At 45.4% G+C, this 121,896-nt stretch overlaps 1 protein-coding gene and 1 long non-coding RNA gene across 6 annotated transcripts; both read right to left on the reverse strand.

Moving 5' to 3' along the window:
- Positions 1 to 6,724: 6,724 nt before the first annotated feature.
- On the reverse strand, positions 6,725 to 10,722 carry LOC119866691. Its single transcript, XR_005380926.1, has 4 exons — positions 10,557 to 10,722; positions 10,339 to 10,435; positions 8,018 to 8,293; positions 6,725 to 7,920 (listed from the first exon to the last, which is right to left on the reverse strand). It is a non-coding gene; the product is annotated as an uncharacterized LOC119866691 (long non-coding RNA).
- A 26,277-nt stretch (positions 10,723 to 36,999) lies between these two features.
- On the reverse strand, positions 37,000 to 99,541 carry CDH17 (cadherin 17). 5 transcript variants are annotated; one of them, XM_038579765.1, is made up of 20 exons: positions 99,385 to 99,535; positions 99,058 to 99,121; positions 95,246 to 95,354; positions 88,849 to 88,919; positions 84,224 to 84,322; positions 77,115 to 77,249; positions 76,081 to 76,219; positions 73,999 to 74,157; positions 73,691 to 73,890; positions 71,145 to 71,276; positions 70,678 to 70,828; positions 67,071 to 67,286; positions 63,574 to 63,650; positions 61,013 to 61,204; positions 51,966 to 52,210; positions 49,029 to 49,159; positions 44,701 to 44,940; positions 40,200 to 40,316; positions 39,951 to 40,064; positions 37,000 to 37,582 (listed from the first exon to the last, which is right to left on the reverse strand). In XM_038579765.1, exons 4-20 carry the CDS (start codon positions 88,894 to 88,896, stop codon positions 37,482 to 37,484), a joined length of 2,496 nt encoding a protein of 831 aa, XP_038435693.1. In that variant the 5' UTR covers positions 88,897 to 88,919; positions 95,246 to 95,354; positions 99,058 to 99,121; positions 99,385 to 99,535; the 3' UTR covers positions 37,000 to 37,481. The 5 variants fall into 5 exon arrangements, with proteins under 5 accessions (XP_038435693.1, XP_038435694.1, XP_038435692.1 ...); XM_038579766.1 differs by having other exon boundaries at positions 99,058 to 99,118; positions 99,385 to 99,486; XM_038579764.1 differs by lacking the exon at positions 99,058 to 99,121 and having other exon boundaries at positions 99,385 to 99,541.
- Between the last annotated feature and the right edge of the window lie 22,355 nt (positions 99,542 to 121,896).

Consider the following 121,896-nt stretch of genomic DNA (forward strand, 5'->3'; position numbering starts at 1 on the left):
CCCAGGCCGAGCTTTCCAGAGCAGCTCCAGGAAGAGGGGGGCCGGGGGCCGGGGCACCAGCCAGCGTCTGCTTGACGAGGAGGGGGCGGCTGTGTCCCTGCTGGGCCCTTTCCAAGACGGGCCCAGGAGGGCGACAGAGCCGCCGCCGCCACCGTCCCCCTGGTGGCCTCGGGCTGTGCCTGGCCTTCAGGGCACATTTCCCATCTTCAGGAGCAGGTGCTGCCCCTTGGCACCCAGAGGGCCACGCTTATGCAGGCACGTCCCACAGGTTCCCGGTGCAGCCCCCCACCCCGGGGACGAGAGGGGTGACGCTCCAGCTTGGGGGCCTCGGGGAAAAGCGGGCTGTCTGAGGGGCCGTCCCACACCCCCTGGGAGCCGGAGCTCAGGGCTGTCGATGGCAGAGCTCTTCCTCACCTGCGGGGACCCCAGACCCCAAAACGGAGGCGAGAGCAGTGGGTCCTGGGATCCCAGAAGGACGGGCTCCCGAGGCAATGAGGACCGATGGTGACGGTGACCTCAGAGTACCTGCAAAGACGCCCCTGGGGGCTGGCACAAAGCAGGGGGACACAGGCCCGAAGCCAGCCCATTGCCTGGAGAGGTGGGAGCCGACCCCAGCGGGCGGCCATGGGGTCCTTACCCCCTCCTCCGAGGCTCCTCCTCGGGCTTCCCACCTCGGGGAGGCACGTTATGATTTGGGGCTCCCTCCTCGACCTCGGGAGCTGTCATCGCCGTTTCTGCCTGGGCCCCAGCTCCCCGAGCTAACCAGGAGCCAGTGAGGCCCGTGTCACTCGTCGTAGAACGAGCCCGGGGACAGCGCTTATGTCCAACCCCACCTGCGGGTATGAAATCCAAGACTGGGGGGGTTAAGGAGGACGCCCACCGCCGAGTGGGAGGCCTAGAGCAGAGGCCCAGAGCAGAGGCCCAGAGCAGAGGCCGGCTCTAGCCCGAGGGGCCGCCAACTCTGCTGCTGGGCCACCCGCGGCCCCTGCTTGTTCATTGAAATGAAGCCGTAAGTCTGTTTGCTGCTGGGACTATTGCGTGTCGCTGTCCTCGTGCTGCAGAGGCGGAGCTGAGTAGCTGGGACAGAGACCCGAAGGCCCAGAAAGCCTAAAATGTTTACTTTCTGACCCTTCAAAGTTTGCTGCTCTCGATCCCTGTGCTAAACAACCTACCTTCCGATCAAATCAAAGCCTCCCAGAGGCCACAGGCCGCCTCGTTCCTCCCGGGTGGCCCCTCCGCCTCCAACCTGGGAGATTCCATTATGGATGGTTATACTTCAGCAGACCTTAAAATGCTTGCTCAATGAGACCGATTTAATCTCTATTTAAGCAATCTTAAACCTCCTTCTAAAAATGTAAAAGTTCAGGCAAAAGTCCCATTTGCGGCAGCCTTCATCAGGTGAGACAAATCCCGGAGGTCCAGACAGATGGCTCTAACGGCACAACAAGGACACCCCTAAATTAAAGTGCACGCTACACCTGCAGCAATCTCTTCGTAAGATGTGTTATTCCGTGAGTAGCTCTGCAAAAGGCTGCCCGGTTTGGGGAAAAAAAAAAAAAAAAGACAATATATCTCTCAGCATTTTAGAAACTGCAAAGTACACATAAGCAAAACCTCAAGGAGACAAGAATAAATAAAACCTAGACTAAGGCGCGGGTGTCTTGCAGGCAGCCCGGGAAAAAAGATGCCAAGGCTGAGGGATGAAGCGAGCGCTCCTTGCCGGCCCTGGGCAGGGGACGTGGCCAGGCCGACCTGGAAAGGGTCGCCTGCGTTGGGGTGGTGCCTCTGAACCAGCTGGGACCACAGCCCTACTCAGAGTTTCCCATGGGGTTTGCTGGGTTTGGGGTCACCTGGGCAGCCGGGGTGGGAGGAAGAGCATCAAGCTGGCGTGGGCGACCTGGGGTCCCCGCAAGCCTACCCCCTGGCCACTTTCTGACCCAGAACCTGACTCCGAGCACATCGGTCATGGGTGCATGTTGGGTTCAGCGAGATGAGCGGGGCTCTGCAGCCAGAGAGCTCCCCATTTAAGTCCCCACCCTGCCTCTGCTTCCGGCACCTTCTATGAGTGGCTTCCTACTAGGCTAAAAATTCTTTGAAAAAGAGTCCTGCATCCTCGTGTTCCTGGCACCTAGAGAACGACTCATGCTCAACCCCGAATGGATGAGTCGCTTTGAGCCTCAGAGCTCCCGTGGACACGAAATGAGGTGGTGAATGTCAAGGCTAAGCCCTTCGCCAGCGTCAACAGGAGCACGGAGATGACGGTGGGAGTGACGACAGTGATGTGAGTCAGCCTTCCTCCTGCCTCCGTGGCCTCGACTCCAAAATGGAATAATACTACTTGTTTGATGGGATCACAAGTTTAGGAAGGATCGAGGGAGGAAGGATGCAGGAGCAGAGTCTCCCTCTCACAGCAGCTACACGACAATCACCCGTGGCCAGTTGTTTTCTCAGCACGGGAACTGGAAAATAGTAGGTGCTTAATAAACGCAAGCGAGGTTGATCATTTCTGCAATCGAGAGCCGCATAACCTCGAAAAATAGCTTCCAATTTCCACTGTACTGCACATTCCAGTAATGCTGTGAGGAAGCTTTATAAGCAGAAAGCAAGCGGCTTGCAAATTACCGATTTAATGCCAATGCACACATTTATTAGCATTCTCCCGTCCCTGCCAGTTTCTGGGGTTTTTCCCCACCTACGGAGTCAGCATCCTAGATCCGTGTGCCTTCCAGATATTGGTTCATATCTCTCCTGAAGTTGAAAATAATTTTTGGTTTTTATCCAACATTCTTCTTTCTCTGATATTATTTGAATTATTTCACCTTTGTCACCACCATCTCCAAAGGGGGTTAACTTCCTAACTCAGCGCACTGACCTGCCAGGCCATAAGTGAAGGGGTTTCCCTCACTCGCACCTACTGAGCAGCTCGAGGCAGTTAAGACACGGCCGCCCATCGCCCTCACCTGCCCCCCTCCAACTGGTCGTCAGGTCCCATCACGTTTTTAGCTGAACCAGTTTTAGGAGCAAACGGATTCCAAGAATCCGTCTGGAACAAGATACTGCTCACTCAGAGCCTTCGTAAATTTTGCCAAAAAGTGTAACAGTTAAGGTCCTGCCACTGACAATAAAAGGTAGACATTTTAAGGACTGAGACTGGGGTGCCTGGGTGGCTCAGTCGATTAAGGGTCTGCCTTCGGTTCAGGTCATGATCTCCCCGTCCTGGGATGATCCAGCCCCGCCTCGGGCTCCCTGCTCAGGGGAGAGCCCGCTTCTCCCTCTCCCTCTGCATCGCCCCCCCCCCCCATTCTCTCTCTCTCTGTCTCATAAATAAATAAAATCTTAAACAAAAAATAAAGGAATAAGACTGTACCAGACCTGCAGAAAATGACGGGCATGCTCTGGCGTGGATCAGCTCAGGGTCCAGGAGACCGAGGCCGAGCTTCCCGCCTCATTGCTGGTAGATCAATCGATTGATTGGTAGATGTCAATCAGTCCAACCAGACCAAAGCTCTGAGTTTCTGTATTTTCTAGGTGACACGAAACAGCGTGCGATTCCAGTTGCAATCTCTACAGCTCCACTGTTCCCCAACACCACCCCCCACCATCCATCCTCCACCCCACCACCACTCCTGAAGGTACTTCCAAATGCAATGGGTGAGAATAGCCGTTCTGCTGGGAGAACCTGGAGACCACTGTGGTTGACAAGCAGGCCCCGGCTGTATTAGTGCGCACTAGCGACAAGCCGCTAGGAGCTCATCACTCACCATCCATCCTGCCCTCAGTCGCAACCCACCAAGGTGTCATTACTCTGTAGGAATCTTCCAGAAATGTTGAGATAATGGAATAGAGTTGACAGGCGCCTGGAGTGCTCAGCCTGCAGCCAGGCCATGGCACCTGGAGGCTGGATATTCATTTCCTCTAGGGAACTTGTTTGTCTGTTTTAACCCAGCGTGTAGTTTAAATTAGTGGTTTTGAAAATCCATCCGCCTTGCATTTTGTTTTGCAACCTAACCGCACTAGCGACCTCGGTGTCGCATCCTTTTACTTGGTTTTTCAGGATCATCACAAGATATTATCATAAGCGGGAGGGAGTCAAGAAACTGAACCTACTCTATAACGTGAGTTTGCACGCCCCCGCGCCCCAAAAATCTTTAAATTGTATGACTTAGCTCTTGTTATGTAATGGACCACCCCCAAATTTGGTGGATTCGAAGAGCAAATATTTATTATTCCTCAAATATTTATCACCGGTTGAGTGGTTCTGGTCGTGGGGGCTGGCTCCACCGGACTTGATGGTCCAAGACAGCTTGACTCACGTCTGGGATCTCAGCTGGGAGGCCGAGGGTTGCGGGACAGCATGGGGTCTACCAGAAGGAAACAAAGCCAGACTTGGTTAAAAGCGCTGAAGCAGATTCCATTCAGTAACTCCGGCGGCGGGGAAAAGAGCAGAGCTTTCAGCTTAGGTTTGCACAGGGGTGACGGGGCATGTAAGAGGGAAAATGAGGGAGTCGGGAGGGGGAGCAAGTAGGGTCCTAACCCAGAGCCAGGGGTGTGAAAGATCACCACAGGTGGGTAGGAGGGGTGGTTGGCGTAAATGTGATACACCCGGGTGTCTGCTGACCTAACGGAGACAGAAGGTCCCCTCCTTCCTGGGGACTTCATGAGAGAGGAATGACTTTCAGGTCCTTGAGAAAGCTGCGCTCCAGGTGGATGAGGTGCCTGCCCATCCGCAAGGGAGGGTGACTCACAGTCCCAGCTGTCTTAAATGAATGCTCTGAGAGAGGGCAGTCAGGGACCCATCCCCAGGTGTTGGCTGGAGCAAAGGGTCCCTTCTCTTGGCGGCCTTGAGCTTTTCCAGACAGGAACTCCAGGGGACAGGGCGCCGCTGGAAGCCGTGCTGCTGCTTGGTCTCCGCCCCTGGTACTGGGGGTGGGACTGGGTGGGTTGTGTGGAGAGTTTCTGCAGCGGTCAGGTGACTCGGCACCTAGCACCCCATCCTCCAACGGGCTCAGCTGGCTTGCTCACGTGGCGTCAGAGGTCCCCAGGTGAGCACAAAGGCACAGTTTAAGCTTCTGCTTGCTTCGTGTCTGCTGACGTCACTGGGCCAAAGTAAGCCACGTGGCCAAACCCAGATTCAAGGGGTGAAGAAATAGGTTCCTTCTCTAATGGGACGAGAAGCAAAGTCACAAGGCAGAGGGGCATCCATGCCGGGTGTGTCGGGGGGAGTCTTTGCAAACTATCTACCGAAGATTTTAGTGTATCACCAGCCTGATTCTCCCCCGAAGTTCCTACTCTTTTTTTTTTTTAATTTCTTTTTTTTATTTATTTATGATAGTCACAGAGAGAGAGAGAGAGAGGCAGAGACATAGGCAGAGGGAGAAAGCAGGCTCCATGCACCGGGAGCCCGACGTGGGATTCGATCCCGGGTCTCCAGGATCGCGCCCTGGGCCAAAGGCAGACGCCAAACCGCTGCACCACCCAGGGATCCCAGTTCCTACTCTTTAAGCAGGAGCAATAAAACACGTAATCATACGGTTACCCCAGCTTAAAGCTGAGTGCATTCTGGCCGCTGAAATAGTCCGGGGAGGGAGATTGAGTCTCTCTGCAATCATAATGCTTATAGATAGCCCAACTCTTCCTAATTCTAAGACGGTATCTGAGGAGAGGGATGCGGCACAGAAGAGGCGCAGGGTGGCTGCTGTGGTTGGTCCGCTTGGGTCTTGAACAGGGTGGGGTCTCATTCCAGCCCACGCCCTGCTTGCCAAGCCATGACCTGGCTGGAGCCGCATCAGAGGAGGCACCTCTTTCCAATCGATCATCCCAGGGCTACCCTTAGTCTTCCCTCTGCCTGCGAAGACACCTTCTTCTACTGTGCATGAGGTTGCCACATACGCTAACGAGGCCCAGGGTGTTCTCTATCTCCTCTAGTCCCTTGGGTGGCATCCTGCCCCCTTGGCTCTTATGGAAGCCCTCGCCGGAGAGCCCATGTGGTCATGACAAGGCCTCCCACAGCTTGCTGGGATGCAATGGCATGTGCCAGGCCGACCAGTCCCCCTCACCTCCTACATCACTGGAAACCTCACGGAGGCCTGGCTGTGATCCCCAATTAAACCTGCCCGGGCAGCTGCTCAAGGAAGTAATTCTGGGTAGTATTCTTGGACAAGCCATCTTGACCCGCTACAGGGCCAGTCCCTCATATATCTCTGGGTCCCGTCTACACCCTAGCAGAGCCACAGATGTGAGTACACGCCCCTAAGTCGATGCAGCTGCTCCTCCGACTATTCAGGGCAGGGCCCTACAGGTAGGTTCTTCCCAGGATCCCTTAAAAGCAAGATTCCTTGCCTTGGCCCCTTCTCTCCCTTTATCCTACACCTGAGGCTGGAGCTCTCAGCAAGGCACAATCAGGGACACACGTTTCTCTCATCTTCCATCTTCTTCCTACAACCCCTGGGCCTGGAAACAGGCAAGGCTTCCCTCTATCCTATCATCATTGCCCTGTGTTCCATCTGAGTCTCAGTGGCAGGCAGGGCAATTCCCTCTACCCTGTAAACAGGCAGCTCTGCTAAGTGCCTTTTATGTGCTAAAAGAAGAGACAAATTTCCAGATGTGGAAGATTCTTTCTTCTTTCTTTTCTTTCTTTCTTTTTTTTTTTTTAAGATTTCATTTATTTATTCGTGAGACACACAGAGAGAGGCAGAGAACACAAGCGGAGGGAGAAGCAGGCTCCATGCAGGGAGCCCGATGTGGGACTCGACCCCTAAACTGGGATCACGCCCGGGAGCTGAAAAGCAGATGCTCAACCACTGAGCCACCCAGGAGGCCCTGGAAGATTATTTCTTAAGCCCGCAGTATGGCTCGTAGGACTGCTTGCTGTCTTATCGCATACTTGTACTTTGCGTGGTGGGAGCTGACTATAATCTTCCTCCAGTTTAATCTCTACTACCTTCCTCCTGGGAGACAGACGGGGGCTGGAGGAGCACTTCCCTAAGCGAGGTCCAGCGCCATCTGGGTCGCCTACAAACTTGTAAAAATGCAAATTTGCAAGTGCCACCCCAGACCTACTGAGTAAGAATCTTTGGGGATGGGGCCCAGGCATCTGTGTTTTAACAATTCTTTGGGGAGATTTTGATGCACACTAAAGTTGGAGAAACACTAGGGCTTGTACTATACTCAAAAATGCAAATGAGAAAAAATGCATTAATCATGCAAATCAGGAGAGGCTGGCCACTCTTGTGGCGGCGGCGAGCCACCACTGCTCATAGTTATTCCGCAACTTCCCGGCCTCTTCCACTTAATGGAAGGAGCTTCTCCCCGGAAATCCAGGTCCCCCGAACCCTGGGCCCTCCAGTTGCCACTCTGCGCGTCTTGGGCAAGTGGCATGACCTTTCCAAATCCTGTTTTCACACCTAGAAAACCAGCATTTGGAGGAGATGTGAGAGCTCTCCAAACGTGACTGTTCCTTTTCAGGGCTGATGACAAACATATGAGGCTGAAGTTGTCGACTGACTTCCCTTCTGGTCGGTACCTCTTGACAATTCAGGAGAGCCTGAGAGGTTGGTGTCACAAGAGTGGAGTCAGGACGGCCGCCCCCGCCGTTGGCCATGGAACAGTTGGCCAGAGCGCTGAGCCTGACCAAGGGCTATAACATTCAGGAGTCAAGTCCAACCACCAAATGTCAGCGTTTTCAATCCAGTGACTCTGATACAAGACCCCCCCCAAAAAAGCTTTATTCTGTATCCGCCTGCTTACCCTTCTTGGTCTTTCACAGTTGGAGTTGGGGAAATAACCGTCTTGAATTCCATGCCAGTAAGGGGTGCTCATCTCCGCTCCCGAGCTCGAAAGTCTTTAAAACTTTACACATTGCCGACCTATGGTTTACCCAAGCCACGCCACGCTCTGTGCTGCCAAAAGATCCTCAGAGACCTGAGAATGAAATAGGTGCTAGATGACAGAAGAGTGCCCCTCCCCCCTCCGCCCCAAGACCTCCCGTCCCAGTCTCTGGAACCTATGACTTTGTTACCTTCCATGCAAAAGAGACTCTGCAGGTCTGACTGAATCAAGGATTTTGAGATGGGAGATTATCCGGGTGGACCCAATGTAGTCACCAGGGTTCTTCTCGGTGAAGGAGGGAGAAAGAGTCAGAGAGGAGAGGAGAGGATGGAAGCAGAGTCAGTACAACGTCGGGCCCAGAGGAGGAACACGGGAAGCCTCTGGAAGCTGTAAGCGGCACGGAAATCAATTGTCCCCTAGAACTTCCAGAAGAACATCTTGATTTTAAGCCTTCTGGCCTCCAGAACTACAAGATAATACATTTGTGTTGGTTGAAGCCATCGTTTGGAGCAACGATAGGAAACTAATATAGTTGCCTCAACTCATTCTTGGTTGAGGGCCGACTGTGTCCCCCAGTGTCTCCCGTGCTCGCTTCACACACATTATTCCTTTTCATTCTTAACAAGATGTCATAGCTGCCCAAGTCAACCACTAATCGTGTAGTCGGACCCAGAATCTGAGCCCAAGACCATTTATATATCACTCGTTTGCTAAAATAAATGCTTTTTGGGGGTGGCAAGCTTATGTTTTTTTTTAAAAAATTACTTTAAAGATAATTTTGTGAATAACTGAAAGTGAGCTCATCATAACATCTGCCATAGCACACGGAGAACGGAACACCTCTTAGACTTTCCATGTCCTTCACCCACGGTAATAGAGAACAAAATGAAATGCAAATTTGTCCAGGAAGGGCTACTTCTCTCTGGCTGATGTAATTAAGTGGATAATTTCCTTATTATCAGTGGAACCGGGGATTTGTTCATTTTCATTGAGATTATACATGGAGCCTCATTTCAGTTTGGTGCCTTAAAGAATCTCAAAAAAAAAAAAAAAAAAAGAATCTCGTGCTCTTCTCATGGAAAATTCTGGATCATTTGCGATGCAGATCACTACAGTGCTGCTTGTTAGCGACTATCCCTTCAAGAGCTGTACCGATAATTGATTTCACATGGCACAGGCAATAAACAAAGGATCTTTCTCTCCCTTCTGGGTAATGGTTTCCTTCAGGATAAAAGCTGATACAGGAAAAGGAGGTCAGACATAATCCAGGGGATTTCAGTTTTCAGAGAGCAGATTATGCTCCCATGGTTATTCATTTGCCCTCCTACCCTTCTGTTTCTGTCCTACAGAATCCCGGGTGGGAGAGGGACAGGGGTTGGGGGTCGTCAGGCCTTACCCAGTGCTTACCCAGAGCGTGTGTAAAGAAAAGCCCCAGGCCGAGCGGTGCAGCTGTCTCAGACCAGGGTGCTGCTTTTAAGCAAACCTAGTGGGCTTTTACCTGGATCCTGGTAGGTCTTTCAAAGGGGCGGGGGCGGGGGGATGTGTCCCACCCCACCCACCAGAAGTTAGTTCTGCATCCAGCTGCTGCAATTCCATTTGGGATGACTAGAGAGCAGCAGAGAATCAGGATGTCCCACAGATGCTAGGAGGTGAAGGACCACCCAGCGAGCAGGGAGTCACAGGCCAAGGTGGCAAGGTCAAGAAAGGTGACAGTGACAAACACGCCGAATATGACACAATAAAAACACAAGAATGAGTCAAGGACTGTTGCTGAAATATTTCTTGGAGGAAATTTTAGAGTCCAGAGGAAAAGCCTCTGAGTTAAGCAAAGGAGGTTAGACGCAGAGAGAGAAGATGAGAATCATCAGCTGGAAGGGAGGCCAGGCCTGAAATAACAAGAGAAAAGTTAGAGAAGGAGACAAACTGTAAGAGACCCCTAACTCTGGGAAACAAACAAAGGGTTGCGGAGGGGGAGGTGGGCGGGGACGGGGTGACTGGGTGATGGGCACGGAGGACGCACTTGATGGGATGAGCACTGGGTGTTATACTATATGTTGGCAAATTGAATTTAAACAAAAAAAAAGTAAAACAAAACAAAACAAAATAAAGACAGAGCAATCTAATTCTGATCCCTGGTGCTCGGCAGCGAGTGCTAGGGGAGGGACTTGGGGAAACCTAGCTGTAAGAGCATGTCCACTTCCTCACCTGGCCTCTGTCTCTGAGTTTATCCACCAGTTTTGCCCCTGACAGTCAGCTCTGTGCCCACTGCCAACTGGTCTACTGCACCACAGGAAGGCTAAAGACGAGTGCGGCCCCTCAGCAGGTGTGAAGTGGAGGTTCCACATTGGACGGAGGCTGTTCTGCGCCCAGAGGTACCAACATGGGGGCTGTCTTTGGGATTAGAGGACAGACACCCAGGGAAGCTGTAGCTCTGTCCATTTGAGAGGCACCCTCCGGGAAGGTGGCCCAGGGCCTACAGGACACACTCGCAAGGCTGGGGCGAAGACTCACAAAGTGCATCCCCTGCATAGCTGCGTTGCTGCAGTGTAGGGTAACGGGTTCTGAAGCTGTCTGTCCCAGGGCTGTGAGCACCGGCCTTCTCCATCTCCTTAAAAGGAAGGTGATCGTTCTTGTGCCAAAAGCTCTAGCAAACCCCATCTCCTGCTTTCTTTCCCACCCCCCCTCAACAGCCTAAGAATATTGTGGCAAGCAAGGGAACGTTATCTTACACGCTGCGTAATAACACAGGGAGAGAACCCAGGAAGCCGTCACCGCTAAATATTCCTGCCAGGAAGTCTCCTTAGAAATGGCAAGAAGTTATTTCAGTGACAAGATCAAGGCTGTTCAGGGAGAGAGCCCTCTGAAGAGCAGCAGGCTGTGCGTGCGGCTCCACTCCAGCTCACCTCCCTCCCCCATCCAATGACATCACGCCGAGGCTGGAACTGGGAACAGGGCCCCAGGGTCCCCGTCAGTACCAGCCACGCCAGAGGGGAGGGGTGCAGGCAGGGAGATCTACACCAAATGTTTATCTAACATTTTTGTTTAGCTTTTCTGGGACATTTCGGATCTATACACAGAACCTCAGAGCTCCTAACCAATGAAGTTAATGCTGGGAGAAAAAAAGCATTGGTCTCAGGGGCAAAGTAACCAAACCAACAACATTTATTTATTTATTTATTTATTTATTTATTTATTTATTTATTCATTCATTCATTCATTTATTTTAGTTTTTCCAACCAAGAGTTTGAATGTCTGTTTTGGTATGAAATTATCAGAACATACGGCACCTACCAAATTCCCCTCATTTTACATAAATCTGAAAGTAGCTGTAGCCACAAGTGGAATCCCAAGCTGTTATATCCACGAGTTCTAGTAGTGTATTTGCAGACATGGGAAAACTCCTAGCTGAATATTACTAAATGCAAAGAGAAAAATCACAAAGCAGTTTGCATCGTATGGACCCCGTGTAGGAAAACACAAAAAGATTTAGAAGGATCTGAACTCGTCTATTCATTAGGCGGGTGGGACTGCTCTTCTTGTTTTCTTCCTTCCACTTGTGGACTTCTAATTTTAATAAAATGACTGCGTATCCTTTTGTAAAGTTAAAAAAAATAATAATCATTTTTTAAATAGTCACACTATCAGGGAAAGGGCCGCTGTTACAGAATTTTCCAGTCGTGACATAGTCCAACATTGCTTCACAGACCAAGTCTCAACCATTAGCAGACACTTAGATATAAAGAATTATTTCTGGAATAGCAGGAATGCTTCTTGTTCTAAGCCAGAAGCTCAAGGATCCCTGAGAAGCCTTTGAGAGAGAGCGTATGTTTCGAAAGAAGTCAGACAGGAAGCATGCGCTCTGAGAAATATCTTCTGGAACCCACAGAAGGACACCTGAAGGACACCAGCCCAGCTTGTGTCCTGTCACTCTCTGGAGCCAACAGGGACTGGGTTCCCAGGACATGCCCTCGGAGAGCGTCTTCATTTTCAGTCTGTTCCTGATTCACGGTGGCAGTTCACTCTGTTGTTCTTACGAGAATTTTCCAAGACCAGGGCACTGGAAGCGCAGACAAAAGTGGTAATGCAATAGGTGGGGAGGCAGCAAAAGGGCCTAAGGTGGACCGAGCACCTCTCCGTGCTAGGTTAGGCCCTGGATGGGGCTCCTTTCCATATACACATTATTGAGGTCCATCCTTTTATGATCCTTTTATGGATTGTGTGGAGCCAACTGGCTTTTGCTTCCCCTTTCTATACTCCAAGAACGCTAGAGATGGAATTTGAAAATTGTTGTGTTAAAAAAAGCATACCTCAGAAACCGCTGAATGGACAATCCTAGAAGTATCTCAGAGAGGGTATGAGTACCTGCCTTGCAGGGATGTTGAGAATATTAACTACGTAAAATAAAGCATTTAGCATAGTGCCTGGCATAGAAGCCGTATTATCGTAGATGTTAGCTGCTGTTAAACTTTGTTTAAAAGACAACTTAGGTGTTACAAACGCATTCTACTGAACACCTCATGAAGCGGTCAGTCTCATTTCCTAAGGGTTCAGAGAACTGCAAAATGGGGTGGGAAGCAGGACACTTTTATAGGATAAAGAATAAGAAACAAGAAAGAGAAAAATAGAAAATGAAGGAACAAGGAACTAAGGATAGAGCCCCGAGCTGGCTTGGCATTCAGGGATTGGCTGACCGGATGTATACGCTGAGTTTCTGGTCAAACAGAGTATGGACAAGGGCACAGAAATTATCTGAGTTTTGGTTTGTTGATGCAGTACCCCGGGGCAGGCATGTCTCCATCCTGAGCCTAGAAATTTATTTCAATGCTCTAATAGTGTCTATGACTCAATTTTTTTCTTTTTGTTTTTTGAACACAAAATACATTTTCTTAGATTCTAAATCGTGCTTATTTTGAAGAGTTAAAATCTTAGTTTCATGGACTCTTGTCCTACGGAGACGGAAAGAAAATTCTCAGTCATCAAAGAGATGATGACTGAGCATCTCATTTGTGCTTAATTTGATTGCCCAGGCATAGATCCCTTTCTGTTTCAAACCATCACCCTACCTGATTTCATCCAGGGCTCAGAAGTTTGGAGAGTCCCTGCAATGCTACCTGGCTCTGCGAATCTTAAAGTGGGTCTTTGTGGGCTCAGAACGCACGAGATTCAATCCTACTGCTTTATTCCTTTCAATTGCCATTAGTGTCTTTCTTCCTTTTGAGATCCCGTAGTTGTAACCTGCTTCGATTTTGGATAGGTTAGCTCAGGGCAGTTTGCTCCAGAAAAAGACCGCTGTCGACGGTCTACTTTCTCCTACCTGCTGAATGATAGAGGAATGAAACTTCTAACGACAACCAGGGAAGTCTATAAACAAGAAGGCTGGGCAATTACCGGCAGTGGCATCCCATTCCAAAGATGACTCCAAATGACAGCTTGGGCAAGTGATGGATATGGTTTTGTTGTTGTTGTTTGCGGAGGTCTCTTGGGAGAAACAACCCTCCCCATTCTCAATTCTTGTGGTTCAGCGACCCATGACTCGGGCCTGTCCAGAGTTCTCCACTCCCCTGGTCACAGTAATCGTTACCCAAGCAGAATAAATCAGAGCACACTGGGCTTTTTCTGGAACTAGTTACAAAAGAAGCGCTCCTTTCTTTTTTCATTAGGATCACTAACTGTGAGAATTATGTAAGCCTAGAACTGCAGGTGGCTCTCCTGGCCTTTACAAGGAGAGATGGGGGAGACCTATCCCAGAATGAAGCTAACACAGAACTGAGAAATGGTAAGACAGTCCCCTCAGAGAAACTTATGAGCCCCCAGGTCTGGCCCTACAGAAACAACCTCTGGCCCAATCTTCACAGTTATATGAGTCCGTCAAAGTAAGTCTGAGTTTCTGTTGCTTGACAACTGAAAGACACCTAATTACTACCAAGTTTATTGAGTAATATTTATTGAAAGCCATCTCTGTGCCAGGCATTGTGTCGGGCTCTATCTTGAGAAACCTCCATTCCGCTCAGAGGCAAATGAAACAGAAAGTTTTCAACAGTAATGAGTCAGCTTCCAAGAGTTCATGGAACACAGAAATACAGCTTGACCTAATCCCCGGATATTCAGTGAATCTTGAAATATCAAGGACGTACTTTTCCATGACACACTATCATATTATTCGGCTTAACCGAAAAAAGAAAATCGTATCTGAAGCATTGCTACTGCCACTGCAGAGCCTCTACATCAGTGCAGCTAGTGTGGTACCTTTTAGAATTCTCAGCTGAACCTGCTCCGTCGCCTTGATGTGGAGTTGTCTGGGAAACCATCTGTATTAGCTTCCTAGGGCTGCCATAACAAAGCAGCACAAACTGGGTGACTTGAGACAATGGAAATTTCATCTCTCACAGTTCTGAAGGCTAGAAGTCTGAAATGAAGGTGTCTGCAAGGCCACGTTCCCTCTGAAGGCTCTAGGGAAGTATCCTTCCTTGCCTCTTCCTAGCTTCTGGTGGCTCCCAGGAATCCTTGGTGTTCCTTGGCCTGCAGCTGCATCTTCACGTGGCCTTCTTTCCCCTCTGTATGCTTCTGGGTCTCACATGGCCTTCTTATAGGCATACCCAGCATTGGATTTAGAGTCCATCTTAAATTGGTATATCCTCATCTTAACTAATTATATCCTCAAAGACACTATTTCCAAATAAGGTCACATTCTGAGCTTCTAGAGAGTCAAGGACTTTAAGGCGGAACTATACAACCCAGGCTACCATCCTACAAAAGCTCTCTGTCGAACCATTCTTTCCGATATAATGGCACAAGGAAAATCCCTTCTGGTGAGATTATTTGTTTACATGTCACAGAAATTAAAGGTAAAGCTTCTAATAGAAATGCCTTGGGTGGTGCAGCGGTTTGGCGCCTGCCTTTGGCCCAGGGCGCGATCCTAGAGACCCAGGATTGAATCCCACATCGGGCTCCCGGTGCATGGAGCCTGCTTCTCCCTCTGCCTATGTCTCTGCGCCTCTCTCTCTCTCTCTCTGTGTAACTATCATAAATAAATAAAAATAAAAAAAAAAAGAAATGCTGTGCTCTTAGAGTGAACAAAGAACTCCCACAAACTGGGCCAGCAGAACCTAAGAAATATAAACTCTATTAGATATGTACTTATATTTGGTCAAAACTAGTTTCTGCTCAATGAATAAATAGTTCAGTTTGCAGATTGTGGAGAGAAAGGATAACCGGAGAGCGATTTTCATTCAACATAATTACTCATCATGGAATACGCACTGGAACCCCAATGAGATACCACTGTACGCCAAACAGAATGGCTAAAACCAAAAAAGAATGACAACACCAAGTGCTGACAAGGATGTGGAGCAACTAGAACCCTCAGTTGCTGCTGGGGGAAGTGTGTAATGCATAGCTACCTTGGGAAACTGCTGAGCAGTATGTACAGAGTCATACACATGCCAACCCTATGACCCAGCATGTCTACCCTAGACGTATACCGCAGAGGAATGAATGTGTACATCACAAAAAGACTTCTCCAAGACTTTTCATAGCAGCTTTATTCATTGTAGCTAGAACTAGAAATGACTCCAAAGTTTATCAACAGGAGAATGGTACATATATTGTGATATTTTAGTATAATGGAATATTAAATACTAGTAAGGAAAAAAAAGCTAAAGACACAAAAAAGATATGAATGAAGCTCAAAAACATTTATGAGTAAATTAAAAAAGCCAGACATGAGAGAGTATACATACTGTATTTTTCCATTTATATAAAATTCAAGAACAGGCAAAATTAATCCATAGTGATACGAAATAGAAATATTACCTGGGAAGTGGCATAAAAGAGCTTTCTGGAGCGGTGAAAATGGCCTATATCTTAACTTTGGTAGTAGATATGTGGGTATATACCACATAAAAATTTCTATCGAACAAAAAAATTTCTATCGACCTACTTAAGGCTTGTGTATATTTATATGGGTAAGTAATACTTCACAAATAATAACACCAATGGTGAAGGATATGATTCTTGCCCTCTTGGGGCTTCCTGGTGGGCAGGGGAGATGAACAATAGCAAATTAGAGATTCAAGCGTGTTATTAAAATTATTATAAGTGCTATGATAGAAAAGATGGTGTACTTTGAAAAAGAGTAACAGAATACAATTTGGATTGGCGAATTATTTTCCAAATAACTCCACATGCCGCTATGTCTTCCTCAGGGCTCTCTTGCGATCTCAGATAGTATCAGTGATTTGCCAGTATACCAGGTAGTTGTTGAAATCCAACTGACCCCTGACTCTTTATTGGGCCCCAGGAACCCTGGATCGAAACACATGATCACTCCCAACAGTCAGTCAGCATTTCATTCTAGAAAGTTTAAGAAACTCGCAAATAAAGATATACCAATCGTCACTGGGACCTCTCCTTTCCTTGAGCCAAGATGAGACAAGAGGGAAAGGTCACTTGCCTGAGGGTTGCTATGTGGACTTCTGGAGAGAACTGGATGAAATGATGTGCATTCTTCTCTTATTAAACATGCTCATCTTTGCTCAACAAAAGGATTAATTTTCATGGAATTATTCATGGAACAAGCTTTTAAGATATAACTACTTAACAAGAATTTATAGTGGAGGTGATGAAGTGGTCACTGACTTACCTAATAGGAAGTTATTGATTATTAATTACATTAAGTGCTTAAAGAAATGAAAAGCATTACAGAATTGAAATTTTTAAAAAATAGTTCCTCTGAGGACCTGGCTGGCTCAGTCCTACTCTTTTTTTTTTTTTTTTAATTTTTATTTATTTATGATAGTCACACACAGAGAGAGAGAGAGAGAGAGAGGCAGAGACACAGGCAGAGGGAGAAGCAGGCTCCATGCACCGGGAGCCCGACGTGGGATTCAATCCCGGGTCTCCAGGATCATGCCCTGGGCCAAAGGCAGGCGCCAAACCGCTGCGCCACCCAGGGATCCCTCAGTCCTACTCTTGATTTCAGCTCCAATCATAATCTCAGGGTGGTGGTATCAGCCTGGGTAGGGCTCCCACTCAGCAGGGAGTCTGCTTCTCTCCCTTTCTTTCTCTCAGATAAATAAATAAAAAAAAATACCTCCTCATAAAAGGTATATGAAACTAAAATGCTAAAACTTGAGAAGGTCATATCCTTGTAAAGGGTTTGGTTAAAAGAAAAGGAAACTTAAAATATCAGATAAAAAGTCCCAGCAGATGGGAGAAGTTTTGGAAAATCCTGTAGGCAGGACAGATGAAGTCTGTCTAGGAGAAAGGACCCAATCCAAAAATGCTAGTCTGATTACTAATGTCTGCGGTGGAAGCAGTGTTGAACCTCAAACAAAGGCCTATTATCTGCTAATTCAGCATCTCTGTAATCTCAGCTGTTCCAAGGCACCCCTCCGCCTCTTGGATTTGGTGAGTAAATCCTGTGAATTAACCAATTCAATATAACATATCTTCACTACTTGCTTTAGAAATGGGTGGTGGCTTGTTTTAATTTTGTGGAATCTGTAATTTGGTGGAATTTTTGCAAAGATTGAAAAGATTGGGTAATTGGAATGCACATGTATGTACATATATGTCTGATTATATTTATTGAGTTAAAAATGTTCATTAGCTACATCTAAGTGGACACCCTAAAGGGAAGCTACTGAATCTGTCACAGGGACTTTTGGGGCCAAGAAAGATGCATTCTGGGTGCTGTCTTGCCTATAAGATACTGTTTTTTTTCTCCTACAGGTATGAGGGCTTGTCCTTAACCATAGAGGTAGGTAAGAAAGAGGATCCTTGCCTCTGCAACCAATACTCCTGGCTAGTATTATGCAAGGTCAGAACACTGATGAGGATGTGTATCACCATAATGATCAACATCAAAGGCCGCAGAGACCTGCCCACAAGGGACCCCCTGGAAGCAGTGTATCTTGCTGGAATGTCAGTTAGTTGGTTGGTAGGTTTTGTTACATTTCAAAAGGAAGCCATAAATTTTTGAATACCTCTTCTCTCTCACCTGATACTTCTGTACTCCCTAGCATACCATCTACATAATTAGAATGAAATGTCCAATTAATAAGATTGGTTGCGCCTACATTCTTTTCTATTGCGTGTACAATCACTGTATTGTTGTCTTGGGAATAGATACATACGGCAGAACTAAACAACTGCACAACTAACGTCTTTCAGACTTCCCTTGAGCTCACCAGCTCTCACATCTCGAGAATATACTTTTATTTTAATGAACTTCCCTGCTTGCAGTGTTCCTCCACAGTGTCTGGTCTGTCCTCAAATTCTCTCTTGCAACGAGACCAGGAGCCCCCAGTGACATCCCTAGGATCTAGGGTGCGGTGGAGGTCTCAGGGCCCAGGGTCTCCCCAATTCACCTGGGAAAAAAAAGATGCTGTATAACTCAAGACTGTTCAAGAAAGATTTCCCTAAGATGCATTTTGAGCTGCATCTTGAAGGAAGGGTGAAAAAAATGGTAGACAAAGAGAAAGCAAGACAGGTGGAGAGAATGAAGAAACAATGAGACCAAGAAAAGAGTGAAGGAATCTACTGGGGGTGGGTAAGAGGAGCTGCATCAGGAACTTATTATGGGATGCTGTTTTCCTTTACCCCCAACTGGGAAACATGAGGAATGTGTCTTAAGAGCAGGCATTTGGGCCAGATGGCCTTGTAAAAAATAACCCATTCTATGCTTTGGAATGTTCTAAAGTGGAAACCCATACCCAAGAATGGATTATGAAAAACAGTATTTTGCTATTTTTAGAGGCTAACGCCCTCTTTCTCTGAGTAATAAGCCTAATGCTCAGACTTATGAGTCAAGAACCACAGGCAAATGAAAACTGTATCAGATTAATATTTCCAAAATATTGTTCCTATTGCATTCGAAGTTCTGCTCGGGATGACCTTGCCAAAAAGGACATTGTGAATCATAAGCACACGATTCCATTTGCTGGATTTAGCAAAGAAAGAGGAGCAAGGGCCTTGGGGGTGGTGATGAAGGTAGAGAGAGCTCACCAGCTGCTGGGCCAAGCTCTTGCAGCTAGAGAACGACCTCTGAGGGCTGGTGCCAGACCCTCTGCTTCCCAAACACAGCAAGGACAGTGAGAGGCCCCTGGGCTGCTTCAAGGACACCTGTGCCTAATGAAGGTCCTGAGGAGAATTCGGGGTGGTTATGGTGAAGGGTTTTTGCCCCCTCTTGTCCCACAGTGCTGCCTGATACCAGAAATTGCCACATTTTTAGAATGTCCACATGATCACACATCTGGATCTTGAGGCAGCTAGATTCAGAATAAAGAGAGTTTGATGGGAAAAGACAATAAGAGAGCAGTAATACTAACGGGTGCCATTACTTAAGCACTCAATACCCGTGCTCTTGTGATACAATAAGAAATATGTATTTCTGGAAAAGAGCTCCTAAAAACTCTCAAAATTTCCTAAGTGGTAAGTGCTATAAAGGCTAGAGGGGAACTTTTTGTTATACATAACAAGCCCCTCTCAACTACATCTGAGTTTATGTTAATCAAGTGATTCTTGGAAAGCCCAAGAGAAGGGGGCCGGTTGCCAAGGAAACCAACCTTGTGATTAGAGGGTTGGAACTTTGAGCCCCACATGATCCCCCCACTTCCTAGAAGGGGAGAGGAGCTGGAGATTGAGCTTAATCACCAATGGCCGGCGATTTCATCAAGCCTGCCTGTGTAATGAAGCCTTTGTTAAAATCCCTAAAGTACAGGGTGCAGAGAGCTTCCAGTTTGCCGACCATGGAGGTGCTGGGAGGGTGGTGAGCCCTGAGTGCATAGAAGCTCCACAACCCTTCCCTCATACCCTACCCTGTGCATCCCTTCCATCTGCCTGAGTTATATGCTTCTATAATAAGCCAATAATCTAGTTTTTCTGAGTTCACTGAGCCACTCTAACAAATTATCAAATCCAAGAAGGCCATCATAGGACTCTCAGATTCATAGCCCAAAGGCACAGATGATAACCTGTGCTGGTGACTGACATTCCAAGTGGAGGCTAAGGGCAGTCTTGTGGGACTGAGCCCTTCACCTGTGAGATCTGACGCTGTCTCCAGGTAGATAGTGCCAAAAGACTGGAACTGAGTTAAATTTGTAGGACACCCAGGGGGTGTCCACTAAGAATTAGAGACTTGCTTGGTATGGGGTAGGGAGGGAACCACACTTAATGAAAAAAATGAGCAAAGCTCTTTGCTCTCCACTAGTACCCTTAGGCCACGGAAGAAGATATTCCCAGCGTCTACCTCTCTGAGTAACTGGCAAAGGACCCATGCTGAGAAACCCTGTGTCATTAACCAGTGGAGAAATTCAAACTGTTGGTCCTCTAATATCCCTGGCTGAGGGTTCTCTTTGGTTGTTTATAAAGATGATTATAAATTGGGTTTCCTCAAGTAAGTACCCACCTACCCAGAACCATTCTGTTGTCTTCACTAGCAGCCATGTGCATTGGGGGATTCTGTGTAGAGCCCCTCCCTGACGTTGCCGTGGGATGGCGCTAACTCTGTCACCAGCCTATGTGACAAGGGTAGCAAGAGCCGATTTCATGGCAGATCTAGTTTATGAGCCACCAGCTATGCATCCATATTATGTCAGCACTAGGCAGAACCAGAGTTGTCAAAGACCTGATTGTCGAAGACCAGATCATCAGGGAGCTTACAGTCCAGCAGAGACAGCCATTATGGCAGAGACTTCTGGTTGAAGTCCAGTATTCATTCTTCCCTCCTTGTAGAGAGAGAGAAGTTGTAAGTTGGTACATGACTACCAAGGTAAACACTATTTCTCAGTCTCCCCCGCAGCTAGAGATGGCCCTGTAACAAGGTTCTGGCCAACAGGATATAAGAAATGATCTGTGCAACTTCCTTGTTGGGCCTTTAAAAAGAATCAATGTCCTTACCCTTTCCCCTTCTCTTCCCTCCCACTGCTTGGAATGCAGACATGATGGCAGGAGTGGGAGGTGCCATCCAGAACCATGAGGTGAAAGCCACATAGTAAGGATGGCAGGGCAGGGGTGCCTGGCTGGCTCAGTTGGTGGAGGCTACATCTCTGGATCTCACTTTTGTGGATTTGAGCTCCACATTGGGTGTAGAGATCACTTAAAAATGAAATCTTTGGGGGAAAAAAAGTATGGGAGAGCAACAGCGTAGGAGGACTTAAGACCCTGATGATTACTGAGCTGCCATACCAGCCTTGGACCATCTCCCTGAACTTTTACCCATAAGAGAAATCAACTTTTCATTTACATCGCTGTTATTTATGTCTCTTTGTGGAAGAGGCCAATTTTATTTCCCAGTGACTATAGGTATGAACACAAATACACGTAAGCCAGTGTCTAATAAGACAGTAGCCCTGTCTGTGTAATAGGAGGACCTCAGCAAGATGCTCTCCATTTACTCCTGGGAGCCCTCAGAAGGGCTTCATAGGGGACCCACAATCAATTTGTTGATATGCATCCGTGGTCTGCTCTTCCCTTTCTGCTCCCTGTCATGCACTCTGCCTTCTGGGGGGCAAGCCTTGCCACAGTCACAGCCCATCACAAGAAGGCTACCACCCAGGTCAAGAGTAGTGTCTCATCCACTTCCAAACCCTTCAGGCCTCTGCGTGAAGAGAAGTCCAGAAGTTCTTTGCAGAGGCCAGAAGGGACTCTTATAATTCTGGCCACTCTGTGTCTCCTGGGAAGCTCCACCCAGAACCCCCTCCACACACTCATATTAGCTTTGGATCCTCCCTCTTCCCCATAGTGCACCCTCAGTCCACAGGGCCAGCCCTAGAGGAACAGATACCATAGTATCCTTTCCAAACTTCTCCTCCTCTTCTCCCTGCCCTCAGCAAGGCTCTCCCTCCTCCATTGCTCACTGACCAAAAGCTCACAACCATATGAATAAAGGCAAATAGACCCCAAGATGCATTGAGGGTGTGTGTAGGGGAAACACTGACAATGGGCAGCTGAAGTGAAACCATATATAAAGCCAAGATGTGTGTGTGTGTGTGTGTGTGTGTGTGTGTGTGTGTTGGGGTTGGGGATTTTGTATCAACAGGAGTAATCATGGAAGGTTTCATGAAGGAAGCATCATTTATCATTTCTGATTCAGGCCAGTAAAGGGGCCTCAGAGAAACTTCCAATTTCCATCCTCTCTAAATTGGTTTTGTTTTTTGTTTTTTGTTTTTTTTAGATTTTATTTATTTATTTGAAAGAGGAAGAGAGTGAGAAAGAGCATGAGTAGGACAGAGAGGGAGAAACAGGCTCCTCGCTAAGCAGGGAGGCCAATGTGGGGCTTGATCCCAGGACCCTTGGACCATGACCCGAGCCAAAGGCAGATACTTAACTGACTGAGCCCCCCAGAAGCCCGATCCTCTCCAAATTCGTAACAGGTATCCAGGTAACAGAGCCAGTAGGTAAGCTGATGAACAAACTGAAGAGTCTGTGTTTCCTTAATCCAGTTGTTTTGGTTCATTTGTCACGAGTTCATAAAATGAAAGTGTCTAGAGGCACCATAAAGAAAATGTCAATGAGTAAAACATAAAACTGGGACACATGTGTCCCACCCAAGGGGACACTGGATGCTCAAATCCTGTTATTACCATGTAGGAACGGGGACCCAGACCAGATTAAATCAGAGCTATCAAAGAAAATGACCAAGAAATCTTAGTTTTTCATGTGAAGTATCCCAATTTTTAAAAATTGTTTGAAATATCCCAGTTTTTAAATGCTGATCATTAAAAAAAAAAAAGAAAAGTAAATAAATGCTGATCATTAACTCAAATCTTCTTAAGTCACCAAGTGGGCTAAATTAAATTCATCTTCGGGCTGTAATCAGCCTGCATTCTGAGCTGAGACCATGTTTATATCTGCATTTAATGTTTGCTAAATATTGTCTTGAGCAGGGCACTGTGTCAGCTCCAGGTTGCGTGTGTATCTATGTGTGTGGGGAGAGGTATAAAAACAAGGTCTCTGGTCTCAAGGAATTTATACTCTCTAGATGGTCATTTATCATCTATTCAGGACAGACGTGAAGATGTGACACAGGCCTATGGAATTGTGGGGAGGAGGAAGTCACATGGTATTTTGGGAAATCAGAGAGAGCTGCCCGGAAGAAGCTCCACTTCCAGGAAGGGAAGCCAGAAGAAGGAAGGCATTCCAAAAGGGTGAGGGGGTCACCAATACCAAATGTGGCCCAGAGATTAAGGAGGACAAATCAAGGAAGTGTATTGACTTTGACAATCAGAAGACCGCAGGTCACCAAGAGTAGGCGTTTTCAGAGGGTAATAGGACCGAGGCGGTGGCACTACCAGCGACACCACTTGTTGGAGAGACTCGACGGCTGCAGGAAGGAAAGAGGAAGGCAGCTCAGGGGCAGCAAGACCAGAAGAGACAGGAAGTCAGTGAGATTGCGGGAGGGGACACTGGAGAGGGAGTCATGGGTGGGGATGAACGGAAGGCAAAGAGCGGACTCGACACGAAGGAGAGGATGGAGCCAAGGGCATGGGAAGGGGGTTAACCTTGGTCCGAGGAAGAAGGCGTCTGTGAAAGGAAGGAGGCTTTGCTCTGGGGACATCACAGGCGGCGAGACAGTCCCCAAACGTCCCGTTTCTGAAAACCATCAGAACAGAAATCCGTGCAGAAGAGTTTGTAGAGAAGAACCGGTGGGGGGGGGGGGGGGCTTGAAATGATCTCCACGGGGTTCAGTGAAAGACCACATCTTTTTGATCGCAGGAAACATCCTTGAGAAAATGGAAACTCAGTGACCAGTCTTAAGCAGAGTCGGAGGCAACACAAGTAGAGACGCGAAAACTTGGGCTGGGCCGCAGGACAGGTGCGGAGCGTCGGGCAGGCCCTGCGGACGGAGGCCCTGCTCGGGCCTGTGAACAGAGGGCGGCGGCGGCGGCGGCGGCGGCTCTCGGGCTCGGCCGGGCACACAGGAGGCCCCGGGCCTTAGGACGCTTTCGAAGGATGCGCCGCCGCCCCTCGCCCTCCCCTGAGGCCCCTGCCTGGCCCTGGGCGCTGGGCACCTTCCCAGGCCCCGGAGCCCCCGCAGGTCCCGGCGCTGTTTGCGACCTGCTGCCCGGGCGAGGGTGGCCTGGCGAGCGGGGTGGCGGGCACAGGCCTCCCCTGCCCCTGGCGGGCCCGGCCCTCGGCCCCCCTGCCCCTGGGCGTGGTGGCACCGCGGGAAGGGCCCGGGCCCCTCTTCAGCTTCTTTCTCATCAAGTGCAGGAGCAACAAGAGTCCACGAGGGCCGCCGTCTCCAGGGGACTGGCCCGTGCGGTGGCCCGGGTCGGGGTCTCCGGGTCACGGGCTGCAGGCCGGGCTGGCGGGGCTCGGGTTGCCGTCTCTCGCCCGCTGCTCGCTCTCTTTCTCTCTTCAACAGATAAACTCTATTTTTTTCAATACTGTGTGGTGCGCGGGAAGCTGCCAGGGAGGGTTCCGCGGTCGTCGCTCCTGAGGAGGCGCCGTGATCAGCCCTCATGCCCCGTGAGGGACCCGGGGCGCGGCCGCTGCACTTCCCTGCCTGCGCCCACGGCGTCGCGGTGAGGCCAGCGGCCAGCGAGCTGGCGGGCTCCGCGCGGGGACAGCCAGGTGGCCGGGCGCTCGGGCCGTCTGTGGACGGCAGCCCCGACGGAGGCCAGGCCGGGTGCCCAGGGCGCCGCCAGGCCCGGGTGAGCGGTGAGTGAGACGGAGGGGGCGGCCCGAGAGGAGGCCACCAAGTTCCGGTCACTCGGTGTCAGCGGGGACGTCCACGCTGCGGCCGGCCAAGGTCCCCAGGACGCTCGGGGCGCGGGCCACACGGGCCCCGAGTGCCAAGAGCCGGGGACACCCTCCCCACCCGGCGCCGCTCCTCCACAGATGCTGACGACCGCCCTCCAGATGCCCGCGACCCAGCGGCCTGGCCTCCAAGGACCTGGCGACACCTTGTCGAGGCCCACTCCCCGTCACGCCTCCCCTCTAGGCAGGCCGTGGTCGCGCTGCGTGGGGCGGCCCCTCAGAGCCCCCTCACGGGTCCCCGCTCCGCGGCCACACGTCGGGCGCCGGCCTGTTCTCCTCACGGGTCACCGGGGCCTGCGTGTGGCCCAGGGGACGGTTCCGGGCACCCCCGGTGTCCACGCCCTCGCTGGCAGGCGGTTTGCAGACTAGACGCTGCGGCTCTGGCGGGCCCGCGGTCACGGTCACGGCGTGGCCCAGGCGCCCCCGCCCCGGCTCCGGGCTCCACTTCCCGGCGGTGGGCCGCGGCCGCGGGAGCAGCTGGGGGAAGAAGCGCGCCCGGCTCGCTCTCCTCGTCCCCTTGGCTTTTGGAACATACGAGGGAGTTTACAAGTTGGCGACGTTCGTCCTAAATCTGCGGCCGGAGCGCGATTCCAGTCAGTGATCGCGGGCCTGGAACATGTCGGAGCTTCTTCCAGGGCACGACGCTTGCCCGCCCCGCGCTCCCGCACACGCTGGCCGGTCCCCGGGCCGGAGCCCCGACCGAGTCTCTCTGGAAAACTCCACACATCGCCAAGGGGTTCACAGGCCTTTTGTTCTCTTCAGACGTTTTCCACCTGCTCTTAGGATCGGGCCTGGTCATGGTAACGTCGCAGAGACGGCCGTGATCCCGGGTGGGGAGACGGTCCCGCCAACATCTGCTGAGTGATCATCTGGGGGGAGAGCCTGGGCCTGGAGTCGGGCAACGTCCAACATTCCTTCTGAAGACCTGACGGGGTTCTGTGGAGAAGAGGATTCATGGAGGCGAAGCCACATGGGCGACGGCGGTGGTGGACGTCACCGCTACCTCCCGCCGGCTCCTCAGGAATCAAGAAATGAAAAAAAACAAAAGCAAACAACAACAACAACAACAAAAAGGAATCAAGAAACGATAGGTAGTCCTTCGTGAATGATTCATGAACCTGAAGAAGACGGTTCTTGGCTAAGGCCAGAGCGTCTCGATTCTGGAGTAAACGTCACGTCGGCCACCAAGCTGACGCCTCCTATGAGCGTCTCGTTAGCACAGCAGGCTTTCCCGGGTAGGCCCAGGGTGGGCGCCCCCTCGCCCTCAACAAACGCCTTCCTCCTGCTTCTCTCCCCCTCCCCCTGAGCATTTGCCGTGCTTCTTTCACACGCTGCACAGGATTTTATCTCCAAAGCTATGAGCATTACTGACGTTAAGTTGTTTTAAAGAGCTGGACGCATGTCAAGAAGAAAACTATTCGGGGGAAGGGTTCCAGAAAATACATACCCAAGTGATTTCATTCCTAGCTCTGTCACATGGTGTTGTCCTTGGCCGAAACGTGGCGATTAATATTCCCCTCAAATTCCGAAATAGCTAGAAGCTTCTCAAAGGGTTGAGGTTTGTGGCGAAGAGTTTTGCTTAGATTTTTAAGTTGTTGTTCCATTATGGCAGAAAGTTATTTTTAGCTCATTCTTCTGTATTCTTGTTCAAGAACGTCTAACGCTGAGCAAGGAGAGGCTCCCCCAAAGGAAGTCACAGGTCGGTTAAGGCTAAAATGAGATTTCTAGGCCCTTTAATAGTCTTTGACAAGGAGGACATGGACCTTGGTTTGTACGGTTAACCGGTGACAACCTTGGGCTCGGGTGAATTGAGGCAAATGGCTCTGCTGAAAAGAGCAGAGAACTAAACTTCCAGAAGGTCTTGGAACTCCTCAGTTTAATTCCACTTTTACCAAGAAGTTATTTGATTGAAGATTCTTTGCTGTCAGCACAAATACGACAATAATAAGACACGGTCTGTTGCTCTAAAGGATCTGAGAGTGTGTGCTGGGTGGGGTGGGGTGGGGGGAGGCAAACACATGAGGCGATAATAAAAACAAGACTTGATACTCCAGAGACATCCTTCTGGGCAAGTAAGATAAATAGGCGTCTGCTGAGCATCAGGCACAGCATGCATAAAATGGTAGCAAGTCTGGTTATTTTTATTTATTTTTATTTTTTAAGTCTTTTTTTAAAATTATACTTTCTCTTTATTTTTCCCTTTATATATATATATATATATATATACACATAATATCATAATCTTATTTCCACCTTACTTTTTCTATTGTTCCTTCTAGCTTCCATGAATTCTATCTATACAGTCTTTTTTTTTTTTAAGTTTTTTATTTTAATTCTAGTTAGTTTACGTACAGTGTTGTATTAATCCCAGGCGAACAGTGTAGTGACTCAGCACTTCCGTCCATCACCTGGCGCTCATCACAAGTGCCCTCCTCAGGCCCCATCGCCTGTCCCATCCATCCCCCACCCACCTCCGCCCTGGTGACCATCAGTTGGTTCTCTGTAGTTAAGAGTCTATTTCTCAGTTTCCTTTTCTTTATCTTTTTTTCCTCCTTTGCTCATTTGTTTTGCTTCTTAAATTCCACAGATGAGTGAAGTCATATGGTATTTATCTTTCTCTGACTGACTTATTTTGCTTAGCATCATACCCTCTACTTCATCCCCATCTTTGCAAATGGCAAGATTCCATTCTTTTTCATGGCTGGTAAATATATATATTTTTTCTTTATCCATTCATCAGTCAGTGGACACCTGGACTGTTTCCTTAGTTTGGTTACTGTAGGTGTAATGCTGCTATAAACGTTGGGGTGCACGCATCCCTTTGAATTGATATTTTTGTATTCTTTGGGTAAAATGCCTAGTAGTGCACTTGCTGGGTCACAGGGTAGTTCTATTTTAACTTTCTGAGGAAACTCCACACTGTTTTCCAGAGTGGCTGCCCCGCTTGCATTCCCACCAGCAGTGTACGAGGGCTCCCCCCTTTCTCTGCATCCTCGTCAACACCTGTTCTTTCTGTGTTACTGATTTTAGCCATCCTGACGGATATGAGGGGACGTCTCATTGTAGTTTGATTTGTATTTCTCCGATGATGAGTGATGATGAGCATCTTTTCATGTGTCTGGTGGCCACCTTGATGTCTTCTTTGGAAAAATGTCTATTCGTGTCTTCTGCCCATTTTTAAAAATGGATTTTTGGGTGTTGAGTTTTATAAGTTCTTTATATATTTTGGATACTAGCCCTTTACCTGATATGTCATTTGCAAATATCTTCTCCCACTCTATAGGTTGCCTTTTAGTTTTGTTGACTGTTCCCTTCACTGTGCAAAAGCTTTTTATTTTGATGAGGTCCCAAGAGTTCATTTTTGCTTTTGTTTCCCTTGCCTCGGGAGTTAATATCTAGAAAGCAGTTGCTACAGCCAATGTCAAAGAGGCTACTGCATGTGTTCTTCTCCAGGATTTTTACGGTTTCAGGTATCAAATGTAGGTCTTTAATCCATAAGATGGTAACGAGTCTTGGCTTTAAAATGTATGGTATAAAAAATAAAATAAATAAATAAAATGCATGGTATGGAAATCAATGAAATTCAAAGTTCTGCAAGTACGTAATTTAGTGAGTGAATCAAGTTATGTACTCTATTATATCTACGTGTGGGGAAAAAAACAACCAGGAATAGCCGACTGAAGACACTGCAGTTGGTGGGATCTAGCTCTACTTCTAAAATTCTCAAAAGAATTCTAAGATATGGGCATTTGAGGTCTTTTCTGGATACTGGGAATCATTTGGTCCATGACATACAGTAAAAATGAGGACTGCATTGATGGTTTCCCTAAAACATCCCCAATCCTAGGCTGAGAAGCCATATGAGAGTTCAGTCCCAATATTGTGTTCAGTCTCCCAAGGGATCCCATAAAACCCCAAGGAATGAAGCCTGGACAACTGGCCATTGGGGCCTTAGCCTGTGTTCCAATAAGTAGAAGAAAGCCCAAGGGGTAAGGAAAGCTAGGATGATTCCAGATACTGAAAATGAAGGTGCTGCAAACCTGCAGGGAAGAGAAAACTATTTTTTGTTCTCCCACAGACTGGATTTTCTTCCCTCTGCCCACGGGTATTTCCTCCGGCGCCATCCCTTGATGTCCGAGTTCTGTCCATCTTGTTGGTGCATACACAGTCCCTCCATTCCCTGGGCAGCTGAGCAGCCAACTCTCTTCTGTGTCCTAGACATAGATCTTGGCTCCACAATCAGATCCTAGGCTAAGCCATTCGTCCATTCAGCAATGGAGCTTCTCCTCAGTGCCGGGCATCATGCTGATGACACGCTGGGACACAGCAGCCAACAAGGTCTCTGCCCTAAAGGAGCAGGCCAACAAAGGACACAATTATTACACTATGAAAAGTGCCAGAAAGGAAACAAACAGGCGTTAGGATAGAAAGTAACCGGGAGGACAGCTCAGAGGAGGCCATTTTTATGCTGCGAGCTTAGAGCAAGAGCAAAGGGCAGCCGCACAAAAGGGACCAGGGGCCGGGGGGAGAACATTCCAGACAGAGGCACAGGTAAAGGAACCAAAGTGGAAGGAGTGTGGCCTCCTCGAGGAAAGTGCAGATGGTCAGTGTGACCAAAGCATGGTGAGCAAGAGGGAGGAGGCAGGAGGTGAGGCAGGAGGTGAGGCTGGAGGCCGGCGAAGGCCAGATCCCACAGGCCTACAGATGGACCCGACGTTATATTCCATTCATTCAACGTTCAGTGCTCAGTCTAGGACTGCCTCCGGCGATCCCCTTACATCCAGCACAGACCTGGAGGTTCAGCAAATACTCGACAGTTGACCACTGGGCCCAGGCAGGCGCTGGTGTACTCTCCAGGGACATTGAGGTCCTACTCTCTTAGCAAATTTCAATTATGCAATACAGTCTTCTCAAACTCATTGGCTTCTCCGAGGTGGTCCAGCAGCGTGGTTACGGCCTGGGAGCCTGGGATCCTGGGAGCCAGGCTGCCGCAGAGTCTTACCCTGGCTCGTTATCCACAAGCTATGTGCTGGGGGGAATCAGGTCACCTCCTGAGCCTCGGCCTCCTTTCCTGTAAAATGGGCCTATGGAGAGTGCTTTCTCCTGGGGTTTCTGTGAGGGTTGAATGGCACGATGCATGAAAAGCCCTTGGCACGGAGCCTGGCACACGATGGACACCTAATAAGTGATTAGTTCTTGTTATTTTATTAATAGCCTTAGCATTATCAACCATGGTCCTTAAAATACCCCCAAGTTTCCCCAATTCCATCCTTCCATTTTCTGTTTGGAGAAACCCAGGGACACAGCTGGGTGCCACTGCCCCTGTGATGGCTTCTCAGACGCCTCGGGCAGAAGCACATTGACTCACCCCTCTCCCTGCTGCTGCAGTGATTTGTGTGCCCCGCTTTGGTGACACGACACTATCACCACAGAGCGTGGCAATCGTCTGTCTCCGCCTTGTGATTGTGGAGTCATGAGCATGGAGGCCATGGCTTTGTGTAATAACTGTCGATTTAAGGTTCACATATTTTTTCACATTTTCACATCTCTGGACTCGAGGATGCATCTTACTAGTCGTGTCGTGGCCCAGTTAACTGACGGTGCTTTTCTTTCTTAGCGTCACATAAGACAGTAGCGTGTCTTCCAAGGGATGGCACCTCACATTGGGTAGCTAGGCCGGCTTTGGGCCTGGAGGAAGACGGCGGGCATCTCGTGTTTGGTATGTGGCCCGGCCCGAGTCGCGGGGCCTTTCTCTGGCAGAGTTTCTGATCCGTGCAAGAGGCACAACAGTGGCCTCCCCCACCCGGCAGCTGCAAGGACTCGGTGCCGTAACACTTGGCTAAGGCATCTAGAAGAGCGCCTGGCCCATTCTAACGCTGGAGGAAGGTTGGCTACTGCCCTTGGTGTTCCTCGTGCTCGGCTCCATAATCGGCCAGACTGGGGGGCCCCGTAAATATGTGACCAATACGTGAACTAGCCAAAGAGCAAACCAACCTTGATGGGCTCCGCTCTGCCGTTGAGAGGCTCCGGGGCCCCAACCTGGACCCCCCACCCCCCCGAGATCACACCCCCAGCAGCGGCCGGGACAGCAGGGCTTCCCGGGCCAGCCTGGGCTCCGACAGACAAACAGCATCACTCTGGGGCTCGACATGGGCCCCAGACTCTCAGGCCTCCCAGAGCAGGACCCTGACATTCCGCCCACCTTCCCTCCTTCCTTCCCTTACTCAACAGCTCTCCGACATGCACCCCTTGGGGCTTCCCTGCACACCCCCCCCCCCGGGGGCACGGCCTGGGCTGGGATTCCAGGAGCATGCACAGGCCGCATCTGCTGAGAGCCCATCCCCGCTTAGAGGTCCCAGGAAGGCTGGGACCCCACCGTCCAAGGCAAAACTGAGGGGGGAGCCTCTGCCAACCCTCGCTCCTCGGGGCCTGCAGTGGGCCTGGGACCCTAGAGAGTATCTCCCTGGCTCTTTGTGTCCTCCGCCAGCCAGGCCACGCCTCCCCTGGGTGGTGTCTGAGCAGGGCCACCAGAAATCCTGTCCTTGGGATCTGTCCTCGGCCACAAGCCCGACAGGCCCAGTCTTAGACGCTGTTCCCGGGAATGGATCTTGTCTCCTCCCTCTGCTTGATTCAGGAGCCCCTAACGCGCCAGGTGAACAACCGCCCATTTTCACCCCACCTCCCAGGTGCACCCCCACTTCCCAGCGGAGCTCGTCCCACCCTCCATCCCACGTCAGCCCCGCGGTTGTGATGGGAAACCTGAACGTGCTGTCTCTCACTGAGGTGAGCATTGCCCCCACGGCCTGCGCCTCCTTCCCTTGTGCGTCCGTCTGTCTCCCCGACGAGGACCGCGGCGACCAGGAGGCTTCGGCTCCTGCCCAGAGAGGCCCAGGGCGCGTCCACGGGTAGCTCACGGGGCCCCAGGGACGGGGTGGCCCTTCCCCGTCACAGGGGTCTACAGAGGCCTCCGAGCCTCCTTCAGAGCCCAGTGGCTTACAGAGGACTAGCGGGCACTCGGGACACCGTGGTCAAATGTCAAATGGAGCCTGCACCACGCGTGGGCAAAAACAGAAAACCAGGAAAATGGAAAGCAAAGAAAAAGAAATGTTCTTTGTTTTCTCACATGGTCGATGATACTCTCTAAGTCGCCGACTTCCCAAGCACAGACGCCAGAGGGTCACTTCATGCAGACGCGCCTTTTAGGAGTAACTCCTGAGAGATGAATCCGTGGTGAAAGCGCGGCATTGGCGCTCCTTGCCCAGCTCCGGCCTGCTCGGGCCCGTGTGACGGCGGAGCGGCCCGGGTCTGGACCCACCGGGCTGTTCTTAGTTGAAGGGCCTGTGGGCCAAGGACCGGCCCTCCCGCCAGCACCGGAACCCCCTCCTCCCTGAGCTCTGGGTCAGGGTCCGTGTTTGCGCTTGGGGAGGGTCTCAGCAGAGCCGGTTAGGATTCAAGGTGCCCAGAATGTTGAAAGCAGTGGGGAGCCAAGGTTCTGAAGGAGGACCCTGGTACTGACTGTGCCCCTGGGGATTGTCTGGAATAAGGGCTCTCAGCTGGGGTCACACATTAAGATTCACTCAGAGATATATATTTTTTTTAATGCAAAAGTTAGAGTCCTCTCTGCCCAGAGATGCTAATTAATTTGGGAATGGGGCCCTAGAATGATATTTTTTAATTTAAATTCAATTAATCAATATATATAGTGTATTACTAGCTTCAGAGGTAGAGTTCAGTGATCCATCCGTTGCATAGAGCACCCAGTGCTCATCTCACGTGGCCTCCTTCATGCCCATCACCCACTTATTCCTACCCCCTCTCCTCTAGCAACCCTCAGTCTGTTTTCTATAGTTAAGAGTCTCTCAGTTTTCATCTTATTATATTTTTTCCTCCCTTCCCCCATGATCCTCTGCTTTGTTTCTTAAATTCCACATATGAGTCAGATCATATGATAATTGTCTTTGACTGATTTCACTTAGTATAATACCCTCCAGTTCCATCCATGTCGTTGCAAATGGCAATATTTTAAATTTTGATGACTGAGTAATATTCCATCGTATACACACATCTTCTTCACCCATTCATCTGTCGATGGACATTTGGATTCTTTCCATAGTTTGGCTACTGTGGACTTTGCTACTATAAACATTGGGGTGCAGGTGCCCCTTCGGGTTACTATGTTTGTAACTGTTGGGTGAATACCTAGTAGTGCAATTGCTGGGTCGTAGGGCAGTTCTATTTTTAACTTTTCAAGGAACCTCCATACTGTTTTCCAGCGTGGCTGCCCCAGCTTGCATTCCCACCAACAGTGTACGAGGGCTCCCATTTCCCCACATCCTCACCAACATCTGTCGTTTCCTAACTTACTAATTTTAGCCACAGAGTGAGTATTTTTGTAAAACTGCCCCAGGTGATTTTAACCTGCACCCACTGAGAACCCCTCTAGTAGGCAGCTGGTCATCCAACACCTGGCCACACTCCTCGGGACTCAGCCAGAATAAGACAGGCTTTTCCAAGGAGAAATTTAAGAGTGATGCCAGGGAGTGTGGTGTTTGGGGAGCAAACATATCCATGATCAATTGTATGGATATCTTCACATGTGTGCAAAATGTATATTTAAGTGTATACAATGTGTGTGACACATATGAATACAAGCAAAATAAAAAAATAGCATTAGTTTTGAGATAGTCTCCTCCTGAGATAACTTCTAGGTTCGAATTCTATTTTCTTTTTTTTCCCGGTTACTATTTTAAAATATTGATATTATGGACAAACATGGTAGGATTCCATTTATATGAGGCCCCTAGAATAATCAAATTCAGAGACAGAAAGTTAGAATAGTGGCTACCAACAGCTCACAGGGAGGAAGGGAGTGGGGAGTTATTGTTCCATGGATAGAATTTCATTTGGGAGGATGAAAATGTCCTGGAGATGGATGTTGGTGATGGTGGCACAACCATGTGGATTTACTTAGTGCAAGTGAATTGTATACCTAAACACAATTCAGCAGATTTTTTAAAAGTTGAATTGTAAGATATTGTATCTTTTTGGATAACTTTTAAGATTCCGAGTTTAATAAGATCCCATGATGTATATAGCATTGCACAGAATCCTGGAAGTGCATCGGTTCCTTCTTGCATTAGATACATCAGAGGTCATCTCAGCTTCCTGCCTGTGGGTTGTTTAGACCGTGAAGCAACACCCAGAGATCTCTGCTCTTAATTTACTGCTTCCCAGAAATCTCTGAGACATTCTACAGAGCTGCTTACAAAAGTTGCTACCCATTCCTCCCATCTCCACCGCTGAGACCCTCAGTCTCACAGCTATTTCTTAACCATGCAGAGATTCTCAGGGGTTTTTTAATTCACAGACCAGCCAGCTCTGAGGACATCTGCATGGAGCATCGGGATTTGTATATAGGGGAACAACGGTGGTGTCTTTGAGGATACAGTAAGTGAACACAAAGAATGAATTCATTCCAATTTTGTCAAATAGGTGGCACTTGAGTGACAATAGCATAAGCGACCAAAATAAATCAACTATTTTACTTATGCATTTTTCAAAAAACTATGGAGGAGCCACTATGAGCCAAGACTTGTCATAGTGGTGTTGAAAGGATTCTGAGAAGTCCCAGACTAGTTGCAGAGCTCATATGGGCTCTAATTGCAGAACATGAGAGGGACCATATGCAAAGTTCAAATACCACTCTTCTTCTTGCAAGGGCCAGAAATCCATTGAGGTTTAGGTATTTAAAAAAAAAAAAAAAAAAAGGAATGTACTGGCTCACAGGATAGAAAAGTTCAGGGCAAGATTGCCTTCAAACACAGTTGAATCCTGGTATTCAACATCTTTCAAATTTTCTCCTCTTATCTCTTGACTCTCTGCGGTCCTCATTCAGGGGCAGGCTCACCTTTTGTGGCGCTCAGAATGCTCTACGCTTACTTCCTACTGGGTTAGCAAATTCCATTTAAAGAGAGCTATTTTTTGAGAGTTTCAACTAGAATTCTAGAAGTCTTAGTGAGATAAAGTGCCTATCTCTAAAGCTGGGAAGGAAACTCAGGGGATTGGCTCTACCCAAACTATACAGGTAGGTGAGGGGTGGAGGAAATGTTTCCCAGTGGAAATAGAACTACTCTAACCAGAAAAGGAAATGGATTCTGGCCAATTTTTTTCACCACAGCATGGCAGGTTAGATGAGGTAATGGCCTGGTCTCCTGTAGGAAATCAGAGATGGTTTCCCAGACGGACCAGTATTTAAAGTGGTCTTTAAGATCTTAAGAATGGGTAGGTTCCAGATGTGGAAGGAAGAGAAAGTTGAGAGCAGGGGTTCACCCCAGGGGGAAACAACAAACAAAAAACAGCAAGAAAAGTAGGATATTAATTAATCAATGATTTTAGATGAGAGGTTTTGTGTGATCAGTCTATTTATTACTGGGTGGTATAAGTTGGTCCAGAGAGAACAATACTGAATTGAAGCAGGATAGACCCTTGAACCCACCTCAGCAGCTTTGCCTTGGAACTGCTTTCATCTTTCAATAATGATAATAGAACTAACTCAAAACTAAGCAGGGTAAGCAGGGTAAGCAGTGATACAGTTTTATGTGACCTAAATGTCACATCATAGTCACTCTTGCTCAAAAACACACAAGTAGGGGTGTGGAGGATGGCTCAGTCAACTCCTGGCTTCAGTTCAGGTCATGAACTCAAGGTCATGAGATAAAGCCCTGTGTTGGGCTCCATGCTCAGTGGGGATTCAACTTGGGATTCTCTCTCTCCCTCTTCTCCTGCCTCCTCTCCCATGCATGTGCTCTCTCTCTCTCTCTCTCTCTCTCAAATAAATAAATCTTGGGGAATCTGGGTGGCTCAGTCGGTTGGGCATCTGCCTTTGGCTCAGGTCATGATCTCAGGGTCCTGGGATTGATCAAGCCCTGCACTGGGCTCCCTGTTCAGCAGAAAGTCTGTTTCTCCCTCTTCCTCTGCTCCTCCCCTCTGCTCGTGCTCTCTCTCTCTCTCTCTCTCTCAAATAAATAAAATCTTTTTAAAAATCTTAAAAAAAGAACCACACAAGTAAAATATCTATAGAAGATACTGAAAAAGACTATGCTTTAGGTTGAGGTATAATTTGTGAAATAAATTTGCTTTTGGTGCTCTTGGATTTTGTTTTATTTTGTCTTTTAATGTACAGTGAGACAGGGAGAACCTTACCCATTATGAGACTCTCAATGAGCCTCATGTAAAAAAATAGGAAAAAGAGTCTGAAGCACAAGATATTAGACAAGAAAACAATACTGAGGTCTTAGAGTTTGTACATTTTCTTTTGTTTTACTTTTTCGCCTGTAAAAAATATAATGGAAGTCCACAAAAAGGATTATTTATGAAAAACAGAATACCAAAAAAAAAGAAAAAAAAAAGAAAAACAGAATACCATGGCCTGCTTCAGCTGCCATGGTAAGAGTACTTTTTCAGGTACAAGTTCTTTTCTAGAAAATTCTTGAAAATTCTGGGAAGTTTTGTGATGCCAAATGTTTTTAAAGCTCAAAGCATGAGACAGACAATAGCTCCAGATTTAAAAATGCTTCCAAATGTCTAAGGTTCTCTTATTTAAAATATCTGTCTTGAGCCCAACCCATGGTCCTGAAAGCAGTGAAATTTTATTTCATTGCAGACTCCGCCTTACAGACCAGTTCTACATGGGATGTAATTCTGACCAATGGTAAGTAACTATTGTTACCCATATCTTTGGTCAACAAATGCAAAGAACCAGGAAGCAGAGTCGAAGACCCCAAGAAACCTTAAACCACAGGCAACACTTATTCTTGATTTTTGTCACTACTTCTTTCATGCATTATTTTCTTTCACTGTTAAATATACAGAAAGTGAAATAAGTCAATCGGAGAAAGACAATGGTCATATAGTTTTACTCATATGTGGAACATAATAGTACAGAGGACCATAAGGGAAGGGAGGGAAAAATTGAATGGGAAGAAATCAGAGAGGGAGACAAACCATGAGAGACTCTTAACTCTGGGAGACAAAATGAAGGTTTGCTGAAGGGGAGGTAGGTGGGGGGATGGGGTAATTGAGTGATGGACATTAAGGAGGGCACTGGGTGATGAGCACTGGGTAGTATTAGCAACTGATTAATTACTGAACACTACATCTGAAACTGATGATATGTTGGCTAATTGAATTTAAATTAAAAAAATACACAAGGAAAACATGTGCAGAACATACTCATGGTAGGTAGAACCTGCTCAGTGGGTGGTTTCTGCACCAAGATTGATGAAAGTGGGCCTGTGTGGCCTGCAGTAGGCTTGTGCCATTCCCAAGTGGAAGACTCTCAAATGAAGAGCAATATGAGCCACCATGAGCTGAAGAAGGCTAATAGCACAAAAGAGTTTCTGTTCACACTAAGGGACAGGCTTCTATTTTATTTTTTTCCTGAAACTTCATTGTGTTCTTTTCTCCAACACATGTTTTAAAATTAGTGCAATACCAAATGAGACATGAGGAAGGAGACACAGGATGGAATCAGAGTTATTATAAATGGCATCCAGGAAGCTCTGTGGTAGATGACTGATATATCTTGATAAAGAGAAAATGAACAGAATATTTCATAAGCCCATCTTTCCCTAGAGGGGAAAAACACACACATTTTTTGTTTTGGATAAATAGCTAAAGCTTTTGCAGAGGGGAAAGAGTCATGGGAAAATGAAAATGTCTCTATGTCTATAACACAAAAAAATATCAAAGTAATAAAATATTAAAGGGCAAGAGGGTATATCTGTAAAAAATCATGGTACATGTTGGATAAAAAAGTAAAATTATGGGATTAAATGGTTGCGTTACTGAAATAGCACTTGGTACATAAACTCAAGCATTCCTTTTCAAATTCAGTTTCTCAGAGGCTGGGCTTCACATGCCTGAGCAATTTCGACATTATCTTTGCCTTCATTCTTCTTTATTCGAATAAACACAACTGCTAAAATTATACCTAAAAGAGAAAACTCAGGGTCAGGGAGATGGAATCTTATAATGTATTATCACATTCGTTTATAAAGCAGTATTCTGGTAGGAAAAAATGACTCATGTGACTTCATTTCTTTTTGTGGTTCAACAAAGTTTTGTTGTCCTGGTGAATAAGGGATTCTAGGCATTGGCTTTCTTGGATTCGTAAGCTTATCATTTATCTTGTTGTTGGTAAGTGTGTGTCAAGTCCCAAACCATATCTAAGCTGGTGGCTGGGTCTTTACCAAGGAATATAGGACATAATGCATGCTGAAGACTAAATGTGTAAGCATCTGATAGAGTTCCTGACATTTGGACGTATTCAATAAATGTCTATTCCAGTCCTTCCTCTTCTCTAGAGGAAATAGCCAGATCAGAACAACTAGAAAGCTGTCCTCTGACCTGTTCACCTACCTAAAGTTTAGATGTGTCCACACCAGATACCACATTTCCTTTGGTGCCTTCCTCATGGCTCTAGCTCTAGTAGACTCCCTAACCTTTCTGGTTTCTCTTATCTCTGAACTCCTGCAAAATTACCTTGTGCGTTTTAGCTCTAATTGTGTACTATAAACCAAAGACCGATGTGGAAAAAGGGAGTTGTTTTAAGGAAATCGATCTGGCTGTAATTTATGGGAGGATTCGTGGCAAAAAAGATCGGATGCTCAAAGACTGATTAAGCAGCCCGGGTGGCCCAGCAGTTTAGCGCCGCCTTCAGCCCAGGGCGTCATCCTGGAGACGGGAATCGAATCCCACATCGGGCTCCCGGCATGGAACCTGCTTCTCCCTCTGCCTGTGTCTCTGCCTCTCTCTCTCTCTCTCTCTCTCTCTCTCTCATGAATAAATAAAAATGTTTAAAAAAAGAAAAAGAATCTTGCCCCAATGGGTGCCTGGATGGCTCAAATGGTTAAGCATCTGTTTTTGGCTCAGGTCATAATATCCAGGTCCTGGGATCGAGTCCAACATCAAGCTACACATTGAGCTCCACATCAGGCTCCTGGCTCAGCAAGGAGTCTGCTTCTTCCTCTTTGTCTGCCCCTCCCCCCCGATCTTGCTCTTTCTCTGTCTCTCTCTATCTCTTTCTCTCATCTTGCATGAATCTCAACCTTATTTTGAAAAAAGTAAGGGTATAAAACTATAAGATTCTGTTACTTCTATCTAGATATCACCAAATTTACCCAATTTTTATCGTGTGGCAAAATTGTGGGATTAAATGGCCATGGAAGAAAACTGCTATTTGGTGCATAAATTCAAAAATCCTTTCAAGATGGGAGGGCGAATAGAGTGAGAAAAGGCAAAGAGGCAGAAGGGAGGTTGGTAAGTGAGTGAAAACTCAATAGGACAACTCAGTTAGTATAAAAGGTGTGTACCAGCAAGTGGTCAGGGAGAAAAGAGATCTCCGTGCACATGTGAAGATGGGTAATGGCTATGTGACAAAGGTCCTTTTCTGTTGTGATAATGAGGAATTTGGAAGGAGTGGTATAAGGAAATGAGATCCCTTTTAGACCTGTGAATCAGAGTCCAGTGTGACAGACTGAGTCATGGCCGAAAAGACCAAATGCCAAGAGAACAATTAAGAATTCTTAGAAGAATCCCAGCCCTCCTTGTCAAAGAGAAAGGACGTGAGGTGGTGTAAACCCCTTAGTCAGGTGGATCTGACTTGATGAAGGATCTATCTTTAATATTTAACTTATGGTGAGGACAGCAGTTGAAAGAAGACAATTACCACAGCAAGCACTGAGCTTTCCACAAAAAAGAAGATGGCTACACGTGGGGACTCTGCTGTGTAGCCTGGTCAGGGGTGAAGGCACTATAAGGCCTGTGATAAGATCAAATTGTTCTGGGGTAATAAAGAATCAGAGTCTAGAGTCATGAAAATATGCAAAGGAAAGTTCAGCAACGTTCCAGGTGTATGAGCATCTCCACCGGAAGACTGATTGTCCCTGTTCCAACGATGGTAGACTACCCTGTAAGCTCCGTGAGTGCGGGATCTGTGTGTCTTGCCCATCACTGTGTTCCCATATCGAGCATAGTGCCCGGCACGTAGCAGGGCACAGCTACTGCACTTCTTTCTCCTTCATCACAAAACCTTGGTAACTAGGCCCAAAGTATAACAATGTATGCTTTAAAGCCTCTTGTGTTATATTTCCCAACTAACCAACAAGGCAACGGTAAGTAAAGGCTGGTACGAAGGCAGCAGCTCTCAACTAGGAGAGATAGTTTGCTAATGATCTATCTTCCTGGCTATTGCGGAGTTGCCAGCGAGCAGCCACCAGCCCAGCCCTGAAGAGAGATCCTGAGGTAAGGGTTTCAAAGGTCCAGAGCGGGAACCCTCGAATCTGAGAAATTATACTCACCAATAACCAAAAAGGTGGTCAGAAGTATACCAACTGCCATGCCCACAGTGGGCATCCCCGACTGGTGACCGGCTGGCCGGAAACAACTTCCTTCCACACACTTGCAGAAAGTAACTGAAAAGCAGAACCGTATTCGGTAAAATATATTTTCAAGAAAACCGTTGCAGAATTCCTTATCAAAGACAAGAATTCTCTCAAACTACCTATGGTGACAGACATATTCCAAGTTGCCTGTGGGAAAATACCTACCTGGTAACGAGACTGTTCCCTTCAATTCTGGTTCACCGCCATCACTGATGTGGATTGGGACGCTGTAAACTCTCTCCTCAAAGTTCGTGTGCTTGGTGGAGAGTTTGGCATGAGATCCTGTCAGGATAGGGGAAAAAAATGAATGACATGAAAACACAACCTCAGAACCATATATCAGTAAGAATAAGGCTCGTCTTAGTATATACTAAGGTTGACCAAGAAATGATTATGAGTTAAACTTTCCAAAGCATCACCACTCTTCATGTACCTTCCATAGTGTCAAAGAGGATGCCAAAGCATCCTGAGATTTCCTGATGGTGATTTCTCTGTAGAATGAACACTACTGAATATAGCTGGTAATCATTATTCCCTATAGCTATGTTTTATAAAGTTAAACTGAATTAATACCGAATCAGAAAGAGAAAAACTATTTGAAGAAATAATTGCTAATTGTTTTTCCAAATTTGATGAAAACTCTAAATCCTCAGATCCCAGAAGATTAGTAAAGCCCAGGAAAAAGAAAAGCAAACAAAACTACATTAAGGCACATAATAATCAAAATGCTTAAAACTATTGGAAAAAAATATCTTAAAAGCATCCAAAAGGGGAAAAATATGTTACATTTAAGGGAACAAAGAACAACGCAATCCGGAACACGGTAGAAAAAATATCTTTAAAGTACTGAGAGACCAAAGTCCCCACAAATTTAAAAGTATTCCAGTCAAATGCTCTCTGGTCACTACGAAATTAAGTTAGAAATCAATAATCAGAAAGCGGTGGGAAATCCCCATATACTTGGGCACTATATAATACACTTCAAAATAACCCATGGGTCACAGGAGAAATGTAAAGGGAAATTAGAAAGTATTTGGAACTGAATGAAAATGAAAACACACATCAAACCAACATGACACCGAGAGAGAAATTTATTGCACCAAATGTCTGTGCTAACAAACCAAAAATTTCCAAATTAATTGCCTCAACTTCCACCTTAATAAAAATGGAACAAGAAGAACAAATTAAATACAACATAAGAAGAATGAGGGAAATAATAAAGAACTGAGCTTTGAAACACAAAACCAAAAAATTGAGAAAAGTCTATGAAATAAAAGCTGGTTCTTTGAGAATATCAAAATTAATAACCTCTAGCCAGGCTGATCAGGGAAAAAGAGATAATTTTTCAATATCAGAATGAGGTGATGATATCACTACATATTCTGTAGATATTAAGAGAATAATAAAATAATAAGGTAAATAACTGTGCCAATAAATTAGACAAATCAAATGAAATAGACAAATTATTTAAAAGATACAAACTAACAAGTTCAATCAACAAGAAATCTATAACTTAAATAGCCCTGTATCTACTAAATAAATTAAATTTTTAATTAAAACTTCCTATAAAGACAGCTCTGGGTCCAGATGGCTTCACTGGTGAATTCTACCAAACTTTAAGAGAGAAATAAAAAACAATTTTACACAAAGCTTTTCAGATAATTGAAGAAATAGAATACTTCCTAACTCAGATTATGAGGCCAGCATTACTCTGATACCAAAACCAGACAAAGCCATTAAAAGGAAAAGAAAAATATAAACCAATAGGCTCAAGAATGTAGATGGAGAAATCCTTAAAATTTTAGCAAAGCAAATTCAACAATATATAAGAATATTAATATTTCACCACCAACTAAGCATTGCAAAAAAGGCATGTGAGAATTTTGGTATCCGTCCCTAGTTAGCAAAAAGAAACAAACGCCTCTCTGCAAGTTAGCAATAGAAGATAAATGCCTCGATCTGATAAAGGACATGTACAAAAACCTAGAGCAAACTTCATACTTAATGGTCGAAGACTGAATGCTTTCCCCCCATATTAGGGACACTACTTTCATTCAACACTCTACTGATAGTTTCAGCCAGTAATAAAACAAGATAAAGAAATAAAAGGCATCCAGTTTGGAAAAGATATTAAAGTGATACTATTCACAGACAACAGGATTGCCCATGGAGAAAATCTATGGAGTCATTAAAAAAGGAAGAGAGAGCACAGCAAAGTGAGGTCAGCAGTGTCATAGGATATAAGATCGATACACAAAAACCATCAATTATATTCCCTTATCCTGGAATTACTTAAAGATTAAATTTTTAAATACCACTTAAAATAGCATCAAATATATAAGATGCTTAGGGGAAAATCTGCAAAAACTACACCCTGAAAATTAAAACACTGCTCAGAGAAATTAAGGAAGACCTAAATAAATGGATATATATCATCTTCATGGTTTACAAGATTCCATTTTTTGGTTAAGATGTCAATTCTTTCCCAAATGCAGGTAGAGATTCATATGATCCCAAATCACAATCCCCATAGACTTTTTTGGTACAAATGGATAAGCTACAGTCTAAAATTTAGATAGAATGCAAAAGACCTAGAATAGATGAAAAAAAAATCTTGAAAAAGAACACAGTTGGGAAAATTACATTACCTGATTTTAAGTTTTATTCTAGTGCAACAGTCATCAAAACAGTGTAAAAGTCTATAAAGGTAGGCAGATGAATGAGATGGAAAAGTCTAGAAATGGATCCATATACATGTGGTCACTTGATCTTTGACAAAGCTGCCAAGACAATTCAATGTGAAAAGGATATTTCCACTGTATAGTGTCAGAACAATTAAATGGTCTTATTAAATATGATGAAACTTGACCTCAACCACATACTACATGCAAAACTTAACTTGAGGGGCACCTGGGTGGCTCAGTCGGTTAAGCATCAGCTCTTGATTTCCACTCAGGTCACCATCTCAGGGTCGTGAGATCCAATCCCACAGCAGGCTCCACACTCAGAGGGGAGTCTGCTTGAGATTCCCTCTCTCCCTCTCTCTCGGCCCCTCCCACTGCATGCTCTCTCTCTCTCTTTCTAAAAACAATAAATAAGTAAACTTTTTTTAAAAAATTAACTTGAGAATGGATCATGGAGCTAAATGTAAAAGCTAAAACATAAAACCTTTGTTGGGGGGGAATTAGAAAATTTTAGCAACCTTGGGTTTGGCAAAAATTTCTTAAATATCACAACAAAAAAAGTCACAAATTACAAAAATTCTAAAAATTGATAAACCAGACGCCATCAAAAACCTTTCAATTCGTTCTTCAAAAGACAATGTTACAAAATGAAAATGGAAGCCATGGTCTATGACAAAATTTCTGTAAACATACCTGACAAAGAATTTGTACCTAGACTATAGAAAGAATGCTAGGAGTCAACAGTGAAAGCCAGTAGCCAGATTTTTCAGATGGACACAGAAGTTGATCAGACACTTCACCATTGAAGTCACACGGATGGCAAATAAGCACATGGAAAGATGCTCAACACCGGTAGTCTTTAGGGGAAACATAAATCAAAACCATAATGAAATGCCACTGCACTCCCACTAGAATGGCTAAAATTAAAAAAAAAAAAAAGACTAAGTGTAACAAGAGATGGGGAGCATGTTGAGCAACTAGGCCTCTCATGCGCCAGTGGGAATGTAAAATGTCACGACCTGGAAGACAGTTTGCCATTTTCTTAAAAAGTTAACCACGTGGCTACCATTGGATCCAGCCATTCCACTGCTAGGTATTCAATCAAGAAAAACGAAAGCAAAAGTCTTGCTCACAAATGCTCATAGCAGTCTTACTTGTAACAGCAAAAACTGGAAGCGACCTACACGACAATCAGTATGTGAAAAGCTAACAGACCGTCAGAGCGGCTGATCACGGAATACTCCTCGGTAATAACCAGGAATGAGGTATTGAGATGCACAAAAACGTGGATAAACCCCAAAATAAATATGCTAGGTGAAAGTAGCCAGACAAAGAAGGGTACACACTGTATTACTGTATTTAGATAGGACTCTTGAAAATGCAAACTGATCTATAGGGACAGGAGGCAGATCGGTGGTTACCTGGGGATGGGGGACGGAGGATGGGCAGGGTGGGGTGACAAACGGGATTTGCAACTGGAGTGTGAGAAATCTTGGAGGCCACTGAAACTGTTCTTGTCCCTCTTGTGCTGATGGCTTCAATGATGCCTACATTTATCAATCTTTATAAAATTGTACACTTTAAATATCTGCTGTCTATTGTATGACAGTTGTATTTTAATGGGGCTTGTTTTTTTTTAAAAAAAAAACATTATGAAATCCATTTCTCAGCTACCATTGGAAATTTTGCAAATGCTGTCTACATTGTTCGATTATCCAATTGTCTGACGTGTACTAAGGGGGATGCCGTGTGGTCATCTTTCCTCCCTCCAAAGCCCAGGGCTTTCTCCCCTCTGAAGAGCTCTTCTCTACAAGTTTTCAAAGCACGAACTTCCTGCCTGCAGCCCGGGAGCCCTGCGTTGATGCTGCGAGCACACCACGGCCCATAAAATCTCACTGTAACCTCTCATCGGCCAGGGTTTGTTCTATGTCCTTGGACAACTCACAGTTTTTTGTTTTTGTTTTTGTTTTTTGACAACTCACCGTTGATTCGCTTAACTTCCCAGTCATTTTCTAAGACTTTGCTGCCAAGAGAAAATGTAAACCGTGGACCCCGAAAAAACTGCTGATCATCATCAGTGGCCTCGAAAATGACACTTCCAGGTGCTTGGAGGGGGTGGCACAGAAACAAGTGTGGGTGGTCCGTGGCTAGCCGAGGGGGGTTATCGTTCACATCGGACAGGGCCAGGTGGAAAGTGGCTACGGAGCTCAGGGAGGAGCCACCTAAGGAAGTGAGGGATTGAAACATGGTATCAGCGTTCTCATTTTCCTCTTAACGTGAAATAGATACTTCCTTGTCTTAAAAAAAAAAAAATATATATATATATATATATATATACACAAACACACACAAAATAAATATTTATATATATACACAGACACATAAGGTAGTAGAAAGATAATAAGCTTTTAGAATCAGACTTGTTTTCACTTCCTGGTTAAAAAGTCTTAGTGATAACAATAATAATTAAGATTTACACACTAATTTTTTTAAATTTAAATTCAAGTTAGTTAACATATGGTGTAGTATTGGTTTCAGGAGTAGAATCTAGTGATCTATCACTTACGTCTAACACCCAGTGCTCATCCCAACAAGGGCCCTTCTTCATACCCATCACCCATCTAGCCCATCCCCACCACGTCTCCTCCAGCAACCCTCAGTTTGCTTCCTATAGTTAAGAGTCTCTGATGGTTTACCTCCCTCTCTGTTTTTATCTTATTCTGTTTTTCTCTCCCTTCCTCTATGTTCACGTGTTTTGCTTCTAAAATTCCACATATGAGTGAAGTCTCATGCGTCTCTGACTGACTTATTTCATTTAGCATAATACCCTCTAGTTCCATCCACCTCGTTGCAAATGGCAAGATTTCACTCCTTCTGATGGCTGAGGAATATTCCATTGTATATATATGTACACACCTCATCTTCTTTATTCATTCTTCTGTGGTGGACATCCGGGCCCTTTCCATAATTTGGCTACTGCTGATAGCGCTGCTATAAACATCAGGGCGCATGTGTCCCTCTGAATCAGCATTTTCATGTCCTTTGGGTAAAGACCCAGTAGTACAATTGCTGGGTTGTAGAAAAGTTCTATTCTTAACTTTTCGAGGACCTTCCATACTGTTTTCCAGAGTGGCTGCACCAGTTTGCAACCCCACTGACCCTGCAGAAAGATTCCCCTTTCTCAGCATCTTTGCCAACACCTGTCTCCTGTGTTGTTAAGTGTAGCCATTCTGACAGGTGTGAGGTGACATCTCATTGTGGTTTTGAGCTGTATTTCCCTGATGATGAGTGACGTGGAGCATCTTCTCATGTGTCTGTTGGCCAGTGTATGTCTTCTTTGGAAGAATGTCTGTTCATGTCTTCTGCCCATTTCTTAATTGGGTTATTTATTTTTTGGGTGCATGCATTCCTTTGAATCAGCGCTTGTGTATCCTTTGGATAAACACCTAGTACGGCGGGGATCCCTGGGTGGCTCAGCGGCTTAGCACCTGCCTGCTGCTCAGGGTGTGATCCTGGAGTCCTGGGATTGAGTCCCACATCGGGCTCCCTGCATGGAGCCTACTTCTCCCTCTGCCTCTCTCTCTCTCTCTCTCTGTGTGTGTGTGTGTCTCATGAATAAATAAATAAAATCTTAAAAAAAAATACCTAGTAGGGCAATTGCAATTGATTTTGATGAGTTCCTCAAAGATTCTGGATCTTAGCCCTTTATCTGATATGTCATTTGCAACTATCTTCTCCCATTCCGTACGTTGCCTTTTAGTTTTGTTTATTGTTTCCTTTGTCGTGCAGAAGCTTTTATCTTGATGAAGTCCCATGAGTTCATTTTTGCTTTTGTTTTCCTTGCCTCCAATGATGTGTCTGGTAAGAAGTTGCTGGTGAGAAGATTCATTCTTCTGCACGTGGCTGTCCAATTTTCCCAACACTATTTATTAAAGAGACTGTGTTTTTTCCAGTGGATAGTCTTTCCTGCTTTGTCGAAGATGAGTTGATCACAGAGTTGAGGGCCCATTTCTGGGTTCTCTGTTCTGTTCCATTGACCTATGTGCCAGGACCATACTGTCTGGATGATCACAGCTTTATAATACAGCTTGAAATCTGGGATTGTGATGCCTGCAGGTTTGTTTTTCCTTCTCAACATTCCTTTGGCCATTTACAGTCTATCCTGGTTCCATACAGATTTGGGGATTGTTTGTTCCAATTTTGTGAAAAATGCTGGTGTTATTTTGATCGGGATTGCACTGAATGTGCAAATTGCTTTGGGTGTCCATTACCTCAAAACAACTCTGATCTGTGTCTACTGGTGACAAGACTGATGTTCAGAGAAGCCGGGTGGCTTGTTCAAGGTCACACAGCAGTAGAGAGGCTTCCACCCCAGGAAGTCTGACTCTAGAGCCCACAACTTCTCCTCAACACTGACCTAGGCATGTTGGTTAAGTGTCCTACACCTCATTTCTTCCACTGTGAAACACGTGACTCTGTGAGGCTCCCACATGTGGTGTTCGTTGAAAATAACAAAGGGCTTCACAAGCATCATTTACTCCGGTGGAGCAGTGAAAGCTGTGGAGTCTGTACCCTTCATATTCGGAAGCCGTGTGATTCTGAGCAAGTTGCTTAACTTCTCAGTGCCTTGATTTCCTCGTCCATAAAATCTGGTCAATAACAGCACCTACCCACAGTGTTGTATGAGGACTAAGTTATTATACTAGGTGCTAAAATCGGGGCTGCCAACGCAATGCAAACACTGACTCCTCTCACCCTCCCCGACATCAGTCACAGGTACCAGTTCCACAGTGTCCCATCCCATCTTGCTTCAAATCCAGTGAACCTGGTCTTCTCGCTTTGCTTTTCAACTGTCTGCTAGGGCCCTGACCCCACACAACCAGAGGAGGAACAGGCATGTGCTCTCGAAGTCGTTCCATCCATCTGCATCATTTCAGAGCTGACAAAAGGCACAGGACTTCGAATCCTGGTTTTGATTCATGGAACTTCATGGAACTTCAAAAACGTGAGAGGTCCCTGGGACACATCCCAAGCGGCACGAAGGCTCAGCCAGGATCTGCCTACTGATTATCCCAAGCTTTTAAGTCAAGAGTTCAATGTATACAGTGTGATAGTGGAATGTGCTCCTCTGGAGACAAGCAAGGGAGACAAGGCGTATCCACTTGGGCACAATTGTTCCAAATTGGGGACACACTTCGGCATTTCTACCCTCATTGGCTTAACTCGACTGGGGCACTTTTGTTTTTCTTAATCCTTTCGCATGCAGGGACTATTTTGATGATTCCCATGCATTGGAATGGTCCCCAGTCCTCCCAATCTTGGGCCTCCCATTTGGAAGTTCATTTTTTTGGTTGAGAACGTATTCATGTAGTCCTAATTTGTTCCGTTCTCATTTTTTGGTAAACCAGGCAGATACATTTACTGTTTAATTAGAGGCTTCAACTGGCATAAGAGCAACAGAATTTCTACGCTAAGTTGGAAATTTTCATTTAAACGCAAAGAAACGTAATGTTGGAAATGCCAGCTTTATCACTGGTAAGCATACTATTCCTATCAGTGTATGTTTATTTTAATTTTTTAAGTTCCCTGGAACTCCACCTTCAAAGTCGGTGTGGGGATATATATCATCACAACCAGATTAAATGGGATGCAAAGATTATACAGGATGATTCAAACATCTTGGCTTGTCTATAAAAGAAATCTTTCCTTTCAAAAGCTCACCCAGTTTCAGCAAAACTGAGACACCCGGGCTGGGGGAGATGGGCGGGGGGGACACCCAAACCTTGTGAATCAGAATCTCCAGAGATGAACTCCTCGTATCTTACTGAACAAGCTCCCAAGTGATTCTGGCGTAAGTTGAGAACATGGTATAAAATGTTTTCTGGATCAGACCCGAGCCATTGCAATTTAAGGCTGAAGGAGCAAGTAAGGGTCTGGGTCAACAGGGCCGTGGTTTGGCCCTGCTCTCAGGAGAAACCCACAACCACTTTGGAGGAAGGGGAGGTAGTTCAGTGGGGACAAGGAACCTTCCCAGAAGCCGTAGCACCTACGGGGAAACAAGAGTGAGCAGCAGCAGCACCCCCCAGCCCAGCCGGCCTGCAGGTGTGCCCCCACCTGAGAGGCGCCAGTGGGTCCCACCCTGCACAAAACCAGGGAGGTATGAGCACCTCCCTCCACTGTCGTACTCTTATCATCCTCCTGCTATTAGGTATTATGACAATTGGACCCCGTAAAGTTTCCCACCCACCTCACCTTCCCTCCCGTCTCCATCGATGCATCCCCTAATAATATGTTCCTTTTTTTTCCTCACCTACTTCAGTTGCCACCACTTGCACCCGATACACACTTTCGGCTTCCCTGTCCATCGGAGCCATGGTAAAGATCTCGCCAGTGACGGGGTCAATTTTAAGCCAACCTCTCTTGTTGTTTTTCAGGGAATAACTTCAGAAAGTGAAAAGAGCAAAAGAAAACTCACATTACTCTGTGTGAAAGCGTGAAGACAGTTTAAGATCGTTGTGCTGTTGACATCAGCCTTATCCCTTGCGTATCACTCGCCATATATTTAAGGGATCATTATTTAGTATTAGTAATGCTTTACTTGCATACCATCTATCTTCAAAAGGATTTGCTCACCCTTACAGAGTTGGAGTTAGATTCGTTTCATTAGGGAAGGTATAGTCGCAAACTCCAGAGGAAAAAGGTTAGACTTTTCTGGAAATCAAAGGATTCCCATTAACACCACCTGGAAGCATCTTTTAAAACTGATAAGCGGACCACTCCCTCTAAGAAAACTTGAACCCCCAGGGGTGGGGATGTTAGGTGAGGGGGTGGATACTCCGACCCGCTGGTGGCACCGTGAATTGCTCATTCTACAAACACCTATTGAGTGCTTAGCAAATATTAAGCAGTAGAACAAGAGAGGAGATTACAGGAAAGGGAAAAAAAAAGATGGGGCTCTCCGTGACAGAGATGGACACAGAAAGAGATCATCCCAATAAACTGTGGTAAATACCATGAGAGGGGCCCTGGGGTGTCCAAGAGAAGTCTTTGTGAAGCAGGAGATGTCTAACTAAGGCAAGAAAAAGGATGCTTCAAGCAGAAGCAGTTGCATGAGCTGATGCAGAAAGGCCCGGGAAGAGCCTGGGGGTGTGGGGCAGTCGGGCACGCCAGCCCTGTGGGATCAACGTGGGAAGCAGTGGATGGCAAAAGATGAAGCCAGGGAGGTGGAAAGAGTCAGAGCACCAGAAGCAATGGGCAGTGGACAGGACAATGCTGCTAAGCAGGAAGGTGATCCAGCCACATGTGTGTTTTCAACGGAACTCATTGGTAGGTGTGTGAGCAATGAATCCGAGACAAGCCTAGAACCACAACAGGTGCGGCCCTTTGGGAAGCAGCACAACGTGGCCATAAGGATGTCCACATCTTCAGACCAACGAATACCACCTCTGGAAATCTTCCCCGGATAAAAACAATTTAATTGAAGTTAGAAAAGCATGACATTCATACATATATTCAAAGTATCTTATTTAATAAGAATATATATATACTGGAAACAACCTACATGTCTAGAAGCAAGAGAATGACTAAAAAAGTCAGAATATGTTCATCAAATTAAATTTTTTCATGATAGTAGTATGCTCTCATATGCCAAGCCCTGCAGGCTGGCTGTACGGGTGATGAAGAAGAGATCCTGTCCTTGGGGTCTCATTCTGAGTAGGATGGGAACTCTTTGGAGGGTTTTCAGAGGAGTCCCATGATCTGATCTACTTTTTTAAAAGACCACTGAGTGCCAACAGATCATGAGCTTGCAGAGCTGAAAGAAAAAGAATGAACTCAGACCAAAAACTTTCCATTCATCCTTACTTCTTACCCGACATACTACTAGCACCAGAACTATTGATTTATTATTTCTTATTCTTGAAGCGCTCTTTTTACTTGTCTTCTTATAGGACGCTCTCCTTCTCTGTCTTCCTCCTCATCTTCCTGATTCCAATTTAGTAGTATTTATGTTACACATTTTCCTTGATCCATGGAGTTTTCTTTTTTTTTTCCCATGGAGTTTTCTTACATGATTTTGTTTTCCTCACCCATAAACTCAAATTTTTATTCACTCACCTTTGACTGATGTTCTTCATAGCATTCTCATGGAGAAGGCAGAAGCATTTGTTAAACAGCGAATGGTTGTAATGATCAACATTCTGTGCCCTATCATAACTTGTGACTGATGTATACAGTAGCATCTACGCTCAACCACACAGGGTAGCCCCCGCTGTTCTTTCTCTCTTAACGTTTGTCTTTATGGAACACAGAGAGTGAAACAGTAGGTGGCAACTTGACAAAGGAAAAGGTCTCAGAGGTGATTCCAAGCGCCTGAAGGATGGCTCACTGGGGCGCAAGTCTCCCTTCCAATGTTTGGAGAAATTGAAGGAATTGTCATACGAAACCACATGCAATGGTTTAAGGCATGCTGAAATATTTGCTATGCCTCAGACAACAGTGCTAATGTGATAAAAGCAAGAGATCCGGACTCAAGGCCCATCTATGTGCTTACTGACTATATATAACCTTAAGAAGTTATAGATATTGATACAGATACGGCTATATACACATACTTACATATCTTGGGTAAATAATCATTGTGCATGTTTAAGGCAAATCTGTGGAGATCTTACTGCACTGGGGAATAAAAGTGATTGAGAATTGCAAAGACGGAAAGATTTGCACATTTTGTTTAATCCCTTCAGCCTGAGCACCAGCCTCTCCACAGGTGGGCTCTAGAAGGAGTTTTGTCGCCCCAGACCTGCTGTCTGGAGAGCCAGGGAATGTAGGCACTCTACATCCAGAAGATTCCCTTAACCCTATCAGGTGGGTGAGTCTGTCCAGTTGGCCTTTTGCTTCATTCTCTCTGTCTAGAAAGAACTTCAGTCCACCTCTGGACCCCAACTCCTGAACTCACCGGCTCTCACAACTCACCAGTTGGGACTGGTGGTGAGTGGGCTGGAATGGAAGCTGACCTGCTTCCCACTTAACTGAGCCTGGGTTCTCACTGATGTCCCCAGGGTACTGACAACAGTTGGAACCAAGGTCAAGTTCACCGTGTACCCCGGATACAGCTTCAACCCCGGGCTGCTTTCTTAAGGGAGAGCCCTGGAGTCAGACCAGCTTCTTTATCCCTCCCAGCCCCTCTCCCTCCCCACTGGCCATGGTCCCAGCACAGCGGGGCCTGCCCAGCACTGCTCTCCTTTACCTTATATCCAGATTTTCCGGATCCTTGGCAGTCACGTTGCCTACTTTAGTGCCTATAGCCACATCTTCTCGGACTTTTGCTTGGTATATGTTCTGAGTAAATTGGGGTGCTTCATTAACATTGGTCACAATAAGCTTGAATGTAGCAGAAGAGCTGCTGTTATAATTTACACCATGCACCAGAGGCTCAGGATTTTCCGCTTGGAACACAAGATTATGTACGGCTACTGTTTCAAAATCAAGAGGCTGTGTGGGGAGGGGGAAAAGAGGAAAAATTAATTTGGGGAATGATTAGTTCCCTCAAAAGATTCATTCCCAATAGTCTCTTTAAAACGTTCTTACAGGGGCACCTGGGTGGTTCAGTCAGTTAAGCGTTTGACTCTTGATTTCAGCCCAGATCATGATCTCAGGGTTGTGAGGTGGAGCCCCGTGTTGGGTGTGGAGCCTGCCTAAGATTCTTTCTCTCCTTCTCCCTCTACCCCTTGCCTCTACTCTCTCTCCCTCTCTAGAAATAGATAAATAAATAAATACTTTCTTATAGAGGAGCAGTTCCCAATTTGGTGTCAGCAAAAATCTACTTCTCAGGGTAACAGAGCCAAAGTCTTTGCTGCAGGTCTCAACAGAGCTTTTTTTTTTTTTTTTTTTAATTTTTTTTTATTTATTTATGATAGTCACAGAGAGAGAGAGAGAGAGGCACAGGCAGAGGGAGAAGCAGGCTCCATGCACCGGGAGCCCGATGTGGGATTCGATCCCGGGTCTACCAGGATCGCGCCCTGGACCAAAGGCAGGCGCCAAACCGCTGCGCCACCCAGGGATCCCCTCAACAGAGCTTTTAATATGCTATATGTATTATATATCCTCTCCTAGAAGAGGAAATCAATGCAGCATCCCTTAAATTTATGTAACCCTGGGACACTTCATTCATTCAGTAGAAACTTACTGATTCTCTCAAGAAAATTCTCAGAAGACAGCTGGGGAAAGGATGGTAAAGAGATGTCTACACTGTATGGAGAATGATTTCCCAGGGACCTCAGGATCCAAATCCCAAAATAAAGGACTTATCCTCACAGAGAGGTTAGCAGAGAAAATTGAAAGATAGAGGAACTGCTCTTGTTCCAGACCATTCTAGACAGAGGCAGGAATCAAGAACCAAGAAACCGATTTGAGTGTAGTATGAGGAAGAATCTAACAGGGTTCTCCAAGACAGAAGGGGTGGTTTCAAAAAAAAATAGTAAATTCCCAACTCTGGTAGCTTTCAAGAATAGGCTTAACCAACATGTGACAGAAAGGACTTAACACAGCATTTCAGCAACTGCTCTTATGTGACTTTTAAGCTCTCTCTCAAAGCACTGAGTCCATGATTCTACAAGGGGAGAGAAACTCTAATCCGAAAGGCCTGCTGAAGAGGACTAGCCCCTACAGTTGGGCTTCTCATCTGGGATTAAGAGGCTTCTGGGAATCTGTAAAGCCCTAGAAACCAAAATCTAAATATTTATATTATGTACACATGTGAGTTCTTTCCTAAGGAGAGCATACAGTCACAGTCCTGATGGTACCCAGGACCTCAAAAAGAGAGGAACCAAAGCAAAACCCAAAAGGTACGCTGCGGGTAATGGAAACTATCCTACTTGATTCACTCTCCCAGGCCTGGAAGACCCAGGACCTCGTGGGAAACTATCAGTCTTTTAACTTTAGTTTATATCAGTTTCTCATCAGTTAAATAAAAATGGTAACATCCATTCACAGAGAGAAAAACTCATGGAGGGCTTGACACACGATTGCATTAGCTTCCCTGCCATCTCCTAACATCTGAAAAAGTTCTTCCCCTCAGTCAGGAGTGGGCTCAATGCTCTCCTCTCTACATCCAGTCCCTACCTGCTATCCTCAAATGGACAAGCTCGACGTCCTCTATAATCTCTCAGTATCTGATGCAGGATTCTCATTGTTTGGTTACCTATTTTATTTATTTTTTATTTTTTTAATAAATTTATTTTTTATTGGTGTTCAATTTGCCAACATATAGAATAACACCCAGCGCTCATCCCATCAAGTGCCTCCGCCCAGTGCCCGTCACCCAGTCTGAGCATAAGCTCTCTGAGAGGAGAAATTGTGTTGTACTCATCTTTGCTTCCCCTCTCTTCCTTGGCACACAGTATCGATCGTGGGTCAGTCAAGACATAGAGAGATGAGAAGGACTTGGTCCTTCCTGGGCCTGTGAAGGCCCCAGTACAAAAGAGTTTCTGGAGAAAATTCCCACTCTCCAGAAACCCCTCTCCTCCTTGCACACACAAACACACACAACATCACAACCCAATTTCTAGTTCAATAGAAAGTATGATAGAAAGGTTGTTCATATGGAAGAGAAAGAATTATGTATGAAGACTCAAGGCCATTCAAGATTGAAAATAAGAAGCAACAGGATATAATATAAAGGATAAAGAAAAATTTTAAGGCAGATGAGATGTAAAAAAGAGGTTGTTCACAGACATAAGCACCCACTGTCTGCAGGCCATGGCCCCATGATGACATTTGATCACCACCAAGCAGTCTGATGGGTCTCCCTACCTGGGGATGGGATGCAAGCTGGAGCTTCTGACACTCAGAGACCCACTCCTAATCTCAGGGGGTGAAGGCAGGGACAGCAAACTGAGAAAGCCTGGTGGTTGGAACAGAAAAGCAACAGCCCCCAGAGCAAGCCTGCAAAGTGGACCAAGGACGCACTCTTTGTTCCTTGCTGGTCCAGCCAAGTGCAGGTTCAGGCAGGCAGCACCACTCTCCGTGTGCTCACCCATCCTCATACCAAAGAGGCCCTCAGTGACCTCCCTGGCTTTCCCATCTCATCACTGGAGCCCCCAGAGGTTGGGGGGGAAGGGTGGGGGTAAAGAAACAGGCTACTAGGTCTGCAGATGGGAGGCAGCCGGTGTTATCAAGATAGAATGCACGAGGCTGAGAGTAGAGATAGATGACTGTGCATCCAGCTAAGGAGCTGGAACTTCATCCTTGAGGAGCAGAGGGAGGCATTAGGCACAAGACTGACAAGGGCAGATTTGTGTTTTAGGAAAATAACTCTGGGAGCAGCCATGTGAGGGTGCCCGCACCGGACAGGGAGACGAGTTAGGAGAGGGTGTCAGTGGCCCTTAAACACGTACTGACTGAATGGAAGAGCAAACGAGAAAGGAGCAGCCTGCCATTGATCAGAGTGCTTAACTTTCACACCAGAAAAAGCACTGACCCAGATCTTCCAGGGGGAAAAAAATCAGAAATGAAAGATGCTAAATTAGCAAATGATAATCAGCAAACCTTAATCGAGGACAAGCCTTATCAAACCCTGTGTATCGTCCTCCCTAACACGGGGCTGTGCCTGCAGAGCCAAGTCAAGAGACCTATCCTAGGCTCTTGGGATGGTCGTGGGTCCTGTCTGATGAAGCAGATTCATCAAATGAGCTGAAAAAACATGCTCAGGCCGCAGTTCCTTTTCACGCAACTGCTTGAAAGGTCAAACTCGGTGAGTTAGATTCAACCTGGAAGCAGAGATAAAGGTGCCGAGGGAGAGGAGTTGAGACGTGGGACATGTAACATTTTCACCGGTGATGGGAGAAAGAAGTCTGTGCGTTACTTTTCCAAATGACGCTTGAGCTAGTTAAAAATAGGTCCGGCACTGAGAATTCAAAAAGACCAGCATGATAGAGAAGGGACCACTTTTGCATTAAAAAAAAATAATAAAGCTGAAATGAAACCCTGGATTTCTAAAAGGGGATCCCAGGAGAATTATTGATAAGCCAGGCAGGACCCAAAGGAAGAGACTTCCTGCTCCGAACACTCTCTTGGCCCAAAGACTCTCATGTTTTACCACGAGAGACAGGCCAGAGCTTTGGGTGGCAGTGAATACTGAGGAGGAGAGCATTTCCAACACTTGCTTAATCCTCAGCATCACGCTGGCGTGTGAAATAATAGAAAATATATATGTTGCTCTCCACCCCTGGTTCCTGGTTCCTGACACTGAGCCCCTAAATCCTTTGGAATTTCCTGGGTGAGAGGAGAGCCTTTTGTTCTAATGAAGCAATTCTTGATGGGCTCCTGGGTGGTTTCAGGAGGGAGGCTGCTCCCCAGAAAGATCAAGCCATAATTAGAAGTTCAGCACTTCCGGCCCCACCCCCAACCTCCCAATCCTCCCAGGAAGAGGAGAGAGAGCTACAGATTGGGTTAATGATCAACCCTGTCTGGATGATCAAGCCTCCATAAAAATCCCACAAGTTCAGAGAGCTTCCAGGTCAGTGAACAGATCTGAAGTCTGGGAGAGTGAGTCACCCCAACTCAATGGGGCAGGAGCTCCTGCACCGGGCAACACTTCCAGAGCTGGCCCTGTGGCTCTTTTCGTCCGGCTGTCCACCTATATCCTTCATCATATCCGTGATACAATAAACTAGTAAATGAACGTTTCTCTGAGTTCCGTGAGCTGCGTTAGCAAGTGGTGGCACCCAAGGAGGGAGTCCCATGGAGCCAGTGTATGGCCCGCCGCTCCAGAGTACAGGTGACAACCTGCGGTCTGCAATTGGCTTCTGAAGTCAGGGCAGGCCAGAACTGAGCTAAATCCTAGGACTTCAGGCTGGCATCAAAGAGTCGCTCGGTGCGGAAAACGCACACCGGTAGGGTCTGAAGCGCTGTGTGGTGGGAGTAGGAGAGGGGAGGAGAGAAACAGGAGGCCTTCTCCATGTGGCCCAGCACATGTTGAAATGAGAGATTTCCAGGCTCTCTCCTGGAGAGGCTGAGTCAGCAGTGCCTGGTCTGCACCCCTGGACCCTTGTATCCAGCAGGTGTGGCCCCCACAGCAAGAGGGGAAAGCACATCTGCCCACACACAGAATCCTGGCTTCTGTCCAGGCTCCAATTAATCAGAATTAAAATAGTGCTGGGCACGTTCGAAGTTTGCTATGTGCTGGGTCCTGTGCTAAGGGCTGTATGTGTGTCTTCGCATTTAATCCTCCAACATCGTTATCAAGATCGTGCCACCAATTCATCAATTTTTCCAGATGAGAGAACTGGGCCTTTGGGAGGTGACCCCACTTGGTGGCAACACCAGAACCTTAGAGGAGCCAGGGGCCCCTGGGGTCAAGTCCCCAGCTCTGCCATCCTAGTCCCCTAGTTCTGCTCGGCAGGGGTCAGGGTGGGCACCTAAGGAGAAGGGGTGCAGCCACGCTCTGTAAGGTGGAGCTGACTGCACTGGGCGGGAGGGCCTCCGAGGCCAACTGTGCCTGCGGTTAGCACGTTTGTAATTCAGACGAACAGCTGCTGATGGAGACGTGACTAAGAAACTTAGTTTTTGGATATGACACCCAAAGCACAGGCTGTAAAAGCAAGAGTACATCAGTGGGACTACATCACACTGGTAGGCTTGGCAGAGCAGGGAAAACCAGCAGCAGCATGAAAAGGCAAGAATGGGGGAAACTATTTTACAAACCATGTATCTGATGAGAGGTGATATGCATCCGATAAGAAGAAACTCCCGTGATTCACTAGCATAAAAAAAAAAAAAAATCACCCTTGGAGCCACAGTGACTCAGTCAGTTAGGCATCTGCCTTCGCTCAGGTCATGATCCTGGGGTCCTGATATAGGCCCTGGGTATCAGGCTCCCTGCTCAGCAGGGAGCCTCCTTCTCCCTTTCCCTTCTTCCTGACCCTGGTCTCTCTCACTCTCTCAAATAAATAAAATCTTAAAAATAATAATAACCTGATTTAGAACCAGGCAAAGTATTCAAATAGACATTTCTCCAAAGAAGACCCACGACTAGCCAACAGGTATAGGAAAAGATGCTCAACATCACTAATCATCAAGGAAATGCAAATCAAAACCACACCTGTCAGGACGGCCGTTATAAAATTTAAGAAAAGAAATAAGTGTTGGCGAGGAAGTGGAGAAACTGGAACGCTCACGCACTGCTGGGGGGAACATAAAATGGTACAACGCCTATGGACAACAGCCTGGAGGTTCCTCAAAAACTTAAAACTAGAGCAACTGTATAAACCAGCAATCCACCCCTGGATATTTACCCCAGAGAACTGAACACAGGATATTTGCACTCCCATGATGATGCAGCATCATTCACAACAGCCAAGAGGGGATACAACCACGGCGTCAATCGACAAATGAGCAAGGAAAACGTGGTATAGACACACACGATGGAAAATTACGTAGCCTTTTAAAAGAGAAGAAAATCCTGTCATATGCTGCAGCATGGAAGAAACTTGAGGACATCAAGCTATGTGAAATAAGCCAGTCGCAGACGGACCGATAATGCGTGATTTCACTTCTTTGAGCTACCCGGAACAGTCGAATTGACAGGAATGGAAAGTAGAATGGTGGTCGCTGGGAGCTGCAGGATGGGGGAAACGGGGAGCTGCTGTTCAAGGAATGTAGAGTTTCACACATGCAAGCAGAAGGAGATCTAGGGAGGCTAAACGACAGTGTGCATACAGCTAAGGTACACTAGGAAACATAAGAGGATAGATTTCATGTTATGCGTGCTTTTTAAGAACTAGTTTTAAGCATTAAAAAATGATTAACACAATGGTTCAAAAGCAATGGTAGTCCCCTAGCAGCTTACAGGGGAGGGAGTTAGAAGCCCAAGTCATACACAAGTAACCACAGGATAGAGCCTAATTGATTGAAAACACTAGCAACAGTACAAATACATACACGCGTCATAGTAAATACAGACATCTAAGGGCAGTTGGTTAACGTTTGGCGTACCCTCAACAAGAATCTACACCTTAGGGTTAGTTATTTAAGAGATCTTACTCAGAGATCCACATTCCAGAAGCATCTAGAATTCCAGGTCTGTTCTGTCTCTATCTACCATTGCTTCTCTTCGGACCGTCAGACAAAGCCTCTCACTAGAATACTGTTATCACAGTGCCCGAGGGACAGAGAGCTAGGACTTCTTGGCCTAACGCACAAGTTGGATGATTGTTCTGTGCCTGGCGGACTGTTAATAACTGTACATAGTACAGAATTTAATTATTTATTCAGCCAACCAATATTTATCCGACTCTACCCTATGCCAGGCAGTATTCCACGCACTAGGAATACACCGACAAAACAAGAAGGATATAACAAAGACTGTGGTCAGGGGCCTGCTCGGTTGTAACGTACCTCCTCATGTCAAGGCTGTGTGCAAGGATACTCACAGCTCACTGCCACCCACTCACTAATCATTTGGGGTCATCTGCATCTCCCTAAAGGTGCCCATTAGCCACAAATGGGCAAACTAACGTACGTTGGCTCACAACAAGCCACCACGAGGAAATGCTGACACGTGGGAATCAGTCGTGCTGACATGGGCAGGTCTCTGTCTTCTCTTACAGGGCTAGAGAACTCTGGTCCTGGGAGAAACTGGGACCTGTCTGCCCCCACCCTCCGCTGGGAAAGAATCCAATGTGCTGCCTGGACCACCCATCGCCAACTCTGAAAACTGCCCTTTCCTTTATCCGATCCTTCTCCATGTGGACGTCCATGGACACGGCGTGGGGAGTCATCCCGACTCCTTTTCCTATGTCATATTGACACAGGATGCTAATGGTTCCAGTTGGTGCTCACGTGAACCTTGCTGCTGGATCCCCCAGAGGCCCTTTGTCCAAGGTAAAGTTCATGGTAATAATAATCGGATCAGAATCCCTACACTTTCCCCCCAGGGCCTGCTTTGGCGCTAGCACTTTTCTCCCCCTGCTTCTACCCATTTTCTGTGAAATTATTCTACTTTTGTCTTCCTCTTCAGCGTTCCTCGATTCTGGTCCAAAACTTTCCTCCTGAGCCTTTTTTGCAGCCTCTGGCACACCACAATGCAAACCGTCACCCATGCCTACAACCATGTAGGCATGCCTACAGACCCACTATTGCTGTAACTCTGACCCCTTTAATTCCAAACATATCGGATGACATTCCTATCGAGTCATCTGGTGAACCATTTACATGCTCTAAAGCATCGATGAGGCAGCCATGGGAAAAAAGGTCAAGATTTAGGTGAATACAGTGGGGGGGGGGATAAGAAGGTTGGGGGGTAAGAGTAGATTGAGGGAGGGATGGGGAGATCCTGCACAAAGAAGCAGGTACCTTGGTAATCAAGACTTTGGCTCTAAAGACTTCCGCGTCCTTACAGAAGGAAAACTGAAGCGAGAGCCAGTGAGCTTAGCAATATCACAAAGGATAAAGGTAGGGGGTTGGCAAGAAGGATGGGATGAAGGATAAACTTGTCTATTAAACCTTGAAAGGAAAAAATAAATAAATAAATAAACCTTGAAAGGAGGGATCCCTGGGTGGCGCAGCGGTTTAGCGCCTGCCTTTGGCCCGGGGCGCGATCCTGGAGACCCGGGATCGAATCCCACGTCAGGCTCCCGGTGCATGGAGCCTGCTTCTCCCTCTGCCTGTGTCTCTGCCTCTCTCTCTCTCTCTCTCTCTGTGTGACTATCATAAATAAATAAAAAACAAAAAAACTTTAAAAAAAAATAAAAAAAAAAATAAACCTTGAAAGGAGAGCTACCAATTCCCAGAAGAGTTTATGGCCGACACATTAGAATAGAGGGTCCACAGCCATAAGGGTTCACAGGGCCCACCCAGTGTCATACCCCACTTCTGCAAAGGGAGAGGTAAAGTCCTCAGCAAAACCTCCCCCCTCCCAAGATTTAATAAATAAAAATATAGAACACCTAGCTAAATTTGAACTTTAGGTAAACAACAGGGATTGTTTTTAGCCTAAGTATGTCCCAAATATTGTATGGGACATACTTATTCTAAAAAACAGTTTATATTTTATATATTGTAAATGGCAACCCTACCTCCCTCCACAAAGGTCACTTGCTCAGTTAGCAACAGACACAGAACTAGATCCTAGGCCTGCTGTCTTTTAGGAGGATGAGAACGAACAAGGGCTCTAGAAGTCCCTCACCACACCGAGAGGCCACTGCTAACCTAGGGCCTCCACTTACATAGATCCTTGCACCGTCATAAGAAACTGGGTTTTTAAAACAGAAAAATCCCATTCGAGGGGCTATTTACCTTTTTAATTATGACATATCCAGCGTTGGTTTGGGGATCCGTGTCAATCCCCAGCCGTCCCTCACTGTCTCCCTGTGTGATACGATACAGGATTTTAGAACTCCCGGTGAGTGGCTCATCAGCATCTGTGGCCTGGATGGTTAAGATGGTGGACCCAACCGCTGTGTCTTCAGCAAGAGTTAGGTTTCCATACTAAGAAAAAAAAAAAAAAACGGGAAGGAAATGAGAACATCCATTGTCATCAAGCATAATTGCCAAAGGACGAATCTGTCAGTGTGGGTTCACGATGAACACGGGTCATAGTTTGCGCCAATACTGACCACGCATCTTTTCCCACCGATAAATATGTGGCAGTTGATTTTGACATCAGTCGTCCTCATAGACTGATATCCATGGCACCAAGAAACGCGTCTTGGGGAGCTACAGATCGGATTCTAGAACAGACTCCCCTTCCCACATCCAATATGTTTATTAACTCCAATTGCTATCACAGTGATGACATAAATAAGCAGCTCCTGTGTATGAAGTACCTCATGATGGCAGGCACTTTACATATATTATTTTCCTTAATCTATAATCCACCAAGGAAGAGAGGGTAAGAGCCTGAACTTTGGAGTCAAACAGCCTGGGGATGAATCCTCGGCTTGCCACTTAGCAGCTGGGTGACTGGAGGTCAGTCACCTCATTTCCTCAACTCTCGGTTTCCTCATCTGTCTAATGGAAACAATAGCCATACAACCCATGTCCTGTTTGCTGTGGGGTTTAAGAGAGATAAAGCATGTAAACCCCCTGAATGCCCGACCCAGGATAAGGCCTCAGGAAAGATAAGCAACAAAGCACCCTATCAAGCAGCTCTACTGTCACCTCCATTTGGCAGAAAAGCAGAGGATTGAGGTAAACCCCACCCATGGGCACATGGCCAGTGAGTCACAGAATTGGGCCTCAAGCCCACGCTTGTCCAACTCCAAAGCCCGTGTCTGTAATCATTGGCCCAGACCACGTCCCACCCCTCCACTGAAGCCCCCCCAGATCATCTCTGCGGGCATCATGACCTTAAAAACGGTAGCAGGCAGGGCCTGGGCAAGGCCTGGGGCAAGGAGAGAAGCCCACACGCTCTCTCTGGGGCGCCGTTCACATTTCCAACTCCCAAAGTAGGATGTTCTTACCCTCAGTGTAAAACCACCCTCCAGATGGGACACAAGCAACCACAACCCAAGGAAGGCTTTGTGGAGACTGAGAGGGAGTGGGCTCCTCCTCCCGCGCTGTTGGGGGAGTGGGCTCTTCCTCTCATTGCGTTCGGCCCACCTCTTGCCATCCAAACCCCCTCATAAACCACTCCCCTTTCTTCGCCACGGCCTCATTCCAATTTTGATTCGCGATCACCACCACAGGGCTCTGGGTTGTCCCACAACTGGCTTTAAACGTCACGTAACAGTCTAGTCAAAAGACTAGACTCTGTGCCCCAGAATCCATACAGATGGATTCCCCTCTCTAAGGGAAGCAGTGGTCAAGCCACTCCCAGGTGCCAAGCCCACATCGAAACGGGTGGATGCTTTTCTTGATGTTCTCAACTGATCTTCTTTCTCCTGCTCTTTCTGCCCAGTTTTCCTAATTCTTGCAAATGTCTTAAGCACATTCTTGTCTGGCTTAGCCGAGAGGTCAGCTCCTCCTTTCCTTCCTCTTATCCAGTTATTGCAAAAGGAGTTTAAATCACCCCCATAATAAATCTGACTAAAAATGCTTGCTTGAGGGACGCTGGGTGGCTCAGTGGTTGAGTGTCCGCTTTGGCTCAGGTCGTGACCCCGGGTCCCAGGGTCGAGTCCCACATTGGGCTCCCCATAGGGAGCCTGCTTCTCCCTCTGCCTGTGTCTCTGCTTCTGTCCCTCTCTCTGTGTATGTCATAAATAAATAAATAAATAAATAAATAAATAAATAAATAAAATCTTTTAAAAAGGTAATGCTTTTTTTTTTTTTTTTTTTTTAGGTAATGCATTTAAATGCAGATGGGTAGATGGGTAAGGACACCTGGGTGGCTCAGCAGTTGGGCATCTGCCTTCGGCCCGGGGCGTGATCCTGGAGACCTGGGATCGAGTCCCACGTCGGGCTCCCTGCAGGGAGCCCGCTTGTCCCCCTGCCTGTGTCTCTGCCTCTCTCTCTGTGTCTCTCATGAATAAATAAAATCTTTAAAAGAAAAGGTTTGTTTGAAACCCAGCAGTAATCCATTCATTGTCACAAAACACGTGATGGCAAAATGCAAGTAGCCACTCAACTCCTTCCAATTTGACAAAGATTGTGGTTGCAGCATTTAAGCAAGCCCTTGGAAGAAACGAGCCATTGGCAGAAGTTTGTAACGGATGTTCCCAGATACGATAGCAGTGAATCGATTGTTCCCTGAGGATTTCCACTGAAGGTGGTATCTGGCTTTGTCACCAGTGTTCTGACTAAAGCTACCTTTAAAGTCTGGGATGTTTCCTAACCGCTCGTTACACCTTTATCCCAGAAGCAAGGGTCAGGGTCAAGTAATACGAACGAAGGGAAAACAACAGATGGAAACTACTCACGTCTGATTTTTCAAAGATGGGGATCTGATCATTGATATCAATAACGTGGATCTCCACCTGACACAGGGTGTTGAAGTCTGAAAATCAAAGTCACATCACAAACATTTCGTTAAACGGCGTGCATGAAGAGCAGAAGCCTGCAAGAAACACCTTGGCAAGTGAAGCGACAGTCACGGCCACGATTCTGCTGACGACGTGCAGTTTTTGTGGGGATGGGGCTCTCTGCTCCCCACCTGCACCCACAGGCGGCCCCCAAAAGGAGGCTGCAGAGAGCCCTGAAAGGAGACCCTGGGCGCCCCCTGTCCCCCAACTACCCCCTCCCAGATAAGGCTTGTTCCTGCTCAAGACTGGATCTTTTTATTTTTGCCCCTGTGAAGCAAACTCTCTTTCCCAACTAGCAAAACTTATGTAGCCTTCCAAGCCTAGCACAAAACGACTTCCAGAAAGCCTCCCTGGAGTAGCGCAGCCGGCTGTCTTTCCTCCTCTGAGCGCTTCCACACTTACCGTCCTGCGTGTCCTCTGTCCTCTGTGGTGGGAAGGTCGGGTGCGCATCCCCTTTCCCCCAAATCAGGGAGGAAGTGGGACGGTTAGCCCCCTTCAGGAGGCCTGGCTACCCAGACCATAGGAGGCAAGACCGGGTCAGAAGTGGCGCACGGAACCCAGGGGAAGTGACACAGGCTTTGAGGGGTGGGTTTAACAATTCCAAGACGTGCTCTAGGTTGCAGGTGCACACTGGGTCCAAGAGGGGCACAGCCTACAGTGGGGAGGGGGCGCCGGGGAGCCCCAGCAGGAGAACCGAGGCGCCGGGCCCTCTGCGCCGAGGCTTAGAACGGCTGGGCCTCGGGGCTCCGGAGTCCCACTCTTGAGGTCTGCCTCTGCCACTCATCGGGTGTGTCAGAGCTCGGTGTGTCACTCAAGGCCTCGTCGCCTCAGCTAGTTCATATACAAAACCTGGCCAAGCAGAGCCACAGTTCCCGTCAGGATCCCACCCGCCACCCCGTGTGCCAGGCTCCGAGTGAAGGGCCTCACCTCATCCTCATTGACTCCATCTAGTTCGCCAACGAGGAAGCCGCTGGGGACAGCAGTCCAGCAACCCGGCCAAGGTCACAGGCAGGGCGGGTGCGGCCGGGCCTCTACCCCAGGGGCCCCGAGGCCTCACGGCCTGTCCCACCCTTCCCCTGCCCATCCCAGGGGGGCAGCCAGGAGCAGGGGGACCAGCGGGACGACAGAGGTGGGGGCAGGTCCCCTGGCGGCAGCCTCGCCTACAGACCAACGTGCAGGCCTTGCTCTTCGGGGTCTCCTGGGGATCGGTCAGTCCACTGCACCCCACACGGTCCATTGACTCCCCAGCCCCTGCCCACAACCTTCTGGGTCATTCTCCTTGAGGAGCTGAGCCCTCCGGGGTCCGGACGGCGCCCCCAGGCAGTCTAACCCCACAGAAGGCGTCCAGCGCACCGGACGTGAGGTGGGCTTCTGATCTACCAACAACTGAATTAAAACAGTGGGCGCTTATTAAAGCCTCCGTCGATCCCCAGAGCATTTGCAGACAACAAGAATGGCCAACTATGGGGGAGAAGGGTCCCAGGGCCTGAACACACTGGCTCCCTGCTCTGCACACCTCACCTGGGCCAGTCGTGGTCTCCCGGGGAGCGAGCCCTCTCTGCTTTTATGTAAAACTATGTTAAGCCTAATCTCTAGGCTGCCGTAGAGCACGGCTGAAGGTTGAATTCCACTCGCACACATATACACACATATATCTGTGTATAAATCTGCTCTACGATCTGCTCCGTGTTTTCTGTAGATGTGTCATGAGCATAGACAGTTTCTAACCTGATTTCCACCTGATGCTCTTACAGCCTTCGATTGCTTCAGGTCTCCGTGCATTTGCAGATGGAATCCCTTCTCCTTTCTAAGCCCTGCACTATCTTGTGACGGGTCTTATTCATCTTTCCAAATTCAGCTCAATGACAGCGCTTCCAGAAAGCCTGCTCTCTCTCCCTCCGCCCAGTCACTCATTTCCTTCATGGGCCACCTTGCTCACGGTTCTTGTAATTTCTTTATTCACGCATCCATCTCCTTCATCATGAATGCTCCTTGAGGACGGACACTAGCTCTCATTCACCCGAGTAGCCTCAGTACCTTGAATGGCATCTCATGCAAGGTAAGTGCTCAGTAACTGTTGGCTCAAAGAATGGATGGCTAATGGTGGGAAATTGCTAACTCATCACAGGGATGATTTGTTACACTCACTTCCGTTGTACCTCGTAACAAAACGCTAGACATATATTAGCCCCTCAGTATTTGCCAAATGACTAACCTCTTAAAGGTCTGTTTTTGGGGGCCCGTTAAACTCCAATCCTCTTCAGTATATCAACATCTTTACAAAGGGAAATGTGAGAGGCGGTGTGAAACAATGCTCTTTTCTTCTCTGTACCTATAAAATCTAGGACCCCTAGTGTAATGATCACTGAAGTCTTTGGTCATCTGAGATTGGATGCTAGTTAACTCAAAGAAAGATTCTTAACCTAGGAGTGTGTGTGCCCCTAAAATCAGTCTGATTCTGAATATGTTCTGAATGTGTTTTAGGGTGTCTGTGCACAACTGCCCCAAAACGTGTGCACTTGTTAGAGAATGCACAGTGTTCATCAGATTTTCAAAGGGCTTGTGACCCAACAAGGATTAAGAATCACTGCTTTGAGATTGTATAGGTGTAAGGAACAATGTCTCCTGATGTCAAATGGCCAACTGGAAGCTGATAGAAGACAGAACTTTCCCAAAGATGCATTTCTCCTCCACTTTCATACAATAGAGTCCTTAGAGTCCAGAAGGGGGAACTGAAAAATACAATTAATATTCTGGTTCATGATCACAGTGGCCATGAGAGGCCTTGTTGAGGCCTTGCTGACCTTCAACAACAAGGAACTCAATTGATGATGGCCCCACTGCGGTGCTCTGGGGTCCATCAGCCTGTTTGCACTGAGGCCTTGCTTCTCATGCTCAGCCAGTGACCGAGCAGGGCAGGCATGCCAAGACAGGCATGTTCTAGGAGAGCATAGACTCCTCCGATGGACTACTTTGGACCGCCGTGACCTTGGCCGACTTGCCAACTCTTTTCTTGACTCTTAGTGGTCTATCGTACTCCCACCAGCTTTCCTTCACTCTGGTCTGATGGCTCCCCCAGGCTTCCCTGGACACTAGCCCACCCCCAACATTTTTTTTCTCATAGGCCTTTCCCCTAAAAAATCCTCATACATTTAATCTCCTCTTGGCATCTGCTTCTCAGAGGACTGGAACCGATATGATAATGTTGCCCGAGCTATAACTCTGGCCTCGACCATGTTGGCCCAACTGCCTCTGTTTTCCGTGTGAGTCTTACAAAGGAAGCAAGAACTCTCAGACGGCATCCTGTAATACACCCAGGCATCAGAGCAGCCTAACAAAGCACATCTCGGAGGAAAATGGGTGTTCTCCCTTTTGACAATGAGTGTGATACTAACCTTTGTCAGACACCTGTACTGTCAGGTTGTATTGTGGAGTGTCTTGCTTCTTCAAGGACTGCTTAGCCAACTGGAACACTCCTGTGTAGGCTTGGACCAGGAAGAGTCCTTCCTTGGGAAATGCAGGGATTTGATCCACAATTTTGTATGCTAAAACCGTGCTGGCAGTGTTTTCTTCATCCCTGTCGTGGGCAGTAAGAGTCCCGATGTTGCTCCCTGTAGAGAAGGAATAAAGGGAATCCATCCATTACAGGTTCTATTTAATCTACTGTATTCAAATGGCTTTACTGGATACCCAGGTTCCTAGAAATACTGTAAATAACTTTGAGTAGCAGACTAAAGTTCTTTCATTTATTTGGTTCTTCTCTTTCCATAATGCAGTGTGTTGAGCAGTATATTAGTCTGATAGGGCCAGTATAACAAAATACCACAGATTGGGTAGATTTAACAACAGAAATGTATTTTCTCACAGTTTCTAAAAGCTAAACATCTGAGATCAAGGTGTTGGTTTCTTCTGAGACTTCTCTCCTTGGCTTGTTGTTGGCTATCTTCACATGTCTTCACACGGTCATTCCTCTGTACATGTCCAAGTCCAGATTTTCTCTTTTTAGTCATATCAGATTAAGACCCACACTAATGACAGTATTTTAACTTGAATACCTCTTTAAAGACCTTAGCTCTATAATAGTCCCTCTTTGAGGTACTGAAGGTTAGGATTTCACCATATACTTTTGGGAGGGGAGACACAATTCAGCCCATAACAAATAGTGTCCTACAAAAATTCATGTCCACCTGCAACCTTAAATTTGGCCTTATTTGGAAATAAAGTCTTTGCAGATGCAATTAGTTAAGGATCTTGAGATGAAATCATCTTGGATTTAGGGTAGGCCTATATCTGGGATTTAGGGTAGGCCTAATCTTGTCCCTATTAGAAGGAGAGAAGACACAAGATACACACGGAGGAGGTGGCCATGTGAAAGGGGAGGCAGAGAGCAAAGTTAGGCCATAAGCTGCCAAGGAATGCCAGGAGCAACCAGAAGCTAGAGAAGACATGAAGAATTCCTCCTAGCTATCACTTTGATTTTAGATTTCTAGCCTCCAGAACGGTAAGAAAAGACAAATCTGTTGTTTCAAGCCAAGTCTGTGGTAATTTGTTACAGCCATCCTTGGACACTAATGGACAAGACAAATGTAACTAGACGAGGACAAGCCAACCACAGCTGGCTTCTAAGCAACTTTATGCACCACCAACCACAGAGGCTGACTCCACCCCAAAGATAACACAGGGCAAAGAACAGGCACACATCCCCTGCCTTGCTGTGGTTTATGACCTCATGTATTTTATCCCTGTGAGTGTTTCAGTCCGGGGAGTTCCAAGAAGACAGAGGCTATGACTCACTACTCCCTCCAGTTCTGGGTGAGTTGTAATAGGTTCTGGATCATCTTGCTCTGCGAAATGAGAATTGTGGCTTTCTAACAGGCAGCAAAAATCCCCCCTTGGAGCTAAAACTCGACTACATCCCAGTTGTGGAGTTAGGTTTCACCCCTTCCCCAGTCAATTTGCAATTTGCATCCACTGACTTATGTGGAAATTTGAAGGCATTTTATGGAGTTAGACGGTAAGCCCCCAAAGGTCAGGGACATTGTTTTGTGCCTCTTTTAGGCTAAATATAAAGAATAGACTCAATCTCTGTTATAAGAATTCCTGGTCCATTAAGTCTACTACCTGACACCTTGTGAAATACTGTCACAAAACAGATTCTCAACTTTAGAGAAGCAAATAGCTCCCTGGGCCCCTGAACAATTTATTCTACCAACAATGACCCCTGGCCAGTTTCAGAACACTAGTACTATCCTCTTTCCAAAGGTAGACAGCTTCTAAAAGGGTTCCTAATAATCCCCACCATACTGATGCCTTGGTGTAACCCCCTCTGTTTGAGTGTGGGCTGGGTCTAGTGACTCACTCCAGTCAATGGAATATGATGAGAGTGATGGATGCCGCTTCAGAGATTAGGTCATAAAAATACTGCCTCTCATCCTACTCACCATTTTTCAAGCTCTCCGTGCTCCCCCAAGCGCCCCCCCCCCCCGGTTTTCTCTCTGAATCATAGGTCATATCCAACTGAGCTGCACCCTGATTCCTGACTCATAGAAACTGTGATATAATGTTTGTCTGAAGCTGCAAAGTCTGGGGGGGTTTTGTTATGCAACAATAGATATCAAATACACCAAATGTTAGGCCGTATACAAAGAGACTAAGGGACCATCTGGAAGGTTCTTCAAAGATCCTCTGCCTTCATTCAGCATCACAGACCAGAACTCTGTGAGGTTTTCAAAAAGGATGATGCCACAAGTATTCCTTGGCTATTGTCACTCATTCCATTGTTACACAAGGTCACTGTTAGAAGATTCTTCCTTGTAATTAACTAAAATCCTTCATGCTGTCTTTTAACCCTTCCTGCTGCAGCAAGCATTAGAATAAATGAAAACGACAGGCCCTACACAGAACACACGGACGATAGGTCGCCTATACAGAATTTCTGGCAGCAAGAAAAACAAACAAAACATGCACATTGAGCAAACAAGCCACAGGAGCAGTGCTCATCATGCTGCCAGAATGGCACCCACTGTGTCAAAAATGTGTAGCAAGAAGAGTAGAGAGATCAAAAGAAAATGATGAGAATGTCCACAATGTATGGGAGGATCTGCCTACAAGGACAGCAAAGCCCTAGGAGCAGCAGTCGTAAGAGACTGCTGACCTTGTAAGCCTCTGAAACTTGCACAAAACAAAAAACACATTTCAAGAAATGCCAGCCTGTTCGACCAATGGGCTCATCACCACGGAGTAATAGCCAAGACTTGTTCCGAATCCAGGGAGGTCATAAAACTCCCAGAAATCCTAATGTTCTCGTAGTAGTTGCCCCTGTACAAAACTGAAGCTATCATTCAACACAGTAAAGGGAAATAAAGCAAGTCAAGAACAAAAGGACAAAAAAGTTAGGACTTGAACTTTATCAACCAGCTTCATGAACTATTATTTGATTCCTAGAGAGGGAGGATCAAAGGTCAAAAGTCAACTTCCATTTGTAGCGCTTACTTATAGCAGGGTATCTGATACTGGAGGTAAACGTTTATCTAAATTCTTTAGCAAATTTGATGAGATTTTACCTGTTACTGAGATTTTCAGAAGGCAAATAAGAATCTATGGGAAAACCTTGCAAATGAGATAACCTTATGTATGTATATAGGATACTGGCATAAGCGGTTATGGTGCCAGTGGTGGTGGTAAGGGCGGAGAAGTAATAGTAGTTAATAGTAGCAGTAGTAGTAGTAGTAGTAGTAGTAGTAGTAGTAGTAACAGTAATAAGTGGTGGTAGTAGTTATAAAAGCTCCAGTTTAAGAACATTATACAGACCTTGTTTGAGTTGAAATACTGTACGGTGTGATTCCCAAAGTGTATTCAAATCTCTACGCTGTGCTAGACACGCACAAGTGATCCCTGCCCATGCTTACCTGCCCACCTCTTACCTGGTAGAGATGCGAAAGGGATTGCAAAGGTAGCATAAGGAGGGCAGTTACCCAGCTTTGAACACCTCTCATTTCTTACCTATGTTTTCATTCTCCTGGACCTCAAATACAGTCACGGCAGATGGACACGTAGGTGGATTATCATTAATGTCTTTAACTTTCACACCAATCTGCAGTGGGATTGAAAGCAGTTCTCCATTCTCATCCTTTGCCACAGCATAAAAAACATACTACAACAGAAAGATCAGTGTTAAGATAAGACTCCTCCATCATCCCCGTTTATCCCCGTTTAAAAGCGGAGAAATCAGCTATTTAATTTACCCCTTTATTTCCAATTTACTTAAAACAGGGAAACGAGACAAAATGAAACAGGTCCGGTCTGTGGGGGTGCTCTCCTGTCTCCAAAAGCAATAATGTACTGGGGTTCAGAACACAGTTTGGCATTTGGGGGCATTGTTTTTAAGTAAAATCGAATCTGTGCTTGGTTGTCTGTAGGCACAGGACTCTGTCTTTGTTGCCTGTGAAACTCTGCCCAGATTTACTCACCGAATCCTTTTCTTCTCGGTCCAAGGGCTGAGTCACATAAATATTTCCTTCCTGGTCAATTGTAAATGGGAATCTTGGCAGCTTCTCCTTGTCAACCAAGGAGTATTTCGCACCTGGCTCATTCCACTGCACCTACAAGGCCCAAAGTGAATTGTCAGGAAAGATGGGTCAGGACCAAGAGAACTGGAAAGGCATAAACAATTTTCTAGTTCTCAGTTTGAAATTTCTGACAATCTTGTTTGTATGTCTGTGGTTTTTTTATGACCACTTCATATTCAACCAAAAATAAGCCTTTTTTCTTCTTTTTTCCACCAAGTTACATTGCTCAGAAAAAGCACACACGGGTATTTTTCTCCTCTAAAGCAATTCTTTGTGAACCCTCTAAGGAGGCTGTGGGTTGTTCTTTTGGAGTCTGACTGTGGAGCCTTCATATCCATGAAACATCAATTTGAGTAGCAAAATGTACTTTGCAGCCGGTAGTATCTGAGGACAAAGCCATGATGGATGACAGGCTTCTAAAACTCACCAGTGAAGATGGTAAGAGTAAGAGGAGACACTGTAACCTCTTCTCCACTCTGTATTTAAGTAAGACAAATAGTACATAGATAAAGCACATTCCTCTCTTAAATACTTTTTTAATTTATTTTTTATTGGTGTTCAATTTGCCAACATATAGAATATTTAGTCTTAAAGACTTCAGAGATAAGAATAATTGCCAACTCCTAGTGTTGTTTGTAAACAACTTAGCAAAAAAAGAAATAAACTCAATAGTAAGACCAGTCCACTTGCTAGAGACAGAGCCCGGCCTCTCTGATATTCTAATACTATTAATAACACCTGGGGGGTTACTGGGGGGTTGCCACATGCCAGGTGCAATTTGAAACACTTTCAAGTGTTATTTCATTAAATTCTCAAGGATTTCAATGAGGTAAAGCAATGGGGACTATTGTTATACCCATTTATGAATGAAGAAACTAGGGCACAATGTTTAAGGGACTTGCCCAAGGTCCTATGGCTATCTGACATTTCCAGACTGAGCTATTCTCTTAGACCAGCTCAGGAAGGGTATCAAGGAGCCACCCTGGTCCCTTGTTAGTTATTTAAGTACCACCCTCTTGTCCAAGGTAAAGACCATGTTCTTAGTTCTAAAGGAGCTCCCCTGTGTCCTAAAAAATTCAGTCTGACTTCTTTTCTCTTGAGGTGTCCCCCTCCATTTTTCTTCCTGGGCTTCAAGACACCCAAAGCACTTTTCCCAGGCCTGGGTATTAGGTGCAGCACGCTAAAATTTCTCTACTTCAACAGCCCTGAGAGCAAATAAGTATGTATATTCTTTTTTAGCATTTATAAGTCCTTATGGGGATAACCTAAATAATAAATAAGACTTTGCTAAAGGCCTAAGTCTGAAATTCTCCTGGTTGGTCCTGACACATTTTCTTAGCTGGGAAAGCAGGATACATCTTGCTTTCATTCTTTTTTTGTCCTCCCTGAAGGTGAAGTTCATTAATTCAGCATTTCAACAATTAAACGCCCTTTTAAGATAGACAATAGATACAATGGGATGGGCCATTCCAATGCCTCTTAACAACAACACTCATTCAGAAAAACCTTATGGAAACTACAAACTGAGACTTGTAACATTAATACCTTTTATCCACTTTCACAGATACTACCTCTGAGTTAATCTCTACAACAACCAGAGAGGTGTTATTATCCCCATTTTATTGATGAGAAGTTGGGGCTCAGAAGAATTAAATAGCTTACTCATGATCGATCATTAAAATAATGGAGCAGGCACATGGATTTGGTTATCTGCTTCCAAATCCAGTGCTCTTGCACTAAACCCACAGCTTTCATGTCAAGCAACCTCCTGATCTTCCAGAAAAGGTAGAGCTGAGTGGAGCCAAGGGCAGATTTTCAGGATCTAAGGTAGGAGGAGATCCTAGGGTAAAAGCTTCAGCTGTGGGTGGAAAGAGGGGGATATGTGAATGAAGAAGAGAGGCACATATAGGACATAGAGTTGCTCGAGGGTGATCTCCAAGGGTACAGGTTGCCTGCTTGACTCCTACTCTTAGCCAGTCCTATGTCTGTCCCTCAGTCTGTGATGGGATGAGTATGCTGGATAAAGATTCTCTCATAAGAAAAAGAAGCAGCTTTTCAAAAATATTTACTATTCCTATTCAAAGCACGTACTTACACATGATCTGTGCATCATATACAACCCTCTCCAGTACAGCCATATCCTGTTCTACTGACAGTAACAAACATTCGTGGTATCTACTGGGAAAGGGAAGGCGAACAAAGTTCTCTTTTAAAGCTTGTGTGCGTGTGTGTATCTGAATCCCAGCTGGTAAAGTCCAGAGCCTGCCCATGATAATAAACTAATAAACTCCAACACTTGAGGCCAGAAACTTTATCTACTTAGTTTGTCTTATAATTATACTGTGTAAAAATGTACCAAATAAATATATTAGTGAAGACCAGGAGGGTGGGCCTCTACAAAATGAGGCCATTTATCTAGTAGTCTCAAGACATGCTTTGGGTACTACCTGAGTGATTTTGAGGGGGTGAGGATCAGTTGAGTTTTCTACAATCTCCAATAGTTCTGGTGCTTTCCAAATATTCTCCTTCACCATAATATCCACAGATGTGCTGTCACTGAAAGAATTCTCATTCTGGCCTCCCATGTCCTTCACTGAGACCACCAGATTGTAGTTAGAATTCTTAGTGGGATCCAATTCCAGAGCTCCTATGGGAAGTAGGAGAAAAGAGAAAAGGAAATGTCTCCAAAGTTGACACAGATCTAGGTCCCTTTTTTCTGACTCAGACAGTCCTGTGAGGGCATCACTTGACTTACCATGACGGGTAAGTGAAATTCCCCCCGTTTTGTTGTTGATCTGAAAGTACATGACGTTGTTGATCTTGGGGAGCTGGATGACAATTTCATAAACAAGCTGACCATTGGGTGTGGCTGGATCATCCAGGTCTGTAGCATTGACATACATGAAGGGCTTTCCTGTTTAACAAAATATACCCAGAGGGGGAAAAAAGGGATATTAATTGAAGTCCAAACCAACCATAGCCACTTTTATCTTCTACAAGGCAGAGAGAAAATGGAGGAATTTATACCACTGGAGAAATAAATCTTTATTCTACTTCCTTCAGCTAAGATGGTGTTTCTCAAAGTATGGTCCAGGGACTTGTAGGGGTCTTAGAGATTATTTTCAGGTTGATAGAGTCAAAACTCATGCATGTATAAAAGATCCACTGAGGCACAAGATAATTCAATGGATTTTAGCATAAAGGAGTATCAAAAAAAGATATTGATATAGTTTCAGGTTTCATATTGCCACCAGCCTTTAGGAAACCACCACTTGTGAAGTTCTGGTGTAGTACCAAAGAATATCCACAATTATTTGAAAATTCTATTACAATACTCTTCCCTTTTCCAACTGCATTTCTGTGTGAGGCCAGTTTTTCTTTATATGCTTCAACCAAAATGGCACATGCCAACACAATGGATGCAGAAAAAGACACAAGAACTCAATTATTTTCAGCTAATTGATCCAATCATTAAAGAGATGTGCAAAGATTAAAACAAACTCATTCTTAATTATTCCTTTTGTCTTTGGAAAATAGCTAGTTTTCATTAAAATATGTTTATTATTACTTACAATGAATTAAATTTTTAAAACTCTAATAAAATAAATATTGATAGATATAATCAATGATGTACTGGAGCCAGCTCATGAGAGCCAATGGTTGCATTTCTAAAACTTTGTCAGCTAATCATTAACACTATTGGTAGCTTAAAATAAGCCATGGGGGAGCATTTATACTACAGAAATTGGAAAATCCTACAAATCAGAGTTTTTCCCCTTAGGGAGATAGCTATCAAACATTTACCAGCACATCATTTGGTAAAACCCATATTTTTAAAAGAACACAGGAGCCCTGAGACCAAAAAGTTTGGGAACCACTGATCTAGAAAAGATCTAGTAGAGAAAGAAAGTGTAAGACTTGGAAGATTTTTACTTCGCAGAATTTATAAGTGAGTCTCTGGTTGTAATCTCAGGGACATAGATGCTCCAGGTAATAAAGTGGAAGGAATAATCTTCCTGAGTTATTGGAAGTGGGCATTGAAGAGAAAGAGAGAGAGAAGATTAAGTAACATAGAGGGAAGTTTGACAGTGAGTTGGTAGAAATGGCTGAGAGTCTTTCTGAGAACTCAGAAATCTAATATTCACATATATCATATTCATATTATGACATAATGCTCCTTCATCTCCCCAGATCTTCAATAAAACCATATGTATACCTATGCCTTGATGAGGGACTCTTATGGAAATGAAGGATAGAAGCAAAGAGAAGGGATGAGCTATAAGCAGAAGTTGCAAGTAAGAGAAGAAAAGGTACTGGGAGCCAACAGTGACCATGAGCATGAAGATTTCTGAGAGAATTTAGGAGAATGTGCTCACCTTTCCGGGGTATTCTTCAGTGTCCTAAAGCTGTAAGGTGTTCTAAAGCTCCTTCTAGAATCATAGTTCTCAACTGAGGTGACTTTGTCCCCACTTCCCCCCCAACAAGTGACATTTGGCAATGTCTGGAGGCATCTTTGTTGTCACAGCTAGGGGGTAGGGTTGGCCACTGGATCTGGTGAGTAGATGCCAAGGATCCTACTAAACACCCTATAGTACACAGAACAGCTCACGACAAAAAGAGAATTATTGGGTCCAAGATGTCAATAGTGCCAAAGCTGAGAAGCCTTGTCTTAGACCAATGAGGATAATAAACTAACTCCTGGAGGACTGCTGTGAAATCTAAGCATGACAGGAAGTACTTAATGAATGATGCTGCTGCCCTCAGCGCCACAAATCTGCCCCTTCTGCCTCACACTCCTACACCTTTCCACAAGTATCTCTGGACTCCTGCCACTTACCTGGCCGAGAGTTCTGTCTTACTGAGCCTTCATACTTTAGCTGGAGAAATGTGGGTCGATTGTCATTGATGTCTTTCACTTCTATGGTGATGGGAACTGGGCCCTGCACCGTAGCTCCTTGAGCGTTCAAGGCTGAGACCTGACGTAGAAAGGAAAAGGAAACCACCTTGAGAAGTCCGAACTTCATATCCTATGCCCGAAAGTCAGTTGAAGGAAACGAGAGCTCCAAGATCCAAAAACCTGGTGACTGTAGGGGAGAAAGATACCTATAAAAGCCCCATATTGGTAGCTACTAAAATAGGGACCCAATCAGTTAAACCCCACTAATTATGGCCGCATTTTCCCAGTAGTAGGGTAACGCCGGACACTGGACATGCTTCTTTTCTAAATAGTTAGAGTCAGTGAAATAAGAACACTTCGACCCTTAAGGGTATGGAAGTGCCATGTCCAAGCAGTTTAGTGGCCAACTTGCAAAGCCAATAGAAGTTACCAGGTGGGAAGCTTTTGCTTGCTCTTCTGTCCTACAATTAGCTCTCTACTATTGCTGTGTATTCAGATACCAACCATGAAAACCTAAGGAGGGCAAAGAGAGAGAAGGTCTCTTTAGTCAGAGCCTCTGACTGTTGATTACTTCTGCTTCTTGAAAGGCCTATCCCAGCACCGATGCAGCCTTCTCTCTGGGTCCAAAGTCCACGCAAGAGTCACAGGCAGATACCACCGAAATATCAGAGAAGTATTGGCTTGGTTTGATCCAGGTGCTTACGCATGCCCGTACTTAAACAAGTAATGCCAGCTGAGGGCCTGGGTAATTTAAATTGGGTTATGCTGGTTAAAAAGCCTGAGGAGGAGGGTATCTTTGCCACACCCAAAGGGGCATCCCTTTGCAGTTGGTAGAAAATGGACAAATGAGGTTTGCAAAGCATGTCATTAACGTCAAGAGAGCCGTAACAGGATTCTGTGACAGAGATGAAGGTGCCAGTGACACTTCCAGGACGAAGCTAAAGGATGCTCAGAGAGGTTGGAGTTAGGTTCACCTGGAGTTTGTGAACAGCTCTTGTTTCTCTATCCAGGGCTCCGTTATGATACAGAAGTCCATCTGGTTGTATCTGAAATATGCCATCTGTCTCTCCAGTTAGTTTGAAAGTCATAGCAGGAGGACTGGCCTTAAACTGGGAAAAAGCAAAAATCAGATTAGGTTGTAAGGACAAACAACGTTGTTTGTAGAAAGTCACCAATTTCAGGTAACATTTTCATTTGTAAAATCACTAAATAAGATTCGAGTTTTAAAGTGATACATTCTAGGGGCGCCTGAGTGGCTCAGTCGGTTAAGTATCTGCCTTCTGCTCGGGTCATGATCTCAGGGTCCTGGGGTTGAGCCTCATGTTGGGCTCCCTGCTCAGGGGGGAGTCTGCTTCTCCCTCTCCCTCTGCCCCTCCCCACCCCCATGCTCATCCTCTCTCTCTCTCAAATAAATAACTAAAATCTTTAAAAAAATAAAGTGGTACATTCTAAAAGTTTGCTCAAACATTAACTATTTAGCCTTTAAAATACATTCCCCTCAAGAAACAATGTATGATATAATTTAACACATTGACAAAAGCCGACCGATCTTTAAATTGTAGCTGGAGTTAGATGAGATTTTTCTGAGAATATCTGAGAGCTTTAACGTTGCTAGCTTCTAAGGAACATTAAAAGAGATAACTTTATTGCTAGGATAAAAAAAAGATGTCATCCAGTACTTCTAAACATTGTGACATAGATTAAGAGCTATTTTAATATTAAGGAAAAGAATTTTAAAGTAGCTTTAACTTGATAAAATTCTATATTACAATCTCTTAATTACATTTTCAAAAGTGAAGAAAATATCAATAATTATTCATGGAATAGTTATAGCACTTTTAAGACCACAAGAACAGAAAAGTCATATATAAAAATCAGATATAAAAAAGCAGATATAAAAGTTTGCTCAACCTCATTAATAATTTTAATAAATATTTTTATATCTTTATTGACGAATTAAAAATCAGTAACAGCCAATATTGTAAAGGATGTAAAGAAACACATGTATTAATGATGGAAATTAACACAAATTTCCCTTTGGAAATAACTTGAGGCATAGAATGTAGCCTTTGATAGCAAACATCACTAAACAGAATTTATCCGAAGGAAATATTTTTCAAACAGTAAACTTCATGTGTGTAGTACTAAGTAGCCTTCTTTACAATGCTGGAGAGTAGAAAACTTGTAAATGATCAAAAATTAAAGATGATAAAATGATTACAGCACATAAAGTTGACAGAACATTAATCACTAAAATGTTCATTCTATAAATTATGAAGCAGCATGAGAAAAAAAATGATATTATGGAAAATAACAAAAGGAGACTGTAACAGCAAACCTAAACTATGATTGTAAAGTACCAAAAGGTTTCATGTCAGTGGGCAAGATATGGAAAAAAATAATTAGTATGTTAAGTGGGTAGAACTGTGGGTGAATACTTTTTTGTGTTTGCTTGTTGATATTATGTTGTTTATATAACAAATGAAAGTATTACTATTTTGTGTTTTAAGGATATCAGTGGGAAAGTTGGAATGAGGATCTGAAAGAAAAAAAAAAAAACTTTCCCTCCATAGAAGCAATGAGAAACTGGAAAAAATTGTAAATAAATATCAACTTTTTCAGAACCTTGGAAAGTAACCAAATGCTTCCAAAATCCAAGGAGTGTTTATTTAAGAAAATTACTACCAATAAGAACCAAGCTGTGTGATTACATTGACTTGCCTTAATTCCATAGTCTTCTCTTAAGATATGCAGTAGCCTTGAAACCCAACAGCCTCACAGCCAGAGTATATGGAGGGGGAAGAAAGGGTTTGGAGTTCCCCCAAACCCCCATTCCCAGACAACTGCTATTATCCAACTTACTCGGAAGTTCCCTGGAAACACCTACTCAAAGAGCTTGTCTCTATTTGACCTCAGAGTTCACGCATTACAAGCAATTTTTCTCTTGGGGAATTTGTCAAAAATAATCTCAGCAATTGTTTAACATTGCAGCTACCTGAGGCAGTGGTAACAATTGCTGCAAACAAGAAACTGACCACTGACCAAAATACTTAAAAGAGTTAACCTAGGGAGTAAGATGACCCTAGGGGGCATTGAAAATGTCCAATATAGGGGCTCCTGGGTGGCCTCGTTGGTGAAGCATCCAACTTTTGATTTCAGCTCAAGCCATGATGTCAGGGCTGTGAGATTGAACCCTACATCCATATCCACACTCGGCAAGGAGTCTGCTTGAGATTCTCTCTCTCTCCCTCTCCTGCCTTTCCCCCCTGTTTGCACTCCCTCTCCTGTTCTATGTATAAAATAAATAAATAAATCTTTAACAATAATTAAAAAATAAGAAAAGAACAAGATCCAAGTAACTGAAATCAGGAATGTAAATGGGATATCACTACCAACACCACAGAGATAAAAAAGGGTTAATGAGTACATGATAAGTAATTATTTCCCCCACAAATTAAACAACCTCAGTGAAATGGATGAATTCTTAGACAGGTGGAAATTATCAAAACTGACTAAAAAATAAATAGGAAATCTGAGTAAAACTATAACAAGTAAAGAGATTGAATTAGTGATCAAAAAACTTTTATACAAAGGAAGGTCCAGTACCAGTTGGCTTTTATTGGTAAATTCTACTTAACACATAAAGAAAAAAAATAACACCAGATCTTCACAGATGCTACCAAAAAGTAGAGTAAGGAATACTTCCCAATTCATTCTAGGAGGACAGTATCATCCTGACATGCAAATCGGAAGAGACAACCCAATAATGCTGCCGACCAATTTTCTTATGAATATAGATGCAAAAATCTTCAACAAAATACTAGCAAACTAAATTTAGCCACATAGAAAAACAATTATATACCATGACCAAGTGGAATTTACACCAGAATATGAGGCTGATTCAACATATGAAAATAAATTAATTTAATACTCTATGTTAATAGAATAAAGGACAAAAACCAAATGAATATCTCAATAGAGGCAGAAAAATCATTTGACAAAATCAACATTCTTTCTTGATTAAAAATAAAATACTCAACAAACTAAGAATAGAAGTTCATTTCTTCAACCTGATAAAGACATCTAAGAAAAACCCCACAGCTAACCTTATAATTAAAGACTAAAAGCTTTCCCCAAATGATTAGAAATAAGAAAAGAATGCCCAATCTTGCCACTTCTATGTAACACCACACTCAAGAGCCTAGGCAATAAAAATAAAAAGGATCTAGATTAGAAAGAAAGAAGTAAAACTATCTCTATTCATAGATGACATGATCTCATATATGGAAAATCCTAAGGAATCTAAAAAATTAATATAGCTAATATAGAAATCCAATAAGTTTGCATAATAAAATATTAATATGAAAAACCAATTGTATTTCTATATGTTAGCAAAGAACAATCTAAAAATGATATTAAAAAATAAAATAAAAATGATATTAAGAAAACAATTCTTTTTAAAATAGGATCAAAAAGAAAATAACACACTGCGGGATAAATTTAACCAAAGAAACATAATATTTGTAAAGTGAAAACCATAAAATGTCACCAAAAGAAATTAAAGAAGATCTATATACATAGAAAAACAGCCCATCGGGGATCCCTGGGTGGCGCAGCAGTTTGGCGCCTGCCTTTGGCCCAGGGCGCGATCCTGGAGACCCGGGATCGAATCCCACGTCGGGCTCCCTGCATGGAGCCTGCTTCTCCCTCTGCCTATGTCTCTGCCTCTCTCTCTCTCTGTGTGTGACTATCATAAATAAATAAAATTCAAAAAAATATTTTAAAAAAATAAATTATAAGACTTTAAAAAAAAGAAAAGAAAAACAGCCCATCAAAATTAAAAGCTTTTGCACTGCAAATGGCACTATCAAGAAAGTGAGCCAATAATCCATAGAATGTGAGAAAATATTTGCAAATCATATATCTGATAAAGAGCTTGTATACAGAATATAAGGAGCTCTTACAACAATAAAAGACAAATGACCCAGTTAAAAAATAGGCAAAAGGTTTCTCCAAAGAAGATACACAATTAGCCAATAAGCACTTGAGAAAGCTACTCAACATCATTCGTCGTTAGGGAAATGCAAATCCAAACCACATACCCCCAAAGTACCATTTCACCCCCACAAGGATAGCTGTAATAAAAAAACACAGATAATAACGAGTATTGGCAACAGTGTAGAGAAATCATGATATGTAGAGAAGTCATGGAGAGAAACCTGTATACGATGCTGGTAAGCATGTAAAATAGTTCAGTTGCTCTGAAGAAGTTTTACAGTTCTTCCAAAAGTTAGAGTCTGAATGAACTACGATCCAGCAATCCCACTCCGAGGTATACATCCAAGGGAATTGAAAACATACATGTCGTCACAAAAAGTTGTACGTGATTGTCCCTGATGGCATGATTCACAGTAGCCATAAATGTCCAACGATTGATAAATGGCTATTCAAAACGTGGCATATACCCATACAACGGAATATTATTCAGCTACACAAAGGGAATGAAGCGTTAACATCTGCTACAATATGCACAGACTTTGAAAAACAGGCTTAGTAAAACAAACCACACACGAAAGGTCACATGCCTGACTTGATCTACGTTAAATGTCCAGGTAGGCAAGTCTACAGATACTGAATGTAGATTTGGGTTTGCCAGGGGCGAGGAAGGGAGGAGAACAGGGACGGCTAATAGATACAGTTTTTCTTTGAGGCTGATGAAAATGTTCCAGAACTAGATAGTGGTGATGCTTGCACATCTTTGTGACATATTAAAAATCAACAAATTGTGGGAAATATCAGAAAGGGAGACAGAACATAAAGACTCCTAACTCTGGGAAACGAACTAGGGGTGGTGGAAGGGGAGGAGGGCGGGTGGTGGGGGTGACTGGGTGATGGGCACTGAGGGGGTCACTTGACGGGATGAGCACTGGGTGTTATTCTGTTTGTTGGCAAATTGAACACCAATAAAAAGTAAATTTATTATAAAAATTAAAAAAAAGAACGCAAAAAAAAATTTGTATATTTTAAAAGGATGGATTTTATGTGTGAGCTAAATCTCATGACAAAGAAGAAAAAAGAAAAAAGAATGACCTGTCTCAGATTTGTCTTCTACTGTCTTATGACCTGGAAACACCTAGACTACTGAGCAGGGGCTGGTTGCAAATCCTCAATGAAACAAGTTTACGGCTGTTTAGTTCTTTAGGTCTTTTTGTTTGTTGTTTGCTTGTTTGTTTTTAAGATCTATTACTAGGCCATGGACCAGCCTCATGGGGCAGTGAACTTGCTTTGCGGCTCCCAAACCCTGGCCCCGAACACTCCAAGGGGCGCTCAGAAAAGGGATCTGCACAACTCCTCCTGCCACAGCAGCACAGAGCCCCCAGTGCACCTTCCCGTGAGGGGTTTGCTCCCTCTTCTCCCCGTACAAAGATAGAGACCTGTTTTCTAATCTCTGCTCTGCCATTAATTTATTTATTTATGATACAGAGAGAGAGAGAGGCAGAGATACAGGGAGAAGCAGGCTCCATGCACCAGGAGCCCGACATGGGATTCGATCCCGGGTCTCCAGGATCTCGCCCTGGGCCAAAGGCAGGCGCTAAACCGCTGCACCACCCAGGGATCCCTCTGCCATTAATTTATTGAAGCCTCAGTTTCTTTATCTGTAAAGCAAGCCGTGGATACCAAAAGTTCTAGGGCTTTTCTAACACAGAGATTCTGGGATCTCAGGAAGGACATCCCCTTCATCCCCAACTCCTCTGCTCCCCATAAATAAGAAATAAGAAACAATAATCCCATAAATAAGAAATGTTCAGCTGCAGCAACAGAGTTGGCCAGAAAGATAGGCCCTGTAGGGTGGCTGCTGGACAAAGAACAGAAGAAGGAAAGCATCCCAAGGAATGGGATCCTCAGAGACTTAGCTCACGCCACCCAGGCAGTTTTTAGGTCAATGGGGTTGGTAACTCGGGGGCTGCGTCTCTATGGTCCCAACTTGGTTCGCTAGCTCGGGACCTGGGCTCTCGGGACACCTCCTCTGCACTCTCCGTCCTCGCTACTCGCTTCCCTCCGGCGGCTCAGGCAGGTGTCCGTGCTGCGCCTCCGCTGAAGCCTCTTGTCCCCTCCCGGCGTGACCTCCTCCGTCTGCAGAGCTCTCAGAGCATTTGCTGTCCCCGCGTGCATGACCTCTGTGAGCAGGGGGCTCAGGGCCTCTATCGCCCCCCACCAAGCCGGGGGTGGGGATAGAGATCCACGGCCCCACTGCGGCCCACGCTCTGCGGCCTCCTGTCTCTGCTCTGTACACGGGGACTGTCCCACGAAACAAATGCTTGGCAGCCGACAGAAGGCATCCCCCCCACCGAGGAAGGAGTGCAGCAACCCTCCTTTGCTCCCCCGGCACGTGGAGGGGGGGTCACGGGCGTACCCCAAAGGGGACCATCCTCAACCACTCCAAAGTCATTGGGCTTCCCCAGCAGATTTCTGGTAAATTCAGGAGTATTTTCTCCCTCCGCATGATATTTCCAGAATGTTTTCAGTGTCCTTTATAGCTGGAGTCTCCTACTCCCATCTACAGGCCTCCCCTCAATCCAGTGCTCTTCTCAAGGACCCCCCTATAGGAGATGGCCACCTTGCAGCATGGCCCGCCCATAGGCAAGGGCCCGGGGGTGGCTTGGGAGGAGGCACCCAGGAAAAGCCCACATTCCAGCGCCACCCCAGAGAACCGGCTCCTTCACGGGTTTCAGGCAGCATGCTCGTTGGAGACAGGCAGTCAGAGGGCCTTCTGCTCCAGAGGCTGGTCCCCTCCCTCCCCTGTGGGAGGCGCTGAGCTCTGGGCACCACACTCCCCAGCCCAGGGACGGGAGTACTATCCCCCGCCTCCAAACACATAAAGTCTGGCCGAGAATGTCCCGCACACCCCTCGCAATGCCAAGGCCACCCATCTCTCTGTGTCTGACTTAGCTTCTGAAATCAGTCTCGACAGTGAGATCTGCTGTGCCTCTATTTCATTTCCTGCTATCCGGTAGATGAAGGAGTAAAGTCCACCGAGAGAGCCCGTAACATCAAGATAACAGTGATCAAGAGGAGCCCTTACCTGGAATATGACTTGACTCCCTTGTTGGCCTTCGAAAACAGAAAATGTCATGGGCTGCAGGGGTCCACTAAACTTCCCCTCGTGGCTATATCCAGTTGCCTGTCGAAAAGGGAAAGAAAAAGAGAAAATTGGCGCACCCCTCATCACGAACGTGCACGTGCCTCTTGCTGGGTTTCTTATGGCTTTTCCAGGACTGACGCGCGGAACACAGGATTCTAACCTCGCTCGGAGCAAGGCTAAACAGAGTCAAAGCAGGGAGGAAGGTATTTTTGATAGTTTTGAGCCTCGACTATGTCAAGGTGGCTCACCGTGAGCCTTGCACAGCTTTTCTCACTTGACCATTCAAGCAACCACCCCGTGGGGAGAACATGAACACTCCCGTGTCGCAGATGAGGCTCACTGAGGGGAGGCTGCCGGCCCAGAGCAGGGCACACACGCTGGGATCCAACTGAGCGAAAGCTTCTACCTTCCCGCAATGCCATCGAGCCTTCCAGGGACCACACGGGTTTACACCAGCTTCTCAAAACACCTGTCCTCTACTCCCAGCGTTTGTAAGGTCTACGGAAGGTTCCCAGCGCCCTACAGTTCATGGTCACTTCAAGGACAACTGAATTCATAAGGAAGAAAAATACGTGGCTGCGTTGAGTACGGTACCTACCTGGCACCTGGGTACATGACTAAGATTTGACTTTAGCTCTCCCAACCTGCATTTCGACTGTGACTTCCAGAAATGCTCACTACTTTGACATTTGATTAGCATCTGTACTCGTGGGGGACAGAAGAGAACAAAATGTTTCCTTCGAGCAGGAGTCCGGCGATTCTTCTAAAACCCGGAGGCCCTGAACCTCGGCAGGCGAGCAGGCTCTGCAGACGCCCAAACCCAGGCTGGAAGAGCAGCGCGGTGGCCGGGACAGTGAGGACCAGAAACCGCCACGTGCTGAGCTCGGTCCTAAGCACGGTCAATCCCGACGACATCCTGGGGGCAAAGTCTTACCCGCAGCTCAGTTTCACAGGCAATGAGGCTACGATGCTGTGCTCCAATTGAGCCATTTGGCCGGGTAGTGACAGGAAGCAGGACTCGAACCCGTGACTCTGCAATGGGTGTTCTCAGCACTATGCCCCACTACCCACCACAGGGACCAAAACTGGCCGAGGCAACCTGGCAGGAAACAGGGGCACCAAGGATGTGCAGGGCGGCGTGAGTCCCACCGTTCCCAACCCGGGAGCCTGCAGCAGCCCCTGCCATCCCTCTGTCCTTCCAAAGCCAGGCAGGGCACGGCAGGTGGCACACAGGGTGACGGCCAGCCACCAGCCCACCCATGGAGGGTGCCCTCTAGAACGAGGGACGCAGCACCCACACATGAGGCTGGTGTCCCGTCCTTGTCACGTGGTCCTTCGGGTCTCCTCCTTGTGTAGAAATCAGAGGTGCGCTACGGTAGGATCGACGTCTGGTAAGTACGAGCAGTAGATGGTTTGGGGGGTGGGGAGGCCCATCCGAGAAAGTAAGAGAACTGGGGGGCAGAGGACTTGTTTTCCACTCCCTCAGGAAGTGGGAGAAGCAAGTACACTCTGGGGATGGACGAACGGAGAAAACCCCAAAAGCCAACCATGTAAAAGTGTAGGGGAAGGGCTTCCACCAACCCCCTTGGTTCACTGAGTCTGGACTAACTTGATGCTGGTTGTCTGGTGAGTGAAAACCCAGAGGGCTTTGGGATTTGGCCCCGCCTGCCTCGGGGCCCCGCTGCACCCAGCCACCGCCAGCCTCCCTCCTCAGCCAGAAACTATGGGGTCCCTTTCCCGGACTCCCTTGCAGCTATCAGGGAGCCAAGTGCCCCGGCTTCACCGCATGAGACTAACGGGGGGTCTGCTGGGGTGGGGTCTGCTCAAGCTTTCCTTCTTCCCGGTGAGAAAGGCCAGAGGCACTGGCAGGGCCGCCCAGCTCCCTGCTCATGCCCACCACGGAGCCCCGAGGGGCCTCAGGCCGCCCGCATCAGCCCCTTGGTACCTGGAAAGCGAAGCTGGGCCTACTGGAGCCACCCCAGAGCTGCACTTGCTACCGCCCGTCCCGCAAGCATCCTTCACCCACGGAATAACCTCACAGGCTTCTCCTAGCTCATCACCTCCTTTTCTTAGGAGTATCTTCCTCTGGGGACTCTGTCTCCCTGCACCCCTTTTGCACATCTTCTCCTCCAGGGAGCCGGACACAAGGACGGGGCGCAGATGTCCAGGCATCACCACAGTTGGTACAGACGCGGGCGGCGGTGCCTTCTGCGTAACAGCAAACCGCCGTCGTCCATCTTCTGCTCCCTTCAGCCAGCAGCCAGCCTTTGAGCTGCTCACATGGGCGACGGCACCCAGACGACACCCCCGTTAGTCAGTGTATCTCGGTGCCAAGGTTCAAAGTTGGGTTCTCATAACAGGTCAGCAACTCTCGCTTTGGGCCCACTATCATGACTCTGTGGGCTACAAAGATCTCAAATGCACGTGTGTGTCCTGACTCATCCAGCCATACTCCCAGGACTGGGAAGGTTATGGGGGGAGCTTGTGAAAGGAAAAGAGGGTCCAGGGACGCCTGGGTGGCTTAGCCTTTGGGAGCCTGCCTTCGTCCCGGATCGAGCCCTACATTGGGCTCCCTGCATGGAGCCTGCTTCTCCCTCTGCCTGTGTCTCTGCCTCTCTCTCTCTATGTCCCATGAATAAATAAATAAAAATCTTTAAAAAAAAAAAAGAAAAAGAAAAAGAGGGTCCCTGCAGGAGTTGGAGGGATAACACCCTCCGTCTTGCACAAAGAATAAAAGGAAGGGGAGGGAACTGACACTTTTAATGCTTCCTGTGCAACAGCTGTGGGACCAGATCCCCCACACACATGAGTTCTTCTGATCCTCAACAAGATCAGAAAAGTATCTCCAGAGAAGTCCCACGGTAGCGACGTGGATAATGTGGGGTGAAGCCAGCTCAGCTAAGCCACCAAGCCCCAACTCTGAGCCACACTGCTCCTGTGCCTTCCAGCAAGGACACATGCGGCAGCCAGATCGGCCTGCCTGGCATGGCGCTGTGTGCTGAGGCTACAAAGGTGACTCAAAGGTCCACGTGAGTGTAGACACTGAATATTTAAGACGCTATAGTAAAGGGGTGTCTGGGTGGCAAGTCAGTTAAGTGTCTGACTCTTGACCTCAGCTCAGGTCTTGATCTCAGGGTTGTGAGTTCAAGTCCTGCACTGGGCTCCATGTTGGGTGTGGAGCCTATTTTTTTTTTAAGGTAAAAATAAAATGAAATGCCGTAGGAATAATTATAATAACCAACAACAATAATAATAGCCAATATTTATCCAATGCTTAGACTGTGCCTGTCACTGATCCAAGTCACTTTATCCCTAAAATAAATGCATTATCTCATTCAATTGCCACAACAACCAATAAGGCAAGCCCTCTTATTAGACCCATTTCACAGGGCAGAAAACTGAGGTTCAGAGCTTAAGTAGCCCACCCAAGTTCCTATCACTAGTAAGTGAGAGTGCCAGGTTTGTACCTCGGTCTGACTTCACGTACAACCCTGAGATAATATAGATAGCAAAAGACATTTGACAAGATAAGAAGAGGAGACAAGTCAAGAGGAGACGTTTGACTTGTCCTAGTGACAAGCTTTGAGGCCTCTGGTCTGTGCAGAGGCAACTTGCTCATAAAATTTGACCTGTGGCTTCCTTCCTTCCCCCAGGAGCAAGGCTCTAGTGCGTTTACAAGTGTGGCTCTATTTCATTCCGTAAATATTCTGAACTGTGATGGCTCTCAGGGGACTCAGGAGGTTAGAATTCGATGTCATTTTTGGGTCCCAGAAGCAAAGAAACAAGGTTTTGAGGTGTGAGGACCTAGTGACTTCCTTCCAAGGAGAAAGCCAATGCTTCCCCATAATCTTCCTTCATAATACAACACATTGTTAGGCAAGTATATGAGCCTCACTAATAAAACAAAAGTCGGCCCCCCACTATGTACCCAAGATCGAGGACTGGGCCTCTCCAGATGCCACCCGGCAACATCCTCTAGAAGCCTGTCAGTTGGAGAGGGTTGGCTCACCAAATGCCTAAGACAACTTTGACCAGAAAAGCCCAAATCTTATACTGGGGGGAAAAAAAACTACAGAGCAGAGCAGAGTTGAAAATAGAGAAAATGGTTTTCTTAATATTTCAGTGGTAATTTTTCGTGGTCAAAGTAAAAAGAAAGTCATGATTAAGGGACGTAGACTAATATATACATACACACATAGACTATATATACATATAGACTATATGCACATAGTAATATATGCCTCAGGATACTTTTCTTTCCAGATTCCCCGAGCTATGCATGAAGGCCTAAGCATGAACACATGGAATTGTTTTAACCCTTGCCCACTAAGTGGTATTGGCTTTTAACAGCTGGGGAGAAAGTATCTCCTTGGTTGAAGGGTAGACATCTGACTTGTAGCCATTTCATTGAGAATATCACCTGAGGGCAAACTATGTGTCCTTCGTATACAATTTAATTCTGATAGACTTTTTTTTTTTCAAGTCATGATAATCATTGTTTCCCTGGTATGAGGTAGAAAATGGCAGAAAATAGTCTAGCAAATAAATAAAGAACATCCTCTTACCAAATGAAGTATAAGGAGACACAAGCAACGCAGTTGGGCTTGCATCATTGTGGTTTTCTATATTGAAACTCCTGTAAATAAACCAGAGAATAGAAGTGATCAGTTAGCAGTCTGTTAAGATCATGTCTTTCCAACCAGAAAGGATCATTGGATAATATCCAGCCATAAACCTAGTAGAAGGGAATCACTGAAGGACAACTTCTTCTCTGTAGGGAACAGCCCAGTCTTCCAGAAGCTTCAGGGTACCTCATCCACAGCAACATACAAGTCAACATCTCAAAAAGAGGCTCATGGTAATTCCATGTCTTTAACTGCTTCTCTTTATTTTCCTCTTCTCCACTCACGGGTCTTAAATTATAGAAAATAAGTATAGTTTTCACTTGTATTACCTGCATGGGAAAGCTGGGTCTTGGCATATGCTGGGGTCGCTAGATACTAAAATTTCAATGGTTCTGACTCAAAGCTGCAAAGACACGAGATTCCTCAAGCAGAAAGAACCCAAGAATGCTCACAGTCCTTCATTCGGAGACCTCACGAGCCCCCTTTGGTTTTCTAAGCATTGTTGCTAAAGGGGCAGTATGCCTAGGGGAAAAGTGTTGTTCTTACTATCCCAAAAGCAACCAAATAAGAATCCGAAGTCTTTCCTTATTCTCTCCTGTTCAGTATTATTTTTCCTTTCTTTCTTGTGCCTTCACTTTTTTTTTTTTTTTTTTTTAGAAATTATGACTTTCACCCTGAGACACATCATGACTAACTGATTTTAAGATGTGATATACAGTTTCCGCGTGGTCTGTAAAGCAGGGTTGTTGCCTGTCACAATGCTGGACTGCTAAAACAATACCAAAAGACTGACGAAATGAAAAATGCATTCATTTCACTAAAATATTCCAATCACTTCATAATCTCTGGGGATTAAGGGCAATCCTGGTTTGCTGTTTCATCTTTTCCTTTTTTCACATTTTTCTACGTTGAATTCATAGCACTAATAGAATCAGCATGTATGAAAAAAAATGGTTATTGAAATTCTAACCACTCTAAAGAGGTAGTGCCTGAAATTTCTTAATTTCTTACATTTAGTTTAGTTCTTGTATTTGAACTTTAAAAAAGGTAAAAAAGCGCAGGATGAGCACTGGGTGTTATGCTATATGTTGGCAAACCAAACTCCAATAAAAAAAAATATACAAAAAAAAAAAAAAAGGTAAAAGCATGGTCCCATTTTAGCCTCACAAATGCCACAAAGGCCCCGCGAGATAAAGATAGAAACGAGCATTTGTTAAGTAACATCTGGGAGGTAGATTTGGGGAGGGGCCTTTACAAACAGTGTAACAGTGACGTAGACGGCAGACTCTGAGTCAGAGAGCCTGGACCGGAAACCCAGCTCTACCTTTTACTAGTTGGGCTGCCATAGGTATATTACGTACTTTCCCTGTGCCTCAGTTTCCTCAAACGGAAAATACACAGCAACTGCTCAATAATAAACACGTGCTCTTAGGAGTTTCTCACCGACATAATGAGTTAGGAAATGTTATTTTATATAGGAGGGTGTGGAGGTTTGAAGTTAAGCCATTTGCCTAATACCTAGTGTGGGAACTGCAGAGATACGGATGTGGGCACAGAGATAGGTAAGGTGCATATATGGTTTCTACTCGCTGAATCAATGAAGCAAGCTTTCTCAAGGTTCTCTAGCTATCTTAAGGAAAAGCTAGAATTAACACCCTTCAGGTCCCTGGGTGGCTCAGGTCATGATCTCAGGGTCCTGGGATGAAGCCCTGCATCGGGCTCCCTGCTCAGCGGGGAGTCTGCTTCTCCCTCTCCCTCTGCCTCTGCCCCTCCCCCTCACATTCGCTCTCTCTTCTCAGATAAATAAATAAAATATTTTTTAAAAAACCTTCAAGACAATCAGATTCATAAATTCTGTGAATGTGTAGAAATTAGCTATTGCAACAGAATTAATTTGGTCTTTGTGTTCAAACATCATTTTAGAATTGACTCATTATCTTAAATGCAAACAAGGCATTTTTTCTACTGCCTTAGACCGCTTATGTGGTTTGCAAACGTGGAAATAAATAACCATGCCAGGCTTAGCCTATTGCAACATGAAATATATAAATGAACAAATTATCAAGTCTAACTAGCTTTTTGTTGTTGTTTTTTTTTTTTTAACCTAGCAAAATGCACATGATCAGCTTGTAAGAGCAGTAGAAACATAGACGGTAATGACACATTTGGGGATCGTTCTCCTCAAGCTCCCTGGCATTCAAGAGCTTTCACATACTGATCCCCAATTTACTCTTCCAGCCTTATCTCCCACTCCCTTCCCACACTCGGTGACGCTGGATACCGGGATGGACTCTGTACCCTGAGCCTTCCTGCCTCCATGCACTTGCTGCCCACCCCACCCAGCACAAGGCCGGTTGGCCTAAATGGACGGTCAATATTTGCATCAGGAAATTAGACTGAGAGTGTCCTTCCTCATCTCTGCTTGTCCCCCTTGTCATACCTTACCATCCAGGTCCAGCTTTTTCACTTATTTTAAAAGCACTGAGTTATCACAAGAAGTTTCTCCTCTGTGCCGGATCCTGCGCTAAGAAGTGGGATGACCAAATAAGGGGTACGGAGTCTGCCTTCCTGGAGTGAGAACCAAAACCCCACTTCCTTCATGCATCCTTTCCTGATTTCCAGCCGGAAGTGCCTTCCTCTCGAAGCCCCTCCTGCCTGCATTTTAGTTTATTTACACACCTGTGTTATCGCCTATACTAGGAAACAAAATCTCTCCAGGCAGAGGCCTTATTTTTTTTTTTAATGTGTTTGACCTCTCACAGCTTGTCACGTGATGCCTTGCATATATTACGCCCTCAACCGATGGTTGTTAAATTCGAAAACATTCTAATTGTCTCACAGCGATACCCCATGGATTTGTCCAATCTGTCAGAGCTTCCAGAGAAAACACAAAACGGTAGAGGAAACGGATTTGAGATTTCAAGATCTGTTCTGATGCAAAGTAACACGTTTTTATTGTCCATGAAAAGAGCTGTTTCTCTTTTAAATACACTAACAGATTTCTGCTCAGTAAATAGGTCAGGAACCGGCTGATGCACACCATCTCTCCTGGAACTTTTAGTGCTTTTCGTCTTCCGGAAGGCATATAAGGTAAATGATAGAAGAGCAAAAGAAAATGAAATAAATGCCTTATTTAAGGCCGATGCTCAGGCCGCCACCTGGGATGTTTTAAGGAGTCGGAAAAGTTCAAAGCAGCAAAGTGCTTATCCTTAATTTTGTCGTTTAGTTAGTCCTGTCCCCGTCACAAAGGTTTTCAGGGGGACAGAGGCGTAGTGGCTTTCCGCTGCCCCGCCTAGGGCTCTGAGGTTCATTCGCAGACCAGTCTACACCGCGGTGCAGGTGTTGGGAGCACAGACCGGAGTCGCCCGCTGGCTCCTCTGGGTTTGCGCCTACCCACCTGGAAGCAGGGATGATCACAGCACCTGCCTTTGAGATGTAAGGGCTCCAACGAGTTACTATTTCGAATGGTGCTTGTTAAATGAAGCCTCACGGGGCCACGTGCCTTCCTGCCCCCGGCATGAAGCCGCTCAGGAAGCCGCCTTCGCAGCAGCACCCTCGACCGGGCGAAGCCTTCATCACAACGCGGCCGGGCAGGCCGCATGGCTGCCAGGATGATGCCAGAAGGGACGTCAGCCCCGCAGACCGGTCCTGCCCATATGTCCTCTTTGCATGGACGCAACGCTACTAACGAGCATCCCGTCCTCGGTCACGACCCGGCCGCAGGGGAGCGCAGCCTACGACCGAGGCCACCAAGACCCCAGGCCGCACCCACTTGCCAGGTTTCCTCACGGGCACCACTGGGGAAAGGACTGGTGTATGTGTCTAGATAATTCCGTGACATTTTACCTGAACTACCTGCAATGGTTGATCCAACCATCTGCCTGGAACTTTTGCTATTTGTTGGGGTTTCCCTCAAGCACAAAGACTAAATTCAGACAGTTTCCATGGCAACTATCTGAGAGGCCAAGCACATCCTTAGCAACACAGGTCAAAGGGTTTTGGGGGGATGGGGGAGGAATTTCGAAAAGCCACCACCACTTGCTTTAACCATGGACCATTGACTGACAAATCTAGAATGGGGCGGCTGGCCTTGCGGCTGAGGGCTGATGCCTTGATTCAGCACAGCCCACAAAGCAAAATCCTTCCACACCTTGAGTCTGTGTCCAGCCAGAAGAACAACACGAGGGCAGCTAACGCTTACTAAAAACAAATTTGCCGTGCACGTGTCAAAACATCTGTATGCATGACCTTACTGATTTCTCATAAGGACCCTATGAAGCAGTTACTATTAAAACCCACCTCTTAAAGATCAAAAATCAGAGGGTCAGAGAGGTTAAGAGATTTGCCCAAGATCGCACCGTCTGGCTGATTCTACACCTATGCTTTCATTCAGAAACATAACAAGACACTTAGTATCACTTCACCCACTATGCATCTTCCCAAAATTCAAAAAAGCTTTTCTTTTTTTCCTTTCTCCTTTTTTTTTTTTTTTTTTTTTTGAGAGAGAGAGAGACAAATAATGCAAGTAGGAGAGGGGCAGAAGGAGGGAGAGAATTTTAAGGAGACTCCACATTCAGCGCAGAGCCCAACACAGGGCTCAATCTCATGCCCCTGAGATCATGACCTGAGCAGAAATCAAGAGCCGGGTGTTTAACTGACTGAACCACCCAGGCATTCTTTTTTAAGATTTTATTTATTTATGAGAGAGAGAGAGAGAATGAGCAGTGGGGCAGAGGGAAAGGATAAGCAGACTCCCTGCTGAGGAGGGGAAATTTGGACATAGAGACACACCAGTGGGGAAGACGATGTGGGGCCAGCTGGCCATCTACAAGCAGGAAGGAGGAGCCACAAACAGACCCTCACGGTCCTCGGAAGGAACCAACCTACTGATACCTTGACTTTGGATGCCCAGTCTCCAGAACTATGAGTCAATACATTTCTGTTGCGTAAGCAACACCCGGCCTGTGGTGCTTTGCTACACCAGCCTTGCAAACCAATACACCAAGGAACTCTGGTTTTGACTGAGGAAGGCACTGCCATTCCACGAGAGAGGTGGGCTATGTTCAGTTATTAAACATGCAGTGCCCATGGCATCTCAGGGGCCCACTCGCAGCTTGATTAATTCTCCTGCTGGGTTCCAATTCCTCCCAGAGGCATCTTTAGACACTTGTCATTTCCCCATCTGTCTGAGTAAAAAATTTCTATCTCCAGGTCTCCAAATCTTCAATAACTCAACGCATAAGCATTGATTTTTCTCCCCCTTGCAAAAAAAGCTCAGGGATAGGCAGATCCTATATGGAGTCAGTCATCTCTCATCCATTAAAAAAAGAAGAAGAAGAAGCATTAAGAGCTTTGAATTCAATTAATTTGCCCTGCTCAGAGGTTGAATTATGCATTTCCAAAGAACAAAGAAGGTGCAAGAGGAGAGGACTAGGAAATTTGTTTTCAGATATCATGGGTGATGTGGGCAGGAAAGGATGTGACTAGAATGCATAATACCACCAGGACCAGACAGCACCACACGCCCTGCACGCCATTTATTGCACCTCTGCACTGTACACTGCTAAGAGCGGCGTAAATCATGAAGCAAGGCCAAAAATGAATAAAGATCAGATTAAAAGCCTGCTTGCACCGTTGTTCATCAAGTAATGGTCAAATCAATCATGCCCATCTTTTTGGCCTCCCTCACAAACCTCTGGCACCAATTACATCTCTTAGGGTTTAGAAAAATCACAAGACGATCTGACCGATTTGCCCTCTTTACAAATTAAGGACCCAATTAATGTGGTCGTTAATAAGCTAGAAACAAACACGTAGGCATAAAAGCAGGGCTGCTGCCTCACACTTCAGACTGATTCAGGAGGAAGGAAGGAAGAAAAGGCGGGATGGACGTCCCCCATCCCAACGCACAAATATAAGCACGTTTATTTCTCACTAAGCTTCGTAATATAGATATGCCAATCTCTCGTATATGAAAACCTGGATTTACACATATACAAAATTGAGGGTGGTTATTTGTTGCATCAATAGGTTCATGGTCAGATAAGTGGGTTCGTGAAAGACACATCCCCTCCCCCCAGGACTTAAAATGGCTTAAATTTATATGATCAATTAAAATACAAATTACTACCATAATTATTCTTATTAAAGAAAAAATGAGCTCTAAGGAATGTTTTGAGACATGTGCTGATGCTTATTCCCGGCTAGCTCTCCTTCCACCCCACACTCCCCAGAAGAGAGTAAGGGGAGGGGAAGCTCCCCTCAGAGCCTTGCACAACGCCCAGCTCTGGATGAAAGGGTAGTCAGGGTCGATCAAAAGGAAGAGAGGCAGCCTCACCGGAGCAGATGGATGTCTAGCCAGGGTGCTTCCCCCACGTCTCAAGCAGGTTGGCAGTAGGACGTCGGTGCTGATATCCCCGGGGTATGCAGGTTTCCAGCTCAAAACCCTAGGAGGCAAGACAAGAATTTGTTTGCTTTCCCTCATATCTGTCAGGACATCATAAGGGCCTTCCTTGGCCTGAAAAGGAGGATAAGAATCACCATTTCTCATAAAAGATGGCTTCATTATTTTTGACAAAGTGTTTCCTCATGTCTAACAGTTGTTTGTGTATTATAAAGCATCCGGAGGAGCACTTTGTCAAGAAATTAAAATCACACATCCTGGCCTTAGGAATCCAGTAGGAGGTAGACTAAATTAGATTTAAATTAGATTTTCCCATCAGGTTTAGACATGGAGATTTAAAAAAAAAAAAAAAAAAAAAAAAACAAGACAAAAAAAAAAAAATCCCCAAAACACCTGCTGTCACACCAGCGCATTTACAAAGTGCCCGGAAGCACTCATGACAAAATCGTACACTCATACAGTGTGGCAGGTTCACGTTCTGAGCCCTGTAATTAGATTATAATTGACAACTGGGATGGGCAAGAGAGTAAAGGAAAAATGAATTTAATTCTAAATAAAGAATACCATGCCACTGTGATATCTCCCTCATGAGTTAGTTTTGGATAGTTGGGAGGGTTTTTTGTTGTTGTTGTTTTTTGTTTTGTTTTGTTTTGTTTTAGTTAGCTAGCATTTTATGAGCATTTACTAAGTTAAGCACTTTGGACATCTTATTTCATTTAAATAGCACAGCAATCCTGGAAGGTAGGGCCTGTTGTCATCCCACAGGGAAGGAAACTGAGCTCAGAGATGTTGAGGAAGGGATGCCAATCCGACTGCAGAGACCAAGCACAGAGCCCTCCCTCAGGAAAAGACGTTCATCCTTAGTCTAAACATTCTTTATGAGCACAAATCTACCAGTTTGGCTTCTCTTTGTCTCTTTCTCAAGACCACAAGTCTTACTGTTCAAAGATAATTAAAATTCGGTAAGAAATTATTGATTCAGAATATCATGGATGAGAGAATTCAGTATGTCAGGCTTACAAAACCTTCTAAAAGAAACTAAGTTTTCTTTGTGCCTTCGACACGACAACCAGACATAGCTTGGGCTGTTATATATGCTTAAGTGAAAAATAACCTTTTTATATACTTCAACCACTAAGTAAACATGTTTTTATTACATTCGTGTTTGTTGTACCTCAGTAAACCCTACTGTTTGTTCTCGCAAGTAACAAATAAGTGGACAGATATTCCTGTAATGAGCTGAGACTTTTCTTTTGTTGAATCAGTGAGGAGACCACAGAATGAGCCCCAATCTAGCGTTGAGACCAGGGGTTTCTGAATGAATGCAATATTATGCCAACAATTAGATCTGCATAGGTCTCTCCATGTAAACTTAAGACCCATTAAAGCACTTAATTGTGGGCCTTCGGAGAAAGGAGGATGATGATTCAGGCTCAGCTTTACTTCTCAGAGTCATCTCTCTTCACCTGGAAGGTAAGTGGGGGCAATTGTCCTTTCCAGAGAGTTCTTTTGACAACAGAACAGGAAGTTGAGTTTCTGCCAGCATGTATTTTGCTTTTTTACAAAAGAACGGAGGAGGGGGCACCTGGGCGTCTCAGTGGTCCCACTCTTGATTTCGGCTCAGGTCATGATCTCGGGGTCCCGGGATTAGTCGGGCTCCACGCTCAGTGGGGAGTCTGCTTGAGGATTCTCAACCTCTCCCTCTGCCCCTCCTCCCCCTTACATGCTCTCTCTCTCTCTCTCTCTGTCTCTCTAAAGTAAATGAATAAATCTGAAGAAGAAGAAGAAGAAGAAGAAGAAGAAGAAGAAGAAGAAGAAGAAGAAGAAGAAGAAGAAGAAGAAGGAGAAGAAGGAGAAGAAGGAGAAGAAGAAGAAGGAAGAGAAGGAGGAGGAGAAGGAAGGAGGCACAGAAAATGCAACCTTCACCTTGAACAACAATGACTTTTCCTGGGAGTCATCTAGGCAAGTTTCAAAGGACGCCACACCCAGGCTTCGCCAGAAGACTTACACGGTTGACCCTTAAACAACTCTCGAGGGTTAGGGGCACCTAAACCTGCATACGATTTCTGGCTCTCCAAAACCTTAATGACTAATAGCTTACAGTTGATGGGAAACCTTACCTGATAACATAACCAGTCATTTAACACATATTTCCTATGTTATACATATTATATATTGTATTCTTACAACAAAGCTGGAGAAAAGAAAATGTTAAGAAAATTATAAGGAGGGGAAAATACATTGATCCAACTGTGTTGCATTTATTGAAAGTATTTGCTTAGAAGACCCGGGCAGTTCAAACCCATGTTGTACAAGGGTCAACTGTATGTGAAACATCAGGGAGCCTTTTAAATGCCTCTTAAGAAAAAAAAAAAAAAGCCGAACTGTTTTATCATTCTCTTACATTGTTGGATTCCATGTCTTTAGCAGAGTCTGTTGCTCTCTTGCACAACGGAAGATGCAATTATTGTAACGTTACTGTTCTTTCTCCCTAGAAAATGAAACAACCTCTCAGTCTGACCTAAGTGACCTATTTGAACTTTCTTCCTCTTTTTTTTTTTTTTTAAGATTTATCTATTTATTAATGGAGAGGGAGAGAAGGTACGCTCATGAGTGTGTGAGCAGGGGCCGGGGCAGAGGGAGAGAGAAAGGGAGAGAAGCAGACACCCGCTGAGCCTGGAACCAACGCGGGGCTCCATCCGCCTGGCATCCCTGAGATCATGACCGGAGCTGAAATCAAGAGTCAGAAGCTTGACCAGTTGAACCACCAGGTGCCCCTGACCCTTGAACTTTCTAATGGAGAGGAGAGCTAACGTTCGCTGAACATCTACTGCGTGGCAAGCAATAGACCGAAGACTTTACAAGCGTATCTAATTTACTCTCACAAAGGCTTGGTTAGGCGAGTATCTCCATTTTATAGATGAGAAAATTAAGATTCAGGGAGCTTAAGCAATCTGTTCGGTGCCCGCTGGCTGGTCGATGATGCAACTGGCCTAACCCATCTGCCCAACCCTGAAGACTCATAAACTCTACACCCTGCAATTCACAATAAACCCTCACTCAGCAAAAGACTCCCTCCGTTTCCTGGTGAGAGCTGAATGTCATCCATTTTCCTTGCCACCTAAACATGTGTCTTCTTTTTCTTTTAAACTACTTTTCACTTGCTAAGTTTTTGAAGAAAAATTAAAACAAGAACATATCAGAGAATGGACAGCCCTTCCAATCTCCTGCTGAGCATCCCCCGTCAACGGAGGGGCCCCTGTCCCCAGATAGTCACCCATGGTACAGAAACAAACCAAGACCGAGGCAGACATGGGACCTCTGAAGACGCAAAAAGCTGTACACGACTTGACGTCTCAAAATGGGCACGGCCAGCAGATGACATCCCCCAACGAGCGGGAGAGAAGCACCCAACACCAACCAACATACCCAGCAAATCTTGCTCTCCCCATCGTGCAGGCAGTTCTGTCTCTCTTTTCAGATTCTATTCTCCAACGCTTTTAAGAAAAGGGTTTCTTTTCTCCTATGCATTTCCCCTCCCCTGCTGTATCCCAGACCGACCTAATGATCCTAAATCGAATCTCATTCTCTGAGAAGCAGATAAAATTCTCACTTGTTGAAGCCCCCATCTGAGAGGTGACGCGTTATAAGACTCTAACTCTGATTTCTAGAATACAGGAGCCCCAGAGCATCTCAGGACGAGGCACTCGCATATTTTAATCACAGGGAACAGGTGTCATACTCACTTAAACACCCCACACCTGCATCTTCCCTTTAACTCCACTGTCAACCTTGATTCAACCGGAGCTGCTTTATTTAAAAAAAAAAAAAAAAAAATTTATAAAATGGGGACGGGTGAAAAGAAACTGAAAAAGAAACTCTGCTCTGTAAGCAAAGCCTGTCCCACCAAGAACAAACTTCCCTTCCCTTCTCAGCCCCGCAGCTCCCGTCACGGGGGAAGTCTGTCCCGCAGCCTCTCAAGTGCTCCCCACCCCCCCCACCCCCCCACCCCCGCCACCTACTTTGTCAACCTTGAAGAAGCGCACGACACAGTTGAGACTGGTCAACCTTACCTTTCCGTAAGTAAATAACAAAAAGGCTTTCAAAAGTTATCTTCTTCCATTCAGCTGCCGACACTGTTGCTGGGGCTCGAGAATCTCCCCGGAGCACACTCCCCGCGCCCCGCTCCGCTTCCCCAGCCTCTCCCTTCGCCTCCAGTCAAACATTAACCATCCACTGGTTTTATTGTCCCCGGGACCCATCAGATGTCATGAAAGGCCCGTGACGTGCACTCCAGAAAGGCGGTGGCTTTGCACCAGAAGTTCGCTCGCACCCAACCCGTCTCAGGCAGGTGCTGAACTTCTGAATGCAGAGAAGTAAGGAGACGGGAAGGAGTTCAAGTGGACAACCTCGGTGCTAGGGTACTGGCTGGGGCCCCTGGACCTGGATGGGGCTCCTGGACCCAGATGGGGCTCCTGGACCTGGCTGGGGCTCCTGGATCTGGATGGGGCTCCCAAGACCTGGATGGGGCTCTCAGACCTGGATAGGGCTCCAGGAACTGGATGGGACTCCTGGACCTAGATGATGCTCCTGGACTTAGATGGGGCTCCTGGACCCTGATGGGGCTCCTGGACCCGGATGGAGCTCCCAAGACCTGACTGGGGCCCCTGGACCTGGATGGGGCTCCTGGACTCGGATGGGGCTCCTGGACCTGGATGGGGCTCCTGGATCTGGATGGCACTCCTGGACCCGGATGGGGCTCCTGGACTGGCTGGGGCTCCTGGATCTGGATGGGGCTCCTAGACCTGGATGGGGCTCTCAGACCTGGATAGGGCTCCTGGACCCTGATGGGGCTCCTGGACCCGGATGGGGCTCCCGGACCTGGATGGGGCTCCCGGACTCGGATGGGGCTCCTGGACCCGGATGGGGCTCCTGGACCTGGATGGGGTTCCCGGATCTGGATGTGGTTCCTGGACCTCGATGGGGCTCCTGGACCTGGATGGGGCTCCCGGTCCACGCCCTGCACACCTGCCGCTCGGCCCAGCATCTGCCAAGAGGGCCCCACTGACCCGGCTTTGGTCATTCCGTCTCACACACGGGGCCGGGGGTGCCACCCGTGATCCATTAGCCACCTGGAGACCCCTAAGGAACGACTCAGAAAGCACAGCCCACGGTGCACCCCGCGGCGCCCGCCCTCAAAGTTCAAGTCCCTGCAGCCCCCACGAAGCGACGGGTGGTCGCCTCCCCCCAAACACAAACACGCCCTTCATGATCCCCAGAGTCCATTTCCAAAGAAGCAAGTCACTCCCTGCCCTCGAAAACAGGCCTCCAGCTAAACCATCAAAGCCAAGAGGCCCAGACGTCCTGAGCCAAGCTGTGTGGGACTGACTCGGGTTCCCCGCTCACATCCTCCGGACATCCACGGGGGCATCCGTGTCACTGGTGTCGAAGCAGGGCCCACTTGGTCCTGTTTCCCTTGAACCTTCTGATATTTATTCCTTTCTGGGCTTGCTGTGCTTTCCGTCTGTCCCCGAGTGTGCGTGTCGCGGTGAGAGGCCAGAGCCAGGCCGCGGCCTTGGTGGCCCCCTCCCACCACCCCCCCCCCCCCCCGCCCCGGCCTAGGCCTCGGCCGCCCTCCAGGCCCCTGGGAGCCAGGCCACCCGGCCACACGCGGCGGTCTGCCTAGTCCGTGCATCGGCGGGTCTAGGGGAGCTGCTGCCCGTCCCCAGCCGACAGCTGTCTAAGGGGAGGGGGTCAGCGGGGCCAAGCAACCCTCCAAGCCCTAACGCCTCTGCCTTCCCATTAGTCAAATAAAATGCCCTCGTTCTACAAAATCAAATAGCTTCCATGTGCGTTTCATTTCCTGAAGTCAAAGACCAGCTCTCGCCGGCGTTGCTCTAAAAGGATTTTGCTTCTTTAGGAATTTTTAAATAATGTATGTGAAAAGAACTTTTAAATCTATAACGTGGGTTTTTTTTTTTTTTTTTTAGATTTTATTTATTTATCTGAGAGAAAGTGATTGCACACACTCGCACAGGCAGGAGCAGGGGCAGGGGTGGGGCTGGGGTGGGGGTGGAGGGGAGGAGCAAGGGGCACCATGGGGACAGGGGGCTTGAGCCCAGGACCCAGGGATCCTGACCTGAGCTGAAGGCAGGCGCTTATCTAGCTGAGCCACCCAGGCGACCCTTTATAAAGTGTTTTCTAAAAGTGACATATATATATATATATACATATATATGTCACTTTTAGTCATTCCTTTTTAGCAACATTATACAACTATGTTCACGGCATATTAGTTTTCAGTTTGAAAATATGTTTTCTCACCTTATCTTTACCCGTTCACAAAGTAGATTCCATCTGATAGAAAACCAAAGTTTTACCTTTTGCCCAAGTCATACACAGCCTGTGATTACAGAATTAGGGCTCCAGCCCCGGCCTGTCTGATTCAAAGTCCAAACTATTCACCACGCCTCTAGAATCTGCCAAATAACTTTCCTTCTAGCTTCATGTGGGTAATAGAATCCATAGGAAAAGAGGTGTGACACCTTTCCTGATGGAAGGTAGCCAAGTTCCTAGATTGGGTTTCCCTGTACATTTTATGCTACTTCCAGCCTCTAGCTTTCAAGTCAGAGAATCAGATTGATTAAACTCTAAAAAGGCAAAACCACCCATCAGGAAAATCAACAGGTGATTGCATCTTAGTATAAAAATTTTTATATTATAAATTATAATTATAATATAAATTATATATAAATATAATATAAATTATAATATAATTCGCTTTCCCCGTGCTCTCCAGGATGACAGGTTCTGAGAGCTGCATGTTTTATCATTAATAAATCATCTACTTATAATTTTTAAAAGCGTCTGGATTTTATCATTTCATGTGTCCCGTCCTGTGTTTCAGGATGAACACCACTGCGTCTTAGGAATTCGTTCTCATGCAAAAATGAAGCATTGTTAGTTCCATGGTTTAATACTGACTCAGTAATAACGGGAATAAAGGAAATTTAATTGATAAATTACTGATTCCTTTTATCAGAGCAAAGGAGATACGAATGATTTGTATGATGGAAACAAATGAAGAATTGAAAATATTTGGGCAGGGACGCCTGGGTGGCTCAGTGGTTTAGCGCCTGCCTTCAGCCCAGGGCCTGATCCTGGAGACCTGGGATCGAGTCCCCCTTTGGGCTCCCTGCATGGAGCCTGCTTCTCCCTCTGCCTGTGTCTCTGCCTCTCTCTGTGTCTCTCATGAAGAAATCAATAAAATCTTTGAAAAAAAAAGAAAGAAAATATTTGGGCAGATACATCTAACTAACAGATTCATAGTGTTTAAAACACCTTAGCACTTCTATCATAATGTCTTCGCCATTCCTCCAACATTAGCCCTAGAAAATGTACAAGTAATGGTGTAACTTATCAACAATGCTAGTTAACCAAGGGTAAAGTTAGGATCGCTCCCCTCCCCCAGATAAAAGCCCCATGAAAACTTGGAATTATTCTTAAAATTCGAAGTATGTTACATTTCTATATTTTTTCTCCTCAAACCTCAAAGTAAATGAAATCTATGAATGCTAAGGTTTTCCATTTTTCACGCAGTGGCATTTTAACATCTACTTTGTGTGTTGTGCAGCATGTATTTTGAGAACATTTTATCATGAGTTTATCAACACATGAGCCTCACCGAACAGAAGTGTACAAAAGTTTTCTTAATTACTTATTTGCCATCTGTCTTGCTCTTGTTAACGATGGCACAAACGTTGTCTTCCACGGGCACCCGGTGAACACTGTTTAGAATCAAACTCATTTCAGTTGCTTAATTCAATAATTCCAAATAGTCAGGATTACATGCAGGCTGCGCCAAGGCTCACGGGAACCCAAACAAGTAAGTGATTTTGCAACCCCTCAAACCAATATTTTACACCTTTGTTTCTAATTTATTGAGTGGAACGGGGAGAGATTGATATTCTGTTAGTGAATGTTTTAGGTTGGAGCCAGATTTTTCCCTGGTTACTGTCACCGGCCAGGTAGCAACCCTTTTCTGATAAATTTAAGCCACACAAGCTCTCTTCGATGTAGAGCTCTTACGCTTGGCTCTGGGTTCATTTTTGAGTCCGGGTTTTTGTGTTGTTGCTGTTGACAGTGGCGCCCGGTGGGGGGCAATTTTCCAAAGCAGGATAGTTTAGGGAACTGTTAAAAGACTCCGCTCAAATAAATACGAATTTCCAGAAAGAAACGTTAAGCCACACGTAATGGCTGTTGCAACACTTAGCTCACAGCCACGTATGCTCATCCTCAGCATATTCCAGAGAAGACAATTGGAGGCTAACAAAGGTTGGGGGTTTTCCCCTCGCTGCTTTGATAGATGTGGACCGGGTGTGCAGTTGCTTCTTCCCAGTTACCTTAACTCCATCTGTAGACGGTTGCTCCAGACGACTGCCCAGTAGGCGAGGTCCCTAACCTGGCCCTCATTATCCTTGTTGGAGCCCGTGAATGGAACGCTTGGTAAATATCCCCATCATCGGCCATACAGTGGATAAATGTCTAAACATGGGGAGTTTATTCAAATGGGGCCTCACACCATGAGATCCTAGCTCAGGAGGTCTGGGACGCATCCCAGGAATGACCATTTTTAAAGCACTCGAATTCTGATGCAAGAGATGACACGAATCCTTTTGTGAGAAACACAAGCTTAGGATTCTGAGCTTTATCTACCAGTAAATATTCTTTAGCAGAGCTCATACTTGAGATTAGATTTCCCTCACTATTTAGGGTCCATTTCTGCAGGATCTGTCTCAGACAACAATGCAATGGGTTTGATGTTCACGCAGATTGGATCCAGCAGATCCGAATAAGCACATCTTCCCTCAGAAACTTTTTCTCAGTCTATAGAACTTACTATTTGATCTCAGATTTTCTATAAATTCCAAGAAATTACAATAATCTTGTTGGTTTCCTAAGACCTGTCTCTATCTCTCTTACCAGATTTCACCGACGTGAGTCTTCAATCACATTCAGTTCACTGTTCAGACACGGAGGCCGGCTTCCACCTCCCCTATCTCACTGAAATGCACTCACCAAGGTGGCCAAGAACTCCTTCCTAATAATCAGAGACACTCTCCAATCCACATCTTACCAGATTTCTCCCAACATTTGATACTCTCAACAGTTTTCCCCGAATCACCCTTTCTCTGCAGTTTCCCCACCAGGACTCTCCCCTGGCTTTTCTTCTTTCTCTCAAGCCAGTCCCTTCCAGTCCCACTTGGGTGCTCATCGAACGTCCTCAGGTCAATCCCAGGTTATCCTGCCCTGTCACTCCCTCCAGGGGGTTGGATCTGTTCCCCTCTATATGCCGAAGTCTCAAGTGTCTCTCCCTCTCTGGCCCTTGGCCTGGACCTTCATATCCAACCACCTATTACCACCCATGTACACAACAATCTCAACATTCACTGTATTAATCCCTCCCAAACTGATCCTCCCGGGACACCACTCCTTCGTGTCAACCCTGGCAGTCATCAAGGCTCAGCCAGACTGTGCTGTGGTTGATCCGTAATTTCTGTCATAGGTACAAATGGGAGACTGGCAATGGATAGGCCTGGGGCTCACCAAGCTTGTCCAGAGGATTCGGTGTCTAGGATACTGGGGGCTCAGTAAATATCAGTGTCCATTCTCTGCTTATAGGTCTCTCATTAAACACCAAAATGTTGGGGCTGCCTCGAACAATTTTGTCCTTGTAATGAAACAACTGGATATCCACATGCAAAAGAGTGAAGTTGGACCCCTACCTCACACAAGTCAGAAAGATTAACCCAGAATGGATCAAAGAACTAAATGTAAGAGCTAAAATTGTAAAAGTCTTAGAAGGAAACAGTGGTAAACCCTCATGACATTGGACTTGTCGATGGTTTCTCAGATATGACATCAAACACACAAACAATAGAAAAAAACAAATTGGGCTGATTCAAAAGTAAGAACTCTTGATTCAAAGAACAGTATTAAAGTGAAAAGAACTCACAGAATAGGAGAAAATATAGCAAATCTCTTACTTAAGAAGGGAATGGTATCTAAAATGCACTTTAAAAAATCCTATAATAAAAACCCAATAAAAAATGAACAAGGGGGCAGCCCAGTTGGCTCAGCAGTTTAGCACCTGCCTTCAGCCCAGGGCGTGATCCTAGAGTCCCAGGATCAAGTCCCGCATCGGGCTCCCTGCATGGAGCCTGCTTCTCCCTCCGCCTGTGTCTCTGCCTCTCTCTCTCTGTCTCTGTCTCTGTCTCTCATGAATAAATAAATAAAATCTTTAAAAAAAAAAAAGGATAAAGGAGTTGAACAGACTATTTTTTAAAAGAAGGTATCAAATAGCCAGCATGCACATGAACTGAGGCTCAACATCATTACGCATAAGCAAAATGGAAATCAAAACCACAATGAGATCCTAGTTCATACCCATGTGGATAGCTGTAATGAGGAAGGCAGAGGACACTAAGTGTGGAAAAGGCTATGGAGAACTCAGAATCTTCATACACTCCCGGGGGGGATGTAAAATGGTGCGGCAACCTTGGAAAACAATAACTAGTGTTTCCTCAAAAACTTTTTTTTTTTAAGATTTTATTTATTTTTTTATGAGAGACACAGAGAGAGAGAGAGACAGAGACACAGGCAGAGGGAGAAGCAGGCTCCACGCAGGGATCCCGACGTGCGACTTGATCCCGGGACCCAGGATCAGGCCCTGGGCCAAAGGCGGTGCTCAACCACTGAGACACCCAGGGATCCCCTGTTTCCTCAAAAATTTAAACATAAAGTTGGCATATTCACTCCAAGGTTACATCCAAGAGGGATGAAAGCATATGCCCACACAGCATCTGCTACACCAGTGTTCACAGCACCATTTCTCAGAATAGTCAAAAGCCAGAACAACCCAAATGTCTGTCAACTGATGACTCTTAAATGACATATGGCACATCCAAATAATAGGATATCATCACCCACAAAAAGGAATGGAGTAGTGACATGGGCCATGATGTGGATCAACACTGCAAACATTGTTCTGGGTAAAAGAAGCCAAACCTATGAGGCCACATACTATAGGAATCTATTCATAAGAAATGTCCAGAATAGGCAAATTCATAGAGGTAGAGGGTACATTAATGGTTGCACTGTTGCTCGGGGCCAGGAGGCAGGGCGTGAGGTTGGAGGGTTATAACTAAAGGGTTTGGGGTTTCCTTATTGGTGATAAAAATGTTCTAAAGTTCTTTGCAACGATGGCTTCACAACTCTGTGAATATACTAAAAACTACTGAATTCTATGCTTTAAATGGTGAATTTTATGGCATATGAATTTTATCTCAGTACACACATTACCCAAAGAAGGAGGTATTCTCCGCAACCCATCCCACCGTGATCCGGAGATTCAGAGGCTAACCATTACCTCACTTCAATCCAATCCCTTCAAAGCAGATCCTTTGTGTTCTATTATCTCCGATACTTTGGGATTTTTTTTTGGGGGGGGGGGGAGATTTTTTTTAAATCATTTTATTTTCTTTTAAATAGATCTGTTTTACTTATTATTTTATCTCCTCTTTTACATAAAGTCTTACTTTCCAAAATGTGAATAAGGGACGCCTGGGGGGCTCAGTGGGTGACCATCTGCCTTCAGCTCAGGGCATGACCCCAGGGTCCTGGGTTCAAGTTCCGCATCAGGAAACCTGCTTCTCCCTCCGCCTGTATCTCTGTGTCTCTTATGGATAAATAACATCTCTAAAAAAAATAAAATGTGAATAAAAGCATTTCACTACTTGAAGATTATCTCAGCCCTGAGCAGAGCGGAAAGAGGCCCACCACAGCTGTACCTCCCCGAGGTCACCGCCCGGGGCAAAAGAAAACCAGTAACGGTGAACAACCCAGGACTGGACACAGAGTCAGCCGAACCCCTCCATTCTTTTTTACTTCCTGAACGACATTGCTGAACATAAGAAAGGAATTGGGGGGGGGGCACCTGGGTGGCTCAGTCGGTGAAGCAGCCGACTCTGGATTTCAGCTCAGGCCATGATCTCAGGGTCCTGGGGTCACGCCCCACACCAGGCCCCGGCTCCGTGGGGAGTCTGCTTCTCCCTCTCCCTCTGCACCTGCCCCCCCCACCCCTGACTCTCTTTGTCTGTCTCTCAAATAAATAAAAAAGTCTTTAAAAAGAAGTTGACAATAATAAACTTGTAGTGCAGGGGTTGGTTCTCAGACCTGGCTGCATAGAACCGTGGGGAATCTGGTTGGTTGGCCTTGGGTGAAACCTGCCAGCAATGGTTTCTAGAGTTCTCCGTGGGGCCAGGGCACAGCCGAGGTGGAGCTCCACGGTCTCAGGTCTGGCACTTGCGGGATCTTCCTTTCCTAATTGTTCTCTCTCTCTCTCTCTCTCTCTCTCTCTCTCTCTCTCTCTCTATATATATATATATATATATATATATTATCTCATGTAATCTTCACAACAACCCTGAGGTGGCTATTGTTATTATTTTACAAATAAAAAAATGGAGGAACAGAGAAAATAAAAATAGACTCTCCACAGTTTGAATCCAGATAAGAATAGAAAAAAATATATATATATATGCATATGCATCTGTCCAAGCACTAACAGCTGCCCTGGGCCTACGGTGCAGCCCGCAGGCTCTACTCACCCACAAGGTACAGCAGTCAGACGGGGCGGCTCACGGTCACCCAGCACCTGATCAGCTCACAGGTCCACAGCCAGAATAGCACCCCTTGCACCCCAACACAGCTCCCACCAGCCGGCTCCGCCACACGACCCTTCCCGAGGGTGGCTTCGGAGGGAATCCTGTCCCAGCCCAGCAACCCTGCCCAGGGGTCAGAGCGCTGCCCCCCAAACCCTCTGCCCTCGGATGGCCTCTCTGGTTCCTCCTGGCCCCCCTTGTCAGGGAGCAACGGGGAGCCACAGCATCACCCCGCAGGCTGGGACTCAGTCGCTCCCTCTCGGGCTGCTCTGGGGGAAGGGTCACCGTCTCCCAGAGCTAAACAGGAAGTGGTTAGCTTTGCTGCAGCTCGGCCCACGGGCCAGGCCTACTGGCCAATACTGCTCAAGGACTTCCGTGTAATGCCAGGCACACCTTGCCCCCAGCAATACCTGAGCTCTCCCTGACTCGGTGGGCTTCCTGAAATATACCCTCCCTTCCATAACTGAACATTCCCTCCATCACTGGGCTGTTGTGCGGCTCCCACCACGACCATGCTGACCTGTGGTCCTTGGTTCTGGAATTTAACATTAGTCTGCAGGGACCTTGGACTTCGAAAATTAATTTCCTTCTATCTTTAGAATATAAAGCTCTTTGATCCTTTGCTTTAATTTTTTTTGGGGGGGGGTCATGAAACAAAGGAATGTGGGGAGAATTAGCAGGGAGTCTGTCCTGGGGTCACAGTGCCGGCACATTTCCCAAGCCTGACACAGGCAGTGAGAAGGTACTTCTCCCCATCTGATCCAGCTCCATGATAAATTAGGGCATTATTCTTTAAAGCAGAGTGTTTAAGTCCATCTGGAGATTGGCAAGTTGGGATCTGAATCCCAATTCCAATGCTATTCTTTGACTTCTATAGGTATCACCAGCATGAATTTGGAAATCTTACAAGAGACCCTTGAGACCACACCCCCTACTCCATGCTCATCCCTGCAAAGGCCCAGTCAAGGGAGGGTGGGGGGAAATGCTAAAGTGCATGAGAGGTCTTTGCAGAGAGCTCTGAACTCTGTCTAAAAATGGTACCATGATATTTAAGCATATACTGAAAGTGGAAAGGGGAGATTCCCAATATTTTCCATTACTTACTTTTCTGAAAAGGCTTTCAACTCTACTCCACCTGCCTTAAGCATCTGCTCCTCCCAACCACACTCAGACCAGAAACCAAGAACAAACAGCCTCATCTGTCACAAACCTAAGTAACTAGGAGCCTAGCCACCTTATCTCACAGTATTACAGAAGCTGCTAGACAACTAAAATTAAAACCTGGTGTCTTTACCACATCAAACCAAATACAAAGGAAGCCACAGAAAGTTAGGTTCAAAGCCTCATGTAAGTTTCTGTTTTAAAAGCTAAACTACAAAAAAAGCACCTAGCTAAACTACAGCAAACATCATAGAGAAAGCTCGAGATGTATCGTTAGACATCATAGTGGACACAATTTGGACATAGCATCTCTCACGAAATGATTTCTGGAAGTATGGCGAGGACTCTGGCTTCTATTGGTAGCTGACTAATAGTTGCCCCGACTCTAGGGCCCTGCAGCAATGTCTTCATCTTCATGGAGCCTTCAATTCTCCCCATCAGGAGCTTTGCACAATTTTCAAGCGTAACCCATCTGATTAGTCCGAAAGTTATTTTGCCACATGAAGTGTTCATCTACTGGATTTAAGGATGAGTCCTGGTTCTTGTTCAACTATTTACTCTGAGAAACAAAGTTAATTTTAGTTAGCTCTATTTAGTGAATTACCTATTCTGTGCCAGGCACTGGGCAAAGTGCTGGGCCTATGTTATCTCTCGAATGTGTGCAAGTCTGAAAAATAGACCACACTCTCCAATCCCCATGTACAGATGAGGAAATGGAAGCTCAGAGACGTCAAATATCTTGCTCAAGGGCACACAGCTGATAGATGACCAAGCTAGGATTTGAACTCAGACATGATAACTCTGGATCTTTGCCACTGCGTACACTGCTCCTGATTTATAGGGATGGCCTAGCTACAGCTTCTACTCGGACATCACGACCACTCTCTTTCTCTTAACACCTGGCCTTGCAATGGTTTTACTGCCACTAACCAGAAGAGGCCTCAGTATACAACCACCTCTGTTTTATAACCATCTAAAAAGCAGCTCTGGGGAATTACGCCAAAACCAGAATTGTTGCTTTTGGCCAACTCTCTAATGTTTAAGTAGGTGATGTTAAGCCAGTCCTATTTATTCATATGCTCCTATATTCTGTCCAAGACATACTGATATAAGTTCATCCAGAGCTTTCTGTCCAACTTCAGAGCTCTCCATCTTGGAAGACTCCTGGGCTCAGTAAGATCCTCCTGAGGTGGTAGCTACTGGTGGTTGCTTCCTTTCACGTTTTCCAAGCTTAAGTCATGTCTGCCATGCTGTGCAGAGAAGAATTCTAGGGTCACAAGGTAAAGTTTCTCTTATAGACACCTTTCAACCAGTAGATGAAGTGAGAAGGGTAGATTTCGAATGCGACCATTTTTCCAACTCTACCGAAATAATGCATGTAGGCTAAGACTATCAATCGTGCCGCATCACAAGTAGACAAACTGGTCACTATGGGGCCCCTGGTAGAAGTATGCAACACTGTCTGTGCAGGATTCCTGTTGGAAAAAAACATACCTGAATCAGATCAAACCTCCAACATTAGAATGTAGATCCAACAATGTAAGATCTCTTTGCATTGATTGTACAGAAGATGCAGAAATATCCCTGTAATGACATTTTTATACCACTATTGATAAAAGTAAAGGATATAACATTAAAATGTAACTTAATAAAGGCTTTTCTACAGGGGTTTAAATTAACGAAATCCATCTAAGACAACTTTCTGCTAGTGATACCAATACAGGAGTATTCTGCAGTCTGTACTGAGATACCAAATGCTTCATCCTGGCTACGTGTGTGTGTGTGTGTGTGTGTGACTTGAGTTTTCTCACTTTAACATTTTGTAATCTCAAACATAAACAGAAGTAGAGAGAATCCCATGTACCATCACCCAGCTTCAGCAGTTATCAGCTCATGTCCAATCTTGTTTCATCTACGCCTCCCATGGACCCCACGGTGCCCCACCCCAGAGCATCCAAATTGGCTTTGTAGAAGAAGAAAATGGTGGTCTTGGTCTGAAAGCAGCCCTCTGGTCAACTCTGCTGAAGGTATGGCAATCCTTCCTTATCTAGATCCTTCCAAACCTAGGCCAGGCTTGTCAATTCATAAAATCATGTCATCTTTGCTCTCTGTCTATTAGCATCTGAGGTATAGAAGCTCTTCTGCTTACAGACAATTTGGATGCTTGGAGAGTTTTTCCAACTCTATTTGTGCTCAATACCATACCAATTACTTTTAACATCTCTAGTATGTGTGGCAGACAATTTTGAGGAATCTTTGCTCCCTTAACTGCAAACATTCGTGAGTCTGGCTCTTAACCATAGAAGCTTGGGAGTTTTGACTCTGAACCACAGCAGTTCCTGAGCTGAAAAGACTGTATCTAGGACTTCCTATTTCAATCAACAACTCAGAATCATCACCTTCCAATTCCTATCCAAATAGCTGAGTCTTTGCCTACTACCCACTTCTGATAAAAAATCTGCATGAATGTGAGAAAGATCCATTCCTCATACCACACACCAGAATACATTTCAAGTAGATCAGAACTTTCTTTAAAAAAAATTAAAAAATAAATAAATAAATAAATAAATAAATAAATAAATAAATAAAAAATAAATGAATACAAATTTTTAGGGGAACCATACAAGTACGAAAAGAGGAATTCCTCCACAGCCAGGGAATGGAAAAGTTTTCCTAACTCAAAACCAGAAGCAACAATTAAAGCATTGAGAAACTTAATAATATTAATTAAAAAAATTTTTTGCGTGGACATGAACACTAAGAGCAAATTAAAAAGAGATGATGAACTAGGAAAAAAACATATAACTGTAATAGAGGGTCGATGTGTTTAATGTATAAGAGCTGCTAAAAATAGAAACAAAAAAGACCAAAAAGAGGTAGACAAATGGATGAGCATTATGAACAATAGGTCCTAAGAAAGGAATGCAAATGGCCCTGAAACATATGAAGAAAAAAAAGTGTGCCTCACTAAAAATGAGAAAAATGTAAATGTTAAAAGGAATGGGGATGATTCCTTTGGAAACTATGTGGAATAAGCTCTAAGATAAATAACGTGAAAGCAGCAATAGTTTTAAATAGTGTATATAGTACACTAGTATTCATCTAATGTCTAAGAAGGAAAAGATACAAATATATATATTTGTATGAGTGTAAACTTATGTACATATATAAAAACATACACGTGGCATTTGGTTATACAGATCTTCTTTGATTTATAATGTGGTTACGACCTGATAAACCCATCATAAGTTACAAATATCGTTAAGTGGAAAATGCACGTAATACACATAACCCACTGAATACCATAACTTAGCCCCGCAGACGTTAGACACGCTCAGAACACTTACATTAGCCTACAGCTGGGCAAAACCATCTCCCATGAAGCTTAGTTTATAATAACGTGTTAATATCTCATGTAATTTATTGAAGATTATACTAAAAATGAAAAACAGAAAGGTTGTATGGGTACAGAATGGTTGCAAGCATATTGGTTGTTTACCTTCACGACCTCCCAGTTGACTTCCCCTACTCAGCAGCATGAGAGGATAGAACCACATATCGGGGTAAAAATTCCAAATTCAAAGTGTGAAAGATGGTGTCTACTGAATGTGTATTGCTTTTGCACCATTGTAAAGTTAAAAAGTCATTAAGTTGAACCATCATAGGTCTGGAACCGTCTGTACTTTAGGAAATAGAAGAATAAACCACATTTGTTCAATAGTTACCATGGTGGGGGTGGGGGTGCACCCCGCTGGCTCAGTCGGAAGAGCATGGGACTCTTGATCTCAGGGTCATGAGTTCAAGACCCACATGGGGTGTAGAGATTACTTATATAAAAATTTTTAAAGCCTTAAAAAATTAGTTACCACTGTGGAGGAGAAAGTCAAATTAGAGAGGATGAGGACAAGAGCTAAAAATTTTTCTCAGTGTAACCTAGTATATAGATTTGACCTCAGAACCACATCAGTTCTTTACATAGTTAAAAAACAATCTTAGATCAAAATGAAAAGAAAGCAATTCCTAAAAACTGAAAGCCAAAGAAACAAATGAACTTCACTATGTATTGAGGTAGCAGCATAAAACTGAGGGGAATTAATCCAACTAATTTTAAAACAGTGATTTGACTGTATATCCCTGGTGGGATAGAGCCTAAGGACAAAAATAACTTTAAAGAATCTTAAACTGTTTCAGATATCATACTGTTAGAAATGATATTGTCATTTTTCTGAAAAATAGCAGAGCAGAAAGTAATTATGTTAATATTGTTTGGAACCAGGATTTTAGGCAGACTATAGAAAATATACAAATACAAAATCAAAGAAGTTAAATAAAAAACCTTGCATCGCTAAATCCAAATTCAAAATATTAGCTGAAACTCATGATGTATTTTATCCTAAATACTTTTTTTAATCAATCTGTCCACCAAAACAGCCTGGAAACAATGACCAACTTGTAAGCAATGGGCAGCCCTAAAACCAGTTTGTGATCTTAAATATTGTTTTTCCCAAAAGGAATTAAGCCTCCTTGGAGAAATTGCTGATTCTAGGTCTGCAGAGGAAATCTACAAAATGTGCCTAGAACATTTGTCATACCAGACAGCAAGGAAGCTATCAGAAACTACTGGACTTGTATCAAAGATTGAGAAGACAACAGGAAGAGGCTCTCACAGGCAAAAGATGGAAAATTTTGAGAACCAGTAAGAATAATGACCGCAGTATGAAACACACAAAATACGCGAGATCCATGAGGTCACAATTATACTCTACGACAAAATGCACTCATCACCTTTGGAGGATGTAAAGAACCAATCTATTACACTGAAAACACATAAATAGAGGGCAAGAATCGAGGCTTTAACCTGCCCTTCCTATACAAACTGAATCTCAGGTTAACCAAATAATTTGTAAGGAAAAGTTTCTCTTTAGAGAAGTCTTCCAGTGATTGGATGAAGGAATGTGATCATTTTGCAATCCACACTGAAGTAATGGATCTCCACAAAGACGAACAGACACCTGGTCCCTATGTGCCTCCTGAGAGAAGCTGTACAATCCACTTACAAAGAATTCTTGATGAAAATTTGTACCTGCATCAGATCAAATCTTTAATTCTAGAATATAAGTCCAACAACTCGTTTATGGGAGATGCTGGTCAGAGGAACAGTTTATGGATGAAATGACACCTCAGGTTGCAAAATATGAAATGCGAGACACCACAGGACAAAAGACTCTGGTTCTCCCATATATACGTTGAAAAGGGGAGGTAAAGGGAGCTCCGGAGTTGGCCTGTGTAACCAGAGGGCTGGGACAGCAAGAACTCTCCTGCCGCTGGGTGCCCTTCAATTTGTGCAGATCAGGGCCCCCTGGGAGCACCTGGGTCAGTGTGGACGGGGAGACTGCGGTTCAGTACTCAAGGGGAGCTCTTGGCTCCAGAGCTGCAGACCTGGCCCCACCAGTTTTACTTTTTTCTTCTTTTCACCTTGCATCTGGGAGAGACAGAACCTCTAGGGAAGAAAGGCCTCCCAGGACAAACAGCTCACACTGAGCCTGGCACCCAGCAGGGGGCAGGGCATCACTGCTCAGGCACCACACCTGAGAACCAGCACAGCAGGCCCCGCCCCCAGAAAAACTGGGGAAGAGTAATTTCACTGACCAAGTAGCGCTGGAAAGTTCCAGGACTAAGGGAAAATAGTATATAGAACAAGAGGATTTTTTTCCCTTATGATTCATTTATCTTTCAGGTTAAATATTTCCAATATTTTTTCTCTTTTCCCACCTTCAATATTTTACCAATTCTTTGTTTTTAAGTTTTTTTCCTTTTTGCCTTTCATATTTCTACAATTACATGTCTTAGATATATTCTTCATTTTTTGATTCCTCTCAATGTATTCAATTTAATTTTGGTAGATACATGAGTTATAGGTTTTTGCTTTTTGTTTTTTGTTGTTGCTGTTTCTTTCGTTTTATACTGGTGGAAGTTAGTACCTTCTAACACACGGACCAAAACACACCCAGAACCAAGTAGAACACTGTATTGGTTCATTCTGCAAGACTATAATCTCCCTTCCTTCCCATTCTGCACTCCTCTTTTATCTTTTTTCTGTTTTTGTGGTCAATGTTGGGTCTCTATATAAGTTTTGCTGATTTATATAAATTTGAAATTCAGCATCTTCTAACACACAGAACAAAATACACCCAGAACCAAGAGGATCACTCTCTAGGTCCACTTGGTGAGCCTATCTCTCTCCACCACCACTTCCTCCCTACCTTTTTTTTTACTCTTACTTTTTTTTTATTTGTTTTTCACTTTCATGGTCCTTTTGCTTTATTTTGTTCTGTTCTTTTTCTTTTACTTTCTGGTCTCCAACCTCTTAGGAATCGTCTAGGGTATATTTTACTTAGGTTGTGGTTGATATTTTTGACTCTGCTTGCTCATACAGCCACTCTGAACTGGATAAAATGACTAGAAGGAAGAATTCACCACAAAAGAAAGAACCGGAAATAATACTCTCTGCCACAGACCTGCTAGATATGGGTTTAAGTACTATGTCAGAGATACAATTCAGAAGTACAATTATAAAATTACTAGTGGCTCTGGAAAAAGCATAAAAGACTCGAGAGACTCTCTCACTGCAGAATTGAGACCTAATCAGGCCAATATTAAAAATACTTTAACTGAGATGCAATCTAAACTGGATGCTCTAACTGCTAGGGTTTTAATGAGTGGGAAGAGAGAGTGAGTGACATAGAAGACAAGTCGATGGAAAGCAAGGAAGCTGAGGAAAAGAGAAAAACATTTAAGAACCATGAGGAAAGGCTTCAGGAAATAAATGATAGCTTGAGAAGGAATATTTGTCTTATTGTAATTCCAGAAGAGGTAGAGAGAGAGGAACACAAAGTGTAATTGAAAAAATCATAGCTGAGAACTTCCTTAATCTGGAGAAGGAAATAGACATTCATATCCAAGAGATATAGAAGACGCCCCCACCCAAATCAACAAAAACCAATCAACACCCCAACATATAATAGTGAAACTTGCAAATTTCAAAGATAAAGAGAAAATTCTAAAAGCAGCTTGAGACGAGAGATTCTTAACCTATATGGGGAGACATATCAGATTAACAGACCTATCTACAGAGACCTGGCAGGCAGAAAGGGCTGGCAGGATATATACAGGGTACTAAATGAGAAGAATATGCAGCCAAGGATACTTTATGCAGCAAGGCTCCCATTCAGAATAGAAGGAGGAATAAAGAGCTTCCAGGATAGACAGAAACTGAAAGAATCTGTGACCACCAAACCAGCTCTGCAAGAAATACTATAGGGGACCCTGTAAGAGGAGGAAACCCAAAGAACTGATCCACAGAAAAAGGGACTCTAGAGGTAATATGGTGACACTAAATTCATATCTTTCAATAGCTATTCTGAACATGAATGGGCTAAATGATCCCATCAAAAGATGCAGAGTATGGGACTGGATAAAAAAGCAGGACCCATCTATATGTTGTCTACAAGAGACTCATTTTAGACCTAAGGACACCTCCAGCCTGAAAATGAAGGGGTGGAGAACCATTTACCATCCAAATGGTCCTCAAAAGAAAGGTGGAGTAGCAATCCTTATATCAGATAAGCTAGATTTTATACCAAAGACTGTAGTTAGAGATGAAGCAAGACGCTATATCATACTTAAAGGGTCTATGCAACAAGAAGGCCTAACAATTGGGATGCCTGGGTGGCTCAGCAGCTGAACATCTGCCTTTGGCTCAGGGCCTGATCCTGGAGTCCCAGGATCGAGTCCCACATCGGGCTCCCTGCACGGAGCCTGCTTCTCCCTCTGCCTGTGTCTCTGCCTCTGTGTGTGTGTCTCTCATGAATAAATAAATAAAATCTTTTAAAAAATACCTAACAATTATGAATATTTATACTCTTAATGTTGGAGCAGCCAGGTATAGCAATCAATTAATAATCGAAGTAAAGAGACACAGAGATAATAATACATTAATGGGAACCCTGGGTGGCGCAGCGGTTTTTGGGTTTTTTTTGGTCTCAACAGATACCAAAAGATTGAGATTGTCCCCTGCATATTTTCAGACCCAGTGCTTTGAAACTAGAACTCACTCACAAGAAGGGATGTGGAAGAAAATTAAAAAGGAATGTGGAAGAAAATTAAACACATGGAGGTTAAAGAGCATCCTGCTAAAAGATGAATGGGTCAACCAGGAAATTACAGAAGAACTAAAAAGATTGATGAAAATGAAACTCCAACTGCTCAAAATCTTTGGGATACAGCAAAAGTGGTCCTAAGAGGGAAATACATTGCAATACAAGCATCCCTCAAAAAATTGGAAAAAACTCACGAACTAACCTCACACCTAAAGGAACTGGAGAAAGAACAGCAAATAAAGCCTAAACCAAAAGAAAAGAAATAATAAAAAGAAAAGAAATAATAAAAATTAGAGCAGAACTCAATGAAATAGAGACTAGAAGAACTGTAGAACAGATCAACGAAACCAGGAGCTGATTCATTGAAAGAACCAATAAGCTAGATAAACCCCTAGCTAGGAGATTCCTGGGTGGCGCAGCAGTTTGGCGCCTGCCTTTGGCCCAGGGCACGATCCTGGAGATCCGGGATCGAATCCCACATCAGGCTCCCGGGGCATGGAGCCTGCTTCTCCCTCTGCCTGTGTCTCTGCCTCTCTCTCTCTCTGTGACTATCATAAATGAATAAAAAATTAAACAAACAAACAAAAAAAAACCCTAGCCAGACTTATTAAAAAGAAAAAAGACTCAAATTAATAAAATCATGAATGAAAGGGGAGAGACCACAACCATTACCAAGGGAATACAAACGATTTTTAAAAAGTATTATGAGGGATCCCTGGGTGGCGCAGCGGTTTAGCGCCTGCCTTTGGCCCAGGGCGCGATCCTGGAGACCCGGGATCGAATCCCACGTCGGGCTCCCGGTGCATGGAGCCTGCTTCTCCCTCTGCCTGTGTCTCTGCCTCTCTCTCTCTCTCTGTGTGTGTGTGACTATCATAAATAAATAAAAATTTTAAAAAAAAAGTATTATGAGCAGCTATATGCCAGCAAATTAGGCAATCTGGAAGAAGTGGATGCATTTTTGGAAACACACAAATTACCAAAACTGGAACAGATAGAAATAGAAAACCTGAACAGGCCAATAACCAAGGAGGAAATTGAAGCAGTCATCAAAAACCTCTCAAGACACATAAGTCCAGGGCCAGATGGCTTCCCAGGGGAATTCTATCAAACATTTAAGGAAGAAATGACTTATTCTACTAAAGCTGTTTCAAAGAATAGAAATGGAAGGAAAACTTCCAAACTCATTCTATGAGGCCAGCATTACTTTGATTCCAAAACCAAAGACCCCACCAAAAAGGAGAATTATAGACCAATATCCTTGATGAACGTGGATGCAAAAATTCTCACCAAGTTACTAGCCAAAAGGATCCAACAGTACATTAAGAAGATTATTCACCATGACCAAGTGGGATTTATCCCCAGATGCAAGGCTGGTTCAACATTCATAAAACAATCAATGTGATAGATCACATCAACAAGAGAAAAAGCAAGAAGCATAAGATCCTCTCAATAGATGCAGAGAAAGCATTTGACAAAATACAAAATCCATTCCTGATTAAAACTCTTTACAGTGTAGGAATAGAGGAAACATTCCTCAATATCATAAAAGCCATTTATGAAAATCCCACAGCAAATATAATTCTCAAGGGGTGGAAAACTGAGAGCCTTTCCCCTAAGATCAGGAACACAACAGGGATGTCCACTCTCACCACTGCTATTCAACATAATACTAGAAGTCCTAGCCTCAGCAATCAGACAACAGAAAGAAATAAAATTCATTCAAATTGGCAAAGAAGAAGTCAAACTCTCCCTCTTCGCAGATGACATGATATTGCACATAGAAAACCCAAAAGACTCCACCCCAAGATTGCTAGAACTCGTACAGCAATTCAGCAATGTGGCAGGATACAAAATCAATGCCCAGAAATCAGTGGCATTTCTATACACTAACAATGAGACTGAAGAAAGAGAAATTAAGGAGTCAATCCCATTTACAATTGCACCCAAAACTGTAAGATACCTAGGAATAAACCTAACCAAAGAGATAAAGGATCTGTACTCAGAAAACTACAGTAACACTCATGAAAGAAATCGAGGAAGACATAAAGAGATGGAAAAGCATTCCATGCTCATGGATTGGAAGAATAAATATTGTGAAAATGTCAATGCTCCCCAGGGCAATTTACACATTCAATGCAATCCCTATCAAAATACTGTGGACTTTCTTCACAGAGTTGGAACAAATAATCTTAAGATTCGTATGGAACCAGGAAAGACCCTGAATGGCCAGAGGAATGTTGAAAAAGAAAACCAAAGCTGAGGGCATCACAACGCCTGACGTCAAGCGGTGTTACAAAGCTGTGATCATCAAGACAGTGTGGTCCTGTCACAAAAACAGACACTTAGATCAATGGAACAGTATAGAGAACCCAGAAACAGGCCCTCAACTCTATGGTCAACTAATCTTTAACAAAGCAGGAAAGAGTACCCACTGGAAAAAGGACAGTCTCTTCAATGAATGGTGCTGGGAACATTGGACATCCACATGCAGAAGAATGAAACTAGACCACTCTCTTGCACCAGACACAAAGATAAACTCAAAAGGGTTGAAAGATAGAGATGTGAGACAAGAATTCATCAAAATCCTAGAGGAGAACACAGGCGACACCCTTTTTGAGTTTGGCCACAGCAACTTCTTACAAGATACATCCATGAAGGCAAGAGAAACAAAAGCAAAAATGAACTATTGAGACTTCACCAAGATAAAAGCTTCTGCACAGCAAAGGAAACGATCAACAAAACCAAAAGACAACCTACAGATGGGAGAAGATATTTGCAGATGACCTATCAGATAAAGGGCTAGTTTCCAAGATCTATAAAGAACTTATTAAACTCAACAGCAAAGAAACAAACAATCCAATCCTGAAATGGGCAAAAGACATGAACAGAATCTCACGGAGGAAGACATAGACATGGCCAACACGCACATGAGAACATGCTCCACGTCACTGGCCATCAGGGAAATACAAATCAAAACCACAATGAGATCCCCCCTCACAGCAGGGAGAATGGGGAAAATTAACAAGGCAGGAAACCACAACTGTTGGAGAGGATGTGGAGAAAGGGGAACCCTCCTGCACTGTTGGTGGGAATGTGAACTGGTGCAGCCACTCTGGAAAACTGTGTGGAGGTTCCTCAAAGAGTTAAAAATAGACCTGCCCTGACCCAGCAATTGCACTGCTGGGGATTTACCCCCAAAGATACAGATGCAGTGAAACGCCGGGACCCCTGCACCCCAATGTTTCTAGCAGCAATGGCCACAATAGCCAAACTGTGGAAGGAGCCTCGGTGTCCATCGACAGATGATGGATAAAGAAGCTGTGGTCTATGCGTACAATGGGATATTCCTCAGCCATTAGTAACGACAAATACCCACCATTTGCTTCGACGTGGATGGAACTGGAGGGTATGATGCTGAGTGAAGTGAGTCAGTCGGAGAGAGACAATCAGCATATGGTCTCACTCATAGGGGAATATAAGAAATAGTGAAAGGGATTATAGGGGAAAAGAGGGGAACTGAGTGGGAAAAGTTAGAGACGGAGACAAACTAAGAGAGACTCCTAACTCTGGGAAACAAACACAGGGTTGTGGAAGGGGAGGTGGGGGGGGGAATGGGGTGACTGGGTGACGGACACTGAGGGGGGCACTTGATGGGATGGGCACTGGGGGTTATACAATATGTTGGCAAATTTAATTTAAATTAAAATTTTTTAAAAAAGAAAGAAAGAAATGAAAATATTACGGTGAGGAGTGCCTGAGTGGCTCAGTCGGTGAAGCGTCTGCCTGCAGCTCAGGTCATGATCTCGCAGTCCTGGGGTTGAGCCCCACGGGCTCCCTGCTCAGCAGGGGGTCTGCTTCTCCCTCTCCCCCTGCCCCTGCTCGTTCTTTCCCTCTCTCTTCCTCTCATTCTCTCTCGGGCACTCTCTCTCTCTCCAATAAATAAATAAAATCTTATTTAAAAAAAGAAAGAAAGAACATGTTACGATGAGAAAATTCAAGTCACACCCGCACACCCTGACCTTCCCCAACTTCTGGTTCTGGAGCAGAGGATCTGCGTCAATAATGGGGTGGGCACGTTTGCTTGTTTGTTTGTTTAAATAATCAAGACCTTTAGTTCCTTAAAGACCCTCATGAGTACATTGTGCCGGGAAAGCTGCCTGAGCAGGGACTATTCAACCCGGGACCTGGCCTTCCAGGAAATTTAAATGAAGCCTCCAGAGCCAGAAGGTAGAGGAGGAGGTCAAGGTCCTACATATTAGTATTGACAGTAACCACCCTTCTCCCCTGTTAGCACCTAAAGTCAAAGGCTGTTGCGGGCAGGCCGGTGACCTGGGGCTCAGGCTGTGCGGCGGGGTAGCCTGTCCCTGAGACCAGGCCCCAGGAACCTGCGACCACTGTGGGTGCGTCGTAGGCCTCCCCTGGCTCTGTGATTTGGAGCTCTGTGTCCCCAGGGGTCAGGGACCGGGGAGCCGGTGGCCAGGGGGTGCAGAGAGCTGGAGTCACTCTCCCAGGGTCACACAGCTGGGAAGGGACTCAGCTTGTC

Source organism: Canis lupus, chromosome 29 (genome assembly GCF_011100685.1).
Source record: "Canis lupus familiaris isolate Mischka breed German Shepherd chromosome 29, alternate assembly UU_Cfam_GSD_1.0, whole genome shotgun sequence".
Taxonomy (NCBI): Eukaryota; Metazoa; Chordata; class Mammalia; order Carnivora; family Canidae; genus Canis; species Canis lupus.

Excerpts from the sequence above, each read along its gene's own strand:
- CDH17 (XM_038579764.1), bottom strand. The coding sequence starts at position 88,896 with ATGATGCAAGCCCAACTGCGTTGCTTGTGTCTCCTTATACTTCATTTG. Across the intron at positions 84,323-88,848 it reads GTCTCCTTATACTTCATTTG|GCAACTGGATATAGCCACGA; the intron begins GTAAGAGGATGT and ends CCTTTTCGACAG. Across the intron at positions 44,941-49,028 it reads AGTGGTGGCAACTGAAGTAG|GTGGCTCCTCCCTGAGCTCC; the intron begins GTGAGGAAAAAA and ends TCACTTCCTTAG.